This window comes from Pseudorasbora parva, chromosome 2 (genome assembly GCF_024679245.1).
Source record: "Pseudorasbora parva isolate DD20220531a chromosome 2, ASM2467924v1, whole genome shotgun sequence".
Lineage (NCBI taxonomy): Eukaryota > Metazoa > Chordata > Actinopteri > Cypriniformes > Gobionidae > Pseudorasbora > Pseudorasbora parva.
Genome location: NC_090173.1, coordinates 21651717 through 21795895, shown reverse-complemented (window position 1 = coordinate 21795895; position 144179 = coordinate 21651717). Strand labels below are relative to the sequence as shown.

Here is a 144179-nt window from a genome sequence, read left to right as displayed (position 1 = left end):
ATGTGAATATTAACTTTTTGGACTCCACTGTAGTTACTAAGTCTCTTGTCTAAGTCAGAAAAAGTATTAATTACCCTTCACCCACCCCTCTACCTGTCGGATTTTTATATATTAGCATTGACCACGTAAGCCTGTGGACGTAAATTACATGGTACAAATAATTTACAATCTTTACACCACCAGTTATGAAGATTGAATTATCGAATGAGAGTAGTAAATTACTCCTATTAATCAGTCTTAACTTGCAAACGTCATTAGATATCTTTACCTATGAGAATCATGAAATTAAGACGCAGATTTTATAAAGTAAGAACAAATTCAACCCAAAATCTGTACACACACACACACACACACATGCAAATGTCACTATATTAATTTCATAGTGGCTCATCATTTTGATGAAGTAAAAGAGAGGGGGGAGAGGGAGGACAAAACAAGCTGTGCACAGCCGGAAGGGAGAAAAATATCACATTTTCCAGGTGATGAATTTTTCCAATTTCTCGCAGACAAGTACATAAACTCGTTCAATTAGGAGCAGAATCTGGAAATGAGGGACTGTGGACGGTTGGAGAGCCCGAGCCCTGATGGCTAATTTTATTGAGTGGAAAATTGAATCAAATTGTTTCATTGAAACAATCAGCCTGTACTCCTTCTATTCCACTCAACACAGACACAAAAACATGCTAAAACAAATAAATAAATAAATACCACTATACGGTTCATACTCTTTTGCCAGGCATTACTTAAATGGATCATTTGAGAGTTGAGAGCTCAAAGAGCCCAAACTTGCACAGTCTGTCACTTCCCTTCGACAAAACAAGACACATATTCATTAGATTAAATTAAAACCAACAGATTTCTGACAGTAGAGGAGCCATAACTCCATTCATTTCCATGCATGCGGAGCCGACTCGGTCTCTGTCCTCGCCGGGACATTAGACCGGGTCTTTGGTGCCCTTTAACTGTAAACTGTCCATCTGCTCTACAGCATTTAGCTTGCCAGTGCTTCCCTCCGAGGGTCACATATTGAAGCAGACATCAGAAGAGAACTCCTTGTGGTTTCACATGAATACATTTCAACAATGAGATCACCTCTAATAATGAGAATTCGTTCTGTATTAACCATAAGTCCAAAAGGAGTTGGTCTGTGCAACAGACCCTGCAGAAATAATTTATTTATGTGGTCATTATATATCTTATATAATATAATAGCAGTTGAGAGAGCTAATGTATTCACTGAGCTCATAGGCCAGCATCCAAATAAATATGCTGTGAAATTAAATATTAACCACATGAATACATTACATTTATTTAGTGCACTAACTTCTGATTAAAAAAAAACAAGGAACTTTTATTGAGCCTTTTATCATGGTCTTCTATAATCTATAATATGTTTTCATAGTCTTGGCTTTAGAAACACTCTGGAAACAGTTTCCCATAACGCAGTATGTCATAGTCATTAACAATCATTGCGTATATTATTATTTTTTGATAATTTATCTCAATTTCCATTGGCTATAGCTTAACCACCCTCTTAAAAATAAAGGTTCTAAAAGGGGGTTTTCACAGCAACGGCATAGAAGAACCATTTTCTGTTCCCCAAAGAACCTTTAAATGAACAGTTCTTACAAGAACAAGTCTTTTTTTCTCAGTGTGAAGAATATTTTTATACATTTAAAGAAGCTTTCTCCACTATAAAGAAAATTTTGTGCATTCAAAAGGTTTCATGGATGTTAAAGGTTCTCCATGGCATTATTGATGCCAATAGGGAACCTTTACTGTATGTTAAAGGGGTACTTCAGAGCTGGGAAGAGGAATCTGTATTTAAACTGGGTCATTAATGTAGTAGAAATGTTAAATTATTTTTGAATTTGGTGCTTTCTAGACCGAGAAAAGACAGGAAATGTATTGTCGTCTCATGGGGATGAAAGACAACAATTCCCAGAATGCTTCACTGCCCTGTGAGGCCATTCCCAAAGCCACCGCTACTGAATAACTGGATCACTTTCCCACCACCGCATCAATCTTCATAAAAACAGTTCAGTTAGAGAACAGACACTACAATTAAAAACTGAACGTGTCTGTTCAATATATTGTGATTTAGCCGTTGAGGGAGTGTCACAAATGCAGCAGGAGTCAGATTACACGCATCGTGATGAATGAGCTGAGGTAAACGCATCCGCGCTCACGGCAGTAGTTCTCAGCGCGTGTTCAGGGAAGCACGATTTATTTGAATATACTCCAGGGTTTCTACTGATAGAAAGCCATATGCTAATCGCTGAAGTAACCCTTTAAGTGCACGTACATGCAAGTTTAAAAAGGTAAGACAATCCTTTTGCTTTCAAGGTCTAGACTTAGGGTCTTCTAAACTTAGGGTTCACACTTGTAGTTCGGTTAGTTTGGCTCGTTTGGTCCGGACCAAAAAACAAAAACAAAACATAATAGTCCTGGTCCGCTTAGTGTTCACACGGGCATTTTTAACAGCGAACCTAAAGTTACCGAACCAAAGGCACAGGGAGACAGTAACAACCTGATTGGTCGGCTTATATGACGTAGGAGCTCGCTTACCGAACATTCAAAACAACGCTGTGTGCTGGATTAAACGCGATCATTTTATGCGTGTACATATGGCATTATTTTTACCCGCTGAGAGCTCATGAAGAGCTCATAAAATGTTCAAAACATTCAAAACAGCAGCAGGATTTCCTCCGTTGTGCAGAAAAGAGACAGCCGTTCTGTCGTCTGTACCTGCTAATAGTGGGCTACACAGGAACTTTGATGAGAAGAGCCAGGTATGCTTTTTGTGTGATTTTTCTAGCATTTTCAAAACATGCTCGTCTGACCAAATATTGATTAGGCACTTCCTCGTTGCTCCACGTTTGCCCTCTAACGTTAAAGTTACTCATTTTTCGATACACCGATCTTTCTGCGTCGTCAAATCAGCTGCATTATGCGTGGCATCTTGTGACATTATACGTCCGGTTTTTGGTCCGTTTACACGTCTTTGGTCCGTGTTGCGTTCATATATCAATCGAACTGCACCAGAGTTCGTTTGGAATCGGACCGAGACCCATCTTTTTAGCGGTCTCGGTCCGCTTATTTGGTGCGCACCAGGGTTCGGATGGCAGCGTTCACATATGTTCAAATGAACCAAACTAACCGAGCAACCGCACCAGGGTTCATTTTAATCGAACCAAACATGGCAAGTGTGAACGCACCCTTAATCACACCACCACCATGTAAAAACAACAATAGAAAATAATCAGACATCACACTGAACAAGAGTTCTAAAAACTAGTTTCCACAATGAAGGGATTTTTTCCTAATGCGATATAAATCAATCCGGGACGAAATAAAACCTGTTCATATGTTTCTAATTACATCAGTAAATCTCTAAATCCATGACTAATTAGTGACAAATCAATAACACATTTGGTACATCTCTCTAAGCTCATAAACCAACAAAGCAACCTACATAAACCGCTGTACAAGATGGTCTAGTATCAGCGCTCATAACTTAGAGAACCAACCAGTCGGGTACAGAAAAAGCAGTAACTACTGAAAGAAAGGTGGAGATTTAAACTGGCACAGAAACTAACACAACTTGGCCTATTACCGTTCTCTCTCAGTGGTTCCATTGATACAGTGCATCCGTAAAGTATTCACAGCGCTTAACTTTAACATTTTGTTATGTTACAGCCTTACTCGAAAATACATTGAATTCATTATTTGTCTCTCAATTCTACAAACAATACCCCATAATGCCAATGTGAAAGAAGTTTGTTTGAAATCTTAGCAAATGTATATATAAAAAATATAAAAAAACGCCAAAATTCACATGTACAGTAAAAAAATCAACCTCAGGTGCTTCTGTCACTGATCATCCTTGAGATGTTTCTACAACTTGGTTGAAGCCCACCTGTGGTAAATTCAGCTGATGTTTTTGATAACAGTGCATGTCAGAACACAAACCCAGCCATGAAGTCCAAGCAATTGTCTGTTAGGCATGGGCGATATGGCCTAAATTCCATATTGAGATATACGTGGCAGCCTTTTGCGATAAGGATATATATTGCGATATATAAAATCTAATAGAACCTTCTGAAAAATTCTGCTTCAATGTCCTTGGTTCTTAAATGCCACTCAAGATGCAGAGAGCAGGAAAAACTGGTGTCTTTTTAGGTAAGGAACAGACACTATACTGACAATACTTTCAGTATTAGGCAAAGGCAATCCTTTTGTGTAATGCACAGATACTTTAAATAAAAACATATTTCAGACAAAGTTAAATAATACATAAGCATTCAAAGGCTGTATGCTGTTTAAAAGTAAACATTGTTTATAAAAAAGATCAAGTAAAACAATCAACCCAGGCATAATTATTAGTAGTAGTAGAGACAAAATTCTTATTAACATTTCATAGAGACAAAGTTAAATCTACTGTACAACAGTAGCCTAATATATTAAGAAAATTCTCACGTCCAACCAAACTTTTATTATGATGGGTTGCCGTGAAGACCTTTGAGTGTGTTCATTTCATGATATCATAGTTTTCTCAAATGAAACGGTAAATTCTCATGAAGTGACAGTTTATGCATTCATGTCCTCATTTAAAGACACACGGCAGAGACTACAAAGACAGCAAGCAAGCGTATGTGTGTGGCGTGCGCATGCCCGCACATCTGCATGTCTGATTACTTAAATCCAAAACAAATCCAAATGGATGTTGCACTGGTCTTTTTCTCAGCTCCTCTGTTTCGCTTTTAACTTTGTTTACTAAAGATGACGAATACGATGAAGCGTTGCAATCAGTTGCAGCTCGTGGCAGCATTGAAAGTCCCAGTGAGCACAGTGACCTCCATAATCCATAAATTGTAGAAGTTTGGAACCATCAGGACTCTTTCTAGAGCTGGCCGCCCAGCCAAACTGAGAGATCGGGGGAGAAGGACCTTAGTCATGGAGAAGACCAAGAATTTGATGGTCACTTTGACAGAGTTCCAGCATTTCTCTGTGGAGAGAGGAGAACCTTCCAGAAGAACTACCATCACTCCAACAATCAGGCCTGTATGGTAGAGTGGCCAGACGGAAGCCACTCCTCTGTGAAAGGCACATGAAAGTCCGCCTGGAGTTTGACAAATGGCACCTGAAGGACTCTTAGCCCATGAGAAACAAAACTCTCTGGTCTGATGAAACAAAAGTTGAACTTTTTGGCCTGAATTGCAAGCGTCATGTCTGGATAAAACCAGGCACTGCTCATCACCTGGCCAATGCCATCCCTACAGGGAAGCATGGTGGTGGCAGCATCATGCTGAGGGGATGTTCTTCAGCTGCAGGAACTGGGAGACTAGTCAAGATTGAGGGAATGATGAATGCAGCAATGTGCAGAGACATTCTTGATGAAAACCTGCTTCAGAGCGATCTGGACCTCAGCCTGGGGCGAAGGTTCAACTTCCAACAGGACAAGGTCCCTAAGCACACAGTCAAGATAACAAAGGAGTGGCTACGGGACAACTCTGTGAATTTTCTTGAGTGGCCCAGACAGAGCCCTGACATAAATCTGATTGAACATCTCTGGAGAGATCTGAAAATGGCTGTGCACGACATGCCCCATCCAACCTGATGGACCTTGAGAGGTCCTGCAAAGAAGAATTGGAGAAACTGCCCAAAAATAAATGTGCTAAGCTTGTTGTATCATACTCAAAAAAGCTGTAATTGGTGCCAAAGGTGCTTCAACAAAGCATTGAGCAAAGGCTGTGAATACTTTTGTACATGTGATTTTTTCATTTTTGTTTTTCTAATAAATTTGCAAAGATTCCAAACAAACTTATTTCACGTTGTCATTATGGGATATTGTTTGTAGAATTGAGGAAACAATAATGAATTGAATCCATTTTGGAATAAGGCTGTAACAACAAAATATGCACTGTAGAAACCTCACCAATTATAATGACGACAATTATATTAGTTTTCTTTAGGCAACACTGATCGTTGAAGAGTTAGACAATACTGTACTGCTCAAATCTGAAAATGCCTAATTTTGAGTGGCGAACGGAGAAGTAGTTTGTGGTCTCTTCTGAATTCGCTCCAGATAGTGCTCAGAAATGTGGCACCTAGAAAAACATGCCAGCGGTTCAGATATGCAACATTAGAACAAAATCATTGATGCAGGAGCTGGAATTATTTGTCCAAAGTACTTTCAGTATTGCATTGCTGCCCAGGGAGAATCACCACTGGCCCTGGCTTGCTATTACACACACACACACACACACACGTTTATACACATACATTACTGTTCAAATGTTTGAGGTTAATAGACTATTTAAAGTAGTGCGTTGTTTTTACTTTTGATTTAAACAATCCTAAAAAAAAATTAAAAAAGCATCACATTTTCCATGAAAATATTAAACAGCTGTTTTCAACATTAAAAATTATAAATTCTCATATTAGAATGATTTCTGAAAGATCGTGCCACTAAAGACTGGGAGTAATGATGCTGAAAATTCAGCTTTACCAACACAGGAATAAATTACAGTTTAAAATATATTATAATAGAAAATTATTTAAAAGAAAAAAGTTAAACTTTTATGATCAAATGCAGTCTTATAAGTAATATACTTGATTGATAAATCACAAACTTTTGAAAAGTACACATTTATATGAAACATGCATGTATCATATTATTGTTGTTATTATTATTAAACAAAAAGTTCCATAAACTTACATTTGTTTCAGGTATCAAATTTTCTGCCATTTCTTTTTATCTCTCAAGGTTTTCCACTCATCAACGATTTGTTCAAGTTACATCATCATTAAACATGCCTGACATGCTAACATTTACTATTTCTAGACCACACTATGACATACAGCAGACGCAGCATCACAACTAGGATAAATGCTATATGTAGTAGCCATTTAAACAGAGAGGAAAGTTTATGAGACGTAATGAGAACGATTTAGTGGTGAAGCTGTCATTACAGACAAGCGTCTCATCATGTTTTATTGACAACACGCATCTTCAGTTAGCCAGCGGGGAGGCAGTAACCCAGAGGCTACAGATTGAACAGACGCAGGAAGCTAATGTGCTAATGCTGCCGCTTAATGACTCAGTGAGAGCTTAGCAAACTGTCCACTATAATAAGAAAGAACATCCTGTTCAAAAAGGCAACATAGCTGTAAGTGATGCCATTATCTGTTTATTGCCAATTACAGACATTATAACTTTAGTTTTTGGGGGTTATTTTCCATTTATTGGTTTGTTTATTTGTTTTAACTAACGTTAGTAGGTTTGGGTTGATTTAATGCTTGATAAATTGATCAAATAATGAGTGGTATCTTGCTGTATATGAGCATCTAACAATAACACGTGTGAATCTAACATGTTAGCAAGTGTGTGTGTGATTAGGATTCACTTAACTAAAATATGGGATTGTCCACGGAAGTTAGCTTATCTGAGAAAACATCAATATACATGTAGACATATACATAAAGTGGTTTTTGATTCTAAAAATGCAAAAAGTTTACTTGAATGGTTACTGTAAAGGGATACTTCAACAACATTACAATCAACCAATCAGATTTGAGGAAGAAGTTTCTAGTTTAAAAGGTGTCATGAACTGGCTTTTTAAAAAAAATTATACTGTTGTCTAAGGTCAACTAATGATGTTTGTGTGGTTTTTACATTCAAAAACATCATAAATAATAAGTAATAGGTTATTTTCTGCACTGGTTTTGAGGCTCTCTCCTGAACACTGGGTTTTGATGGGCACTGGAGACTTGAAAGTAAACGGCCATGGCTAGGATTGGATAAGATTAGCATATTTAATGAGCTTCAGCTCCCCTGTCAGTTCAGTTTTTCTCGATCACATGGCTTGTAAACGTCTTTATCAAGCAAACACAATGATTTATTTCTCATCCACCCACGATTGATTGGCATATTATTTTTCACATGGCCCGCCTAATCGGTGGATATAAAGCGCGAACCGCATGCACACACACCCAGATCAAGAAAGGAATATTTCACTATATGAGATTCACTGCCTGCCGATGGGTTTTCATTTTGGTAGCCCGTCTGGAAAACACATACTACTGTTACATATAAAAAAGATGTTTTACTCACATAAGTTTGTTGCGCCACTCCTGTCGGATCCTATTTAGAAAGCACAACATTGTGTCTGCAAATCCAGCACTTGAGACTTGTTTACAAACGATTACGCAGTGAAATGACGCGAACACGCGCATCACACATTACTAATATTAGGATCCGAAGGAAGCTTATACAGTGAATGTTCTTCCACAACATCTTGCTATCTTCTTCAGCATGTCTATTGCTAGCAATCCGAACACCTCCATGAGTCGGTGGGCGGGGCTAGCGAATTACACAAGCTTATTATTCTGTAGAGGCGTGTTTTCGTTGCAATCGTTTTCTGGGCCTGGTGTCTATACCAGGGGTTTTCAAACTTTATGATGCCAAGGACCCACAAATATGACAAACCTTTTTGAAGGACACCCTTCCTAAAACCAATCTTCATGTACAAATAAATATTTTAACTGTTAGATAAATATTAAGTGTTACATTATAAATAAAACATTGTTTTCCATCTTAAATTGGCTATTAATGTTGGGTGTATAAACCTGAAGAAGTCAACAAAAAAAATATTTGTATACAACTTTCACAATAAATGCATGGAAGCAGTGTACATACTATATTAAGAAAACAATTTTTAAAAAAAAGCTTGAGGTGACTATAGTGAGGAAAAACTCACTAAAGATACTAAGCAAACAGATACAATTCTGGAATGTATATGGCAAGAAAGGAGAGAAACATTTAGAAATTAACCAATTAGAATATTCGGTAGACTTTATCCATTTTTGCTTTGTCTTTATTCTCTGAAATTTTCTGGGGACCCCTTAGAAACTTCTGGAGGACCCCTGGGGGTCCCCGGACTCCAGTTTGAAAACCCCTGGTCTATACTATACTACAAGCTCTGAAACTTACAGGATATTCATATATTACCATTACCTTTTATTTATCAAAAGCTCAAGGGAAAGTAGATTTCTCAATTCATCACCCCTTTAATAAGTTTAGGCTTACAACCAGGGTTGTATCTTGATGATGTTGTTGTTTATCAAATATCATCCAATTTAGAGCATAAAGAAAACGCTTAACAAAACTGTGTTCTTAAGCACTACCAAGTCATGAATGAATGAATGAATGAATGAATGAATGAATGAATGAAATTATTTTATTTCAAGCAACATATAAAGACACATAAAGGCCATAAAGAAGCATTTTGATAAGTCAGTACAACAAGTGAAATTCATCATACTTAATACTGTATAAACAGAAGGTCTTATCTCATTACAAGGAGTGTGCGGTTTAATTGTGTGGATTTGTATATAGAATCTGTGTTATTTTACCTTTAGGTATTCGGATTACCATTGTTGGTATTATTAAATTAGTATAGATTATGTATTCACAGTCTGTTATCTTACCCGGTATGTATTCTGATTATCATTAGTAAATTTATCAGAATTGCCGCTGGCAGGAATATATGGTGTGTATCTAAGGATTGTTGTGTTATTATTTTAGTTTGTTTCTGTTTTTTCTTGCTTTGTTTTTGGGGGGGATTTCTGTTTAATGTTTTTTTTTTTTCTTTATATGAATATATAGTGAATTGTAATTATATATTATATATATTCAATTGTCATAGTTTTATGTAACAGCATAGCAGTGTCTGGGTCAATTACATTTTACTATCGAGTTCCAATTATAGTGTTTATTATCATTTTTTATAAGATTTTCTGTTCGTTGTTTAGGGTTAGTTAACTATAAAAACGCGACTTTTTGGTTGCGTCGGTTTGAACTGAAGCGTTAACTGCCGTTCATTCAATTTAAGAATTGTATGACGCCAAAAATTCATATTGGTGTAAACAAGCCTTTAGCCTGAAGGAATTCCCAATAGCTTTACATAAAACCTACTGGTTTATCAGTGGTTTGGTTTGTTCCCATTTAGATTGTAAATGTGCATGTGTTTGTTTGAATTGGAAAGTCTGTTGGAAAACATATGTTTGAGGAAACCAGATTTCCTAAGCTAGAGGAAACCGCACAATCCCCGAAGACAGACAGGAAGTCCATGCAGCAGGACACCAGCTGACATCACGACACACAACCAATGCCCCTTAAAGATTCTCAAGGGCCATTCGACGCCATAATTTAGTCCAAGGTGCACACATTCATTTTCTCAAGATGGCAGAGTAAGAGCTCAAGATTTTCCACCCCTCCCTCAAGGCCTGACTGGTTTCCTGCAGGCCTTCCCACCCCCTGCGGTGCAGCGCACAGACAGATCGCTGACATTCAGGCGTTGGGCCGCGAGCTCGCAGGAATTCCTTGACAGAGACATAATGGCCTCCGGAGCACGGCGGTTCCTTTGGATTTGTTCCCTTGACTTCACACGTCTTCCCATCTCCTCCTGCGCACACGAAACGCCCTGTCAAAGAGGTCAGCGTTCAGGGTCATCAGTCACGTCACTAGGTCGTTTCCCGTCGATATTCGGCTTGATGTGTGCATCCCAGACATGTGGATCGGCGCTCGCGTTCGTACGGATCTGGAACCCTGCCACTCTTCCTCTCTCCTCACCTGCAGCTCCACAGCAGGATCCCTCTGACATTCCCAGATCGTAAAACTCACAAGGATGTTGTTTCTGGTCCCACCCCCCCTCTTCTGTAGCGTGTGAACTGGCCATTCAGTCGGCGGACCCCAAGCATCCTCTGAGGGTGCGTCCATTTTTTTCACGGTTGAGGGCCAGAAAGGGAAAACTGCAAAACTTAAATCATGCACTGTAATAATGCAGTTCTTCTGGTGTGTTTGCAGTATGTCTTCCCACAGTTGTCAAATCTCAAAATATCTATACAATACGATACAAAAAAAAAAAAATTCTTAAAGGAACACTCCACAGTTTTAAGAAATAGGGCTTTTTCAACTTCGTTCCTACATTAGATATGTGGGCAAATGCATTTTTGTCTCAGTGCATGCATTGTTTTAGTTTGGCAGGGTCGCCGCTAGCTTAGCATAATAAATGGAATCCTATGTATCTCTGCGCCCAAGTAGCAGTGCTTCGCCTGTGCTTCCCCATTATATAGTCCCAAGTAAATATCTGCCTAGGAAATGGTCCTGTCTTAATCTGCATTGCTATTTGAACTTGATGTAAACACGCAGGCCACAAAAAGTAATTAGGTGTTGTTGTTTTTTGGATCACTTTTACTTAGGACATGCTAACTGGCAACATAGGATTCCATTCATTATGCTAAGCTAAGCTAGCTGCGCCCCTGCCAAAACTAAAACAATGTGTTCCTTTAAAGCGTAGCTTAGAAAAAATTCCAAGACCTACTGTATTTTTTTTCTTGAAAAATACATCTAAAAATTATAAAAACAGGTTTGTCTTATATTCAGGGTCTCGACTTTTACGTCAACAATACACCCGCAACAATAGTTGGCGCCAAACACATGTAAAACGTGTGTTCCAAAAACTATTGTGTGTCGGAGTGTAATGTTAGAAGAGCGCAAGCATAAGAAGGCCATCTTAAATATACTAACAGTCAAAAGAAAAGCTTACCATCTAAGATGCCTATCATGTTTGCGTGCCTCACTGACGGGACCAAACTTCACCCACACATTATTTTAAAATGCTAAGATGGTAGCCACAGTTCAAATGTACAACTATATTAAGAATTCACTACTACTGTTAATGAAATGTTAATAGGATACATGGTTTTCACTATGGATAGCACAATTGTTATATAACTCAGATAGTCTACAAGTTATTTTTATGGTCTGCCAAAAAGTGTTCATTTTTAAATGTTGGTACATTGTACCAGTATTCAATACAGTAGTTCAATACAAAAATGAAAAATATGCTAAACATTTTTTTCTTTTATTTCTTTGTAAAATACAAGATTTGGTTTTCAAAAAGCCTTTTTCCAAAAGGTACATCTTGAAAAAGGGGGGGTTGTCTTATAACCAGTGTCGTTTTCCATTCTGAACAACTATACGGTAAATGGTCTCTATTAACAATTGACCAAGCAACAAGATGAACTCTGCAACAATATTACAGTTAAGCTATTCCTGAAGTCCTCCATGTTCATTTTCATAACTGACATGCAAGATGGCGCAAGTCCATGGAGTTATACGGCAAAGCACAAAAGTAGCTCCGGTTTCAGAGTAGACAGTCTGATATACAGCACTGCAATGGACAAGGATAAATATCAGGAAATATCTGAAAGAAATTATATACTGAGAGTGAATGACGGATGGACAGATGAATCTACAGTACAGGTCAGGGTCTAAGGCCAGGAAACTACAGTCACACATTAAACCAAATAAGTAGACTAAAACAACAACAAGAAAATGAACACTGCAGTCACCTCACTAGCTGTAACAAAGTAGTGCAGCATGCACCATGAAACAACACATGCAATATGTAAAGCTCTTCAGCAAACAGCTCTAATTTGCTTCTTAATTACCTTTGACTGGCTCCAAGTACACTTAGGAGAGGCTCCCTACTGCCCAGAGTCCTCATTCTCCTTATTCAATAATAAACAAACATATGCACTCAAACCCAACCACATGCACACACACTCATTTAATACACTCCTCTGCAAGTAGATTTAAGACACTCTCTCCATAGTTTCCTGTTTACTACTGTTTACCACTCATTAGCTTTGGCGCTGGATGATTGGATGCTCTCACAGGAAAGACTGGCTCTCTGTCGGACTGACTGTCTCTTTCATTTTACCCCACTCGCTTTCTCTCTCCACTGTCTGGCCCGCACGAGTCTGTCACAAATGGATACACAGACAGGATGGTCTACACAAGTGGCTGCCAGAAACGCACAAAAGGAGTGAGAGAGAATAAGTGCTGATGTTAAGAGAAATTAACTTTTTTTCCCATAGTGCCGCAAGACCTGAGAGGTCAACAACTGCTGACTACTAATACATAACAGACTGAAAGAGGACTGATTTATCTGGTGTGATGAAGAAACATCCATTTCATCCCACAAAAAAAGTGTAAAGACACTTAAATCACACTTACAAATGCATGAATGACATTGCATTTGCAAAATATCAAAGGAAGTGGCATTTATTTGATATAAAAGATAGCGCAGGAACACTTTTGAGTTTGTTTTAAATAATAAAATAGATACACCGATTTAATAATAAGACTTTTTTGGTTGTTGAAATTTCAGAAAACTTTTTAAAGTGAACTGCACCTGTAAACTAGTGTTGTAACGATACTATAAACATATCTTCCGAAGCTATACCCATTAGTATCATGATACTGTGCAGTACTGCTAATTCACAATTCAAATCTACAAAAAGGACCACGTTTTTAAAATACTATACATGTAAATGAAAACTACTTAGACTACATTTTTAAATGGTACATTTTCCTCTAAATACTTAATGAGAATTAATTTATTGTTACCAATCAAATTAATTCAGTGTTTAAAAAAAATCCATGTCAATTTACTAACGGTTTACTAACAGCTTGCTCCAGCGCTCCAGAAACTACACTGAATGGTGTGGACAGTTATTTTTGAGGCTGACCTTATTGCATGTCAAAAAGCACATCTGAACCAGACGCTAACTGGTAGATTGCATTGGTCATTATGAAAATTATCCATAATGCGTCTGTGTTCTTTAATTTGAACGTCATCAGTAGATCACACGCAGAACTTTCCACTCCCATCGCTGCTTTTTTGGAATTGCACTCTTTTATTGTACTCTTCAAGTAAATCTGGCCCTTAGATATTTAATGCTGCTCAGAGATGGTATTAATGCATACAATGTGATTATAATTGCAAATATAATGTTATGAGAGTAATATTTTAAATATAATATTCTGAATGTAGAAATACGACATTTTGAAGAAAACAAAATTGTTCTTCTGAGAAGGTGTGTTCTGCTTTGTTTAGAACTATTTTAATTGTAAAAATATAAATATGGACAATGTTGGCAACACTAATATATTTTAGTTTAAAAATGTATCTTCTCTCCGTTTTGGCCTTCTGTCCATTGAGACTGTGTTTTTGTCAATGAAGATGGAGCTTTTTAAAAATGTTCTTCCAAGTGGATACATTTGAAAATGTTTTTTGCATTGTAGACTGTGAAAATAGAGGCATTTGAAAACGATGACGCATGTTTAGTTATGTGGCACATATTGTACCCATAGATAATCTTTGGTAATAAGGCATTATTGTGCCTGCTATATACTTTTAAAGTGTTGCTAAAGAGAAATTTTCCTTTGTCTTCATATTGCATTCCTGCAAAGATGACTGAGAATGTACTCACAACTGCTGTCCTAGAGCAAAACATGATGACAATTGCGTTTTAGACCATGCAATTTTTGTGTGCAACCTGGACGCAACATTGATTGGGAAAATAATTTGCTAATAAACTGAATGTGCCAGAAGAATAGCGTGAGAACTCCCTGTCATCTTGTGAACTTCTAGTATGTTTTACACATTTTTACACACATTTATAAAAGTGGATGCTGAGCAACTAAACTGTAGTGTGGAAAGGGAGCGTTTTGAAATAAAAAATATGGTGGCGATATTTGGAAAAACAGCACTCTTGCTCGTGTCATATAGCTTAACTATATATTGTTTTATAAATATAAAAAAAAACGATATACAAAAACTATAAAAACTCATACAGAAGCCCTTTTGCCCCCATGTCTTGAAATTTTCAAATATGACTGGAGAAAAGTATGAATTCATTACACTGTTAAAAACGACATTATACGGATTTAAGTGATCGATAAGAACCGAGTGCAAATGTGACAGGAATTGCGACATATCCCAAGGATTTGTGCTAATGCTAACCAGCTAAACCTTGAGCTCTTTCTTGAGTTTGAAGCCTGAAGACTGAATGTTAATCTGGGATCAGATGTTTTAGCAAAATAATCATTTAGATGCTTCTGATCTTCACCTTCAGTTTCTTGCCAAGTTCTTCGTCCATCCCTTCACTTTCACACATCTGAGTCTAAATCAGTCTTGTCTTTCCAATGTCTTTCAGTCTGTCTTTTTCCTGCACTCATTTGTTCTCTCAATCCTTCTCTCTCTCTCTCTCTCTCTATGCTGACAGTAATGATGAGCTATGTTCAGTCAGGCTGGAGATGAGAGACACATCAATCTGTCTCTTCCGACACACTTTACATTTGATTTGTTTTCATTGGGCCAGAGTTCCACACCAAAGCTCTAGAAGAAGAGTGTGAAAGAGAACGATTTGAAGGTATAAAAGACTCATACCGCAACTGCTAAGCTTTCATGCACCAGAAACTTCATGTTCTCACTGTCACCCACAAAAGGCAGTAGACCTTCATGTTACCTAGCGATTAGAAGAAAGACAGATTCATTTCGAAGAACGCATGGAGTTCGGATGCATCATTTTCTCCTTTAATATTTCAGAGGCGTTTGTTTGTCAGCTGTGTGTGTGTGTGTGTGTGTGTGTGTGTGTGTGGCTGCAGGCGGTGTGTTCTGCAGTAATGGGAACGGTGTTTGAGACTGAGACTGTATTAACAGGATAATTGAGTTGCTCGATCAGGCAGAGCCGAATTCTGTAAAGATTCGTAGAGTTGGGCAGACTAAACCGCCTCCGCCTCTCTTTCGTTCTTTCTTTCTTACAGTTCACTATTCTTTCTCATGCAAACATGCGATGCTTTATTTGTAAATGCCTATCACAAACACACTAAAATAATAAATGTTTACAACACTACACACCATCTCTAAACCTAACCCTCTCGGAAACCTGAAATATATATTTCAATTAAAATATGATGTGGCCAATTTTTGGAGCCTTTGAAATACTGAGATCAAGCACACAAAACAGGTTTCATTATTAGTGGCAAGATTTTAGACTATTAAGGACATTTCATAAAGCCAAAACCTGTAAACCTACATACATTTACTCACAGAAGAACTCGATTTATATAAATTAAGTTTATAAACCTAAAAACTGAGTATTTTTTTTCTTTTTGATAGATAGATCAATCGATCTTGTGGCTGTACTACTGTAACAGCAAATGTTTTACCATTTAGGGATCGACCTCATTGACTTTCATTGGAATTGCCACACTGTATGTATTTTTAATGGGTGAAGTCAAAATGTTTTTTGTGATAAATCCATAGTTATCCATACTAAACCCATATTACTCCTTTAAAAAGAAAAAAAGGATTTCCCCCTGCGATGTGAACAGAACGGGATTACACACTCATCCGAGGAGCGACTCGGGTGTGAACGCGGCCTGTGAGACTTTACTGACGTTGTTATAAACTATTCTGTCTCTCCTCTTCTCTTTTTCTCTCTCTCTCTCTTTCTCCAGATGGTAATGTTCTCTTTCTCGTCCCTGTGCAGACTCAGCTCCTGTATGGTAGGAGATTTATGGGGGCCCTTCGTCTCAAAATCACCACTCTGAGTCCTCGCACACACCGGGGTGTGTGTGGGTGTGTTTGACAGCGTATCTCAGAGTTGCAGCTTGTGTGCGTGTGTGTGTGTGTGAGTGAGAGTGTGTGTGTGTGTGTGTGTGTTTACATTCTACCCTGCAGTGCATGCGCGCACACTCTATAACACACTCGTAACCACATAAACATACTGCAAACAAACGGGTGTACGGCAAATAAAGAGTGTGTGCGTCACAGGCAGGAGGTTTGTATGTGTGTGTGTGCTCATCTGCAACCTGCTTGCTCTCTCATTTTCAATCTCAGCCCAATTAATTTAGCAGAATTAATCTCTCGCTGTGCACAGCCGTTCCTACCACACACACACACACACACACACACTCACCCCCACACCGACACAAGGCACAGTCAAACATGAAATAGTGTCTCATGCCACCATCCATCTGGCATCTTAACACACACACACACACACACACGCACACATGCCCACACCCCGGTGACATTTGCAGATTGGGAGTGTGTGAGAAATGGGGGAATGATTTCCTCTTCTAATGAAGAACTTGCTGTGTTCTTGCGGGCGGAAAGCAAAGGGTGGAGGAGATGAGGACGTTTTTTTAGCCCCTTATTTCTCTGCGCTTGTGTCTGATCGCAAATATGGATGGATGGACGAACGAACGAATGGATGAACAGACGGATGAACAGACAAACAGATGTTCACTATCTATCCAATGATCAAAAGTCTACAATCTACTGGTCAGGGTCTAAGGCCAGGAAACTACAGGCCTCACACATAAAACCAAATCTCAGTTTTTACAAAGAAACTGTCTACTAAGAACATGAATGCAGGCCTAAATGTACAAGCAGAACAATCAAAAGAAACTATGTTTCCTGTACGGCTATAGGAGGTGAAGTGATTTTGTCCCAAACCATTTCTACAATGGTATACTCCAATGCTGTAAAAACAGGGATGTACAGTATCAATATATGAATTCAGGCCAATATAATAAGCCAATAACTATTATGTTAAAATGGCTGATGTTATAATCTATACTACTTTATTTTAATAGTCTCCTTTAAAAAATGTCAATGTAAATAAATAGTTTGAGGTTATATCTGATATTAAGATTATATACACTATAAAAGATGGATGAACATTGCTATTAAACCCATCATTTTAAGGCGGGTGTACACTGTGCGAATTCGGACACTCGGAAGGTCGTGAGATATTGCAGACGCTACGAGTCATTTTAATTTGATCATCGCATCACATCAGCTGGTACATGGCACGACTGTTTGCACCGCGAGCCGGCCGCGATCCCACGAGTTTTCGTGTAATACAGACACCGGAGCTTTCAATGTTGCTGCTATAGCTTCAGATACAAAAAATAAAGAAAAAAGGTGTGCAAATGATTTGTTGAAAAGCAGAGAACAGTAGTAGCCATTCCTTTTAACCGAAACAACCAGAGGGAAAAAGAAGAGTGCACGTGAGAGAGAGAACGTGTGTGTGTGTGTGTGTGTGTGTGTGTGTGTGTGTACGCAGTATGTGGCAGCCACTGAGCCTATAATAGTCATAGATTGAGCGTATGTGACGTGCTTGTGCATGATTTGGCAATAGGGGACAGCCATATGCTGGTAAAAATCGGGCCGACTCCCCGAACTTTTTAAACATGTTTAAAAATTATCGTAAGGTCGGGAGGTGCTCTTAACGTGCCCGGCTCGTCTCGTATATCCTCTCACACGGTGCGAGCCGCGACCATACGAGCATCCACGATGTCCACGCGATTTCTCCCGAGAAAAAAAAAAATCGTTTGCGAGTTCGTACAACAGCAAAAATCGCACCGTGTACGCCCGCCTTTAATTTAATGCTAACAATGATCTAAATCTTAAAACATTTTAGGGAAGAATTAGATATCCAATATTGAATCAATTTAAGTAAATTTAAAATATAAACAACCGTTCAAAAGTCAGTACGATTTTTTTAAAATTAATACTTATATTCAGCAAGGGTTCATTAATTTGATCAAAAGTAAAAGTAAAAGGCTTTTTACATGGTCGCATGGTATTTTAAACTTATACTCAAAGAATCATGAAAAAAAATTTATTTCTACAAAAATATTAAGCCGCACAACTGTTTTCATCATTAATAATAATCCTAGATGTTTCTTGAGCATCAAATCATATCAGAATGATTTCTGAAGGATCGTGTGACACTGAAGACTGGAGGAACGATGCTGAAAATACAGCTTTGATCCCAGGAATAAATTGAGTTATCAAATTTTTGTTTATTATCAAATAAATGCAGCCTTGCTGAGCTATAAATGCTTATTTCAAAAACATAGAAAAGACAAACCCCAAACTTTTGAATAGAAGTTATTTTATAAAATTAAAGTTTTAGTATAAAAAAGCCAATAACCATTATGGTACTGACATATTACACATCCGTATAAAAACTGAGAATTAACTAATCAAGTTATGTTCAAATCAGACTAATCTCCTGCCACATGGAACATGTGGTTCTGGCTCGACGCAGCATTCTGCTGTTACAATCCCTCCGCCAAATTAAATGCACGTCTGAGGGGGGCTGCATGGCACCCAGCTGTCCTGCCCAATGTAGTCACTATGCCAGGGACAGTCTTGCCTGATCACCATGCCAGCAGTTACCCTGGCAACCTCAGCCCAATACCCGCAGTGCAAAGGCTCCTTCTCAGAGAATGAATAAAAGGAAAATAGTGTGTGCGTGTGCGTGTGTGTGTGTGTGTGTGTGTGTGTGTGTGTGTGTGTGTGGGGTGGGGGTTAATTTTATAATGCTGAATGTTACCTTTAATGTAAAATTTATGAATTATGCCACTTGTATAATATGAAATAATAATGTTAATGAAAAATGTATTTAAATGCCTTCCAAATTAGCACAATAGCTCAGGTCATCTGAAGCACGATCCCCAAACCACTAGGCCACAGGTCTGGCACATTTTAAATTTGTACATATACCTTAAATTTAGAATAATTCTGATCATCGGTGACAGATAATCCAAAAACATCAAATAATCAATAAAAAGAAAAAACAATGATCCGTACTAAGGGACAAGAGAACTTCTCACTGCCAAATCGGATGCTGCTTAACTATATACAATCTGCTTTAAAAAGTACAGAAGACTACTGTTATGACAATCCTGTATATAAATATACGGCTCAATAAATATAATAACTTAAAGTGTCACAATATTCCAAACATTTATATGTGATGGTCCTGTCTATGAATGTAAGAGCACTAGAATTTTTTTCTAGAGCATGAAGAATATAACATTTAAAATGTTTTCACAAAAGCTTGTTTTGCTGTGGATAACATTAAAAATAAAGGCAGTATTGTATTTAAACTAACATAATACATTTTTACAATATATTGCCACTATAGTGCTTTTTAATTTAAGGTTACAATGATCACATATGTTCTTGACAATTACACATCCTGGGTTTTTTATGAATATTACAACGACATTTGTGTACTTCTATTTTTAACTCTACCTAACCTGACTCAACCCAATTATGTTATAAACATACTTCAACTGTCACAGGTAATGACCGCCATATCAATGATATCTGCGGTAAAATGCCAAAGCTTTAAGCTAAACAGAAACCAAAACAGTGGCTCAATTACCTGAATAAATGAGCAGAAGCCAAAGAGTGTCACAATTATCCCTGCTCTGCTCTCCTTTTACTTCAGCACTTGGCCAACCTTGTCATCTCTGGTTGGGTAAATCAAAGCAGAATGACTTTATTAAGCATAATAAATAAAAGCAAGCATTGACAACAGTTGTCACAACACACAAGAATTATATTATAAGAAAGGAAAGCTGATTTTCAAATCACAACTCCCTATCCAGTTCACAGCAGTTACATTTTAGCCATTTCAGCACGCCAAACTAAAACTGAATGCAAAGTAGAGGCAAGAGCACTCATTTCATCAACGGTCCACCAGACACTGCTGACATCTAGAGTCCAAACACTGCAATTAACATGCTGCCTTCATTTCTAAATTAACAATCACTGGGGGGGCAAAATTCTCCTGAGCTTTCATAGTCATTGAGCTGTTAAAATAAAGCGCTGTGATTTTAATGCTGGGCGAATCTGGGATTTTACTGAGATTCATTCGATTTAATTTGTAATTTGATTCTTTGAAGCAACTTAATTGGATTGTTTTTTTAACTCAGTGCTCACACCGATCACGATGCAAAGCGTGAATCAGATCGGATTAGCATTTGGGGTCGGCTCCCATTTAGAACAAAGTGTTCCCGTTACACCGTCCAAAAATATCCCTGCGGCAGTCCAGTGGCCTAGAAATCATGGACCGGGCATTACAGCCTCAGGACAACTTCCTTTTGCTTTCAAACTCTTCACGTTTGAAGTCACGGCACACCCCGTTCACAAACACGTCTCGGGGGTGAATAAAAGCCAGATCACAGAGTTTCAGTTAATGAATAGAAGGAATACGAGGTTCAGCGGGTTTGCGGATGAAAATAGTTAACCTGTGTGCCGTCAGGCTTTCAAGAAGGGTCCAGAGGGTTGATCCCACCAGAGATCACAGCGCTGCCTGGTATGCGCCATTCATCTTATTGTTTGGGCAACGAGAAAAAAAAAAAAAAAAGCCAGCAAGGACGTGTTTATACGTGAAAAACGATTCTAGATTATGAGCTTCCGTCCTGCAATTTTCCAAACGCCATGTTTTAATGGGTATAATGGTATGGAGGGGATGTTAGGTTCTTCAGGGATGAACGCTTTCACCACGCGTCGGACCATAAATGCCTCTGTGCTGTAAGGACGGACCCGTTTAGCGTCAAATATGATGCCCAAAGCATCATGATTCATTCCAAATCAGCATCGCGACCCACACTTTCCCTTAAAACACCTCCAGGCCTCTGTTTAGAAACATAAGGGATGATGGAAGATAGATGCGCAGGTGCATGCAGAGATGAGATAAGCTAGGAAAGACAGGCGGGAAACTAGCATGAAAGAGAGGAATTAAAGGAAAGCATTAGAGGAGGAACAAGAAAGAGCATTCCATCAGTAGGCACGGAAGGGCATTACACAGCGCTTCATTTTTCCTCACGACCTCGCAACGACCCCGCCACTGATGGGGTGAAGAGCAGGTGGAAAGAGAGAGAGAGAGAGATAGAGAGAAAGAGAGAGAGGTATGAGGAATAGGGCTTTTAGGAAAAGCCGGCAGCATGCTGGTTAAAAATATCTCTGACGATGCCACATGGAGCGTCTGTGATGTCAGATGTTTACCAGCGGGCTCGCCAACATGCTCATTAATACGCCGAAAATACAAAAAGGATAATGAGATGGGAGGAGAATGCATCCTTTTCCTGTTCACATTCTCTTATATAAGAATTGTGCTTTTTCTGCCATTTTTGGTTCACATTTATTCATGCATCCTGCTTTTACTAGTGCTAGCAGCCTTAGAGTGCTGCATCGCATGCCCTCAGGGACCGAGTGTGATTGAGAATGGGGGGTCTGCCATTGCCCTGCAGTTGAACCCACTTCGTTCCTCCTCCCGAAAACACACGCTATGAAGCCTCATCAGCAATGGCAGCACCTTGCTGCAGCTCTCTCGATTTTGACCTCTCCTGCTGCGCCCCATGCGCAGACACGCCACAGTCGACACCCCGAGAGATCGTTCCACTGCTTATTCGATCTGCACCTTTGTCGTTCACTGCTTCATAAGGGAACAAACACTCCCCTGATGTGGCACCGCATGGGGCTGCACCATTAAACAAAATTGTGATATGGCTACTAACGTTTGAGATATAATTGAATAAATATATGCGCTGTGCGTTTCAGAGTGAAACGTGGCACTGCAGCTCAATATTTGCCGTGTTTGCGGCGGCTCGGTTCGCAGTAAGGCCGTGCCAAAGCGTTTTTAGCCAGCCGAACAAGCCTACCAAAGGGCGCTTGAGAGTTTTTTCAGTTGAGATGTCTTACTTGCTATCATACAGATTATCCGTGGAATTGTTACTAGCATCTAATTTCACAGATAGTTTGTTTCTATATCAAAATGTTGATAAAATGTAAATTATTTGCTCTGGCTCTTGTTTAAAATTATTTTGTTCCGTTACTATGCTTGTTGTCATCTGTTGACATTGTACTAGCAGGATGTGGCAGTTGGTCGGTGTGGCATTTGTCCCGCCCCTCTTCCTCCACTGTGATTGGACGGCTGGTTAAAAACTGACAGCGATGAGCACTGCGTAATATTCTTCAACTCTCGGCAACAAGTAAAAAACGCTTCAGCGTGAATTTGATGCTCAGCGCTTCCGTTAACTATTGAAAAAAATATGCTATCCTCAGGGAAAAAAATGCTTTGTTGGAATGCAAAATCCATTTCTGCATCTGCTCTGGGTTTGGGTCAAATTAGAATGCATTTGGGAACAACAAATACGGAAAGCATCTTTGCGTACTTCTAATGAAAAGCGCTTATCAACAAAAGAATATTAAGGGGCTCCCTGTGGTTTTCCGTTAAAATAAAATTGATGGTTTAATGTTTGAAGTAACTGTAATTTTACAGTTGTTTTTGCCAAATTGTGCAACCCTACAAACTAGCACAGCAAACCTAGACTGCTTTCGAAATAAAAATTGCAATCACAGTTTTTATAAACTGCAATTCGATTTTTTTCTCCAAAATGTGCAGCCCTAGCACCGCATCCCTCGTGTCAGTAGTAGGCCGCCCATCACAGTGTTGTGGATGACAAAATTAGCTCAGTCCTGTCAACCCTGCACACTTAACTGATAGAAGACCATATCAAAAGTACTTCATCCTTCGACGTCGCTCCCCAGGGGAGCGAGTTAGGGATGCTTCTGTGAAGTCGTAACGGCGGTTTAAAGTGGACGCGAGTGGCTGTGGCCTAATGATGCCTGTTTACGCCACTGTCCTCCATCTGTAATGATTAGAGGCATGATAGATGAACCCTGGGGCACTGCCACCGAGCCAATCAGACCCCATGGATGCAACCAACACCTTACGGTGGCTCGGATGGGACACGAGGACTCTGACCGTCAGATGACCCTTGAATCTGACCGCCGGTCGACCCCTGTTACATGCAGGTCAGACGCAGGCCAAATACATGCAACCTACTAATTTGAATGATCAGACTAACAGATCGCAGCTTGTATGTCTTTTTAGGGACATTGTAGCGCTTTTGGGGGAAAGAAGCACCCCTATGCCACTGACCGGCAGACGACCCGCATCGCGTTCCGGGTGAATTCGAGGTCACATGAATATTAATCGAAGTGTGTGAAAATTCTGAAGTATGCGGTGGGACCTACGGGGGGAAAACGACATACTGCTACTGTGATGTAATCATTTGGTATTCACAGCATCAAATCCAAAACCAAACAAAACTTTCATTTGAAATGTCTAGCTTGCATTCAAACACACCAACAAAACTAGGGATGCACAATATTAAAATCCACAGGCCAATGATTTATAATGCTGGCACTACCAATAAAAAAAAATATATTAAACCAATGAATATTATATAAAAATTCTACTGTTTTAAATTGTTTAAAACGCCACATATTTAACTTAAGATATGAAAACAAAACTTATCGTTGAACAATTAAATCATACGTTTATTATTTTTATTTCACTAAAGCATTTTGTAAATGTTTTACAATTTGGCATTTTTAGGCCATCTAAATGGCAAAATAGTTGCATTTAAAATATTAATGCATTCAATATTAAACATTAAAGACAGTATTTATTCAATATTGACCAACACTGATAAAATAAAAAAACTTCAAATATCACCTGAGAACCGATATTGTACTAATAAATGAAAATGTTTCTCAATTATAATACAATTAAATTGCTTTATTGGATTGATTTAATTTTTTTTACCATTTAAAATTGTCATTCTTATCTAAATGGAAAAAGAGGTGCATTCAAAATTAGGCCAATATTTTGATATTTACTAAATATTAACCAATACTGATAAATGTATAATAAATTCAGATATTATATATGAATGGAACTATACACAAGGTTAATAAAAACTAGAATTCCAAGGTTAACGCTGAATTTCAAAGTTATTCTTTTCTGATCAACCAAACGGTAAATCTTTTTCGACTGTCATATTTGTAACATGAGCCGCGTGAAAGTTTAAGCGCATATTCTTAAGGAATCGTACCATTGTTGAGCCATGGAGTTGGAGGTGAAACATTCACACAAGCGCTTCTGTGCATCAGATGGAGGTCAACAGTAATCATTTGGGTCAAGCCATTACACCTTATGAATGTTACCAAACGTTTGGGTTTTGCAGCATGATGCTGACTACGGATTGACCTATGATGACAGACTGATGCTATAGTGTTTGAAACCTTGCTGAATCATCTGGAGGTTTTTTTGAACACACACTCCGATGACTGCCGAATGACCCCAGGTTCCAGTTCACGGCGGGGGCAGATATGTATTAGAATAGTGGAAACTAGGCAACGTCGCCGATTTGCTACTACTACTTTAGGGAAATGCCTTGTAATTGACCGGTTGACGACCTCGGAGTTGATGTGGAACGAGAGGTTAATTTTAGGTTAGCTACTGGCTAGCAATCTGAATACTTTCTATAGAAACAACCTCTTTATTTAACATGGAAAGCTTTTTTAGGCTTTCCAACTGTATCAAGTCAAAGAATCTCAAATCCAATCAAATTAGTTCAGAAATATGAGACAACTAGTATAATCTCACACACTGAAACACAAGACCTACCCTTTGATGAGGCCGACCGACAGAACCGTCTTCGTGGCTTCAGGGTCTTGAACACACCACTGATGTTGACCAAAGTGTGACCTGATGTTGACCGAGAGATGAACCGAGGCCACAGACTGACCCCTCTGCCGCCGTGGCCGCCAGCTGACCTCTGGAAAGGTCACAGAGATCACAGCCTGTGGTCAGATGAACGCTGGACACAAAGAGTCAGTGAGAAGAATGAGAAAAGAAACATAGGGAGTGAAGAAGACAGTGAAAGAGAAAAGGAAGACATGGGGTCAGAGGTCACCATCTAAGCTCTTCCTTTCTCCATTTCATCATCCTCGGTCCCTCCTTTCTCTATTCTGCGCCCTCATTTTGAGTGACCTCTGACTTTGACGTGTGCGTTTCGGGCAAAGCTTGGCCTGACCTGACCATGAACGCGTCCCAAACACTGCAAAAAGCGCTTTTCTTAAGCAGTGGTTTTGCATTCACTGTAAATTCACTATGAGTTTAACATAATGTTTGGAAACCGACTGCCTTTTTATTTTTTTTTATTTTTTTTTGCAAGCAAACTTTAAGGGAAATTTGAAATTAAGTAAGTAATAAGCTAAGAGAAATTTAAGTAAGAGTAAATTAAGTAATAAATATCAAGCTAGTTTAATGTGAATTTCAGTTAAGGTTTGATTATAATATTAAATAGCAAGACATTGGTTTCATTTAATTAAAATTGTCATATTTTACTGTTATTCTCAAACTTCCAATTTAAGCTATGGGGACTTTGAAAAAAAGTGCAGTTGTTTCCTAACGTTTCTTTAAGAAAACAAGCTCAGTTTTAGTACAACTAGTACAGAAGGTAGTCACAAGTTTGACATTGCCAACTGTATGTTTTGCAATAAACATAGACAAGTATTTAATAACATCACATTAAACTATATTTCTAAAACATCTGCATGTATTCTTGTAAGACGTGTACATTTACAGACCTCCTGACCAAACAGAAATCTCCTGTTATACAATTACAACTCATCACAACAACATGTATTTTGCATTACAAATATTCCTAAAAACAAGAAAAATTACTTATTTTTATTGCCATAGCATATATGGCTATTTTCATGGCAAAATCAATATATTAAAAAGTATATAAACAAAGTTAACTAACTATGGTTTTAGACCGTAAAAAAAAAAAAAACAGACAATGGGTGAGAAAATTTGCAATAAATACTGCAAATAAACAGTATTTTTGTATTTTAAAAATGTATTCTATTATTATAAATACATTATAAATAAATATGAAATGAGGCATTTACATGTGACCATTTATTTTATACCATTTCTGGTTAAAGTTGAAAACAATTAAGTCAAAAAAAATTGTTATATGTGAAAATAAATCTTAAATATTTAGAAAATTGGCTTCCATTAAAATTATACTATGATTATTTAGGTATAAAATGTCTTAATCAGTATGCGTGTATTTTAGCTATTTTTGTGCAAATTTCTAAATATTCAAAAAAAAGACAATCAACCAATGACACTAAATAAAATAAAAAGATCTGCTTAAAACAGCATCAAAGAAATAAAAGATTAATATACATGATAGATAGACAGACAGGCAGACATAATATATATAGATAGATAATATATTTATATATTCATATTTCTAAATTTACCTTTAAGTAAATGTATTGTTTTTTAAAGATAATAAGATGTTTTCTACTAAAATCCAGGGGACAAATTGTATAATTGTATAACCTTAAACTAGATCAGCAAGAACTTGCTGTATAAACGCAAAAGACATGAAGGGCATTTTGACCTCTATCTGTCACAAGTCTCTTTCCCTGTCTAGCTTATATAGTCCTCTGAACTCAACCAGCAAATCATGACCAGAAGATCTGAAGGAATACAGAGACCTAATCTCAGTATGTCCGTACGGTTCAAGTCAGATAGAAAACAGCACTGCGAGCAAGCCGATGGAGTCTGCAGCATGCATTTAAAATAAACATGCTGTTCAAAACCTACATCAGATTATGGATGAAAAATATGAGAGATACAGAAGCAGGAATTCAGGACAGAAGATGGGCCCAGGAAGTAGAACGCTGACCCCTGACCTCAAAAGCACAGCAAGAGAGCGATAGATAAAGAAGTCGTGTTTGATGTGTATGCGCAGTACAGTGCCAGCGTTGGCTTTCTGCAAAAGAAAGAATGTTAAAGACTTCAGCACACATGGGCTATGGATATATTACACCTCACCTCACAGTAGGAGAAAAGGAGGAAGAACGAGATGGACAGAGAGAGGGGTGAGGGGGCAGAAATAAAGCAAGCGAAAAGAAGATATTGTCAAGAAGATGAGATGGAGATGAGAAAAGAGTGGAACGGCATTATGAAGAGGATGGTTTAAATTGAGATGAAAGGCCCGGTGGAACAGAAGAACGCCGCTTCCCTCTGTGCCGTACTTATCACGGCCATTCCACACGCAGGTCTCTCAGGTCACGTATCTGCTACAGTGTCTGGGAACGGCCAGGTCCAGCCTATTAAACTAAGGCTATCTTCATAGGAGCTGACATTTAGGAATCCCAGTCAGGGCGCCCTCTGCTGTGCACACAGGCAACGCCACATATTTCCTTTAAACACCTATACAATACAACATGTCCAACTATACTACTAGTATACATGACAATAACAAAATAAAAACAATATGACAGCATTAATGGGTATGGTATGATTGGAATTTAATTCTATTTTTATAAGAGTAAGAATGTTTAAATAGCATACTTGTACTAATCCGCACAATTGTATCTTTATAACTATAAGGTGAGACAATAATACTTGACTATAGGGATTATGCAAATATCCATCACCTTTATAATGTAATATCAAGATTTTTATTTCTAACCTAAAGGGTCAATGAAAAATAAGGATTTCTGAGGGGATAAAGGGAAATCTAGTTCAAAACACATGCATCAAATTATTAAAAATGTAATCTGTGTATGTTGGTTCTGCACATATTTGGAAAAAATGTACTAATTTCTGGAAATTTTTCACTAAGTAACCACTAAGTATTGAAATGCTTTCCTTGCACCTTGGAAAAGCATTTTGTAACTATTTGCATTAAAAACCATAGAAATTTTATTTTTTGAAAAAGTTATACATTTGTTAAATATGGATGAAAGCTTTAGTCATGAATATAAAAATTCATGAATATCAATTTTGAAAATACATCAAACATTTCTTTACATAAAAAGGTCAAGATGTATTTTTTTTGTTAATTTAATGATTTTTGACACATACATACATGCATATACATATACAAATTTGTGTTTGTAGTAACATTAAGATATTACATACTATATTTGACAATATTAAGAATATTTGAATGCTTTTTCTTTTTAAAAATCTCCAGATAGTTACATCACCAAGACATGTTTGTCTTCAAGCTAAAAAACAACAATCAAATTCATAACAAAATTACATTTAATTCAGAAACTAAAAATATGTTTACCCTATTAATCATAGATGTGCATTCAAGTCATAATTATGCATAAATTGTATTTCAAAAGTATTTTAGAACAACAATTACTTGAGTATTGCATCTTTTTAAAATTTTACAATTTCACGTTAATTTCTTATGTAGGCTATGTATGCATGCATGTAGGCTATGTACCGGTATGTATGAAAGATACATTTTACATCTGTTTTAATCATCCATTTCTTATAGGGAAAAATAGATCATGGAGAGTGACAATTCTTTAGAAAAATTGTATACAATATTTCAAATGTTATAAGTTTGTAAAAATCATCAGAATATGTAGTAGTCTAATTAACTTTATACATTTTTTAGAAATGTGCAAAATATAACATGCTAACTTACAGCATATCCCGCCACAGAAGATATTGCTTAAATGCCGCGTTAAATCGTGCACAGTGCACTTTCATAATTATCTTTTATACCTCGTTTACTCCTCTTCAACAAAAAACATATTTAATACCATCGTAACAACGTTGTTATTTTAAAAATTCGCCGACAACACTTAACGCTAAATTTCTCCAGTAGTCCAAGGGTTTAGTACTATATTACTCCCAAGCGCCACCTGGCAGTAAGAGGCGGTACTGCGCCGCTCTGCCTCAGCAGTAAATAAAAACAGGCCGCAACGGACAGGCGGGATTCCCATTTCACAATATGAACGGCTGTATGGACGCATCTGACAAGCAGATGCTCTAGGCGGGATTACATTTCTCTGCCTCGATGATAGTGTATCGATTTTTATTCCCCCAACAGGCAGTGTAGATAACTCAACGTTAGCCGACCTAGGCTTCATCTACATCAGAAAATATATCAGTCAGAGTTTCGACTAAGTTACCTGGAAAACCGAAGCATCATGTACAAATGACATAAACCCCTCTTTATCCCAGTCCACTATATACTACTATTTGAAATAAATTAAACTCAATAAAGTGAGGTGTTGCTAAATTGATGCCACGCGCCGCGCCTGATTTCGTGTGAAATTTGAAGCGAAGTGTATGACTTCCACCAAAATCATTGCTTGATGTTCTTACTTCGCATTATTTTAACTTTATGTTAGTTGTCAAATCATTTTTTGAGTTTTTTTGGCGTTACCTGTTGGTTCTTGGCAGCAAGCAGAGGCAGTTGGGTGTACTCTTTCACGCCTGTGTTCAGTAATGGGCTGTTACGTTTCACACCGACAGATGGCAAAATAACACAACTTTTCACCAGTTTGCTGCTATTACTCCCGACACAAGGGGGCAGCACGTCCTTTATCAGCTCACATCAAGTTTTTTTTTTCCTCACATCAAGCGCAAGGGCAAATAAATAAAGTTTTATATATATATATTTATTTATTTATTTATTTATTTATTTTCACAATCGTGTTGTGATTTGTTATCAGAGACTGTCCAAGTTATGGATCTCAGAAATGTAGCCTATACATAAAAAATAATAATAATTTCATTTAGAAACCATGAGCTCATTAAAGTAAAGAATACATGTTGTTAACAAATTATTATCAAAGTGTTTTTTTGTTTGTTTGTTTTTTGTTTTTTGCATTATTCAGAGAGTGTCATCTGAAGTCCTCCAGTCAACTCTTCACAGGTGTTGTTAACCAGTGCTGGTCATCTGAAGTCTCCGTAAGCTCTTAAATGGCATCTTACTAGTTATATTAGATAGAGGGATAGGTAAGCTATGCCTTTTTATTTGAGTTGTGTGCTAACTCATTTTGTTAGCCTAGGTAGGGCCTGCAACAATTTCGTCTGACCATGACATCTGCACCATATCACATATTTTTGCTCAGTTTTAGACCTAAATTGGTTTTGTGTCCAATTTTAAAGCCTTGCCAAAAAGGTTCTATGATTACATAGCCTAATTGGCTACTTTCCATGATGCAACCTCTAAAAGGTTCAATATGGAGCACCATTGAACCCTTCTAAATAGAACCTTTGGACTTGGAAATTGGCTAGACGCTAATCTTGAGCACTGGGAAGGTTTACTGTCCCAGGGCGGCAGTGGCTCAGTGGTTCATGTAGATTGTCTAACCGAAAGGTTGGTGGTTCGATCCCCGGTTCCACCTGACCAAGTGTCGAGGTGTCCATGAGCAAGACACCTAACCCCAGCTGCTCCCGGCGAGCTGGATGGCGCCTTGCATGGCTGACATCGCCGTCGGTGTATGAATGGGTGAATGTGAGGCAAAAAATGTAAAGCGCTTTGGATGGCCATATAGGGTCTGTTAAACGCGCTATATAAATGCAATCCATTTACCACTTACTGTTGCTTATAGACTGTAGTAGGTCTTTTATGCTGTTTTTGGTGGATAAGGTCACAAATATAAGGGCTTCAATTTCGCCTCATTAATTTGGTTCAATGTAAGGTTAATTTAGCTTGTGAAAAATAGAAAGGTATTGTTGGATTCCTTTTCACCTGTTTCTGAGCAAGATATTTATGATATTGAGAAACCGATAAACCTCCGAGTTGTCTTAATGATGTGGTTCCTGTTAGACTGAAAGTTGATGGAACTAGGTCCTATTTTACTGTCTAGTGAACAGTTCTCTTGTTTCTGGATGTGTTCATGAGGAGCTAAAGATAGCAACAGTAAAACCGCTCCTGAAGAAGCTTTCTTGAGATCCTGCAGTTGTAAATAATTATAGACCTGGTTTTACCTGCTGTTCCCTCTTGCTTTCCTCCTCTTGTCATTTCTCCCCCTATAGAGTCCTTACAGATCAATAAGCGTGATGGATTCAATTAAATTGTAGGTTGTGTGTCCATGGTTACGAGTGTCAACTGCAGTGATGCAAAAAGCTGGACTTTAGAAGGGCAGTGCATTGGGCATTTCAGTGGATTTACAGGGCTCCTATACGCATAGGATTTGAGTGATAGGCAGATAGATAGATAGATAGATAGATAGATAGATAGATAGATAGATAGATAGATAGATAGATAGATAGATAGATAGATAGATAGATAGATAGATAGATAGATAGATAGATAGATAGATAGATAGATAGATAGATAGATAGATAGATAGATAGATAGATAGATAGATAGATAGATAGATAGATAGATAGATAGATAGATAGATAGATAGAACAGTAAGTCTGGATTATGGCTCAAGTTAACTTTGGTATATAGCTTGCAATCAGTTCAAACTGTTATGATGGCATATAGATATCACACTTGACACATCACACTTATTATATTTAAAATTAATTTCTCATTGCTGCTTGTGTCTGAGAGAGCATGCTCTCTATGCAGCATTTGTATTCCATAGCAGATGTGCCATTCTGTGTACATACGTTTTTAAATAAATCAATGGTAAATGTGTAAATAACTGAGTGAAACTGCCATTTTCCTCCTGAATTGTGTCCTAACTACATAAACAGCTGCCACTCTGCTTAGGTTGATGACACAGTGTGGTTCAGACCCAAAAGAGCAATGTGAAAAGACACCCGCTGGGGGATGGAACTGGAAGTGAATTCTGGTTCAGACCAAGCAGTCGAACCAAGTGTGAAAACAGCCTGACGCCGCCTGTCATTATCTCAGAGCTAAAGGTGAATATATAGTGTCAGAAATGTGCAATTGAATCTCAGACTGTTGCACAAGGTTGCACTTTGCCCAACTGAACACTGAGCATTTTGACCTTGCAAGCACGGAACGGCCTCTCTTATATCTTGTTTTGCCCTGTTGCAGTTCCAACAGGTTCATATCTCTGGACTGTTTGCATGTCTGCAACCTCGTATACTCCACAAAGATTCTGTGTGTGTGTGTGTGTGTGTGTGTGTGTGTGTGTGTGTGTGTGTGTGTGTGTGTGTGTGTGTGTGTGTGTGTGTGTGTGTGTGTGTGTGTGTGTGTGTGTGTGTGTGTGTGTGTGTGTGTGTGTGTGTGTGTGTGTGTGCGCGCGCGTACATGTCGGGTTAATGTAGAGGAAAAAGACCTGCTCAGAAATGAGTGGAGAACAAAAGAGAAGCATTAACAAAATTCATCATCTGTCTGAGTGTCGTGATTGAGTTAATTAGCTCATTACTCAAACAAACCAGCCACACCATCCGCAAACAGAGGGTTAGATTTATATCGTCTCATGCAGCGTCTGCTAGGTGGATATGAAATTATTATAACCCTGCATCTGTCCTTTCTCTCCAAAAACATTTTGTTATATGATGCATAAGAACCAAAAACTATTTAAAACTCATAGTCTTATGGCACATTGCAGTAAATCCAGATTCGGCTAATAAGAAATCTGAATACATTAATAATAAACAAACTCTATGGCTGATGGCCTCCATGGAACCTAAAAGACCATAATATTCTATTCTTAATTTTATTGAAAACTTTGTTAGCTATATCTCAGGTGACCTTTTTTGTCATTTTTGCTGGTCAGGTAGACAGCAGCGAAATACTTATGGCTTATGGAGTTTTCTCCGAAATTTACTTTTCTGATAATTATTTTAGTCACATGATCAACACATTTTTTAATAAGTCTCACTTATATAAATTGTATTGGTAACACTTTACAGTAAGGTTTCATTAGTTAACATGAATGAGCTGCACTTCTACAGTATTTATTAATCTTTGTTCATCCTAATTTCAACATTTATATATTATTAAAATCAAAAGTTGTATTTGCTAACATTAGTTAATGCACTGTAAAGTAACATTAACAAATAATGAACAGCTGGATTTTCATAACGCTAGCACAGATTAACAAATACAGTAACAAATTTGCTCCTGGATAGTTCATGTTTATACATCAAATAGGCTAATGATAACAAATAAAACCTTATTGTAAAGTGTTGACGTTTTGCAAAGGTCTGGTTCTCTTTTATAGGTTCACTCAACGCTGCGTAGTGACGCATATGGGGGTACGCCCCTGGGCGTGCCGATTGTCTGAAGCTCTTGTAGAATCACGCCAATTCATTGGCTGATGGCGCAGCGCCGCCCCTCTAGCTCAACACCTTTGAGCTATACTGGCGCGCGCCATCTTCTCCCCAGATTTCTCTGCCTTCACGAAGCGGTAGCATCGTTCCCTTTGTGCAATTTATCTGACCCTTAAAAACTGGATTTAAGCATCTTTCTCCTTCACTACTTCAGCGACCACGGATAGCGGAACTTTGTTCTCCTAACTGGTGAAGTATGATGGAGTTTCATCGCTGCCCCCCGCTGTGCATTTGCTCTATATCGAGCGACGACCCACATGGTAAGTGCATTAAATGAAATGGGCCTTGCAAAGGTCTGGTCCTCTTTCATAGGTTCACTCGACGGTTCAGGGCACTTCGGTTTAGGGCACTTCGAAATGCAAATATTGCGATAAACTCCTTCTTAAAACCCTCCGTTCGAGGCTCTGTCTTTTTGAGAAGGAATCTTCCGTTTTCCCCCACCGCGTGCCCAAGGCGGCCCAGGCCTCCCTCGGATCCACAGCCTGGGGTTCGGATGTTGAGCTCGAGGACATCGAGTGTGAGCGGACTGATTTTCCTTCTCTCATTCCCTCTCCCGAGTGTGCACGTAGCGAAGCTTTGCCGCTTGGATACGCGCACGACTATATGATGCCCAGCCAGGAAGCACGTGAGACCGTTTCTTTCAGCCTGGATGATATTTTGCTTACGACAGCGTCCGACTTCGAGGATTTCGGGCCTGTCCCCTTTGACGACGCTCTCTCACCTCGAGGCCAGGAAGCACAGCCTTCTGTGGCCTACTCCAAGCTCGTCGATGTGCTTTCGCGCACGACTGAGAAGCTTGCGATCGATTGGCCTGATGAGCCCCACGAATCGCAATCTTCTAAGCTCGATAAGAGATTTCTAAGGGGTGCTATTTTTTCAGCGATCTGCACAACAAGGTCTCCAGATCCTGGAAGCAGCCTTTTCCGCCCGCCTTACTAATGCGGCAGCCGCTGACTTCACTAACCTCGTTGGTTCTGTGGAGCGCGGTTATTCCGCCATTCTGGCGGTCAAGACACAGCGGTCTCTCATCTTTCACCTTCTTCGGCCTACACTTGGAAATCTCGCCCTATCCTCCCTTCTAAGCCATTTAGGACTACTTCCGCTCTAATCGGCAAGTTCTACGTCGCGGCTGGTCAGGCTGGCTTGGCCCTCCATACTATGCCCATTCTCCAAGCCTGACAAGCTTACGTTCTTAACACTAGAAATGCTAGAATTCCAAATCTACTAGAACAGCCGTGAGCGGTCATTTTGACTGCTATATTATAAATTCTATAATCTCTAAATAAATTGACCAAATGAGAGATTAATGTATTGATTAATGAGTTAGGATTATTAAAAAAATAATAATAATAACACCAACATGTACATTTTTTATTTAGTTAAAATACCATTTTATGGTAAAATGTAATTATTGCATATTCAGTATTTCTCTGTATTTATGTTACATAACTCAGAACAACAAAATAACATTTAAAATGATCTATTTGATTATGAAAAAAAAATGTTATAACCCTTATATTGTCACAGACACGCCAGGCTCCCACGTCACTGACACCCCACACTGTAAAAAATTTGTGATGGTTTTTGTTGGTTTAACTTAAAAAAATAAGTAACCTGGTTGCCTTAAAATTTTGAGTTTATTGAAATTAAAAATTTGAGTTGATACAATGAAGGAAATTAGTTTAATAAATAGAAACTCAAAATATTTTTGTATCTGAACCACATAAAAAATTTGATAAATCATGACAATAGCACAATTTGGCATGTTTCACTGCCAGAAATCACAGACACATAATTACCCAATATGCTTACAAAATCTTTTAATAATCTTTTAATAACGGTTGTCGAATCTCAAAAAATGTTCATTGTATTAACTCAAAATTTTAATTTCTATGAACTCAAAATTTTAAGGCAACCAGGTAACTTTTTTTCTAAATAATTTTTTACAGTGCACGTGCACTCTCCCCAGAATACTGATTACACGCACCTGCACCTCATCAGCACTCACACACACACACACACACACACACACACACACACACACACACACACACACACACACACACACAGCATAAAACACACGCTCACACACACTACAGTGTCCGGTCTCATTTGCACAAGGTACTAACCTGCTCTGCTTACCTTATGGACTCCCTCGAAGTGTGTAACTTCATTCTCCAGCTAATTCCAAGTCTCCGACGATCTCCAGTGTCCAGCGTGTGTGTGTTCTGTGTTCTCCATTCATCTCCTCTTCACCCAAGAACCCGATTCACCGTCACCTCACTTCACTCTCTACTGGTGCCCTTGCAATGAACTCTGTTAAACATCTCCTGTCTCCATCTAGTCTGTACCGTAACATATAGGCCTATTATTATATATTATACAGAACATAAGCTGGAAACAAGCAGCTCTAAAAAAGTCACGAACGAAGTTTGGAACCGTAAAACAATTATGCGACAAATTTTATATTGAATATATCTATATCGTGCTTGGCTATTTAAGATTCACAGTCAGCACAAGTTACTTCTGTTCTTCTCGCAGAATTTACACACACGGGTTTTTGGCATTTGCAGCAGTCGTCGTGTGTTTTATTTTATCTGCAGATTCTCCGCACCTGGCACTGTCTCTGGACATCCACCCCATAGGCTACTTGGTGTTGTGGTAATCTCTCACAAGCTGACCTCTGTTCCGTGCCTCCTCTTTACCCCGAAACGGAGCCCCATTCAGCATGTATTTCGAACGGACATCAGCAGCCAGACAAAATTTGATGCCAAATTTATCAGGCAATAAATATTGTATATAAATATTGTCTGACAGAGACAATAAGCCGCGAGAAAGAACAATAGAATCGCGCGAGATTTAGAGCAGTCAATATGACCGTTATGGCTTTAATAGGTAGAAATGCTCATATTTTTGTTGCCTTTTATATAATTTATATAAAATCTATTGTAAGTAAAAATAGAAACACTTTTAGCAAAAGTCACAAAAAAAAAAAAATTATTCAACAAAGTTATTGTACATATACATTTCAAAACGGTCATTTTGACCGTCATGGCAGTTCTAGTGTTAAGGAGATGGATGAGGGTGGCGGTGTTACGCCTGAGGCTGTAAAAGAGCTTCGCATGGCCACGGATTTGGCCTTACGGGCTACTAAGCACACAGCGCATGCGGTAGCGTGCTCGATGGCTTGCCTGGTGGCCGCTGAATGCCACCTTTGGTTAAACCTCAGTGAGATTCGCGACAAGGAGACGGTTTTCCTTCTCGACGCGCCCGTTTCTTAGAAGCATTTATTTGGTGAGGCTGTCAGTGGACCTTACGTTTCCCACTCAGGTCATCGCAGCCTCCTCGCCGCATATGGACGCAGTTGAGTTTCCGTTGCGGCCGGACGATCTTTCCACGTAGATCCAGATTGGCACCCTAAATCAGGTATGCCCACTGCACTCCACTCCACTACTCCTCTTCCTCTTTCTCATTTCGTCCAAGAGTGGAAATGTCTTCCAGGAGTGTCACCCTGGATGCTGCGCATGATTCAGCTGGGCTACACACTTCAGTTTTGCCGCAACCCGCCTTGCTTCAGTGGGGTCCTCCATACTGTAGTACACAGCACCTCAGAGGCTTCTGTACTACAAGAGGAGCTGTCCTCCCTCCTTCTCAAGGGAGCGATAGAGGAAGTAACGCCTACGGATGTAGAGCGAGGATTTTTCAGCCGTTACTTCTTAGTTCCGAAGAAGGACGGTGGTCTGCGGCCCATATTAGACCTCCGACGTCTGAACTTTTCAGGTTCAAGATGTTGACGTTGAAGTCGATCATTGCTCAGGTTCGTTCAGGGGATTGGTTTGTGTCGATAGACATGAAAGATGCATTTTCCATATTTAGGTCATCCAAAGACACAGGAAGCTCCTCGGGTTTGCCTTCGGAGGGAAGGTTTTCCAGTACAGGGTGCTCCCCTTCGGCCTTGCTCTGGTGCCAAGGACGTTCACAAAGTGTGTGGATGCTGCACTGGCCCCGCTGAGGCTCCAGGGCATCCGAATACTCAACTACGTGGACGACTGGCTCCTTCTGGCCCAGTCCAGGGAGATGGCGAATGCTCACAGGGGCTCTGTGCTTCGCCATGTTCGTTCCCTTGGCCTAAGTGTGAACACCGTCAAGAGTGTTTTCTTACCATCCCAACAGACCACCTTCTTAGGGGTCTGTCTGGATTCCGTGTCAATGCAGGCCCGCCCAGATTTCCAGTATCAGGACATTTCTGGCCCGCTTCAAGCCTGGCCATCATGTTTCTGTAGGGACATGCCGCAGGCTTTTAGGCCTCATGGCTGCAGCCTCCCAAGTCCTTCCTCTGGGGCTGCTTCACATGAGACCCTTCCATTGGTGGATGAAACGTGGAGAGGTCCGGTCTACTGGATCTCCCTACCGCCTACTGAGGGTGTCGCAAGTTTGCTTTCGAGCCCTATCAGTGTGGCGAGACCCTTATTTTCTCCAAAGAGGTCGGCATGGGGGTTGTTTTCCGCCGCCAGATGGTTAGGACGAACGCCTCTCTCACCGGTTGGGGTGCGATGTTCGAAGGCCGTCCAGCATGCGGTATCTGGACGGTGGAGACTCGGGCCTGGCACATAAACTGCCTAGAGCTGAAAGCAGTCTTCCTGGGCCTTCGGATAGGCATGCACGCCGTCTCCTCCTGTGGGCCCAGGGCAAATTCCTGTCCCTCAGGGCAGTTAATGTCCCCGGAGTTCTGAACCTCGCGGCAGACTTCCTTTCAAGGCAGAAACTCAGGTCAGGGGAATGGATGCTGAATCCTCTCATAGTAGCCCAAATTTGGGAGCAGTTCGGCAGAGCGGAGGTGGACCTCTTCCCCACAGAGGAGTCGGCCCAGTGCCCGCTTTGGTTCTCTCTAAACCCTCACGCGCCGCTGGGAGTGGATGCGTTCACTCACCCCTGGCGGAGGCTGAGGCTCTATGCTTTCCCACCCATCAAGCTGATTCTGGCAGTTCTGCACAGAGTGAGAGAGAGTGAGGCCAGTGTTCTGCTGGTGCCAGATGTGGTTCTCGGAGCTGATTCTTCTTTGAGACTCCCCTCCTTGGGAGATTCCAGTCAGAGAGGATCTGCTTTCACAGCTTCAGGGCAGGATCTGGCATCCTCATCCCGAGATCTGGAAGCTGTGAGTGTGGCCTATCAGAGGGCGTCAGTCTTAAGGGCCGGTCTACCTGCGGACGTGCAGGAGACCATCGCTAATGCCAGAGCCCCAGAGTTTTTCAGGCATGGTGCTCAGCCCACAATAGAAGTCCAGTCGAATGCCCTATTAATTCAGTTCTGGAATTTCTACTGGAGAAGTTTGCCACTATGCTCAGAGTGTATGTAGCGGCTATCGCCACTCACAGGGAGTTGTATGAAGCCCCTTTGGGGAAACACTTGTTAGTCTCATCCTTTATGAGGGGGGTCAGGTGCCTGAGACCAGTTCGCTCACCTGGTGTACCCTCCTGGGACTTATCTATCATCCTGGAGGGATTGACGGATGCTCCCTTTGAACCATTAGAGTCAGCCCCGGAGCGGGTTCTTACTCTTAAGGTTGCTCTTTTATTGGCTCTAACTTCCTTGAAGTTAGTGGGAGACTTACAAGCCCTCTCTGTTAGCGAGGCTTGCTTGTGCCCAAGGTTTTGTCCACCTCTTTCCGCTCGCAGGTCACCCCCCCCCCCCCCCCTGGTTGGAGGAAGTCTAATAAATTGTTGGTGTGTTTCAGAGCCGGCCACCGTGGGCTTGTCGCGTCGAAACAGAGAATTTCACACTGGGTGACAGAGGCTATCTCTTTAGCTTACGAGGTGCGCAGAGTTCCTTCTCCTATGGGCATTAGAGCACATTCTACTAGAGGTGTGTCCTCTTCTCAAGCACTCTTCCAACGGGGCAGGATGGTCCTCACCGCACACCTTTGTCAAATTTTATAGTTTGGATCTTGACATTGCTCCGGGTTCGCATGTTCTGTCAGGTTAATCCAGCCGTTCAGGTCTGCCTGATGTTCATGTCAGATACGGCAGCGCTTTAGCTTGGCGTGTGTGGTATAACATTCCCCATATGCATCACTACGCAGCGTCGAGTGAACCTATTAAAGAGAACGTCTCAGGTTTTTCACGTAACCTATGTTCTCTGAATAGGGGACGAGATGCTGCGTACACTGCCAAGCTCCCCGCACTGCCTACAAGCCACCTTGTTCAGCAGAGAAATCTGGGGAGAAGATGGCGGGCACCAGTATAGCTCAAAGGTGTTGAGCTAGAGGGGCGGCGCTGCGCCATCAGCCAATTAATTGGTATGATTCTACAAGGGCTTCAGACAATCGGCACGCCCAGGGGCGTACCCCATATAAGTCACTACGCAGCGTCTCGTTCCCTATTCAGAGAACATAGGTTACGTGAAAAACCTGAGACGTTTCACAGACAAGCAGGATTAGCTAAATTAGGACATTTAAAGGAATAGATTGTGGCCAAAACTGGTACTGCAATCACTTTCTAATGACAGTAGAGCAGTGTATCCGCTCTCCCCTTCCCCTGACTCGAGGTTGAGCAGATCTGGCAACCCGGATGCAGAAACACTACTGACTTCATGATTGGTCAATAGGAGGGCGGAGCTTCAGGCCAAAACACAACATGTCAACATCAACATCAGTTGAGGGCTGCAACAACAACTTTAATGACAATAATGACAATATCCTGGCCGGACTACTGTTTTCAGTGATGTATGTATTTGAAATTAACAGTATTTCGTAATGTCTAGTGATACATCAGGGCTATTTTATGATTAACTGAAATAAATTTCTTACACACAGTTCCTTTATGTACATTTTTAAGATGTGCCTTGGAATATGACTGGTGTGAAAAAAAAGATCTGTGAAGTTGCTTTAAGTTAAAACAACTCAAACATTTAGCCTGGGATAGCTTAAGCCTTGTCTGTGAAACTGGGTTATAATCAAAAGTTCAGTAAGATATTTTTTTAAATTGAAAGAAATCTCTTAAGCTCACCAAGACTGTATTATTTACAGACATATTTTTTACTGTATTATATAATATATGAATATATAAAAATATATTAAATATATGTTTTTTTACATGTTTTAAAAAACTTTTCTATTGTAACACATTTTCAATTTTATTTGTTCCTTTGATGTAAAGCTGTATTTTCAGCATCATTATTCCAGTCTTCTTGTCACATAATCCTTCAGAAATCCTTCGATGAAGATTTTATGCTCAAGAAACATCTCTTTTTGTTATCAATGCTAAAACAGTTGTGCTGCCTTTTTTGTGGAAATAATAATAATAATAAAAAATGAATAGAAAGCTCAAAAGAACAATATTTATTTGTCTTTACTGTAACTTTGATCGATTTGATGTGTCCTTGCCTTGGTGAATAAAAGTAAAATAATAAATAAATAAATAAATAAATAAATAAATAAATAAATAAATAAATAAATAAATAAATAAATAAATAAATAAATAATATAGATAAAATATATAAATAAATATATATTATTTATAGACTACTAAATAGAATATAAGCACATCCTTTATTCAAGAAGGCTTTTATATCAAGATATTTACACTGTCAACAGGTAATGAAATCAGGTCAGATTTCACAGGAATCTGAACCAACAGATGAGAGAAAAATAAACTCCACACATTTCCTATTCCGTTTCCTAACACCCTCCACAACAATTTCCCCCCTTTTTATGAAAACAAAAAACAAAAAATAGTTTGGATGTTAGTTTACACAGCCACATACTTTTTCATATAAAATATAATTTATGATAATATCAACAATGTTCATAAATACACTAAATGTAACATTAGGCCTAGGCTATAGCATGTTCAGTTTTGAGAAAAGCAAGTGCTTTAAGTGCTTTCAAACTTCTTCTTGAGGCATTGTTTGAGGTTGATCTGGTGAAACCCTTTGGAAAACCTTTAGGCAATTTCAAAAGGTCTGTTCTCTGAAGAAGCTAAAGACCAGTAGCCAAATTATCAAGAAAAGGCTTTTAAACACTTAAATGTTACATTTCTTGAATAAACATTATATTTGATTTTGAGGCATATTCGAAGGGCACAACAAAACGCAGCGTTTTTTGTGTATACATTGTGCAAATAAAACTACAACTCCCAGCATGCACCACCAAGTAGGCGCGTACGTACGGAGGCACGTACTTTCCGTCGGAATTGGCGGGTTGCTGGAGGCAGCTTGCGTGTAGCGTTACCTTTTGTCTGACCATCCAAGAAACCTCGATAAACTAATAGCAAACTCTTTACCCACTCGACAGATTTCAAACGTTTGTAGACACTTAAAGCCGCCGTATCTGCAGGCAATCACCTTATTTGGTGTTATTTCGCCCTTCATTCCGTAATTCACAGGTAAGTGGCGCTGCATGCAGATTGTGAAACCAACTATAGGACTGACTATGTTTGCATTAAGGAATGTGATGCATTTTTATATTTAACTGGCAGATGTTTTGAGTAGGCTACTTTAAGTTACGAATTGCTCTTGAATAATATCTAGTCATATTCGAGATATTTGGTAGTTTTCTCCTCGGATCCAGGTCAACATGGAGAAGTGAGCGACCATGCTTCTGCAACATTAGCCACAATGCTAGTCGGTGTCTCGGGTTTTAGGGCCATTTGTGGGTTTATACGCTTAAATATAATGTGTATTGAAACGTTTTATGCATGCATTTATCGTTCAATATAAAAGTTGTTGGTGTCATGGTAGCTTGTGGACCCACAATTATGCGTTTAAAAGGGTCAGTTCAGCCCATCTCCGCGCGAGGCAGAAACGCCTTTCTCGCACACGCGTGTCGTTAAAGGGACTCGGGAATAATTGCTTTATTTCCCCCCCTTTCTTTAAAAAAAAAAAGAGATCTACATGTCGTTTGCAATTGCATTACTACTCTAAAATGTAACTTTGTCTTGCTGGCTGAAATGGCCCGAACATTCTGGCAAGGCGTTTGCGCGTGCTCGTCGGAAGTTCAATCGAATATTTAACTGCGCGAGAGGTGCACTGGTCCTAACACACTGTTGATATGAAGACATAACATAAGGATGGTTATTGCTTTCGTTTAGAAGTGAAGAGGTGAGATCAAGTGTTAAGAATAAAAATGTGCTTAATTTTTTTGGTTTTGTGATCCTACGCCCATTTTAGGTAACACATCTCAGTGCTTCAGCCTGGAGAGTGTTTGCTCATAGCCCCGTAAAAGCAAAACACACGTGTATTGTTTTAGTCAGTTCACTAAGGTTACTAGGGTAAGTTCACCCAAAAAATGAAAAATATTTAATTAATTACTCCCCCTCATGTCGTTGGACATCCGTAAGACCTTCGTTCATCTTCGGAACACAAATGAAGATATTTTTGTTGAAAGCTGATGGTTGAGAAAGGCTTCAGAAAGGCCTCCATTGGCATTCAGTACATTCCCACTCACAAGACCCATAAAGGCACTAAACACATCTCATTACAGTGGCTGCACAATAATTTTACAATGCGACGAAAATAGTTATTGTGTTCACAAAAATCAAAATAACGACTTTATCCACCATGTTATTGACGTGAACTCGACGTATGCGTGAGAATATGACGCTGGTTCAGATACGCCACTATCGCGTGAGTTCACATCCGAGACCTACACGGAAGACAATAACTTGGCGTATAAAGTAATTTAGATTTTATTTCCCACACAAAACTATTCGCGTCGCTTCGTAAAATTATTGTACAGCCACTGTAGTGAGATGGTCTTTGTATCGATGTGTTTAGTGCCTTTTATGGGTCTTGTGAGTGGGAATGTACTGAATGCCAATGGAGTCCTTTCTGAAGCCTTTCTCAGCCATCAGCTTTAAACAAAAATATCTTAATTTGTGTTCCGAAGATGAACGAAGGTCTTACGGGTGTCCAACGACATGAGGGTCAGTAGTTAATGAAATAATTTTCATTTTTGGGTGAACTAACCCTTTAAGGTAACAAAAGGGCAGCCTTCTTTTGATTTGTTGATGCACATTTGCAGACTAAGCTGCAGTGCAAGTCCTTTAAGCTACACTGTGATATTTTCCCCCATCTAGCGGTGAAAAGGTATATGATCCAGTGAATAATAGTTTCTGTTCCTCTCAATTCTGATTTCGTTTGAACTCCTACGGTGGCCGATTTATTCCAAGATTAACATGGCAATCCCCCTCTTCACATTCGACACTGTGCCGTCGAGTGTTAAAACACGAAAGGCGAAGCTTGAATTTACTGCTATGTCCCTCTTTGGCTAATGTACTTTCAAGATGGAGGGGCAACATGGCGACCAGCATTCGAACCCCTCACCCGTATGTATTTTCACTGGCATATTATAAACTTACGAGAATACTTTATTACTTGAAAGAAGGAAATTTACATTTATGAGCCCATATATTTTTGAAATAACTAAGTGTTTTTAGCTAAGAATAAACTAAAAAAGTTACACAGTGTAGCTTTAACTTTTTTTGTGGTTAAAATTAATCCGAAATCAGCAATTACTCAACAGGCCAGTATTCAAAGCTATTTCCTAACCTCAGCCCTATTCACAACAGTGAGCGTGTAATAGTTATAATTAGAGTAGTACTGGTGGATTTCCGCAGGAAATTCAAGCATTGCTTTGCGTCATTACGTCACGTCTGTATCAAGCGGCAACATCCCGCAATCTTTCTTGAAGCCAATGTGGAAGAAACTTACGCCGCATTCACACGGGGCGTAGGCGTTAACGCTTCCCATTTACTTTGAATGGGTGACATCATCCGTTGCCGAACTGAATTGTGGGTTCCGTCGCGGCGCTTCACTCGCGTTGCAAGCGGCAGAAGTTGAAGAATTCTCAACTTTTCAAGCGCCAGCGCAGGCGTCATCCAATCAGATCGCCGTATGCAAATATCCTCAGTAGACGCTAGCCAATTGCGTTCATTACTGCTCCGTGAACCATCCAGACCATAGACCGTTAAAAATCCAGACGCAGCTCCTGGACCACTACGTGATATTCTTCCCGCTGTCGACGCTTTTTCAGGATTTAATGTACTTAACAGCTTTGTGCACCTGTGCAGTGCGCTGACAACAGCTACACAGGCAATCGCACTCGCACATACAACCAAAAAAGGCGCTTTTTTTGTGTTGTGTTTTGGTCCAAGCGGCAAGTTAATGTGATTGGCTGTTGTCACTATGACGATCGCGTCAGCACCCAGCTTCAGCCACGCCCTCCGTCAAGCGTTAACGCCTACGCCCCGTGTGAATGCGCCGCTAAACTGCAGTTCCTCGACTGGCCATTAGGCTCCAGAAGGGAGCAGAATCTTATTGAGCCCCATGTTAAAATTCCCAACATTACAGCAGAAAAAAAAACATGTTTACAGCCTGGTACAGATTGTGTTTTTGGCTTATAAGGCTAATTTTGAACTTCATGACAACTGTGAGGGTGGTGATTTTTATTTATTCATTTATAACTCATTTGTTTACATTATATAAAGCCTTAAAGTTCTGCATAATTAAGGGCGTGGTAATCCGGGGAGGACACGAGATGACTCGCTCGCAAAATGGCAATGCCTAGCTCGCCCCTACTTTACACTTTAGAGCGGCTCATTGGAAACCTATGGGTGATGCCACATCCATATTTTTATACAGTCTATGGTCTGTATACATAAAGTAAAGGTGTGTCCCAATTTCGCATACTTGTGCACAGTTCTATGACGTTTTTAAGTATAAATAGTGTAAGTAGTGTGTTCACACTGTAAATTCCAAAAAGAAAAAGTGCACTTCAAATACCCGGATGATGCACTAAAGCCGCCTTTCCACTGCACACGACATTCGGACACGACTGTCGGAGTTTGCCCCCTAGTGGCAGTCGCACGGAAATGTTATGATCGTACACGGCAACATGGGAGAGATCTTGCAGTCTCATTTGTATACTTCTCTAGAATCATATCGCAACCTTCTCATATACGGTAGTCAAAAACATGACGACACACTGCGTCTTTTAAGTGTTTTTTTAATTTATTCTCTGATCTGTTCATTCTTCCAACAGCCATAGGACCAAAACCAGCCGCCTCAAACTAGTAAACTAGATCACATAAGTTAAACTACTAAGGTGAACTACGATTCACTCTCACAGACACACACACACACACACGAGCGGCGCAGCGATCGTTACACAAGAGCCAGACAGCAGCCGCTGACCTATCTAATATCAGCACTAAATAACACAGTTTACTCTTATTCACACATTGAATATAATGATTGTGTGTGTGTAGACATGTGCCGATTTTCGATAATGCGATTTATCACGATAATGAATATGCACGATATTGTTATCGTGGGCACTTTAAAATATCGTAAATAATAATTTATTAACAATTTATCATTTTTTTATAATGCACTCAAGAATACTTTGCCCATCAACCTTATAAATGCTCAACACTGCTGTATTCTGCGTCAAAGGGACACGCGCTCAGATATAAACAAGCCCAACGTGTGTTTGCACATGACTGAACCGATGAAGGAGACGCGCTGCTGAAGTGCCGCTCAGTGACAGCAGAGGGCGCTGATGAACTGCAGAATGCGGCCGGTTACCCCGGAAACCAGCAAACAAACAAACAAAACGCGTGTAGTTTTTAAAACAGCCATTCTTAAAGACTTAATAGGCTATTTATTTTCAAACTTAAACATTTTTATGTTTTAATCTGGACTACAACATGCCCTAATAATTAGAACTGTTCTGGTTATTTGTTATTGTACACTAAAACTTGAGACATACGACATCATTAGTTAACATGTTAATTCATTATTACCAAACTGACAATGAAAAATACTTATAAAGAATTAATCATTCTATGTTAATTTCTTAGTTACTGTTTAATAACATTAAAATCAAAATCAAACTAACTTTTTTAATGGACCTAAGATAAAGCTAACAATGATCAGTATTTCTTAACTAACATTAACAAAAACATTATACTTTATTTACTAAATGTAGCTATTGCTCAATCTTAGTTAATGCATTAAATAACCTTATTGTAATTTGTAAGCCTACCTGTTGTTCTTTATAGCCTAATTCTTTTGCAATTTAATTTGTTTGAAAATTTTACTTTTACAGCTCTGAAAAATATCAAGAGACCACATAACATTGATTTCTCAATGAGGGGTCTCTTAATTTTTTTTCCAGAGCTGTATATATTTTGGTGCATTATTGTATTTAAACATTCAGTTGTTTTTGTTCTTACAAAATAGTTCTTAAAGCTGTTATGCTATGGCAACACTTTTTTTTGCAACTTATTTCAATATCGTGGTAATATCGTATATCGTGATAAAACTTCATCAATTAATCGCAACATGAAAAATTGATATCGGCACATGCCTGTGTGTGTGTATGTGTGTTTTAATTACCGGCTGACCCCGACCCATTCGGCAGATTTATTTAGAAAAATATATAATTTAATATTCATCTATTATGCATTTTTAAAAAGGTTGTAAAACAAGATAAAACCTGATGAACAAAAAGAATAATAATTCTCAACTTGCGCGCAAACTGATTTGATTGGACAACTTTGGAATACATCACATCCGGTCGGCGTGTCGCATACGGTGTAGTCGCTCAAGTTCAAATATTTGAACGCATCCGAAGCTCAAATCGGATCCGTAAATTCCGCATTCGCATATGGTCGGCACCCCACGCAATCCCTGTATGACTCTCCATTGGAAATGAATGACTTCCGGTCCGACGGCGGTCGTTTGTCGTGTGCAGTGGAAAGGCGGCTTTAGTTAACGGAGAAAACAGTGTGGAATGTTGGACACTTTATGCACTTGACTGTTGTAGCTTTAATTGTGTAGTAGAGGAGGCGGCACTAGCAGATTCCAATGTTGAATGACAAAATCATGTAAAGTTTATACACTACACCAGGGGTGTCCAACCCTGCTCATGGAGGGCTACCGTGCTGCAGATTTCAGTTCCAATCCTGCTCCAATTGGATAATTGATAATTACCTACCTGACTGTAATTATCAAGCAGTCCTAAACACCATAATTAGCTGGTTTAGGTGAGTTTTTTATTCAGGTTGAAGAGAAAATCTGAAGGGTGGTAGCCCTCCAGGACCAGGGTTTTACACCCCTGCGCTACATGGTTGAGGACATAGTGCATGGTGTATAGTGCGTCATTTGGGTCACAACTAAAGAGTCCAGCTAGTGTAATGCACATGAGGAGGGACCGCATGTTCTTCATCGGATCATTCAGAGCCTTTTCTCTCAGCAGCTGGAGTGAGTAAACTTCTCATTTAATGGCGGATTGTAATCCAGAAAGGGCCAAATGACATCAGTGACAACTGGAGATTCACCCGTAGTCAAACGCAAAGGTTAGACTGTACATTGAAATCTATAGGTAACGCTAATAAACACTAAATACAGTCACGCAATGCTAAAGCTGTTAACATTAACCATTTGAGAACAAAGTATAACGTAGTAATAATTTGCACGGTTTTTGATGTGAAACGAGTGATCATTAGATTTAATCACCGTTGGTAGTGTGATTTATTGTAATGTTTTTTTCCCAAAAGTGGCAGACATGTTATTTGTTCAGATTACATTTTCCAGTGAAAATTGTTATTTAGGTTATACTTCAAGATAGTACAGAATCCACACTGGTACTGTGTCTGACAGCTTCACATTCACCTCAAAACATTAGATTCAGCCGCACTGAGGAGCTGCACCGATGCACAACTCGCGTACAGATGATAACTACGCATAACTGCAATTGCAGGTTTCAAACAGAGATTGCGACACAGAGGCAAAATTTATGCAACCAGATGTTCACATTGGCAGTTATAGCAATAAAAGGAGGGAATGGTCAAAAACCAGGGCACGAACATGCTGGCCAAGTGAATATTTAGTTTAAAAAAATAAAACGGTGAATAATAAGGTCTGTTGTCATATTATTCAGTTACTTTAACTTTTTTTTTTTTTCTACAGTGGTATCGATTTAGTATCGGTGTTGAGGTATTTTAGTGTGGTATCGTATCGAAGTCATAATTTTGGTATTGTGACAACACTAGAAGCTACAAGAATACTTTTTGTGCGCATAAAAAAAACTAACAAAAAGAACAACTTTATTCAACAGTTTCTTCTCGTTTATGTCGGTCTCATACACTGTTTACGTAGTAAATACGGCGCAGCGCTTCCGAGTTATGTCAGAGCTACTGCAGAACACCGCCTTACCATCGGGCGATACTGTTCACGTGAGCACCACGACACATGCAGGAGCTGGCGTGTGGAAACAGTGCAGGAGACATACAGAATTGTCATTTTTGGGTGAATTAACCCTTTTAATGAAAAACACAACAACACAGTACAATGACAGACTTGCTTAAATAGGTGCTTTTACATTGAGGTTCGAAACCAAATTTCAATGGTTAGACGAAATGGCCGAAGTGAGGTGAAGACTCCTGCTGATCTTTGCTGCCACTCTCACTTTTCTCAAGCTGCATTGACAAGAGACATTCAGTTTTTAATTGTGGTGTCTGTTCTCTAATGCCGAGTTCAGACTGCATGATTTTCAAACTCGTCACATTTCTGCTCTTTTCACACTGCATGACTATCTGGGCCAGCATTCAGTCACTGCTGTGTTCACACTGCACTGCACGATGGATCGGCAATGGGGTTTCACATTGCATGACTTTACAATTTGAAAAATCGCAGACAACTGTATAGTCCACAAACTGTTTCACAAGAAAACACGTGGGCAATGACAAGAAATCACAGATCACGGGTGCATCAGACCGGAGTTGTTATTAAAAATGATAGACTGCAGAAAGCTTGCTATCCAAATTGTATGTTGCGCTGATTTGCAGCGAAAAGGAGAAAAAGAAAAAAAGATTATGGCGGAAGAAACTCTTGGGGAGACGCAGGAAGCAAGGATTGTGTTCTGCAAAGAGAGTTTGAGGTAAATAAATAATTTTGCAATGTGCTGCTGCGGCGGCTGGTCAAGCAAATGTTTGTGCTTTGTTTCTGTTTGATATAATTGTGAATATATCTATTAAATATTGATGTTCTGCTCTACAACTCCTCCCCAAACTTCATGCTGCCCTGTATCTTGCTCTTTCATTGGCTGTAGGTCATTTTCAGTCAAAACACATTTCACACAGCTGGAGTTTGAATTGCCGACCGGTCCAGATATTTAGCATGCCAAATATCTCACTGACATCAGCGACTCATCTGCGATTCTCTCTGATTGCGTCTTTGATAATTCACACTGCATGACTGTCATTCGTGTGCATGAGCACCGATTTGCCTGTGATTTCAGGCATTTGCTGGCGAAGGCGCATAACCTGTTGGCTTGTCAAAAATGGACTAAAATCAGGCGGTGTGAACTCAGCATAACTGAACTAAATGTTTTTTTTTTTTATTACTATAAGTGAGGGTGGGGGGTACAGCAGTGGGCAAGTGATGTAACCGGTGTTGCAGCTAAACGCAAGAAACACTAGGGCTGGGTATTGACACAAATTTCACAATTCGATATGAATAAAATTATATGACTAACTTTACAATTACGTAATCATATTTCTACTCCAATTAGTTTTTTTAAATAAACATTTGAATTGGTAGCAATCTTAAAAACTTGGATTTATTCAAACATGCGTTAAAATCGAAGAACACACAATATAATGACTAGCCAATGTAATGTGGTGCATATGAGCTGAGTTTATGGACACTGAATGTTTTTTCTGAGGTAATTGTGACATTACGTGTCATTATTTACAAGCTGTTTTATTGACGTCTTTCCGCGATTGAAAATGAGCAGTAACGTGATAAGGATTTCAGTCTTCATTTTTGATTTCAGTTTTTATCTTTTAATATACCTTCAGAATCAAACATTCATTACAGTTTATTTTGCGCTGTATCTGATATTAAAGCGGAGGAGATGATCATTCTTGTGCGCACCGTGGTGCCGCTTCTCTTGAGATGAGCTGTGCAACTATGGTCTTTCAAACCATATTAAACAGCGCCAAAACAGCATTTTAAATTGCTTAATAAAATGGATTTAATTTAAAATCTGAGACTTTGTATCTTATCAAAAGTAACAAAGCACGAAGATTATTGCGATATTGGATGGAAGGGGCACTACACAGTTACGTTCATTCATCAACGGAAAACAGAATGAATCAATTCTTGTTTTTTAGAATCGATATCGGTTCATAAAAATGAGTCGATTACAATACCCAGCCTTAGGTAAAGCCGTCTATCGCAGCAATCCTAGTTTCCTGTACAGAACCTATGGGATGTTGCGCATTCACAGAAAATGAACAAATCACTCTAAGACAACTTGTTGTTCCTGTGTCATATTAAAGAATTGTTCACAATGAACGAATCGTTTATGATTGACCCATCACTACCTGAACAATTGTAAAGGCGAAAGTACACTTATTTTGACTCGTACGCGTACACATGCATTCTAGGCATGCACAGTTGTGAATAATGCAGAAAATTGAAATGCACATGTGCAACCTGCTCTTACAAACTACTGGTGGTTACAAGTTGTAGGGACATGGTTCATACCTGAGCATTTGAAATAAAACCCTGCTTATTCAAGGATGCAAATTTATTGCATGGGCGGAGCAAACACATTTGTAAGTGTCTAAAATGCATACGCACAGTTCTGATGAATGATACGTGAAATTTACCTTAACGTCGTTAAGTTGTCGTTTATTGAATGATTAATATGAAAGATACTGCTAAAGTAACTAAAACGTTAACAACACTGAAATAAGAGGCGCGTTAACGATGCGTCTAAGACACATTAGGAGAAGCGTTAAAAAAAAAATCCTATTAATGCGTATTTAAGAAATGCATAATCTAATTAATCGAATCTTAACAAATTTTAATGTGAATAGTCTCGAATTGAAACATTTAAAATTGGCAAAAACCATTCTTGAATCGAATCGAAAAAAGATTCTACCCAAAGATTCACAGCCCTATTTTTTAGGATTTAAGAATCGATATTGGTTAATCAAAATGAGAATCAAGGAAAATCTTTTGATAAGGAAAAGATTGATATTTTTAACCTAGTCCTAATGAAAATATAACGATGCACCAAAAAAAATCATTAAGCAAGACATTTTCAGTGGGACCTGGATGCATTTTTTGTGAGATTAACTCTAAATGCATACCTGTAATACATTTTGAACTGTAAATCAATTCGATGGGAGCCATGTACTATGAAATGCTGTATTTGATAGAGCCACCAAACTGTAATCCGCAGTGCTGTATAAATGTATTTCCTGCCTTGTGTTGTTCTTTCCCTGATATCACCTGACCCCCCCTCATCCCGTCTAATCCACACTTTCACTCTGTTCAGCACTGTTGACGTTGACAAGGAACCGGAAGGTTCCACTGAGCCTCCCCCCTTCATGACGAGCATGAGCCAACCAACAGACACAGCCAGTGATGCTCCCAGCGTCACCGAAGGTGTCTCAACTTTCTCCTTCACTGCTGTTTTGCTTTCAAATGTGTGTGTGGGGGGAGGGTTTGTTTCCAGACGTTTAGATCACCTTAAAGTTTGTCTTATAAACAAGCCTTTTTTTATATATATTGAATCACGGGTTGTTGATAACCGCCTGTTTTCATGACCGCTGTTTCATCTGCCATGTGATCCATTATCTGTCACTGACTAATAGCGGTGCTTCTGCTGATGATTTATAAGGTCACGGGTGTGATTCTGGTCTGGTGCACAAAAAGGACAGAACAAAGGTTTCATATTGAACACATTTGGGAAGCATTTGCAAATAAGGTCTCATTTGTTTGTAACATTTGAACTGACTTGTGTTTCTAGTAACTAACTTTAACAATTTTTTAGAAGCTGTATTTAAAGGCACAATATGTAATGTTTCAGCATTAAAAATAGAAAAGATCACTATATCTATGTTATATATTTTTTAAAGTTGTGTGTTTACATTATCCCGACAGTTCCAATTAACTTCTAAATCCAGAGAAATTAATATTTTAATTCGAAGACACGGACCGTGTCTTTATTTCCGTTATGTCGCCCGTCTTTCACGTCATATCCACGTTTGCGTCTTGCTTCCTGCGGAACTTCGGCGGAACCGCCAAACTCAAAGAGGAACACTGACAGTATAAGGGGAACACCCGTATAAAAAAGTCTGTACGATAATGGATCATGACTACTCTTTGCCTGTACGTTTTGCCAGCTCAACAAAGCGCAAACGTACGGGTGAAAAAAAATGACCCGAGAAGATTTTGGGACAGTAGAAGAAGCAAGAGACGTGTAAACCTTGGAGAAGCCTTTGAAAGATGGCGAAATTTTCGTGACAAGCTCGGACTGCAGAGAGATATGCTGATCTCGCTTTCGTTTTAATAAACAGGTAATTTAAGTAACCATTCAGCTAACATAATAATCATATAATCATAACATGCTGTATGTTTGCATATTGCATAGCGATCTTGACCACATTGAGACGCGTTTAGCTGAATACGTATACATTTTGTATTGCATCGGCTTTTCAAACAGGCGGATTCTGTGTTTTTGGAGACTGAAACTGAGACTTTTTAAAACTGATTCAAAAGTATATTTATATCCGTATATTTGGTGACACGATGATGTCATGTGTAAAACGCAGATGGACTAGCTATTATTGGTTTTATATGTAGCTGGAGAAGGTAACGTTAGCTTCATAAGGTAATATGCCACTATCTTGGTCAATTAATATAAGGTGACCGTCACTTTTATCATATGTTAATACTAGCTACATATAATATCGATTTAATAATGATCTACTTATTCATATATCTCTGAGTTCCAAAATAAATGTTTATTAGAATGATTGATGAACGTGGGGAGCGACACAGCGCGTGTTCCAATGAACAACGTATTGCTGGTGCTGGTTCTCTCAATTACTATGTTTTATGTTGGTAATGATAAACTAAATTGAAATGTATTTCCTTATTGAACAGTTGATAACGTTACACAGAATGTTCGACAATCGCGGATGCCATGTCAACATATCTATAATTTGAGTAACTCAAATTATGATGCACGGTTAATATGTCAACATAGCCTACCAACTTATAGGTGTGTTGACATAGCGACCGCCCGCACAACATTCTGTCTCACACATTAGCTAACGCTACTGATAAGTTTGTTAAGTAACGGTAGCTCGCTGCTATTTCATTAGATTGACATTATATAAAGTGAAAAGCCGTAACTAAACTTAACTATAATAGAGATGTAATATAACAATTACCTTGTCAGTGAACATGTTTTCTGCTGGAGATGCCAGATTCGCTGGTTGACAATGACAACAACTCCCATGAGCCCACGCACTTTCCCGACGTCATCAAAGTACGTCTGTTGTTATTATTTTGAATGAGTGACCCCTAGTGGCCAAAAGTTGCATACTGCACGTTTAAATTGCTCATTGGTAGTTCATGGCTAATGTGTTAACAAATGAGACCAAATTGTAAAATGTTGCTGAAATTTCCCTGAATTTGTGTAGGCTGTATTACCCTCATTTGTGGGTAAATTAGTAGTTAAGCATTTGTTCTCCATATTAGCTGTTAACTTCTGTGGTGTAGTGGATGTTGATATTTAGGGAGTTGAATTACCTCCAATATTGAAATTATCTAGATATTAATGTGCAATAGTTTAATAATGACAGGTGACGTTTTCATAAAATTTGCTATTTTGTTCACAAAATTTACACTACTATTTAAGAGTTTGTGGTCAGTAAGGTTTTTTTTTCATGTTTAAAGAAATTAATGCTTTTATTCAGAAAGTATTGATTCAATTGATCAAAAGTGACAGTAAAGAAATGTATAATGTTACAAAAGATTTCTATTAAAAATAAATTATTTTTAATCTTTCCATTTACCATATAATCCTGACAAAAATTGTCATTTTCCACAAAATAGCAGCACAACTGTTTTCAACATTGATGAAAACAAGTTTCTTGAGCATCCAATCATGTAAAAATGATTTCTGAAGGATCATGTGACACCGATGATGCTGAACATTTGGTTTTGAAAACGAGTAAATTAAATTTTTAAACGTATTAGTGTTATTTAAAACTTTTTTTTTTTTACTGTATTTTGATCAAATAAATGCAGCCTTGATGAACATAAGAGACTTCTTTCAAAAACAACATTCTTGCTGACCGCAAAATATTTGATGCCAATATCTCCTGATTAATTGGTCACTTACTAGTCATGAAAAGTTGTCGTAAGTGTCAAGTGGTTCTAGTTTAAAATGGTATCTGCCCCGCTTGGAATGTGATGCTAAAATTGTGATCATGCTGATTCTTAACAAGTGAACGTTTGAACAGCATATGAAAGGGATAATTCACTCAAAAATGAAAACTGCCTCATGTTGTTCCAGACCTGTATGAATTCCTTCTGCTGAACACAAAAGATTATATTTTAAAGAATGTTGGTTACAAAACAGTTGATGCACCCCATTGACTTCCATAGTATGGGGATAAATACCAAGAAAGTCAGTGGAGCCCATCAACTGTTAGGTAACCAACATTCTTCACGTATCTTTTTGTGTTCATCGGAACAAAGAAAGAAATACAGTTTTGGAACACAGTGAGTAAGAAAATGATGACGGAATTTTTGTTTTTAGGTGAACCATCCCTTTAAGGCAGGTGTGTTATGCAGTTATATTATTCAGATTACGTGAGGGTTAGTAAAGGACTATTTTACTCATTTTCATTTTTGGATGAACTATCCTTTTAAGTGGTGGACATTAGACAATGAATCTGAACATATAAATCATGCTTTAATAAGCATCCTAAAAAAGATTTTATTTTCTGACTAAAATGTATCCATCCGTAAGAGCTGTGGTTTTATACTGCAGTCAAATGTCTCTAATTTGCACACGCTGCTCTATACAGTAAGATTCAAGACTTTTTTGACCTTGGACCTTGAATAAGTTCTCTTCCTTTTTGCGCACAACCCCCTGCTTGTGAAGTATCACTGTTTGTGCTTGTTTGTTCTGCTCAGGCCCATAGTGTATGTTTCAAGTTTAACTTGATACTTTTTTTAAACCGTTTGAATACTTAAAAAGATGTGGGTTTTTTTCACATAAAAGACTGACCTTCCTTTTACACAGAAGACAAGCTGGCGGCCACTGCTGGAAAGAAACAGAACAAGAAGAAGGTGGAGGAGGTTGTAGAGGAAGAGGAAGAATATGTGGTGGAGAAAGTCCTGGACAGACGGGTGGTGAAGGGCAGAGTGGAGTTCCTGCTCAAATGGAAGGGCTTCTCGGAGTAAGTAACACACATCAGCTTGATTTCTACTAAAATGCATTCATGTAAGGCATGGAACTTGATTTCCTAGCAAACTTGTTGGGTATTTTATCATTATTTAAAGAACTCTTAAGAGGAGAAATAAATGGTTTTCTAATGAATATGTACAACAGGTTTTGGTTGGTGGTGGAGCCCTTTTCTGGTAAAAAATGGCATTCAAATCTGTCAAATGATTGAGACTTTATTTTCTTTAGTGAAGACAACACATGGGAACCAGAGGACAACCTTGACTGTCCTGATCTCATAGCAGAGTACCTGCTAAAACATAAACCTGCAAGCGATGAGAAGAAAGAGACTAGTGGAAAGAGGAAAGGAGAATCCGACACAGATGCTGGGGAAGACAGCCGGCCTAAAAAGAGGAAAGATGAGGTTAGACTTAATCATTTGATGAATTATATTTTCTAGACTTTTGATATACAAATGTTGTTTCTGTGCCTCTTGCGCTTTAAAAACCTGCAGTACAAGCAGACTATATACTTGTTTAATTAAATTGTTCTTTTGTGATTTGATAATGACACAATCATATTGCACTTTTGATTTTAGTTTGACACTTTTACAAAAACTGTTACTCTGAGAAGTTTTAAAATATTTGTGTCATTGTCTATTCTGTGCTGCCTCAGAGAGTAGGTAATGAATAGGAAACACTGCATATGCATAAGCTTTGTTTTTTACATTTAACAAAAATACATATATGTATATTTCTCAACTTTGGGAACTTTTACATCCAAGAGTTGTTTTTGATAAAAACTGACTTTTTTTTGTTTGTTTGTTTTTTTTGGTTAAATTTATCATTTGTGTTTGAGCAGAATTCAATTTAAATTAGCCTTAGGAAGACAATCTTACCACCTTTTTGCTTTACTGTCCCTGTGAAAAAGGTGATTCTAACCCCAAATAAAGACATGCTGATCAGAAAGAAGACTACTTGGAAGAACTTTTACTGCATGCAATAATGCACCATTTTCTAATGTTTTCCAGCAAGACAAGCCAAGGGGCTTTTCACGAGGGTTAGATCCAGAACGTATCATTGGGGCCACAGATTCCAGCGGCGAGCTTATGTTTCTAATGAAATGGTATGTAAATATTAAGATAAAAAAAATTAACTGTGAAATTTGTGCTCCATAGCGTGGCCAAATAAAGTTGTGGAAATAATGAAAACTTGACCACTTTTGGTAAAAAAAAAAACGATTGTGTGATGCAAGGGATAGTTCACCCCAAAATGAAGATTTTTAACTCCAAACGTTGCTCATATAATGCATGTCAATGGGGTCTAATTCTAACATGCATTATATGGCAACGGTTGAGTTAAATATCGTAATTTGTGTTCTACTGAAGAAACAACACACCTACATCTTGGATGCCCGGTGGGTAAGCAGATAAACATCAAAATTTCATTTTTTGGGCGAACTATCCCTTTAACCTACAATAATGAATGTTTTTTTTTTAGCATTTATTGTAGCACACTTATATTCATACCGAAGACTCTCACATCTGGCAACCAGTTTAGTTTTCATCCTCAACCCAGATTGTGAAACTTGCGGAATGTTTCTTTCTTAGGCTATGTCCACACTTAGGGTATGTGTTTCGTTTTAACACAGCGTTTTAAAATGAAAACGATTTTTGTCCATACTGCCTTTTCCACTGCTTTCCAGAAAAGCTCTCCATCCATACTACATGACCAAATACGCACGTTACATGACCATTCATGCACACTGTGCGTACAAGTTGCCAGTTGTTCTAATAATAGCTTGCCTCTTGCGCATGTAGGCAGCTGCAGTATAATAAAATGCACAATGGCTGTAAAAAGGACAACCAAGTCAGCAAAGCTTGCAGTTCTGTCTCCATGTTATTGTTTACACCGTTGTCAAGGCTGGTCTGATATTGTCATGTTCCAGTAGCAGACTGGTCATATAACAGCGGCTTGATGAATCAGAGAAAGGATACGCAATGATCCTGAAGACTCAATCAGGGAGCGAATGTTGGCAGCCACACCTTCAGTTTTTAGAAGTCTCAGTATTGGTCCGTCTACGCTGAAGCATAACCCTGGAGTTTTCGAAGCTCAAACCAGGTCTGCAGCATTTCCAGAAGTCTCAGTTCAGAGAAAACTCCTGAGTAGTGTGGACGTCAGGTGTAACCGTAGTAAAAGTTGTGCGTTTTAAAACGAAATCTAGTGTAAATGTAGCCTTCTGCAGGCTGAGGCCTTTGTTTTAACAAAATGTTTAAGCTAAATTACATTATTTCCAGTGCTTCTATTTAAATGTTCCCTTCTGCCTGTTCTTCACAGGAAAAACTCGGACGAGGCAGACCTCGTTCCAGCCAAAGAGGCCAATGTGAAGTGCCCGCAGGTGGTCATCTCATTCTACGAAGAGCGACTGACATGGCACTCTTACCCTTCTGAGGAAGAAGAGAAGAAGGATGATAAGAACTAGGCTTGAGAACAAGAGAGGTGGCAAGTCAGGGGTGCTGTTAGACTAGTTTGGGTGGACTTGGTGGGGAAGGGGACTTGGGAAGTTTAGAAGGGTCACACTCAATGCCATAAAATCGGACTCAAAATATATTCAGAGCATAATCTGCAGATGTGAAGTCATCTTTAGTGGGCAAAAGTGACAGAATACTGACCCCCATGAAAAACACAGGATTACTGTATTTCCTCTTTGCTTCTCTTTCTCTTTTGTTTGGTTGTGGGAAATGGGGTGTATATGCTGCAGTAGTTGCTCAGTTGTCGTTCCCGGTGGTGAACGCCTGATTATGTATATGCTTAATGCTACGGATCCTATGTGCACATCCTCATACTTTCTGTGATTTTTATGACAAGGGATTTGAAGGACATTTAATGTCTAAATCTGAACATGTCACTGTGCAATGCTGCCTAATTTCAAAACACAGTAAGTACACAACACTCTGTAACAAAGAACAATGGATAAAAGGTTTGAGTAAATTGTGCTTTGACTTCATATCATTGTGTACACCGTTTTCTCTGAATCTAGGCATAGTTTTTGCTCAAACTCAGTTTCGAGAGTGTAGTTTCTGTTTTGTCTTCGCAGGGCAGTATAGCCTTTTCCTATCAATCATGTTTGTTGAGACTCACTTTCAAGTCATCTGTTGTGTAAATGCTTTTGTCAAAACTGTTGTCACCTTATTAGTGAGCACATTGCTGTGTAGTGCTGTCTTGCTGTTTTAGCAGTATTTTTGAATTTGTATTCATCTTGTATACAGTATTCTCGTCTTTTATTCATTCACCACTTGAGGATATATGCTGTGTATGGATATATTCACAAGTTTTTATTAATTCTAGTCAGCTTAGTGAAAGGCATTTCCCATAATCTTATATAAACTATTTTATTTTTAAACTATTAGCTGTCAGTGTATTTTATCAGTTGCATTACTGTGTGAGGAGGAAATATGCTCTTTAGATTCCAACTTCTCAGATTTCTTTTTTTTTTTAGTTTTATAGGCTGATCAAGGAGTGCCAGACCTGGCTCAGAATTTTTTTAAAAACATTGATGAAAAGTTGGACACTGCTGTTTTATCCTTTTCTTTGGCGGTGCTCAAGAATTAGAATGTACTACACAGCTTTTATGCATCTTTCTTAAAATATTTTGTTTAATAAATCATGAACATGTAAAAGTGTACTGAAGGTAAACAAGCTCACCAAGATTACCATGCTACAGATCAGGTATCTTAGTACCACCTTTACACCAGCATAAACATATTAGTATTGATAATGTTCATTTTAAAATGTTATGAATCTCTTTAAAATGTTTTTGCTTTGGCTAAAATAGTGCTTGGATCACTGGATATACGTTTTTTCGCTTAATATGGTATTACTAGTTGCATACTCTTTTGCTGTGTACCAGAGAAGCCTGAAGTACTTTGTTGTACACAATCAGTAATGTGACTGAATTGTATTCCTCTGATTGTTTTCTCTTTTAAAGTGTACTGTCTAAAGCATGTTACTTTCTTTCATTTTCACTTTTTCAAGGGGGAGATGATTTGTTCATTTCAAAAATAAACCTTTTTTATTAATTCTGTTTTTTGATATGATTATTAAGAAATTCTAAATGTATTTTGTTATATTAAGGTCATATATTTTACAGAAAAGAAATGGAAAATTCAGGACAATGAATAGCTTTTAATTAAAACAAAAGAGCTTGTCACAAGAACAAATTCACTGCAAAATATTTAACTCAAGGTACATAAATTGAATATAAAAAGTTAAAATTATTTACAAGGCATTTTACAAATATCAATTCTGTATTTAAACATTTCATCAGTGACTTGAAGCAATACAATCTCAAATAAACCCCACAAACTCGAGGGCAGAATTCCAGTTCACTCAAAACATAATGGGTCAAAAATTCATAAATGTTACAGCTTTAACTAATGAATGTTAATCGAGCTCAACTAAACTTACATTGTGCGGTGTTCCCGATAATGAGATGGCAAACCAACACTTTCTTTAAACCAGTAAGCAATATTTGCAATGTGTTAACTTTGTTTCAATACTTGGATTCCAAGCATAATTCCAAACAATTTTCACGATTGTAGCATAGGATTATTATTATTTTAAAAAATTTTGGGGAGCAATTTCCAATAGTCCTGATTAGGGCTGGGCGATATGACGAAATATATCGTCTGGACGATAGAAAATGTCTATCGTTTTATATAAGGCTCTATCGCTTACGCCACGATAAGGCGTTTATGGCAGAATTTCACGTCAAGATGCACCTCACGCCACGGCATGCCCATGCAATACATAAACGCGCTCCCTCTGTCTCTCTCTCGCTCTCTCACTCACACACACACACGCGCTGCAGCCTCCCTTCCACTCACGTCACTTTTTTAAAATCCCCCACAGCGCGAAACACGAGTCCCGCAAACGCGCCGCAGAGGAGCTTGTTTGTAATCAGAGGACAAATGGCTCCTTAGTTTCGAAATGGTTTGGGTACAAGGTGATCGCGTTGAAAATAAAGGCGTTTGTCCAGCCTTAGAAGCTCATTTGAATCATTGCCGCGGCTCATTTAAGAAAATGACAGCTCCGAAGAGACGCCGCTTTAGTTTGAGGTAACGTTACTGCTAACAATAATAAAGAAAGACGATCAACACCTTATGTGTTACCACTGAAATGAAGATGTAATATATTTCCAAATGTAAGCCCATCTTAAAATGCACGCTTCATACTGTCGTCTGCTCTGGCTCTAACCTCGAGTGTTTACTTTTTGCAAACCTTGTGAGCGCGCAAACCCAAACGCTGTGACCTCGCGCCAAATGTTTTTATTGGTTTATTAAGTACAAACAGGCGAGTTATGAAAAATTGAGTGCGAGGGATATGTTCAATCACACAAAAAGATTTTGGAATGAGACGGCCAACTGTAGTAGCGTTTAGTCCACTGTCTATAATAGCCTACTTTAGAGATCACTTTTTTATTTATTTTAACCGACAACTTTGACCGGTTAACGTTGATACGGTCAGCCATCGGTCAAACGTTCATCGGTAAACATCCCTGGCAGGTGTTAACTTTACTAACAGTCTTGCTTTAAAAAAAGGTTCTAAATAAAATAAAAATGTAGTCCATACTACCTTTATTTGTTTTGTATATCATTTCAAACTGCATTTCCACATTGCAATTTTGTAATAGAAATAGAAAGGTTAATAGAAAGGTTGCTATATCATTATGTATATCGTTATCGGGATATCAAATGAGCTATATCGGGATATGAAATTTTGGCCATATCGCCCAGCCCTAGTCCTGATGTTTTTGTAGTGCGGTTTGGTTCTTAATGTCAGCATGAATGTTGCGGTTGTCTTTTCTTCTCTGTTGTGACATACAAGTGAAACGCAGCGAGAGATTTGATGTCGAGTCAGTTTTAGATTAAAAAAATCAAGGAAACCTACATCAAAACTTTGTGGAACTTCAAGTTCATTCAAGTTGTATTATGTGCCTAGACAGTATATATCATCAAAGATGATCTCTTGGGTAAAAAAAAATACCCTACATGGTGCAAATTCCCTTTGAACTGTGGAAAACCAGAAGGTGGACGTGGGAACTAATCAACATCAACTCATTGCAGAGTCCTCCTCACTTCTTGCGTTTTTGTCTCTTGCTAAGGTTTCGTCTGGAGTGTGATTCTGATCTGCGTTGTGAAGTTACAGGCCTGGTGCAGTCTTGCTGCAAAGTAAAGTTGTTTTCAGAGTAGAGCAGTCCCTGTTCCTCCCTTAGTCTCTCATACACCTCTTGATACAGGCTATTAAGAAGCTGCTTAATCTCCCTGATGGAGCACAAGATCTCTGACTTTTCCCTAAGCAGTCTGACCCGGAGGCGTCGCAGGCTATCCACATTATGCTCCAATCCCACTAGGACGTCTAGCTTCCTTCGCCGACAGTTCTGAGCAGCCATTTTGTTTTTACCCCTGCGACGGATGTCTCTGATGAGCGTGAGCTGAGCCTCGTTGAGATGATATTTTGCTAGCAAGCGATTGAACTCTTCAACGGGCAAGTTTACGATGTGGTCGTTGGAGAACGGGATGTTCAGCGAATGTGCACGTTTCTCATCCCGGCTAGACAGATGTTCCAGCACTTTCTCTTCCGACTCATCGAAGGGATCTTTTGGAGGTTTCTTCTGGCTTTGAGGTTGGTTGTAGGTATGGTCATGTCCAATGTGCTCGAGCCAAGGAAGATGATGGAACTGCCTGGCCTCCAAAAAAGTTGACTGACACATTTTGGTTTGTTCTGGCATGAAGCCCCCCACAGCTCCATCCTCTTCCTTGATATGGGTGTAGCCCACGGCACCTTCCTCTGGCATCAAACTAGGGGTTGGGCTGGAGGGTGGCGATGAGCATGAAGATGAGGAGGAACTGGAAGATTCAGATCCACTAGTGGAGGTAGGGCTATGGCTATAGTCCAGGGATAAACCAGAGTCAGAATCTGCCTGGTTTTGCTCTTCAAATTGTGACTGGCCAAGTTCTTCCATGCCCAAATCCATTAGTCCAATCTCATCAAGCATGGCTTCCTCCAGCAGAGGATCTAATGGGATTGGCAGGCTAGTCCCAGTAAGGAGTTCTATGATATCAGAGTCTTCAAAAGCTTCTACATTAGCAGAGGTGTCCAAGTTAATGTTTGGCATTGAGTGGTTGTTAATTGGACAGGTTTCTTCCATGGTGACGCTGTTTTGTGCCTCAGCGGATCTTGGCAGAGTGGCTCGGTGAAGGCTAACATCCTGATGAATAAAGTTGTCTATAGATCCAGTATTTCTGTCTGAATCACTTATATTGAGGGAGGAATCGCCTGTTGTTTCAGCTATATCCATGTCCTGTAAAGATAAGAGAAGGTAGACTCAATAAAAAAGGGTTCTATGATAGAGCGGGGGTGGGGGGGGGGGGGGGGACACTCAGTTTCAGTCAATCTTGAGTACCTATAGAGTAGTATTGCATCCTTCACATCTCCGAAAAGTCTTTAGTTTTATTATATTTACAAAAGAAATATAGGCTGTACCGAGTCTTTCCGGAAAAAAACGGAGCGCCTGGAGGCGTATCGTGTGGGCGGAGCTAAAGAATGACTAGCGCGCAAAGCGGTGACGTCCTCAAGCGTGGAGAAACCCTTGCTATCGATCTCAGCTAATACAGATATGATCCGGAGGCTGAAATAAATTGAACAGGAGCAACAGCAGGACGTCCGTCTCTGTGGTATGGACTGTATTTAGTGGCCTGTCAACATTTGTGTGTCTTTACTCACAGTTTATGAGGACATGATTCGGTTTATGGACTATTGTATGTGAATAAACCTTAGCAGTAGCAAGCAAAACGGTTTTGCACGTCAGACCATTGGTGGAGGAAGAACTGAATCTCAAAAGTACAAGTAACCAGAAATATATTTACTTTAGTAAAAGTAGAAGTACTACAACGACAATCCTACTTAAGTAAAAAGTACCTGATTTTAAATGTACTTTAAGTATTAAAAGTACTTGCATAAAAATGTATTCTCTTAATGTCTAATTCTAATAATTAAAAAGAAGAAAACAGTATGAGCGGTGGCATTTTAATTTAGTTAGTTTTGGGTTAATGTAATTGTTCTTACCATCTGTTGCCTAGTTTACATTCTGACTTACAATTCTGGTTATCTGCTAAGTTAAATGTAAATAAGATATAATAGGGTTGTTACCAATCAAATTAAATAATTAACACTGAAAAATTACAACTGCATTAAATAATTCAATGAGATTGTTTTAACTAAGAAAAGTGAACTAAACCACCAGTAGATGGCAGAAGGTGAATCCTTATGAGAGAGTCATTGAGTCGATTCGTTCAAACGGCTGATTCGTTCATAAATGAGGCAGTCGTTTATGAATAGGGCATTGAATCTTTGATTCAGTAACGCACTGTTGCTGTGCAATACATTATGGTTCGGATGTGGAAATCTGATCTTGGAAATAAAGCAATCAATAAAATGTAAGTGACTTGATGTTAATTAATTGTTTGTGGAACTGTCGAATGAAATCAGTGTCACATTTTCTGTCGTGATGGTATTCAGGAAAACTACACTCGTTGGTCGTGTCATGTGATGTTTTTTTTTAACTGTTATAAAATATAAAAACTAAACCTTTTGAATTTTTAATGCAGTATGTTACTGAGTTTCTTTGTGTGAGCGGGGCTGATTTGTTTCCATTTCTCCTCGAGAGGCTGCGCGAGCCTCAACAGCGCAACCGTCGTCAATTCATTAACGTTAGCCTATAATGTACATTATATATTATTATCCGGGCAAGCCTTAATCTCGAGCCCTGAAACTGATCAGAAAATGTAACGAACCGTTTTAGAATGTAGTGGAGTAGAAAGTATAATAATTGCTGCAAAATGTAACGAAGTAAAAGTAAAAAGTATGCACTATTTATTCTACTTAAGTAAAGTACAGATACGTGAAAAATGTACTTAAGTAAAGTAACAAAGTATTTGTACTTCGTTACATTCCACCACTGCGTCAGACTAGTGTAACGTTATATATAGAACAAAGGAGTCCATTAGCGCATTTGAATGACGAAGCACGCGATCATGTCGTTTACTGATGTTCACTCACGCGACGATAAGCAACAGCATAGACATTTGAAGCAGTTTTACTCACCGGCTGCTTCCAAAGCAGGACCGAACCTTTATCGCTGGGACCGCTCCGTCAAAAACACACTTCTTTGAGTGTGGAGATCCACTTTGCGATGTGATTGAAGCGATGTTGTAAAGCTTCCCGTCATTTCTGCGTTCAAATCGGTTCAAATGCAGCGCTGCCTTCCCGGAATGCTGTGCTGAAGCGTTGAAGTCGCTTGATGTCAAAGTGGAGGAATGAAGTGGAGCGCGGACTATAACCGACATTAGTGTTCACGGACGACTGGATCTGCACCTGAGCGAGTGTTTATGGGCGTGCATTTCCTCTCTCGCTCTAGTCGCGCACGCACGCACGCACGCACGCACCCACCCACCCTACCGGGAGAAGAGCCCGTACGGCCCATACAAGGACCTTCCGCTCTTATTAACATCAAGTCGACCCATACTCGAAACTCTGAAACTTGTGAGAAACCGGAAGGAGTATTTTTGACACAGAAATACTCCATCAAACGTCCAACATTAGTTTTTGAAATTTTGTTTATGTTTAGGATGGGAATCCAAGTCTTTAACAGTGTAAAAAGCTCAGTATGCATGAAACAGCATTTCACCCCCCCCTTTAAAGCACTGATAATTTAAGACTTGCATTTGCGTACCTGTGATTCCATGATGGCCAAAACATCTTGCCACTGTTGCTCTAAGGTAAATGTGGATTCCTGTTCAGACAACAAGGGTGAGATGAGTGGCCTCTGAAACTGAGGTGCATGTTCTCCTACATTCTGTAAACCAGGATCTGTCAACTGAGAAAATTAAGAAGATTTTTAAAGAGTTTGGAAAGCCTGCATTTCTTTTTAAACTATTGTTTCTCTCTCTCAAACAAATGTTGGGTTCTAGATCAGGTTCTTACCTCTGGATCCTCTTCTGAGGGGAAGCTGGCGTCGATGAGATGCAAACACTCTTCAATGGAAAGAGAGGTGTCGTCCCTTACACCTGACAACTGAAAGTAGACCAAGTGAGCTTCTGTAATTATAAACTCATATCACTGTTATCTGTCAAGGTCTATGACGCTCGTGCTGCACTGATTTGGAATGTGGAAAAGTCTTCATCAAGGTCAGCAGCAGCACTGAATAGCAAAACATTCAGTGCCAAAACTACTTTACAAAATATATTAATTCAGATTTACATTTTGTGTCCTATTCCAAAAATGTCAGTACTTTAGCTCAATGTACATATTTCTCTGCAAATTGAAAAGAATAACTGATATTACATAAAACAAAGTGTCTTTGTTCATAGATTATAATGTATAATTGTTTAAGAAATACAGTAGTGGCCAAAAGTGATATCTGGCCTATAAAATTGTCGTCTTGACCCTTTATTCAACTATTACTGAAAATGTCTTAAATATAGATTAAGCATATTGCGTAGTTGTGCTTGAAGTCGATGTTTTATCTGTGATAATGCAATGAAACAAGCCAAAATTGACATAATTTTTGTCCAGGCTGTAATACAAAGAAATTATGTAAGTGCAATTATGCTTTTCAGTGGAGCTTCTGTGCATTTTTTTTTTTTTTTTTTTTTTGCATATAGTAAAATAAAACCTTTAGCTGTTGTTGTTTTTTTGTTTTGTTTTTTATAAAATATTGTCACCTTTGGAGTTTTCTTCCCTCTATCTTTGTAAAAGATACAAAATCATTTTCCAAATTTTGGTTGTAGGGTCATTAAAAACAAATATCCCTTCTGGCCACTACTGTATATATGTAGATATTGTAGCTAAATGTAAATTCCACATCTCAAATCAAATTCAACATCTAATAAATATTACATATTAAGTGCCTTGTTGTTAGTATATTCACGGTTATACCTGTAGATCCTCTCCAAACATCGGGTTGTGAAATGGGTTTGCATTTCTCCAGCTATCAACCATAAATTCATCTTCTTCCTCATTAAACAAGCTGAGAGGTTGTGTTCTTGCATTTTCCATCTGCTCCTGGTGGGCATTTTGCTGATCTTCTTGTTCCCAGAAGAAAGACACACCATCTCCCTCCTGCAAATGCAAATGAAGGTTTGAGAAACAGGAAATTATCCATCTGCCCATATATGGCCAATACCATTATAACTTTAGTCATTAAAAAGGATTACTGTTTTGTTCTTATATTAAATTAGCAGGTTTGGTAACACTTTGGTATGGGCAACACATATTTACTATTAACTATTAATTTTGCCTCAATAAACTCCTAATGTACTGCTTATTAATAGTTAGTATTATTAATTATTGTGTAGGATTATTAATTGTATATATAAATATAGCTGCAAGCAGCCATTACCGGGGCCAAGCACAACAAAAGCAAACAAGGAAGATAGCAGCAGACCAAATGCAAAAATGAGTAAAGACATTTGGAGACAATTTTAAGCAAAAATGTTGAAACCCCACGTTTAATACATTGAGTTGTATAGTCAATTTCATGTTTTGTTTAATTATAGTGCCACCAAGAGGCACAACCCTACCAATATTTTTGTGTCTTCTGAGTGAGCCCATATATGTGGGTGTCAATTTTGGTGAAAATATCTCATTATAGTTAGAGTTATAAACATTTATGTGAAAAAAAAAAACATAAAAAATGTCTGACACCTGACTTTGATTGGATTTTACTCCCCCTTACTATCAATATTTTGACATTTGGGCTTTTACTTTTAGCTATCAACCTGTGTTTCCAAACTTCTGATGCTGGTTTCGTCTCGATCGGACTAGCGGTTTCAAAGATATCAGCTTTTTTATAAGTACTTAATTACAATGCTGCACAAACCATACATTGAAACCTGGCAAATCTGGTATCGTTGGACTCGGCAAGGATTCAGGAGACAAAAAGCGAGAGTAAAAAAAGTTATTCCCATTAAAATATGTCAACCACACCCAAAGTTATAAGCGTTTGAAAAAAATATTCTCCAATAGGTGGTGCTGTTTTGAAACTTCTTAGGCTACTCCAGGGCATCATGTTGATGACCCATACCAAGCTTCGTAACAATCTGTTCATGCAAAATGGCCGACATGGAAAAATGGGATATCAGTCGACTCGGCATGATGCCCCGAATCTAACAAAACCTTTCATGATTTTTGGACAAACGGTTCAGAAGTTATAAGCCAAAATAGCCATTTTTCATATCTCCAGACCAGTAGGTGGCGCAGCGCCGAAATGCTGCATGTTGCCTCAGGTCATGCTTGTGATGACATGTACCAAGATTGATTTGAATATGATGAAGTGTTGCGTAGATATAGCTTTTAATGTGTTTTTGCAACCACTATGTATTTCACACATTTATCAAAAACTATTTTACAAATCAACTTAATTTGCATAACTTTTTGTTGATCTGGTTAAATTTTCGTGTAAATCGGACCAACAACCTAGGAGGAGTTCAAAAAAAGTTGTTTTTCAGTTAATTTAAAATGGCGGGAAAATTTTGTTTCGAAAGTTATCAGCATAAACATGAGTAAAACTTTGGACAGTTGGTGGTGCTAGAGGGGATGATTTAGAGACTCCAAATTTGGTGTGGTTACTATTGGTACTGACCTCTATAAGTGTATCAATTTTCACAACTTTCCCGTAAACGGTTCTAGGGCCTGCCATAGACTTCAATGGTGGAATAATAATAAGAAGAAATCTAATGATTTCAAATGGGTCTCTGCACCTTCGGTGCTTGGCCCCTAATTATTGGGTAGGATTAAGGGATGTAGAATATGGTCATGCAGAATAAGGCATCAATATGGGCTTTATAGGTACAAATAAACAGCCAATATACTAGTAATTTGCATGCTAATAAGCAACTAATTAATAGCGAGAATTTAACCCTAAAATAAATTGTTACCACAGTTTTAAGTTGAAATTTAAAAACTAGTTTATTGCTTGATCAACAATTCACCTTCATTAAACATGGATTGGACCAATTTCACGTTCAGCAGGCAAAAATACATACAACAGAACATATAATACATATGAAATTGTTCTTCTCAGGTAGGTCTAACAGTAGTTTTCAGGTATACAAATTGAATAATCAAATGTAAAATAGCTGCTGTATAAATATATATTAATCCTTATTAAAGTTACTTTAAGATCTGCGCTGATCGAATAAACTGATACACACATGCGTTTTATTTCTCAACTTTTTATGTTCACTCAATTGTGTTTACTAGTATACCAAGATGGACATTTTGATATAATTTTGTGTGGATTTGTCCGTTCTAGTGCAAGAAGAAGCGAAAAAGAACAGTTCAGCATTCATGCTGTCTGAGACGTGGCTTTCCGGGCAAGCACTTTGGATGAACACAAAACTTCTCACACAGAGAGTACCTAATTGAGTTCTTATTGTGCTTGAATGTTTAAATGGGCAAAGGATACATTTCCTTGAAGATACAGCACTGGCCTGATCAGGACAGTGAAAGTTCTGCCAATTGTCCTGAGCGTCATTCACAGTGTGTATTGTCAAGGCCTGCTATTTTGTTCTTTTTTTTAGCAAGTATTTCATTTTTTAACCAAGAGAAAAACATTGGATTATGCGGCCCATTCAGTGGTGCATCTCTAAAATATGTCAAGCGATTAATCGCATCCATAATAAAAGTTTGTGTTTACATAATATATGTGTGCCTTGTTTATTTGTATATAAATACACACATGCATGTATACATTTAAGAGTTTTTGTATATATAAAATATTTATATATAGTATAAATTAAATAAATATATATAAAGTACATGCAAATATTTCTTAAATATATATAATGTGTGTATTTATATATACAAAATAAGATGGGTGATGTTTTGCCTATATGGAACCCATACATTTACATGTCAACAGACAACTCTTGGCTATAAATAGACTTAACCTTTCCCTGTTCTGAAGGAGGACTAATGAAAACGATTGGTCTCTTGGCTGTCTGTGCGGTTGTTGCTGGAAGTCCCCTTAGCCTCTGCAGACCCCTGTGGTCCTTGTGACAAGCATGGCTGACTAATGTGTTTTTTTGGTATTAGGAGAATAACTACCCCCTCGCCTTATAGTTAAGGTTAGGGTGCCATTTAATCATGTAATTCATTCAGTAACTTCCACACATGCTTCTACTAATCCCTAGGGGTAAGATAGTCAACAGTCTGATCCAGAAACACAATGGCCGTACACAGTACAGGTCAAATCTTTTTTGTATTAGGAGAATAACAACCCCCTTGCCTTATAGTGAAGGTTATGGTGTAATTTAATCATGTAACCTATATTCAGTAACTTCCACACTATATATGCTCAGCCAGAGAAGGTTGGACAAGGTCACAGTGCCTGTTTACTTTGGAGCTTATGGTATGTGGAGCAGTAAGATGTCTTTCATGTACTGTCCGTCAAGTTCAGTTTGAGGGGATGGGCCCAGACACTTGATCAGTAGCTGGTAAACAGGCATTGCGAAAGCAAATGTGCATGTTTTCTTGGATTACAAAACAAGCCAGGATGGTGCTGTGGACGCCAATCCAGCACATGCTCAGGCATATCTAACAGTGGTCAGTTTATATTTGGGCTCACAACAAGCTTGCACAGTCAAGCAGAGATGCCCTTTTTTGAACTGCAGTGAGGAGGGGGGTTTCGATTCCTGACCTTCTCATTGACTTCTCTTGTGTGGATCTAATGGTATATAAGTCTGCAAATATAACCGATATTAGGGATGGACAATATATCGGTATCAGTGATGTTAAGAGTTTTATTTGATTAATTGACTAGGTTCAGACCTTACTGACCTGTACTTAATTTTTTAAGTACAGGTCAGTAAGGTCTGAACCTAGTCAATTAATACAATTATTAATAATAACACGTTTTTACAAACAAATATGTATTAATTTGAATGGAGCATTTAAATTTACAGGGCACAAAACTGAACTGCAGGACAGGTGCTGGTCATATAATTAGAATATCAGAAAGTTTATTTATTTCACTTATTCCATTCGAAATGGGAAACTTGTATATTATATTCATTCATTACACACACTGATATATTTCAAATGTTGATTTCTTTTAAAGGGGGGGTGAAACACTCAGTTAAACAATCTCATGTCAATCTTGAGTACCTATAGAGTAGTATTGCATCCTTCATATCTCAGAAAAGTCTTTAGTTTTATTATATTTATAAAAGAAATATGGGCTGTACCGAGTCTTTCCGGAAAAAAACCGAGCGCCTGGAGGCGTATCGTGTGGGCGGAGCTAAAGAATGACGAGCACGCAAAGCGGTGACGTCCTCAAGCGTGGAGAAGCCCATCGATCTCAGCTAATAGATATGATCCAGAATCATTCGGAGACTGAAATAAATTGAACAGGAGAAACAACAACACAGGACGTCCGTCTCTGTGGTATGTACTGTATTTAGTGGCCTGTAAACATTTGTGTGTCTTTACTCGCAGTTTATGAGGACATGATTCGGTTTATGGACTATTGTATGCAACTAAACCTTAGCAGTAGCAAGCAAAACGGTTTTGCACGTCAGACTAGTGTAACGTTATACATAGAACAACAATAGAGTGCGTTAGCGTATTTGAATGACGAAGCACGCGATAGTGTCGTTTACTGATGTTTACTCACGCGACGATAGCCAACAGCACAGACAATTGAAGCAGTTTTACTCACCGGCTGCTTCCAAAGCAGGACTGAACCTTTATCGCTGGGAACGCTCCGTCAAAAACACACTTCTTTGGTATGATTTGGTAAAGTCCTGACAGCAGCGAACGGTGGAGATCCACTTTGAGACACAACTGAAACGATGTTGTGAAGCTTCCCGTCATTTCTGCGTTCAAATCCAGCGCTGCCTTCCCGGAATGCTGTGCTGAAGCGTTGAAGTCGCTCGACGTCACCCATAGGAATAAAGTGGAGCGCGGCGCAACCATAGGGAGCGTCAGAAGTGTTCACGGGTGACTGGATCTGCACCTTGAAAGAGTGTTTATGCGCGTGCATTTCCTCTCTCGCTCTAGTAACGCGCGTGCGCACCCTACCGGGAGAACAGCCCATACGGCCCATACAAGGACCTTCCGCTCTGTTCACGTCAAGCCGAGCCATACTCGAAAAAAACTCTCCGAAACTTGTAAGAAACTGGAAGAAGTATTTTTAACACAGAAATACTGTCAAAAACAACTGACAACTAAGGAAAATCCCAAATTCAGTAGCTCAGAAAATTTGAATATTATGCAAAGGTTCAATATTGAAGACACCTGGTGCCACACTCTAATCAGCTAATGAACTCAGAACACCTGCAAAAGCCTTTAAATTGTCTATCAGTCTAGTTCTGTAGGCTACACAATCATGGGGAAGACTGCTGATTTGACAGTTGCCCAAAAGACAACAATTGACACCTTGCACAAGGAGGGCAAGACACAAAAGGTCATGGGAAAAGAGGCTGGGTGTTCACAGAGCTCTGTGTCCAATCACATTAATAGAGAGATGAAGGGAAGGAAAATGTGGTAGATTCACAAAGAGTGGACTGCAGCTGGAGTCAGTGCTTCAAGAACCACTAAGCACAGACATATGCAAGACATGGGTTTCAGCTGTCGCACTCCTTGTGTCAAGACACTCTTAAACAACAGATAGCATCAGAAGCGTCTCGTCTGGGCTAAAGACAAAAAGGACTGGACTGCCGCAGAGTTGTCCAAAGTTAGGTTTTCTGATGAAAGTAAATTTTGTATTTCCTTTGGAAATCAGGGTCCCAAAGTCTGGAGGAAGAGAGGAGAGGAACACAATCCACATTACTTGAGGTGCACCTGCACACAGTGCCAAAGCAACCAGTACCTGGTTTAAGGACCATGGTATCCTGTTCTTAATTGGCCAGCAAACTCTCCTGACCTTAATCCTATAGAAAATCTCTGGGGTATTGTGGAGAGGAAGATGCGATATACCAGACCAAACAATGCAGAAAAGCTAAAGGCCACTATCAGAGCAACCAGGGCTCTCATAACACCAGAGAAGTGCCACAGACTGATCGACTCTGTACCACGCCGCATTGCTGCAGTAATTCAGGCTAAAGGAGCCCCAACTAAGTATTTAGTGCTCTACATGCTCATACTTTTTATGTCCATACTTTTCAGTTGGCCAATATTTCTAAAAATCCTTTTTTTGTATTGGTTTTAAGTAATATTCTAACTTAAAAAATATAAATATTGAAAATATATAACCCATATTTTTGTTTTTCTTCTTTTGAGATGGAAAATTGTCAGGGCTGTGCTGGGGTTCTATGGATGCTTTGCTCTCCATGTCTCCGCGGCAGTCACGTGACTGAAAACTTGAATAGATCAGCATTATTGCCAGCCATCTCTCAAACAAAACTCAAAGATGAACTTGTCAACTAACTGCATGCTTCTACTAATCCCTAGGGGTAAAATAGACAACAGTCTGATCCAAAAACACCATGGCCACCAGTCAGTACAGGTCAAATGTGCCATGGGGACAAATATGCAGCCTTTTGTAACAAACAGACTGTCTCTCGCTTCAGAAATAGCCCTGTGGATCATGTGCATGGAAACCTGTCAAATTTGATCTGGTCTGTACATGTGGGGACTTGGCACATAGCAGCTGTTTCTAAGTACAGGGTCTTTACTCAAGGGGAATTCAAGTTCGGTAAGTGCTGTATATGAGTGCAACATCTTTAGTTTCAAAGCCCATTGAAGGAACAGAAAGTAAAAAGCATCCAGGGAAATTGAAAATTCCCTAGCTGTCCCACAAAGTTTATGCATGAGAATAGAAAGCAAAAGAAAGCGTCTCGATGCTTCCCACAAATGTCAATAATGTGGGCGCACAGCCAGGCAGCCATACAGTCACACCAAATAGTCTGGGCGCTTTAGCATATGCTGGCAGGCTGCTCATGTGATAAACCAGTTTAAAGTGCCCCTATTATTTTAGGATATTCTCTTTCACCCAGTCTGCAAAAACTGCAAAAGTTTAAAAAAAGATCGAAGTGCATAAGAGATACAGTTATTGTCTCCCTAAAGAAAAAAAAAAAAACATTCTAAAAAGGCCTGAAAGGAGTGTTTGTAACACATACATAATGCCATCCTATGGTCTTCATTGGCTGCCTGAGAACAACGCCTGCTTTAACCCCGCCTTCAAACACTGTATTTTGCTGAGGTAGCCGAGCCAAGAGATTGATTTGTGTTGTCGATATTTTCCTCAGTGCAAAAGCAAATCCACTTTGCAAGCACTTCCAAAGGATGAGGACATGCACTCAAACTGATACAGTAAAGGCTCAGATATGGTAATGGGCATTTCGTTTACAACATGCACTGTAAGCAATAGGCCAATCTGACCGGCCATCTGACCAATCAGAGCAGAGTAGGCTCATGGAAATGTGGGGTTTAGAGAGAACAAATCGTTTAATGAACGATTTAAGATACTGTAAGAAGAGAGGTGACACGGTGTATATGAAAAGTTTAAATATATATATATATATATATATATATATATATATATATATATATATATTTTTTTTTTTTTTTTTTTTTTTTTCATTTTTAGTTATAAAAAGCCGCCAACTTGAATGCATGTAAACCTTTTGTGGAATACCACAATTAGCAACCTTTAAAATAGCATGATAGGGGAACTTTAACACTACAAATTATTACAAACAGGGAGACTGCTGTTTATTGTGTTTAGAATAGACTGACAACAACCTTGATATACTCATTTTATACTCATATTATGCTAATTTTAGTATTGTATATGCTCTTAAACTTCGTTTTAGCAAATAATATGAACCTAGATCTAAGATTGATAATTTTACTTATCAAGTCTGAAAATGATTAGTTGAAAATAAAATTGTGTTTACAACATAGAAACATGTAAACGTGTTACGTAACACGTTAGTATACAAGTTAGCCCAATTACCCAGAATACTCTGCGTCTCCTGAAACTCTAACAATCAGTAGGACAAAAAAACAACATGCAACACTTAAGTAACACATGGAGAGGAAACCCAGCCAAGATGTTTGAAGTTGTTTAACACTCAGCTGTGCCTCAGGGCAAAGACTGGGACACATGCATCTGTCCAACTCGATAACAAATCCATGTGCATATCCGGACCAGACGTTTCTGGTACTGAGCCAGTGTTCTCTGAGTGTGTGTTTTCAGAACTGCAATTAGCAAATCAGCTTTGTTTGTTTAATAAGGTTAAGCTATACTTGTGTATTATCGATATCTGAATAAATGAAATGCATACCATGTATAGCGTGTTAATATGTGCATTAACTTGTTTTACAGATGAAAAATAGCCTTTTGGCTAATTCTGGCTTTTTTACTCATGTTTGTTCATGTGTTTTTATGAAATTGCATTTTTCCCTTACAAATAAAGTCATCTTAATCTTCACATTATTTTGCAAATCGCTGTCAAGTAATGCATCAACTATAAAACCTAATAAGATTTTGCAGGTAAAACTCTTATTTTGTGAGGGCACGACTTAACTAGAAATCAAGAGCCATGAGGAAATAAAACCTCAGATGTACCAATTGTTTTTCTCCTTGTTACATCACATTTAAACACACTCCTGCACTCTGCAGACAAATACATTGGATAATATGCTATAATAATGGTATAAAAGGCTGCATTTATTTAATCAAAAATATTTAACTATTAAACAAAAATTAAAAAGAAAGCTAGCAACAAAATCTTCTCATTTTTACTCATGTATATTATGCAAGTAACTGCAAAGCAAGTAATTGGCAGAAACAGGAAAACCTTTTTTGAAGCTTTCACGGCTTACCTCTTTAATGAGATCCTCTTCATCAGGATGGTTGAGGTTTCTTGTCATGTGCCCCAAAGGTCCAAGTGTTTGATCCTCAACTACATCATAACCCAGTTCTCCTCCATTTCCCAATCTCATGCTTAGCTCTGAGGGCTCCTCCACATCTTCAAGTCCTCCAGTTTCCTCAAGAAGACCAACTTGACCTGGAATGGACACTCCATTGTCAGGCTCCCTGTGGACCAACCAGGCTTCCAACTCCGCCGCTGGCACCTGCAGATGGTCTAGGGAACGTACCCAACTCAGAAGCCTGCGGGCCGTGAAGAACCCATCTAGGTCTACGCTTTTTGGGTGCAGGTTATGTCCATCCAGGATGTTTCGGAGATTGTGGAATTGAGTCTGAGTTAGAGCTAAACTTGGGCCCTGAATGATTTCGCTAAAAGGGGGCAGGTAGGGATCCACGCCCACACGCATCCCAGACAGACTGAGAAGAATAGCCACTTGAATCAGGCCCTCTGTGAAATACTTCTTCAGGTCCGGCATGGTCCAAACCAGTGCACGGAGCTTTCAAAACTCTCTCCAGAAAAAAGTTTTTTTTTTTTAGTTCATAGGAAAATAAAATATTTCAGAAAATCCTGAGAAGAGAGGAGAAGAATGATAGTATAGATATAGCCGAATATCAGAAATTAAAATACATATTAATCGATACGAAAATATGTTGTTGCTTGGATCAACTCTTATTCTGTGTTTGATCATTTATAGGCTAGTCAATAAAAAATATGCTTTGAATAATCACTATTGTTTTTAATATAGCTTCGAAAGTGAGAGGCAATTCCTTATAAAAGATGTTAAAGATTTAGAATAGACTAGTTTGTTGGAAATGGTAACTGGAAATCACAAAGCTATGAATGTTCATGAGAAAAAAAAATCATGGTTAGGCTTCTGTAAAAGGCCGAGACCTCATTACACCTATAGGTTATTTTTAAGTTGCTGGCCTCTGATTGGTCAAAGAGCGTTCCAGCTGTGACGCGACCACCTGTTCACTTAGCGCATCGTTCTGTGTCCGGAACATTCTAGAGGAGGATGCAACTGATTGAATCTCCAATGAAAAAGTGCACTTAATATTTCATATCTAACGACCGTTTTCGATTTTTCGAGAATATTGACCTGAGTCAACAACACTACGAGCGCTGTAGTCATAAACAGCAGTCATAAATGATTTTTTCATAACTGGGCAACAGGCGACTTGAGTCAGATATGATGTAATCAAACGGCTTCTCGTGAAATAGAAACATTGTTCCAAGTCTTCAAATAAATAAATAATAACATAAACTATGCAATAGGCCTACTAGGCTACAGTATAGCTTGCTACAATAGGCTTAATCGTAATACAAAACCTATTACAAGTTTTCATAACAGGTGACACTGATTAAGAGCGAGGCAAACTTGCACATTTATAGTTAGCGCGCGACAAAATCTTACAAGAATAGCTTTACATTCGTTTTTTCTCGAACATTTTTAAGTTAGGCTATTTATATTTTCAAATGAACGATATGAGTGATATTAGATCCATAACATGTCGCACTATTTTGGTTTTAGGCTATGGATAAGATCAAGTCAAAACATTACCTTGTCTGCGGACATAGAGTTCTGGTAGTCACTTTAGAAAGGCGTGAGAGCGGATGCTCCTCCTGGATGATCTGAATCACAACTTCCCTTGCTGAATAACAGCGTGCGAGTGTATTTATGGGGCAGGAGTAAGTGGCGGAAAGTAATGGTCTCCTCCCTGAATGACGTGATGATCCTCTCGGTTTTCTTTCGGCAAAACCCGTGCTTGCTCGACCAGTTTGTCAGTGATTAGAAATGATTTTTCCAATAACACATCAGATGTGTTTTCCAGAGTTTTCCTTGTTTATCCTAGGATGAACCAAATGTCACATTATAGCCTAACTGACAAGAAGTTAACAATAGCTGCTCAGAAATAGGCTGTTTTATATTTCATTAGCCTATAGGCCAAGGCTACTTGTAATAAAATAAACCGTAATGGCAAATTATTTAGTAGCCTACACAATATATTAGCCTACAATAGGGGGATACAAACATTGCTGAACACTTTTATTCCGTAGCCTATGGGGATATGCAAATTACTATTGCTGACATTGCTGTCATATAGCCTACTAGCCTACATTTTAATGTATTTACAGTAAGCTGTGTGTAAGCAAGATCCCCGTTCCCTGAACCTTTTTCAGCTTTGCTGCCCCCTGTCGCGCTAAGTGGTGACGTTACATAATTCATTGGCTTACAGCAGTCGTTCATTATCTATTCATTGCATGTCCTGTTGGATGTGGAAGTCATGTGAAACTTTCTATGCAAAACGGGTTACCCACTAGAGCAAATGACATGACGCTAAAAATTTTAATTTCGTTCGAAAGACTACCTAAGAACTTATGATGAAAGCCCCCATTGTGGCTCCTGCATGGCAGCGCTGCAGAAGCAGAACGCTCGTAGGTTTGAGCCAACATGGCGGCATGAGGGCTGTAGTTGCAGACACGCCCCCTGTGAGTCAGAGGGTTTAGGAGCGCTACTGTAATGACAGCTCAAAGCTGTCCACGTCAACACTGTGCTTCCACCATGGACTCCGCTGCTCTGGTAAGACATGTTTGCCATTTAATCGCTGTTTTTAATTATTTTATTCATTGTAAACGTTAAAATAGTAGCTTGTGCGCTGCCTTTCTCTTGGCATATATGGAGAAGTATGTTTTCGACAGCAACTATTTTCTCTTTACATTATTCTAAGGCTTAGTGTTCTAAGTTGGAACAATATTTAAAAAACTGAACAGTTGTGAACTACTGAAAATGTGGGTCGCCTTGTAATACAAATGCTCGCGCATGTTTTATTCCCCGCAGAGGCGAAATCGTTGGCAGAAACCGATGCGGTGTCTGTTTACGAGCGAACGAAAATGTATGGGAGCAAACCATAACAATCTTTTTTTGTTATTATTATTATTACGGACGGTATCATGGTAGTGCACAATGTGAATATATAGCGTAGTGTGTCCACTTCTTGCGCACTACGGGTTTGTTTATGTTCAGTTTGTTCTGAAAGTTTTTTTTCTCTCGGTCTAGTCGTGGAAGATGTGGCTTTTCAAAGTGGGACGTGGATGCCACGTCCTCGATGCGTCTCTGCCGGAGCTGAGCGGAGCGCGCGCTGCAGCCTGTTGTGCGCGTGATTGATTCCACAGGTGGATACTTGGAGGAGATCAGGGTTATTGCTTGCCATGGACTTTTTAATACTCTTATGAGTTGACCCATATAGACAACATACATTATAACTGCAAATGATTAATACGGTAGCTGTAGAAAAATAGCAGGACCTCTTTTACGGCGTTATTCTATTGGGCTAAATAAATGCCTTGTTTGTAGGAAAAGGTGATATTTAAAGTAGCCTACATTACTTTAAGATTTTAAATATAGCTTACACTAGTAGTCGAAGGATAACTTTTAAATTTTGATATATTGTAATATATTATAGTTAGAAGATTGATGTAACAGGGTATTACAGTTACTAGCATGTAAAAAATACAAGGCTTTGCAGTGTTAAAGTCATTGTTTACTTAGGAACACACAAGGAACCCTTACTTGGATGGATATATGCTGCATATAGTTTGCTACACTGGACAGAATATATTATTTAAAGGGTTTTTGTTTACACATTGCCTTACTGTGAAATGGATATTATAATATACAAAGGGCGACGTTTCATCGTTGGGCCCTGAAGGTCTGTACCCAGGCAGGGTTCTCTTGTATTTCCAACCAGATGATCTGAAAAGGTGACTGAAGGATTTTTTTCTCCTTCTGTTCGCCTGGCTCAAGTTCTGTGATACACTCAGACTTTGAATCAGTGGTAGTCAGTGCATGACAGAACTTTGGCCCGGCTGGACGCAGTCGAGGGAAAGCCAACAAACAGCCTCTTCTGGATCTTCTCTCTTTTTTTTCATAGTCCTTTTTTTCTGCCTGTAGGCATGATGCATTTTAAGGTGTATTTATGTCATCATAGATACAACAAAGTCCCATAATGTTAAATGCATGAAAATAATGTTGATTTTTTCCTCAACTGTGCAGGAACCCTCGCTGTACACAGTGAAGGCCGTCTTCATCACAGACAACGATGGAAACAGACTGCTTTCAAAGGTGCTTAGACCCCTTTCCCCTTTTCGTATTCTTTCTTTTTACAGAAGATGGAAATGATTGCTATTTACACATAAATTATCATGATTAACTGCTGTGCAATTATATATGTACTCATGTTTTGATTACAGTACTTTGATCCAGAACTCTACCCTTCCATGAAAGAGCAGAAGAACTTTGAAAAGAATGTCTTCGACAAAACACATAAAGCTGACAGTAAGTTTATTATTTAAAAGCATTAATGTTGTTAAAGGAATGTTTTGTAATCAAAGACCAGGTAATTTTGGATGAATATTCCATTAACGCTTTTTGGAAGAATGCTTGTTTATAACTTTGTGAGAACCTTGTCAGAACATAAGCTCAAGTTCTGAGTACTTTGCCTGTTAGCTGGGATACTGCCAGGTGTATTGCTAGGTGTGAGTAGACCTGATGGGCTGCTTTACGTTCCAACTCAAGCTCTTCTCTTCAGATCAGTGTTTCCTTCTAAATTCAGGGGATTTTAGAGACTTTATTGTGTCGATTAGGACCAGATTCACTCTCTTAAGTAAAATAAGAAGTGTCCCAGATCAAGTTTCAGACTAGTTTACCGTTTTTCTTGGTCATTAGAGCTTGAATTTGGAAGGTTCCTCCGGGGCTTGCAGGTCAGATTACTGGAAAACTGGGTGGAGAACCTGTTCTAGAACTCATAAATGTTTCTGTTACTTGCCCTGTGGGGTGAAGGAGTATGTACCAGGATAACACAACCACCCTGATCCTTTCACCTGTTTAGGTGTTAACTGTTTTAGCTTGGTCAAAATATACACCTGTATTTCTCTTTTAAAGGTGAACCCGATGAAAGGTAAAACTGTCTGATTTGTTGAGTTATTCGTGACTGAAAAGGGGCAGATATAGCTTCTGACCTCCAAAGGTTTTGCTTCACATGAAACTTTTAGTAATTAGACACCTCTGCCTTTTAGCACAGCATCTCAAAGTAAAACACTTATCTGGGCTCAGATTTCCTGGTACATATTAATAGACAAACTCATCTTGAATTATCCCCAGAAACTTCTATCAAATGCACTCACTGGACCTTATTTAAAAATTGTGCTGTATATTGACTTTACGCATTTTTACTGTCTCATTCAACCCAGCTAACAGGGAATGATCTCAGAAGTTTAGCTAACGTTCTGGCAAGGTTTTTATCAAAATTAAGAACAAAGCGCTCTTTCAGTAATGTTACTAAAATTGATTTTACTTTGTTTTACCAGCAGACTCCCCTCGGTTCGGTGTTTTTAAAACACCGAAAAGTTTTTAAAAGACGATAAAAGCGTCTGCTAAAGATAAAAGCGTCTGCTAAATGATTAAATGTAAATGTAAATGTAAGGTATAGTTCACCCAAAACTGAAAATTAGGCCATGATTCACCATCAAGCCATCCTATAGGTTTATATGACATCTTTCAGACGAATGCAATCATAGTTATATCCTGGCTCTTCCAAAATGGCAGCCCAAAATTTGAAGCCATTCATTATAAAAGTAAACCATACGGCTCAAGGGGGTTAATAAAAAAAGGGGTTTAATATTAGTATTATACAGTATTTTAAGGTATACTATATTTGTATTATCACAGGTTATATATTATTTTTGTTAAAAAATAAAGTCAAGCATTCTGCGTTAGTTCAGACAGGCCACATAGTCAAGCTTTGCTTTCAGCTGATTGGGAAAATTCCAACCCCAACTTTATTATCTGATCCAATTCCTATGCACTCAATTGGCAACTCTCAAACAGGGTGCCTACTTAAGCGCGGCTTCAGTTCAGTCTGCCTGCTTGGCTGCTTCCACTACACACTGCTTTGCAACCCACCTCCACCCCAGCTCCTCCTTAAATTGTTTAACCTAATCAATGTCATTCTGTTGTCATTGATGCATGCTCTGTTCTCAATGGGGGATTTATGCTAGAAGCTGCTGTTCTTCCCAGTCTTGGCTTTTCATGGAGCTCATGAAAGGATCAGGAATTTAGAAGTCATTAGAGTCATATCGCCAAATCTAAATTTAGCAAAATATGCCAATAAAAAAGTTGAAAAGTGTCTGTGGTGTTTTAGACTTACTTGAACCTGATTAAAGTGCAATAATTATATTATAATTTTTTGTTGTAGTTATATTTAATGGATCACACTATGTGCAGTGTGAGCACCAAACTGAATCTCCAGGTGCTCTCAACCAGACTGAAAAACTGGCACACCTGTTTGACATGAGCTCTGTTAGAGAGCAACATATGGAAATGTATCTGTCAAATAAAATACCTGACTCGCGTTACTTTTACAACATGTCAAATCCCTCAGTTCTCGCCAACAATGAAAATATGTTGATTCGGGTTTTATTACGAGCTTTTTCACGTTTTTATTTTACCAGCAGACTCCCCTCTGTTCTGTGTTTTTATAAACGGGTTATTTTCCTGGAGGTTTGAGATTTACCTGCTCCATTTACCTTCTCGCTCGTTGTGACAACTAACCTATGCCGCTCCCGCACTATACGCACGTCAAAGTAGCAAGATCAACTTCTCTATTCAAAGATATGACGAGACACACGGGTGAGTGATATATGTTTGTAATTTCCCACAAAAACATCCCGTAAGGTCTCAAATACAAACACTTATAATAGGCTTACCATAGTGAATCGGGATAAGCCAATAACGAATGCACACACATACAATTGTTCATTTGTGTGTCCACAGATGAGATTGCCTTCGTAGAAGGGATGACGATAGTCTACAAGAGCAGCATAGACTTGTTCTTCTATGTAGTTGGCAGCGCTCAGGAGAATGAGGTAAGTCGTGTTGTACATCCAAATGTTGTCCAAACTATAATCTTGTCACTCATTTTGCATGTGACAGTAATTCTTTCTGACCATTATAGTGAGCTGTTAATTTAATTTTTTTAGACAATATTTGACATTGCTGTCTTTTTTGTGTGTCTAAGAGGATACAGATATAACAAAAAGTCAGTAATGTTTCATCCCATTTCCTTTTCGGTCTGTCTCTCTCTCTTCCTGTATTTGTCTAATCCTCAGCTCATGTTAATGGCAGTGCTGAACTGCTTGTTTGAGTCTCTCAGTCAGATGTTGAGGTGAGTTCAGGCCCTATTTTAATGTAATGCATTTTTTTAAAGCATGTTTTAGTTGTTAAACAACATTTCAAAGTGTTTACCCTTTAATTTTTTGACTGTTTTTATGTCAGGCAGTACAACCAAGTAGTTGTATGTATATAATATAGTTGTACCACCTGACATGGAAAGTGAATCAACCTAGCCATTCTTGAGTTTAGCAGTTTTTACCAGTATTTGAGAGAGATCTCCAAGCCTTTTCACTCTGCCACAAGGATCAGTTGGGGTCTTCTGGATGATGCATTATCATGTTTACTGTTATCAACTTGTCAATTCATAATAAAAGAGCCATGCTTGCAGTTGTGCCACCCTGACATTTGAGAATATACAAAATGCTGTGCAAAAGTTTTTCAATTATCTGAATGGCTCTAAAATGACTGATATTTATAAAATGTATTTATAGGTTTCAAATCTAAAATGATGCCATAGTATTTCGTTTTGAATGTGTTGTTATTAAGATGACATTATTGGCCTGTTGCACAAAGCTGGTTTCATTTGTTACCCAGGTAAGTTCGAGATTAGTTTGAGCAAACTCTAGTTTTTCAGGCTCAAGAAGATGGATTGGTTTTTAGCAGTGTTCATTACCATGGTAACTTACACTGCATGGTTTTATTCTGGGTTAGAGATCACAAACCCAAACTGGACCAATCAGCTATAAGTAAAGACACAATAAAGCCACACCCCCTGTATCTCCAAATTAGAGCAGTTTATAATGAGAAAACTTCAGAAATAAAATTGTGGTGCTAATTCTTTAAATTCTCTAAAAATCTTTTTGTGCTAATTATTTATTATATTTACATTATATGAATTATGATCACTTTTAATTAATATAATATGTTCATATAAATACTATATTGATTGACAAGTAGCCAAATAGTAAATATAATACATGGGTTCATAATTCTTTTAAATAACGTGTATTCATTTGAGCTCTTTGTGAACCTATAATTATTAGGCATATTTCTTTGATTTGTGTCATGCATTGATATAGTCAGATATTCTTTATGGTGCTTCTCAAACTGCCGCTGCAGCAGCAGTGTTTATTCCTGCTTTGTAAACACATTTCATGATAATTTGCAAAACGATCTCTCAATCTTCAGAAGAGAAGTGAATCAAACGGACACTGTGATTGGCTGTTTGCCGCACGTGTCACACTTTCAGGCGCACGCGCTTCAGAGTTAATCGGTAACTCTGGATTAAACCTGAGTTGACAGAGAAAGTTTATACCAAGCTTTGAGAAACGGTTGAACTTGATATAAACCAGGTTGGATTTATCAACTCTAAACCTACTCTGAAACTCAGAGTTTGTTCAACTAGCTTTATGCAACAGGCCTCATGTTATATAGTAGTCTGTTCATTTGTTCAAACAGTTGCACCACCTGACACTTTGAGCGTTTAAGATAACAAAACATAAAATAATATGTATTATTTAAATGTACTAAAAATGTATTATAAAAAAAAATGATTTTATAGAATAAAGTGAAATATGTCATGAATTTATCAAATTATTATTAGTATTTTGCATGCATATAAAACAGAAAACTTTTACTTTAAATTGTAATCATGTAACTTTTACTTAATAATTGTAATCATGTAATATGATTAAATAAATGCAGCCTTGATGAGCATAATAGACTTCTTGAAAAAAGACGCATGAAAAAAATATACACATATAAATATTTTGAACAGTAGTTTATGAAATCTGAGGCCATGTAATATTAGGACAACAGCGAGGCCATTGCATGTTTTGATATTTAAGAACAGTTCCATTGATACCATGTGCTGTTCCAGCTGCCCTTTAGGCTAATTCATGTCAGAATTCACAGAATTCCTGGCATGCAAGCCTTTTGTGGTAGCCATAGAAACTGTGCAGCCCAAGATGTCAAGGATAGAAGACTTGTGTGCTCAGGTGCCTGGTTCTTTTCCAACAGGAAGAATGTGGAGAAAAGGACTCTGCTGGATAATATGGACGGAGTGTTCCTAGTGGTGGATGAAATCATCGATGGAGGGTAAATATTAAATGATAAATGATTCTCTTCTTCTAAGACCTGCACATTCAATTAGCTGAGAACAGCAAGAGAACATACTACCATTCAAAAGTTTGGTATCAGTAAGATTTATGTTTTAGGATTTTATTTAGGATTTTCTACTCCAAGGCTGCATTTATTTGATACAATTTTTAAACTGTAATCCTGTCATCAAAGTTGAATTTTCAGCATCATAACTCCAGTCTTCAGTGTTACATGATTATTAATCTTGAAAACAGAAACTTGAAAATCGTAGTATACTTTTTAAGGATTTATTGATGAATAGAAAGTTCAATATACTAATATTGTTTAGTATAGTATATAAGTAAAGTTTTTTACTGACCCTTTTGAATGGTAGTGTGTATGTTCTGTTCTTAATTGCATAAATTGTAATATGGATCTGTGTGGTGGGTGCACTTGGCCAATTCAGGCACCCCATAACAATATATTAAATATAATAAATACATTTAAAATAATCTATTTAATCTATATTTGCTATTAAGTAAAATAACAGATAAAAACAAATAAATTATAGGCCTACCACAATAATACAGTGACACAATATAGTTAAAGAGGTCATGACATGGATTTTATTTTAATATGTTCCTTGAGGTTCTCTTATAATGTTAATACATTATTACAATTATTTTCAACCTTGATTCTGATCCTCTGTCTGAAGTGATCTGTTTTTAAGGGGCTTCTTTAAGGCTTGTCACTATATGGCCACTTTTATGATTGATTGGCTAATGTCACTGTATACGAAATAGCATCCACTATTGCACGTGAGTAAGTGATTTGAAAACAGTATCCAACCGTCTTACAGAAAAAGCATTATGCAATAATTTACTTGTTTGTGATGCAGCTGCTGCCAGATTTAATACAGTTTAGCTGCTTCATCTTTCAACAAAAGCTTCTTTGCAAACTCTTCATTACATTGTACCTGGTTTACAAAACAAACTGCTGTCAAATGCTCTAAAAAAACATATAATCCTCCGACACGATCTTTGATGCCAGAAAAATAACTGATAAAGGAAAACAAATGTACTTTTAAATTTAAACCTTACGTTTTATTTAGAGTAAATATACCAGTAACTGGTAAAATGACAGCAGGCTGATTTTATTTTGTGATTTTAAAACACTTTTTTAGATTAAATTATAAATGATGGTTCTTCTCCATCACAATCCATCAAGCAATATGGAATTAAAAATATATATTATTATTAATTCTCAATAATTAGATAATGCTCAACTTGTCAACAGGGTGATCCTGGAGAGTGACCCCCAACAGGTCATTGAGAAGGTCAACTACAGGGTAAGAGACTGTATCAAAGATCGATATGTAATTGTGTAATGAACTGTCAATGCTTGTTTTCTGTATCTCTGAGTTGTGCTTCACAATGCTCCTAGAGCTCAGACATGTGTCAGATAGGATCAATAAGTATACTGCATGTCAGCGCAGTTTCTAGCTTGCCTTTTTTATACCCAGAATCACTGCTTCCTGTCTTTATAATTACCTTTTCAAATAATATCAGCTTGACATGAAGTTCCCTTTTCTGTCTGACCAGTTTGAGGTTTTTATTTGTATTTTATTTTATGTGTAGAATGTGAAAGAGACATAAACAGAAGGGTCCATTCCATTATTCTATAACTAAGGTGTCCCTTTCACATAGATACACGCAGGCAAACTAAATGTCCCCTCTCTTGCCCTGTCAGTGTTTGTCGGAGCAAGCGTATGCCTTCGTCCTTTTTGATTACATCACTGGTAACGTGGAGGGCCAAAGAGAGAGCCGGCAGCTACTTTAGCTCTCCTTCAGCCCCCCTTCCTCTCTTCTTCAGCTTTAGAGCAGGAGAGACAGAGAGAGAAAGAGAAAGAGAGAGGGATAAGGGTAAGAGAGTGGGCAGGTAACTGCATGGCATGCACAAGTGTGTGTGAGGCTCACAAGAGGAACAGTTGTAAGCGAGGTAGCCGATCAATATTACGAAAATGTCCCGCTGACATTTGACCGTAAACCTTTTGCTGTGGAGTGGGAGACACTGAGTCACATCTTTGAGTTACGCTCACATAAACTCACTCAGTCAATGACCGGGGCATGATTTCAGAAGTCCACAAATCTGATTTATGCTCTTTTATACTGGATTTTTTTACTCAAGTACAAGGGGGAAGACACTGTCCCGCTTCAAAAAATAGTTAAAAATACAAATACAGTTAAAATAAGGTCTAATCTAAAGCTCTAGTTTCTGACAAATGTGTTTATGGAAAAACGCAGTTTTTCGCGTGCATATGACACGCATTTTATGGCGTATTATACATACGAACCCACCACCCTAAACCTACCCAAGAGTGTGTCATATATATATACGCCCCACCACCCTAAACCTACCCAAGCGCGTGTCATATATACGCCCCACCACCCTAAACCTACCCAAGAGCGTGTCATATATACGCCCCACCACCCTAAACCTACCCAAGAGCGTGTCATATATACGCCCCACCACCCTAAACCTACCCAAGAGCGTGTCATATATACGCCCCACCACCCTAAACCTACCCAAGAGCGTGTCATATATACGCCCCACCACCCCAAACCTACCCAAGAGCGTGTCATATATACGCCCCACCACCCTAAACCTACCCAAGAGCGTGTCATATATACGCCCCACCACCCTAAACCTACCCAAGCGCGTGTCATATATACGCCCCACCACCCTAAACCTGCCCAAGAGCGTGTCATATATACGCCCCACCACCCTAAAACCTACCCAAGCGCGTGTCATATATACGCCCCACCACCCTAAACCTACCCAAGAGCGTGTCATATATACGCCCCACCACCCTAAACCTACCCAAGAGCGTGTCATATATACGCCCCACCACCCTAAACCTGCCCAAGAGCGTGTCATATATACGCCCCACCACCCTAAACCTACCCAAGAGCGTGTCATATATACGCCCCACCACCCTAAACCTACCCAAGCGCGTGTCATATATACGCCCCACCACCCTAAACCTACCCAAGAGCGTGTCATATATACGCCCCACCACCCTAAACCTACCCAAGCGCGTGTCATATATACGCCCCACCACCCTAAACCTGCCCAAGAGCGTGTCATATATACGCCCCACCACCCTAAACCTACCCAAGCGCGTGTCATATATACGCCCCACCACCCTAAACCTACCCAAGAGCGTGTCATATATACGCCCCACCACCCTAAACCTACCCAAGAGCGTGTCATATATACGCCCCACCACCCTAAACCTACCCAAGAGCGTGTCATATATACGCCCCACCACCCTAAACCTACCCAAGCGCGTGTCATATATACGTCCCACCACCCTAAACCTACCCAAGCGCGTGTCATATATACGCCCCACCACCCTAAACCTACCCAAGAGCGTGTCATATATACGCCCCACCACCCTAAACCTACCCAAGAGCGTGTCATATATACGCCCCACCACCCTAAACCTGCCCAAGAGCGTGTCATATATACGCCCCACCACCCTAAACCTACCCAAGAGCGTGTCATATATACGCCCCACCACCCTAAACCTGCCCAAGAGCGTGTCATATATACGCCCCACCACCCTAAACCTACCCAAGAGCGTGTCATATATACGCCCCACCACCCTAAACCTACCCAAGAGCGTGTCATATATACGCCCAACCACCCTAAACCTACCCAAGAGCGTGTCATATATACGCCCCACCACCCTAAACCTACCCAAGCGCGTGTCATATATACGCCCCACCACCCTAAACCTACCCAAGAGCGTGTCATATATACGCCCCACCACCCTAAACCTACCCAAGAGCGTGTCATATATACGCCCCACCACCCTAAACCTACCCAAGAGCGTGTCATATATACGCCCCACCACCCTAAACCTACCCAAGCGCGTGTCATATATACGCCCCACCACCCTAAACCTACCCAAGCGCGTGTCATATCATATGTGTGATCGGGTTGGTTTAACAGTAGTGGCAGATGAGTTGTGGTGTGCTGTTGATCTTAACCCTCACTTTGGTATGAGGTATAACCTCAGTTTGAAACATATCGCACATTATGTCTGGCTTGGTTGTTTTTGTTGGTTATTTTTTTTAATTGTGATTTTTTTTCTCTCTGATTTTTACTTTGCAGGCAGATGACAACCCATTATCAGAACAGAGTGTGGCACAGGTACACACACACACACACACACACACACACACACACACACATGCACAGACACTATGATGATGCATTTTTTCCCCCACCTGTTAACATGATTGTGAAACATTTTAAAGGTCCAAACCAAAAAGTCTGAAATGTTTCGCTTTCTGTCTAACTCATTAATGCCCGCACTGTCATTAACATCATTATATCTTTGCATATCTCGCTAATCTTTACTACTAACTCTAACCTTGACAGCACATCACTGAGAAACTGGCTCTCACCTCTAATGTAAGTGCATGAACACTGTATTGCTTAACTCATGCTTAAATTGTAGTTAAACTTTTGATATTTTGAGTAAATCTTTAAAACATTTTGATAGAGTAACAACAGAGATGTAGTATCATAGATATGGGAATGAAACTAATCTAAATTGAAGTTTAATTATGAAAGAGACAGCTGTAAAGAAACGTCCGAGTCCAACGTGGTCTTCAGATGCCCCCTTGTGGCCATCATATAAACATGTTAGTTTATTGGGGAACTTTGGTCATTAAAAAAATATAGTACACCTCATCATTGCACTATTCGTTCGAGTATTGTGCACATTTATTTAATTGCATATTTAATTTCATAATGGTGTTTATGTAGCTAGAAAATACAAAATCAGAGAAATTGAAAATGGTGCTTTACAACTATATTGCATTGATTTGGTGAGGGCTTTTATTATTGTTACTGGCATTATATGGAAGGAATGTGAAAATCACATTAAGAACTCAAATGAATGTTCACTGAAATTCTGTTTGATTTTTCAGGTGTTACAGTCAGCTAAGGAGCAGATCAAGTGGTCGATTCTAAAATAAAATATCTTGAAGGAGTCTGTAATTTATTAAAAGGGAATTTTCTGTTTTATTTTGTATTTTCGTTTTTAATGATTTGTAATTTAATTATAGAAGGGGTGCAAGCATTTGCATCTTGTGTTTAGTGCCGAAATATTTATATTTTTGTCAAAATTGGGTCATTTCTGTTTTTTTAAATATGAAATGCAGTTTTGCTACCTGTCAATACACAATGTCTATTTCCAAAGCTGCTTTAAAGCTATTACAAATTGTTTTGTTTTAAACTAATGCACATTGATATAATGCTGTTTAGAGGAGTTAGTCATATTTTGTTTTAGCATGACCCGTGATATAATCACAGATCATTACTTTTTTTTTTACGTTTGTCTAAGTTGTGTCAATTTTGTCATTGTTGTTTTTAAGTCATGGCTGCTTTACAACCTTTTTTTTCCCATAAAGTATAGGCTAGTATAATTCACAAGTTCTGTTACATTAGGCTTTCTGTTTTAAATGTATTTTGCAATATTATGAAATGTAATACAATGAATATAATTAAATAACTAAGTAAAATTTTACACATAAAAGAGAATATATTTAATTGGATTTATTTTCTCGTAAAATAAACTTTGGGTGTGTCTACTGAGTTTGTTTAATGTCTTTAAACCATGCTTTCGGAAATAATTACGGACGAACGTGTGACTAAAAGCAAATAAAAATGTTTTTCTATAGCCTAGCATTTGTCGGGTCATTTCTATCTGCATGACAGCGCGATAACGACGCCGCCTCCCTATTGGTTGGAGAAGAGTCAATCTGGGCCATTCAGGTTTGTTTCATCATGAATATTCTGTACAAATGCCCATGCATTTGAATAATAATTTAGGGGAGGGGAGGGCGTGGCTTCGTGTGCCATTGGATGGCGTAGGCCAATGGAAATCGCAAGGCTGAGTCTCCACCTACACGACTGAAGCCAATGGGATCGCCTGGTGTGGAATTGTCAAAGCGGGACTGGTCACGGTGACTAAAGGTGGGTGTTGACGTTTGAAAGCGGAGGAGACATTCAACACCCAATCACATTTGATGCCTTCTTTTCGGAATAAAAGCGAAATGTAGACAACCATGCCTGTCGAATCAGACTGCTATAGCACTAAATTAAACTTCAAATTCAATCCTATTTCCTTATAGGCCTTTAAACATATTTTATAAACGAGATAGGCCTAATGAAAGGTTATATACAATTAAATCAATTCTAAAAAATAGTTAAAAATGTTAAGCAGCCTATTTTAGAGGTCAAATAAATATCATTAATAGATGTTATTAGGGATAATTAAACTAACTGTGGTAATTTAATAATTGAGGCAATAAAATAAAATAAAAAACAACTAAAAATAACACGAGGATACACAAATTAGCCTACATAAACGGCTGCAATAAATATATGACCTATACTTATAAGCATACACAAAATATGCTTATTAGACAGTAGCTACAGTAGGACTTAAGAATAATTTAATAGCCTAATAATGACAGATAATTTAAAATAGTAGCCTAAGCATTATTCTTGCATAAATTCTTCATCGACCTTAAAATGAATAAAATAGCCTAATAGCTAATATTGCAGTTAAATTAGGCTACTTGCTTCTTAAATATTATTAGCTAATTGTAATAGGTAGCCTAATCACTGACACCAAAACTCATTTTCAACACAACATGAAGAAGAAGAAGACCCCATCGTGTGTACTAAAGTCTAAATTAATTCTAGAGCATTGTTGTCTTGAGATGTTGAAAGCCGCATGAATGCAGGTTCAGTTCTGTTACGGAGACCTATTTTTTTCTATCGTTATAGCCTTTTATTTTATTTTAAACCGAAACGAAACGAACGAAAAGGAGTTTATTAATACCCAATCATGTTGGAAACACAGATTTAACAAATATCGAGACTCAAAATTGTGACAAATTGCTAAACTAAATCGTAGCCTATGTTGCTGTTTCGCATAATAGCCTATTTACAGCTAACAAAATGTAAATAAGATTATATCCCAACGCGGACTAAAAATGACAGATACAGATACAAATTGTATCATCTTGCATCTAAGATGTAGGCCTATAGCTTTAACTTTTTCTTTTTAACATTTAATTTTTTTAAAGTTTATCGGCTACAACGGGCTATCTTAGACTATTTACAATTTATGTCCGCAACTAGTTTTAATTTTAGAAGGTTGGTTTAAAAAAAACGCATCGATCTACAGAAATATTGAGAGAGAAAGCACTGGATATTTAGGTGCCTCGTGGCCACGTGACATGGCCGCGCTCACTATCACAGCGCGAGCGCTGAAGGTCAGAGAACTGCGCGATCTAGTTAACTTTGATTACTTTCTATTTTGCTTGCTTTAAAAAAAAATATTATATTTTTAATAAACTATATATTTATGTTCTCCCCGTGGTATGGTAATGCAACTTTCTTCCTTTAATATCCAATTTCTTTGTTTAAGTCAGACCTTGGGCTCATTATGTTGTTATTGTGCCGGCACAGTAATGCCAACATCTTTTTACTTATTTGTGCATGTATTTATCTTTGTAAATTAGGTAAATTTAGTGTTTTGTAAGAAAGAAAGAAAGAGCCTAGAATGTTGGCATTGCTGTATTTCACCTGTTGATGCATTTGTGCCTGGCTATAACCATAAATCATGTGTTCTTTTCCCCATATCCTGAAGTTCCCCCATCACAGACAGATGTTGTATCCAAATTAGGCCACACACACACACACACACACACACACACACACACACACACACACACACACACACACACACACACACACACACACACGTCTATGTGGTTTCTATAGTAATGGCGTTTATACCGTAGCCTACAACCCGTATTTTCTATCCCCTTACACTGCCCCTACCCCTAAACCTATACCCACCACAGGAAACATTCTGCATCTTTACTTTCTCAAAAAAACAAACAAAAAAAAAACATAATTTTGTATGTTTTTCAAGTTATTTGAAATATGAGGACATATGTACACACACATATATATATACACACACATATATATATATATATATATATATATATATATATATATATATATATATATATATATATATATATATATATAGGTGTGTGTGTGTGTGTGTTTTGCACATATAATAACCATAATATCCAACTGAGCATCAGAATGGCATTAAACTGTGATCAAGTGACTTTGAATGTGATATGATTGTTGGTGCAAATATCACACAGGCGGTCTGAGTATTTCAGAAAATGGAATCAATGGGATTTCACACACAACCATCTTTAGGGTTTAAATTATCTGGAAAAAGAAAAAAGAAAATCCACACTGTAAAAAATGATATGTTTAATAAGTGATTACAACATATGTTTTTACATTGTTTTAACTCATCAAAATAAGTTAAGAAATGTTAAACTTATTTTTATTAGTTATACAAGATGTAACTCCTTTTTTAAAGTCAGTTTAACATAATTTAAGTTGAAATAACTTAAACATCCCAGTCGATTGTACTGCAGAATTTGCCTTTTTTTTGTCACAGTGCCGTGAGCGGCAGAAAATGCCGGTCAGAGGAAAATGGCCAGAATGGCTCCAGCTAATGGATGGGCAACAGTAACCCAAATAACCACTTGTTACAGCCGAGGTCTGCAGAAGAGCATCTCTGAATGCACAACATGCCGAACCTAGGCTAGAAGATCAGATCAGCTGAGGTCAGCTGAGAACAGGCTATGATTTATGTAGACCCACCAACATTGGACAATAGAAGACTGGAAAACGTTGCCTGGTCTGATGAGTCTCAGTGTCTGCTGCGACATTCAGATAAAGGGTCAGAATTTGACTTAAAATAACAAGGATACATCCTGCCTCATATCTATAGTTCAGGCTGGTGCTGGTGGTCACAGTTTGGGCACCTTTGGGCCCAAGAACCATTTGAGCATTGTTTAACCTCCACACCCCACAGCCTATATTAGGATTGTTGCTGACAATGTCCATCCTTTTATGACCACGGCTGCCCCATCTTCTGAAGGTCAGCAGGATGACATGCCATGTCAAAAATCTCAAATCATCTCAAACGGGGTTCTTGAAAATGACAATGAGTTCTCTAAACTCAAATGGCCTCCACAGTCACCAGATCTCAATCCAATATAGCTCATTTGGGATAGGGTGGAATGGGAGATCTGCAGCAACTGCATAATGCTGTCATGTCAATATGGACCCAAATCTGAGCAATGATTGTAATATGTTTGTCGGTTGCGCCATCTAGTGGACAAGTGAAAATCTACACTGTCCCCTTGAAAAAGCCAGACTCTCACCACCTAAAGCAAGATTAGCTAGGTTTTGCATATCATTACATATTCTCTTCCTATATATTGAATACGTCTTAAATTTAGACATTCAGCCTGGTAAGGTTGGTTTGTTGGCTGCAGTGTTTTAAGATTAAATGAGCTGAACATCATAGCTGGGATGTGAGATCATCTAAAGACCAACAACCCAGCATCTCTTTACAGCATCCATTCTCCCAAACATGTATTTTTAACCCTTGTTGAAATCTATCATTTATGCCACCATGTTTCCTGCATGTAATTATACGGAGGGGTCACGCAGCGAACGCATGACACATGTGTGGCTGCATCTTCACATCCTCAGGAAATGTGTTTTTAAGAGAGTAGCGGGTGTTAATAGATTTCAGATCGCTTGCAGCTGCTCTCACAAAGTGCTTCAAAGTGAAGAAGCGCCAGATGAAAGAACGTCCCTTCATCTGTCACAGACATCTTCATGGGACAGAGACACGCAACGCTGTGGGCTCGTCCCGAAATACAGCCCTCAGCGAGGTCACAACTGCACGCTAGTTTCCTCAAGGACTTAACCTTGAGAATATTTTTCTCACTTTTTTGACATGAGAAAACTGATCTTGCTTGTCCTTTGCTGAGTAGTTTATTGACACGATGAAAGATAAACTCATGAATTAATGACATAAAGCTATTGCACTTATGTATTCAAAGAAATGCTTTCATATAAGCTCATAACATTCATAATTCAGGCATGGAGTTGGCACTTTGAAGGCCTTAGAATCACAGACGCAGAAAGGTGGATTCAGAACTGATAGCTTTCAGTCAAGTGTGATGGCTATAGGGTTACTCTTACTATAGCCTCAACTTGTCTCCAGTAAAACAAACCACTTTATAGAAATTATGTTTTTTTTAGGAGAATAGTTTGAAAATGATTGGCTTGACACTTCTATCCAACCCTAATCCTAATAGAAGTCCGTACGGTTTCCACCTTAAAATTCAGCCATTTTATCGAATTGACTGCACTGACATGTTGGATGAATCTGAATAACGACACTATCTTCTTGTAGAGTTGCTTTACAGCAGAATTACACTAGTTTCATAATGATTTATGGAATTTAATTGTCTTTGAACTGAATAATGACATATTATCTTGCTAGCTTACGCTCTTAAAAATAAAGTTTCCAAAAAGTTAATTTTTTTCCCGAGCGATGCCATGCAGAGGAACCATATTTTGTGCCATTGAAGTGAACAGATCTTAAAATAACCCATTGTTTTCTTAGTGTGAAGAAAACTGTATTAATCTAAAGAACTTTTTTCCACTATCAAGAACCTCACAATGGAAAGGTTCCATGTTTTTTAAAGGTTCTGGATGAATGTTACACTGTAAAAAATCCAAAATTCAAACTATTTAACATGAAAAAAGTTGAAGTAACTCAAACAAATGTATTAAATCCACTCAAAAATGTTCTGTAGCTGGTTACCTTAAACTTTTAAGTTCTCTCTTTTGTCTTTCTTTTTTTACAGTGTAATAAAGAACCTTTATTACAGCAGAGTTTGAATCTGTCTCATATTTGATGAAGCTTACATCATTAATTCGGTTACTTTCATGTTTATTACTGTGAAGCAGCTTCAGAACAATTTAAAGCACTATAAATAAATAATGGTGACTTGAAGTTCCTCAATGGCCTGACACCAACTTAAACTTCTGAAGGGAGACTGAACTATTTTGCACTTCACATGGTCGCACCTCGTCACTTTACTAAACACCTGCTGAATTTGAAATGAAAAAAATATATATTATAATAATTTAAGGTAAAATATTTGTCCAAAGTTATTTTTTGTACATTTATGAGGATATATATTTATTCTAATAATGTACAATGTCAAATAAGTAAACTCAATCAGTTAACTAAAATGAATTCACAATGTGAACCAGATGTTGTCATTAGGCTCTTACTAATAAAACAAAGTACATTTTAACATATTTTATGTGACAATAAATATAGGCTGAGAGTATAACATAAAGAACAATATCAGACTTGACAATGTAAATAAGTTGTTTCTTTAAATATTTAAGTACAATTAACTTGGTATTTAAGTCATTTCAACTTAACATAAACTTACTTTAAAATCAGTTGATTATTGTATAACATTGCTTAACTTTGATAAGTTAAAGCAATGTAAAAACATAGGTTGCCATAACTTATTGATCATATCATTTTTTACAGTGTACAAATAAAAAGAGATTTATGAGTATTTAAATTTCAAATTGACATTTAGGCTTGATCCCCCGTTAATGCTTGACCCTGGCATTTACTGTATATGCAGGCTATATGGCTGGATAAACATTGACAAAACAAAGTATGAAGTAATAAATACATCAAACATGGTGTGCATTATTTAAATAAAGGTGAGCTTTAAGAAAATCATATGCTATAGTAATATTGATCAAAACATCAAGTTGACTGTAGAAATTAATGAATTATGAGGGGGTTCAATTCTGAAACATCGATTGGTCAAATGGTCACCCATAATTGGGTATAAATGGCATCTGGGAAATAGGCAACAACGCTGATGTCACATTGCTTTTTTAACATCATAGAAGCCAGTTGGCATATGGTGAGACCTTTGAACTGTTCCTCATAATTCACATGTTGGCAGAGCGTCATGCTTGACATGGGGAAATGTAACGGCTGGTCTTTTTGGAAAAGGTGATGGAGTGAATAGCGTCATGTGAAAGAGACTGTGTTGTAAGTGAGGGAATTGAATATGTATTAATACACAAAAAAATGAATGTTCTGTCAAAGGTCCAGTCTTCCAATGTGTGTTTGTATTTTTAGATATTGTGTATTTGCGACTATGACTAATTTCTGCGAGATGTTCAAACCAAGCCAATCATCAGAGTTCAATAATCTGAAATAATTCCTTTGCTTTCTTTGCAGGAGTTAAAATCCACAATCACCAGAACAGGAGCACAAGTCATGTAACTTATCCCATTCAGATTTTCAGTCAAATCATCCAGCACAGCAAGGGGTTGCTGCATATATAGGAGATGGCATGAACAAACTGAGTGTGATTGGCTAAAAGCTGTTTAGCATACTCTCCCTGATTGGCTAAGGAGCTGACATTGATGGATTGGTTCTTTACTGATTGGTTCCTCTAAAAAATGACGTTCCACATGCAGGGCAGGGCTAAAACTATAGGGAGTGGTTAATTTAATGTGTGCTGTCAATCATCATGGGCCTTCGACACAAAAGAAAGGGTTTTTATACCGCCAACAATTTTTTTTAAAAACACACACATGTAGGCTACTATTATTTTTTTTAAAATACACACATGTAGGCTACTGTTATATTTATCATTTAAAACATAGATTATCAACTCAACACATTCACAGAAAATACAAGTATTTCATAATTTCTAAAATGTAGCCTACACACAATTTCACTTTTAATTCACGGAACAATTTAACAATTTCTCTATTTACCACAGTGGTAGGGTCTAATAGAAAGATAAAGATGGAAACAAAATGTGGTAACAGAATTAGTAAAATTACACCTGAAAATGAAGATAAAATAACTGATGAAAACTTTTTCAAGCTATAACTAACAATTCATAAATCAAGTGTTCATGACATTCATGTTCCTGGCCAGATTCTTTTAACACTGAATATTAACCATTAATCGAACTGCTGAAAATTATTATTTTTTTATAGCGTAGGCTATATGAAATTAACTATTTTAATCGTGCGTTTCTTGGAAGAACCGAATGTTGTACTTTGGAGGCCTGTGTTATTTAACTATCAGGGTCCTAGCCTGTATTGTACCAAATTACATCGCGCTGTCATGTAGCCTTAAAATCATATTAAAATATGTGTTGTGCTGGATCTCGAGATCTCATGAAATGAAACCATCCATGAAGCCAGGCGCTTTTAACCAGACCCAGCGCCGTATGGAAGGCCTACGCTCACAGAGAGACGGCCCGCCATTTTGTCTCCTGTTTCTCGTCAGGTCGCCTGCCAACTCCGCGTCATCCAATCAGGGCGCACAGAGAAACACATGGTCCACGGGACTCCTCAATACCCTCGCGTGCCGCATGCCCCATTTCAAATAAACACCCGGGTCCACTTGGCGCGGCGAGACCCGCCATCTGCCCAAACAGACCACGCGGAAAATAAATGCCGCTTTCCTAAACAAATAAACCTTCGCGCCATTCGGAACGCTCGAGCTCGGCGCACGATGGAAGCGCGGGATAGGAAAAAACACGATTTATCCTCGCGAAGGGTAAACACGGCGACAGGCCTCTGAATATATGAGGAGACCGGTAAAATGGAGAGGTTTCACAGAGTATATAGTCACCAGAAAAGTAATCAAGAGGAAAGTGTAGGCGATGTCATTTAGAGAAATAAATGATAAAGTTTTAAGGCCGAGAGCCAGTCAGCCTGTGTAGGCTTTGGGGCCTATGTATCAAACGCCAAGGTTCCGTGATGGAAGATGACAAGATAGCCACTTAGAGAAACATTATTTTAAATGTTTTACAGAAAAAAGGGGGGCCAGTAGGCTACAATTATGTAAATAGTTAGTATTGATTGTTTTTTTTTTATATATTTGTTGTTCTAACCTATAGGCTATCTAATATTTACTCAAATGTATCATTTAAGTAATGTCACACAGATTATATCATTTTTTATTTTAAGGCCATTATTAATTTCTCAAAATACAGATAGCCTACCTTGTTAGCTGTTGCATGTATTCCAAGTAATAAAAAATACCAATTAATTGCAGGTGGGTCGATGAGAGATGAAATAAATCATAAATGTGTTGATTTTTTAAGAAACGGAATTCTCATTTCACGGTAAACGCTTTTACTTATCTTTTAATTATTTTGTGATGATCGGTGCGGATATTTAAATCCGAGAAAATCAAAGGTTTGAGTGGGTGGCGGGTGGATGATATTACCTGGATATCACCAACGGCGAATTCCGTTGAAATTACTGACCCAATAATTTGTTGGCAGTTTTGTTGCCAGTCATGATAACTCACGTAAGCCACCTACTGGTGAATGCTCAAACATTCTCCTAAATATTACTTTTCACTTATATGTGAAATTAAAAATGAATCCAAAAGTAAGCATATTAGGCTACATTACTTATATTATATATTGTGGTGCTTGGATTACCATTTTTAAAGTAACCCTCCCAGCTGGCAATGTAGGCTACTTTCTTATTCAACCACAAAGCGGAAAGTGGAACGTAGGATCTTCTAATAATCACTTGGAGGTAGCAGCACTATTCATTGTTTTTATATATATTTATTTTCAAAAATGTGGAGTCAGTAAGATGTTTTTAAAATAAATTAATACTTTTATTCAGCAAGGATTCATTAAATTGATAAAAAAGTGACGACAAAAAATGTATGGGAAATTCGACATAAAATGTGAATTTATATTAAAAAATCTGAAATGAGACTTGTATGATTATTTTTGTTGTTCACGGTTATCGAAATGCCCTTGGCATAATGGAACTTATATTGGAAACGTGTATTTTATTAAGAGCCTAAACATCAAATTACTTTTTATGAGCAGGTTTTAAATATATTTCTTTATTAATGTTACAAATAGAACAAACATTTTAACATAGAAAAAACATTTTACGCATATAATTTAACATTGTAGCCTACATTGGTAGGCTACGTTATCATTTTCTGTTTTTACCATAGCAAACCTGCACATCAACCTTTCATCCTGTAGATGGCGATAGAGCATCAAAACGCAGGTGGACCAGACAGGCTCCGACGGGAGGTTCCGAGGCCTTGTTCCTGGCTTGCCTTTCCTCCTCTATGTTCCTCCCTTATCCATGAAAATCACAAGAATCTGAGATGTATGAAGGTACAAGGCTGTGTGAATTCTTCATCAGTCTATTTACTTATTTTATTTATTTATTTTTATTTTATGGTGAGATAGCATGTGATTAACCCCATTTATAAATTTACTGACAGTATCACGTGCATCATATGTGGAAAGATTTTATGATAATATTTCTAAATTTATTTTTTTATAATATTCTTAATAAATTAAAGAGACTGATTTTTAAGCTACACATTTAAATATAACATTGCATAAAATAAAGAGAAGAGATTCTCTTTAATTTATAATCTTTATAATCTCTCTCTCTCTCTCTCTCTCTCTCTCTCTCTCTCTCTCTCTCTCTCTCTCTCTCTCTCTCTCTCTCTCTCTCTCTCTCTCTCTCTCTCTCTCTCCTCTCTCTCTCTCTCTCTCTCTCTCTCTCTCTCTCTCTCTCTCTCTCTCTCTCTCTCTCTCTCTCTCTCTCTCTCTCTCTCTCTCTCTCTCTCTCTCTCTCTCACTCTCTCTCTCTCTCTCTCTCTCTCTCAATCCCCAGGGCGGAGAATGAGATGATTGGCCATTTTTTGCGTTTTGTCGTGCAATAGGCAGGGCTGTCAGAGAAAGCTGTCCTTTTAGGGACATAATTGAGGCGGGCAGGACGGCATGTGTGGGCGTGATAGGGCGATTGTGTCAGAGAAAGCAAGATTGACAGCAGTGACAGCTCCATTTATTGGCTGCTAGAGTCTAGTCAGCAAAAGGGCATTCAGGGCCACTGGCTGGCTCTGCTGGCGGCCTGTGCAGTCGGCGCCTGGTGAGTAAGCATTTAGACAGCAGCCCTCACCACTGCAATGCATGGGAGAAATATCTCTGTCAACACTGACTGTGATCTTTGACGGTGCCTCTAAAGAGGAAGGTCATACATATGAATGCAATCTCTGTCACACTCTTTTTTTATAGACACTTGCCTATAAACACACACACACACAAACACACACACACACAAAACCGAGCCTGACATAAATTGCACATAATGCCATGTTGTCAAACTCTCTTGGCATGAAGATTCAGCAGTAAACACCCTTGACTAAAGAGTCCTGACCCTGGAAACATTTCTCAGTACTGCATATATTGAATGTTATCTTTGTGAAACGATTATATCTTTAACACATTCGCTGTAATACAGTTTCATGTTTGGTGATTGACATTCTCGCTGAATGTAAAGCTTGAGAAGATGGTCCTTAAAGGTAATGTGTGGTTACAAACTTTGAATGATGGTTTGGCGACAGACTTGTTTTAAAACTTTGAAAGTCTTGAAGTTTGACATATGCATATAACTTATCACTGTTCAAAGATTTTTAAAAATGTTTTTGAAAGAAGTTTGTTATGCTCACAGGCTGCATTAATTTGATAAAAATAGCCTACCTCAAATGTAAAAAACATAATACTGTGAAATCGTATTGCAATTTAAAATAAGGGCTGTGTATTTGAATATGTTTTCAAATGCAATTTAGCTGAATTTTTTATCATTACTCCAGTGTCCGGTGTCACACGATCCTCCAGAAATCATTCTGATATGCTGAATTGACCAAGAAACATTCATGATTATTATCAATGTTGTGCTCATTAATATTTTTGTGGAAAAAGTATTAACGAATTTATTTGTAAACTTTTGAACAGTAGTATTAAGTCTATATTCATCTGAGACACACACACACACACACACACACACACACACACACACACACACACACACACACACACCACACACACACACACACACACACACACACACACACACCAATAAATATATTTGTCTTTTATAATCTAATACATGTCAATTATTTATAAATAGATATATGGATTGTGAACTCCCAGAAGGCATTATCTTATGAATTGCTTTAAATGAATAGTTCTGTGTTCCTGTCAATCGAGTTCCACTTTCTGTAGGGTGTGGCCGATGCAGTCACATTTCTGACTCATTTGTTGAATATGGAGCCAATTGTTCAATTATAAATTGTGCCAGATTCAAATCATAACATCATTCAAACATCACTTTGTCAATCACACAAATAACCTAAAAATACAGAACTAAAACAATTGAAGAAAACTATCGCTAATGTAATAGTGTAATAAAATAAAGTATCTTTTTTAGTTTGTCTTTGTCTATTTCCAGTAATGCATGAAGCCATGGAGTCATGGTAAACAGCATATCTCATGCAGGAATTTCAGCAACATGGAGGATGAAGAGATTTTTCCTGGTGAGTTCTGGGAACTCTGTGTATGTGATTTCTGATAAAATAATCCTGCAGTTGTAACTTTGGTCAAAAGTCCCCTGCAATTGTTGCACTTGGCTAATGAATGTCTATGACAATATTTAACTCGCAATTTTGGCTTCTTGTCACATACATAAACATCCACACACAGGCACAGATATACACACATCAAACAAAAAAACGTTCTTTTATATATGTTTGCGTAACCTTTCCATCAAACAAAGGTGAAAGAAAATAAACACTATCCAGAGGAAATGTCCTTCTAAAGGAAACACGCTCACTTGGTGTTACAGCATGTTTTGGTACTAAAATATTTGTGTTGCAGTTTTTTAGAAATGTTGAAGTCAAGAGGGTTGCGAGTCGTAGAGATGCTTAGTGAAAGCTGAAGAGAAACTGCGGCAAATGGAAAATTCAAGGATGTTATTCCGACTGCCGTTATATAGGAAAGGATTCACACCATCAGACCAGGATTGAGCGGTGTCCTTCAGACTAATAAAAGCAGGCGATTCATGTACTTAGAAAAAGGCCACAGAAAGTATCACCTAATATCCTAAAGCTGTCATGCTCAGAGAATCACTTAATAAGGCACATAATCGTAAGAGGCGGCCAAGACCTCAGATGACACTAAATCAATTGGCAGACGGTAACTCCTCAGGCGGGCCGCAGTACCTAAGCTCTGAGTTATGACTTTCGGGGTGCCCCAGGGCTCAATACCCGGCCCACTCACACTTCTCTCCGTCCCAACTTTACCCTCTGGACTTAATTCATTTTTCCCTTGCTAGATCTGACAAGCTGCGTGTTACTTGCCGCCTTTCAAGTCGCATGGCCAGCAGCATGATTAAGGGAGATGGAGGAGGATTAATGGAAAAATACAGGAACGGCAAGGAACGGTGTTGACCTAGAGGGAAGAACCTTACGTTAATTCTTAACATGCCGTTCGTTTCTGGCAGGGAAAGACAAAAGGTTATATGTCTTGAGAAACCATAAGTACGTCAGAAGTGTTTATTTGGTCTGTCCAGGAGTATATTGAACCAGTTGTTTGTGAAGGAAATTGAAATTATAGTACTGCATAACCAAGCTATTTGCTGTGGAGGTCTAGCTTAATCATTTCCATAGCTCATGTTGTCTTTGGTGTCAGTTCCCATCTGCAGATGATACCACTAAAGGATGAATGGCAATCAGATGTTGGTTGTTTTTGAACAGAGCTGGAGAGCGCTTTCGTACAGGAATCATGAGCAAATGCTGTGCCCAGAATCGCATTCGCCACAAAGAACGCTTAATCCATGTCACTTTTCCATCTTAACCAGCATGCATCTATTGTTTGCTTCGTGCTCATCCCAACAAGAAGACGTTAAACACCAGTAGAGCTTTTCCAGGTTAGCTTCCCACATTCTCCTCACTAATCAAGAGCTGCCTCGCAATAACGATAAATCTCTCATTTTGACGTGCGGCATAAATAAAGCAAACAGGCCTTGGTTTGATTACCCAGACTCCCCGTGAACAGACGGGCATTTGAGTGGCTCTGCTATTTATCAACCTGGATCTCCCTTCCTCTCAATCTCTCCAGCACTCAAAAAACGCCGTCACTGATTGCGTTTAATGTCTAACACATGGCCTGGCCAAGCATTCCCACTGCTGCCCGGGGAGGTGTTTGGACTGATTAAGAGAACTGTGTTTGCGGCCAAAGACTTGGTTTGTGAAACCGAAAGGTTTTGGCAACGCGGCAGAATTTCGAGTGTAGCTCTAGGGATTCGAATGTGGTTGCCTCTGTGGTTAGCGGACAGGGTTTCTACTCTCGGAATCTTGCAGAAGCATCCAAACGGGAAAGAAATGGCATATAGCAGCAATTACTTATTATCCTGAGGAGTGCTCTTCACTTCAGTGCCTAACCTCTCTCTCTCTCTCTCTCTCTCTCTCTCTCTCTCTCTCTCTCTCTCTCTTTCTCCTTCATCCATTCAGCACTTCTCCCTATTTGCCGGCTGCCTGGGGTCACATTTAACCTGGAAGTGCTCTGATTGGGCCGGGGGTCACTTCACGGGCCCCCAAATTGCCTGCACCCATCCGTCACTGTCAGGCCATTATTAGTGCTATTATCATCAAAGTCACAGTCTGAATTATAGCGCATGCAAAAGCTGCGTCGCTCGGACTTAACGGCGACCTGAGCCAGGATGACAGCGAAAAGGGTTGAGATCTTGCCGATGACATCACTCTAATCCCTCAAAGGCAGAAATGGCTGATGCTGAACAGAACAGTGTTCTGGGAGAAAGTTTGCAGGTTGCACGGCTTCTTGTCATCTTGAACCTCTCAGATTCATGTTAACAGATGACGGTAGGCCAGATCTGGATCGGCTGGTGGAATAGTTATTGGGGATCTCATTTCTTGCAGCAAATGCAATGAGTTAGATGTTAATCGTTAATGAAAAGCAACATTTGACACATGGGAAAGTTTACTCATTTAGCAGCAGGTGCTTTTATACAAAGAAATACAACATATGCGATTATTTTGTTAATGGTTTACATGCTTAACGGCGGGATAGTTCACCCAGAAATGAACGATTCTGTCATCATTTGCTCACCGTAATGGCGTTCCAAACCTGTATGAGTTTCTTTCACCCGTGGTGCTCAAAATTAGATATCTTGAAGAATGTTGGTTGCCAAACAGTTTCGGTTCCTATTGACTTCCACTTTATTTTTTTGTGCATACAGTGAAAATTACTTGGAACCAAACCTGTTTGGTTATTAGTCCAGCGTTTTTCAAAATGTCTTCTTTTATGTTCCACAGAAGAAAGTAACTCATACAGGTTTGGAACAAAATGAAGGTGAGCGAATTACCTAATTTTCATTTCTGGGTAAACTATTCCTAGTTGTTAAGTTTTCACAAAAGTGTTTTTGCAAGTTTGTCATATTAGCATCAAGGAAATATGTGAAAGTAAGTAAAGTAACAAAATGTGAAAGTAATGAAAGTAAACGTGAAGAAACTACTATTTGACTTGCATGAGATTTAAATGGGAATTGTAAAATGAATGACATTTTTTTGGCTCCGTTTTCTATCTCGCTGCATACTAAACTGTAATTGACATTTAAGCCTCAAAAGAATTACACATTTCACCTTGAAAAAGAGAGGGAACCCTACAAAACTGGCTTTCCCCATCAAAGGCTTACAAGACTCCTTCACATTGAGTGCTGCCCTGGACACCGAATGGCCTGCATTGTTTGTACTCATGTGTCAGTCTACGTTGTCTCTCTGCGACAGATCTAAAGGCAGCGCTGTTGTCCTTCTAAATTAAGCTTCTCCATATGCATGAGCAGAATGGGGGGAGAGAATATTGGCAACGGAGGAAAGAAGTGCCATGGTGGGGAGTCTAAACAAGCGGCAGACTGCTGAGCAGCCTCAAAACACAAACTGTCCATCCGCAATAGGTGAGTGTAAGAAACAACAAGCTTTGCATGCACATCCATAGGGAAATGCTAAGAGGTGCATTTAATACAGACATCATAGTATGGAAGTGTGTGTTCATTTGTATCATCCTTTTTTTTTTTTAGGCCTGGCTGGCCTACTTTTCTGTCCATTATATCATTTTAGGGCGCTCCCAAGGGTTGATGGGAGTTGGGTCAGAGATCAACTTCAACGCCCCCATATGGTCAATTAAATCTCACTCAGTGCCCAGGCAGGGCCTCTTTCTTTATGACACTATTTACTCTTCTGTTTTCATTATGTACATAGAAGGAAAGATGGAGAAGGAGAGGGCAAAGAGAGAAGAACATGTCTGTTACCTGCACAAGCAAAATTACACCTTTGGGAATTGTAAGGAATTTTAACGATTGTAGTTTTGATCCTGATTCCACTTAACAATTCCAGTTCATTCATGACTCTTTCTGTGGTTGGTCTCAGATCATATGGGACAAAAAAAGGGCAGTATCGTCTGAGATATCAAACAGTGTTCTCTATTAGTTTAGAGTTTACTGAAATATACATGTTTTTAATACTTATTACAAACATGCTCAGTTTTGGTATCTGTGTGGGGACTCTCAATAGGGGTAATGATTATTGTACTCTAGAAACTGTATATTCTGTCCCATCACACAAAACTTTCTGCATTTTTACATCCAAAAAGATCATTTTGTATATTTATTAATCAATTTCCCAATGGGGATTTTAGGTTTTACTTGTGGGGACATTTTTCCCCAAAATGTAAACCAATACACACACGTTTTGCTTTATAGTTAAATGGTTTAAGTAGCTCTGCCACTGAACAGCAATGCAGTGTCAAAATATTTTTCTACATTGTTCTGTCCTCACTGGCATCATGATATTCGTTTCGCTCCAGTTTTTTATTTATTTTTATAACTGATTCCCAACCCTAAGTTGCAGTTTTATACTGACTTTAGATCAGCTTCTTTAGTACAAATTCTTTTGCAGCATAGACAAGTCTGACAGTCACAAGACAAACATCAGAGTGACTAAATGGGGAATGGCAGTCTATGAACCAGAAAAGAAGCTTCATGCTGTATGTGCAGCTGATTTGTTAGGAGAGAGGTGAAAGGCCTCATGGTTAAAGTAAATAAAAGAATGCATATCAATATATCATCAATAGCTTCTCCTCTTTATGCTGGTTCGGAGCCTCTTGAGAGGCCGAAACGTGCAGGGAGGAGATCAATAACTGGTCTGTCTGGGCGAGAGATGGTGGCTCTGCTGTCACATTTGTAGTCTGGACTGTAATAACATCTGCTGTGATGTAAGATGTGCTTTAGTCACAGATCTTCGTGTTTGGTCTCTGCAGATTGGGAACGTCACGGTGGATCCGGCTGGATTTTGTTCATGTAAGTTAGAATGAGCCTCTCAGACGGTCTGAACTGAAATGACTGTGGCCACCGGGATCAATGTAGTGTGGATTTCCTGCTTGTCTAATCACCGTTACAAGAGAAGGTGCCAGTTCTCTTTCATCCAGTATGTTAATGTATCTTTTTTAGTGTCCGTAGAGAAGTAATTTTGTAGTCGATGTCATTTGTGTCTCCTAACAGTGAGTCTTTGTCTGTTTTGAATTGAAGGAACACGCTCATAAAGAAATAGACATTGAGTTAAAATGAGTCAAAATGTCACATAGAACCAGTTTACTCCTGGTATTAAGATCTATTTTGGGCAATCACAAGGGGACAGCACTAAATGCAAGTGTAAACAGTTGCACTTTACTAGCAGATATAGATGTAATGATTGGTCTAACTGACGTTGTTATTCACAAACCAGAAGCAAGACAGTACTGGGTCACATGGCACTATTTGATTGACCTTTTGTAATCCCCAGACTGCTTTAATGAGTTACAGAATCCACTTTGTTCCAGCCCAGAGCTGCTTTCCTCCTCTCATTCCTGGAGAGGCCTCTCTTTTACAACCTCAGGTGCTTCTGGATACACTTAGTGCTCACTGTACGTCACCTGGGACTGCATGGGGTCATCCCTTACCTGACCTCTCACTGGTATCTGTGCTCACACAGCCAAAAAAAGAAAGAAAAAGAAAGTGGCCTATAAAGTCTACATATACTTTGAGAAACATTTTAAATCTTTAGATTTAGATAGCATTGATTTTTAATACACATTTTTTTGTCTAAGACAAGAAGCCTACATTTACATGTCTTAATCATGTCTTACCATGTTTTAATAAGATTATTTTCTCTCAAAGAGCATATACAACATATATGTTCTTATCCATCACATAATTTGATTATCGCGGTTGACCTTTACAAATGCAGTAAAGGCTAATTATCTGAATATTTCAAGAGATTGTGACATTTATGACGTTTGTAATGATGTCTATGATAGTTGATGATAATGTTAACTAACCAAATAAGTCAAAATACATATTTTCAGAGGGAATCAAGACGTGTTTTTGATGTGTTCCAATCTACATCTCATGATATGTTAATTTTGTTAGATAATATTTTTTCAAACATATTAAATAGGTGTTAACAAAAATATAGGCTCTGTAATGTCATTGGACACTGTAGTACTGTATTTTGTGGAATGTGCAAATCAAAGCTGCTATTACTTAACAACAACAACGCCAAACTACAATAGCAGGAGGTTATGAGGATAATTAGAAGTGGCTGACTGTAAATGATTACTAATTAATCTCGCTTTCATATAAATAGTACGAGTTTTACACGATTAAAATGTGTAGTTAACACTTGCAGCTATGTAGCAATCATCTAATTTATCTAACTGTTACATTCGACATATTAGCAACTGTTAAAAACTGTTACAGAGTCCTTTTTTTTTTTTTTAAACACACTTATGATCACTCGCATTTAAGTGTTTCAAGACGCACTCGTGATGTTGACACGCCAGAGTGTCTTTAACTTTAATCGAAATGCCACGAGCGTGAAAGTCATCAGGCTGTCACGGATCTGCGCGTGGCCATGACCGGCATGATAAAGAACCGGACGCTATTTCGGCGAGGAAAACGGCTAATGGGCGAAAGATGAGGAGAAAAACAATAGCAAAGCGCATCCTGTACAATGGATACGAGGGATACGAAGAGACACCCGAAGACACCGGCGCGAGGGCGAACCACGTCTTCAGTGTATGTAAACATCAACCTTTTGTTGCGTACGTGTCATTGTTTTACAGACACTTGATGTAATTAGGCTATGTGACTGTCTTTCAGCAAGGACCGGCGAAGAGGAGAAAATGGAGAGGACTAAATGGAGAGGACATCTCATCTTATAATGCTGACTATATTAAGTTCAAAACAAAGGTCTGTTCCTTTTTATTGCTGGCTAAATTTGAGTTTTGTGTATGTGTGTGTGTGCTAGATTAGAATGACTGGCAATTCTTAATATAACTTATACGATTTTAATAATTAGATGTAATAAAACAATACAATATGAAATATAAAAATGATTTACTGCTTCTTCTATATGATGTGGGAGCTCTTAAATTATTTATTTATTTGTTAATTTATTTCAGACTTGCTGTAGCCTATCTGTAGTTTAATGAGGGTTAATAGCATCACTTAGGCTACAGTAGAAATGAAGACACTAGAGGCTTCATTTGGATTTCTGCAGATTGTCGCACTGGCAAAACCCTCAGGAGGACCTTTAGACAGTATTTCAGAAAAGGAAATCAGTTCTCTGATTTGGTTGTTTTCTGATCTGGTTGTTTTCTACCTGTTGTGATAATATAAAACTCTCCTGATATCTTGAGTAATGCATATTTTGTTACCTTTTAGAGCTCAGAAGGGTTCAGTTTGAGCAGATGTTGAATATCGTCATCACTGTCTTCGTCAGAGCTCATTTTCCAGTACATTCAGCATCTGCCTCATATTAATCTCAAAGATTGTTCTCAAAACTATCATTTTCAACATCTTCAAAATCAATATTTTTGATTGCTGACAGCTTCTTCACTAGATCCACCATTAATTGACAGTGGCACTAATATCTGATTGCGTTCAGCACTTCGTCAGCAGAAAATCAGATTCATTTCTATTTTTGTCGATGGTATTTCTGCCTTCTGTTTTGTTTTCTGCCTGCGGTCACTATGAGTGAAACGTCACTTCATCATTGTGTATCAGACACTGCCACCTTATAGAATAAAGGTGACCTGCACTTATTCAGTCATCAAATATTCAATTGTTGTGCAGGAAAAATGCAGCTCCAGAAAAAATGAGGATTTCTCAATGTTAAGTGGTCTCTTATTTTTTCCAGAACTGTATACTTGCACTGTTGCACACCTTGGGTCATTAGCGACCCTATACAATTTTTATAAAAAATAAAAAAAAACAATAGGAAAACAGCCATTTATAATTTATTCTTGTTATATTGTTTATAATAAATTGATTTGAAAGAGACTAAGAAGGTTGATGTCTAACTTTAAAAAAATGAATAAGGAGGGTGGTGAATGACGTCTCCGGTCACTAAAGACCCAAGGCATGCATTTAAGTGTTAAGCTACAAACCAAATCCAGAACCACTGTGTTTCCCTTCCAGAGTAAACAACAGTCATTTTATTTTATTTTTGTTTGCTTTTAAACAGGCTTTTGAGGTTGACAAGCCCGTTGGAGATGCAACAAGGGATGCAGATTTTACTATGGAGGTAGTAACTTTATTAAAAATCTAATATTTTGTTTGCTGCATTAATTAAGGCATCTTACTTTTAAACATTCTACAGTGAAACATCTACAGTTTAGAGCCAAAAAATGAATTGCACTTACACTCTGTTTGCTCCAAACACTTGCTTTCCATGCTTGAAACAATCACAGTTATTTTTGGTAAACTGTTGATACTAGTTTGAACCCATGTGTCCTCATTAGTGTCTATGCAATTATAATGTGATGTGTATAATCTCCTTTCAGATGCTTGGAAGCCTCCAATCATGTTCAAGGGCGGAGCTTATCGCCATGGTGCTCAGTATGCAGAGGGAGATGGATGGTCTTCGAGAACAGATCAGGAGCCTAACAGGTAAAGTTGTGAACTTCTGAAATAAGGAGGCAAAGTGCCCTCTCTTGTTCTTGTTTTTTTTTTTTTTTTTAAGAGCAGTGCATTTCCATTTGAAGGGAAAGTTGTGCAACTCATTCACAGCCCATTTCATGTTTCAAGACCATTTCAGTTTGAGGAAAAGTTCAGCTCGGTTCATGAGGAAACTTTGTGTCAAGGAAAGATTTAGTATTACTGTGGTGTGCCATGTTACACAACAGGTTAACACTTGTGAGACAATTTCAAACTAAATTCATACTTTATCTTTTACAGCTTGTGGGAAGTTGGCTCAGACACTTGAAGAGTTGATCGAGAGGAGTGATAGATGGCTGTGCGGCAGCCACGAAGCTGCAACTCCCAGCATACCAAAGGAGCCCGAGAGAAGCAGGCCACCCAGTCACATTTCTCCTCCAACAGTGCTTAGTGGAAGAACAGATGAATGTGCAAGTTCAGAGCAGCAGGGGTGTGGTCAGCATGAGGTCACACAAAATCTGCAAACGCAAAGGAATGGAACACTTCTGGAACAAAATGTAAGAGTTACATTTTAGATGACGCTGTAATCAGTTTCAGAACTTTTCCAGAACATCTTTAAGAAAAAAAAGTTCTTCATAGAATCCTATGTGGTTATTTGTTTTAAAACAAAAAGCATTTTATCCCCAATTGGTATTTCCTCAAAAGGCTAAACCAATGAAAAGCGATCTAATAATAGTGGAATCTGCTGGTTATTTCTTTGAATAATCAGATATAATGCCCAATGTCCTCCTTAAATAAGTTAAAAGTAATGTTTACACTGGGTCCGAAAATGGTTAAAATTAAGGTTACAATATAAAAAGGTTAAAGGGGGCATACCACACACTGTTTCTGCCAATCACATGTTAATCTTGAGTACCTATAGAGTAATATCGAATACTTCATATGTCCGAAGGATCTTTAGTTTTATCATATTTATAAAAGACAGATACGCTGTACCGATTCTTTCCGAAAATAGCTGCATTTCTGAAGGCATGCAGGGGGCAGAGCTAAATAATCTCCAACACACACACACACACACACACACACACACACACACACACACACACACACACACACACACACACACACACACACAGAGAGAATACATCATGGCATTATCCCTGGATAACTTTCGATTCAATTATACGTTCGTGTTGTTGACATTATATGCACTTACTCACTGATTGCCAACAAAACACAGACATTTGATGCAGTTTCACTCACAGCCTGCAGTTTCGACTCATGGCCGGGAACAAACACACTCGCAGAACTCTGTTGCTGCACCAGAAAAACAAACTGCACACCCAGAAACACACTTCTTTAATGACATTATTGATTTCTTAGTCTAAAAACAAAATGGCAGCGCTCCCGACAGCTCCTGTAACCCAAATGAAGCTCATTGTTGATGCTCTTTCTCTCGCTCTGGTTGATGTGCACACGTGCTCATCCGGGAGGAGTGCCTATAGAAGGAATGCCACCCTTTATGATGTCATACAGGGCAATCCGTGATTTCTTTTTTGAATTTGAATATACTTCATATACATAAATACAACTCATCCAACTCATTTAAAAAAAAAATGTTTTTGCCATGTTTAGCATTAGAATAAAACTCTTTAACAGTGTAAATATGTCAGAATGCATGAAATAGCCTCAGAAATTTGTAGATCAACTTTCAGATTTGAATGAAAAACACTAATAAACATTTTTTTGACAACAGATCTTCACAGAATCCCATGTCTTCATTTGTTTTAAAACCAAAACCTTTTAGCCTCAATATCTGTTTTGCGGTTTTGTTGCTATTTTTCATTGTATGGCTACAATTAATGATCATTTTTAATATTTATTCTGCTTGTTTCTTTGATTATACCAGACATCGTACCAAGTGTTCTCATTAAAACAATTGCACATTGTGTCCAAAAATAATTAAAAGTTAAATAGTAAAAAAAAAAAAAAAAGATTTTATATTGTTAAAAAAAGTAAAATATATAAGATAGAATAAAGAATATATCTATCTGCATTGCATAAATGAGTGCAAGTTCAGTTGTGGTTCATTTAAAACTAAAATAGGATGTTTATCAACTAATATTTGATTGAGTTGCCTGCACAATCTTTGTGAAAGTCTAACAATGTCAAAAACATTGAATCACATACTTTTAGACTATATATTGTTTTTTATAGTATAAAATGCTTGCATTATATAAGATCTGATATTATGACATTAAATGTGTTTTTTAGGAAATGCATTTTTCACTACTTACTGACAGGGTTTCTTCACGCTCAATGCAAACACCTGACTAATCGATAAGGACTTTTATTGTAGATTATCAGTTTTAAAAATGAGTTGCAGCCCTCATTCATTGGTTGGTGCCTGCATTTTTTTTAAAGCTCACCCACAAAAACTTTTTTTTGTTCCTCAAGGTTATCACTGCTGATATTCTGGAGCGCTGCAACACCGGCATCACCGCTCAGAAACTTACCAATGACCTGCTGCGCAGCCTGTACGACAGAGACTGTCTGGCTTCTCACTCAATCTCGGGCATCGTTAACAGCAAGCGAGGGATGCCTAAGCCAGCTCTTCCGGCTCATGAGATCCAGGCCATTCTGAGTACGTATAAAGGACGATTTGTAACAAGTGCTGAACAGTGGGCGTCCTTTAGTTAGTTTGAGAATTCATTCAGTTCCATTTCATTAACTGCAATCAGGCCATTGTGAAGTTTTTGATTCATTGTGGTTTCAAGTTTGCCGTTTTGATTACCAGTGAAAAATTCTCCACAGGGACAGTGCAGCGGTTCTTCCCTGGAAAGACAGATTCAGAAATAAAGGGCTACATTCGACAGAAGCTTCAGAATGAGGCCAAGAGACTTCGGAAAAGGCCACGCCCGGCGGATGGTCCATTGGTGGAGCCAGGAACAACGTTTGAGCATTGTGTGTTGACTGACTTCGGACATCCCCAGTGAACTTGGTTCAAAATTCTGTGATTAAACTTAATAGTTCAGCCAGGTTTTATCATAATTTACTCAGTTTTTACATTTATTTCAGTTCCAAACCTGTTTCGAATGGAATGAGGGTGAGTAAATTATGGCAGAATTTTCATTTTGAGTAAGGCCTTGTCCACACGAACACAGGTATTTTTATAACCGTGACTTTTTTTACACGGTTCGGACGTTTGTCCACATGGAAACGCAGTATCAGGTCACTGAAACGCAACATTTTTGAAAACCCCTGCCAGGGTGAGAATTTTCAGAAACGCCGGTCGCTGTGTTGTCGTGTGGACAGTAAAACCGGCGATGTCAGAGTGTGCGCCATTATCCGCTCTGTTTGACGTCAGATTGTGCGCCGCTGACTGCTTTGTTGACGACCCCATGGTTGACGATTCTGTGCAATGGCGGACGTAGCACACATATTGCTGATAGTAACTGTGCTAACAGGGGTGCTTGTACTACTGTACACAGATACATGCTATTGTCCTGGAACTGGTAATAACTTTTTGTTAGGCTTCTGATTGGCCAACATTCCTTTACGATTAGGGTGATATCGCCGCCTGCTGTTGTGGCATGCTCTTGACAGTGCTCGATAGCGGGTTTTTGCGTTTTCATTTAGACAGATTTCTTTAAAACCGAGCATGTGTGGACGGGATTTTTTTTTTAAACGCAGGAGGAAAAACTCCCCAGTTGTAAAAATACCCGTGTCCGTGTGGACTAGGCCTAAGACCGCACAATTAATCTAAATAGAACTAAAATCCCTATATGGCTTAGTGTGATTATCTAATCTCGAAGACAGCGATTTAATTACATAAATGGATGCGCCGTGTGTTTTTAGAGTAAAGCATGGGAGCAGCTCATGATTTGGGGCCTCATTTATAAAACTTTATGTATTTCATCCTAAAAGTGTGCGTATGCACAAAAAAGGTATGTTAGAACCTGCACAAAATTCCCAGTCAGCGGAAGATTGTAAGTACATGCCTCTCCACCCTGTCTCCTCCCCGAAATAATCATATATGGAGCATGGAACATCATATCCACGTGATACCATGTTTAAAAGTACAAGACATTAGGAATATATGAGGTACGGATGTGCCGTCACATTACATCGCTAAAAAGAACCATTTAGTAGCCCATCCTTGCCTTGTTTTTGAATAAATACATCAAAATAGTATAAAATACACTTCAGAGAAAGTTCTTTCTCAATCTTTTCCTCTGGTCAAATAGTATTTTAAATTGCTTTATATTTTTAATGGAAACAGATAGGCCTTATTGTGCATTACTGATCATTATTTGTGTGAAAATATTTTCTCAGAGTCCTGCTATTATCATGTGCCTATAGCAAACCTGGCTAAAACCTTAAAACACAGGAAGCCACAGGAAAAGTGTTCAAAAGCATTGCATCCACTACAAATATTTATATTTGTTAGAATATAAAAAAATGTTGTAACTTCTGAATAATGTTTTCATGTAATTTAATTGCATAAGTGAGAATGACATATTTCATCTAAATGTGTATATCAGATGTAAAACAGAGTTTAAATCATTCTTTTATTTATTTAAACTGGTATTGTGAACATGCATTGAATTTATGATTAGGACTCCTTATCATAAATTGTCGCCATACTTCTGTCGCACGGTTTTCATACAGGTGCGCAAATTTTCCAGTCAAGTTTGTTTTTATAAATCACAACTTAAGCTTAGCATACGCAATGGTTATAAATGAGGCCCCTGGTGTGTGTTTTTTAGCGTCTCAAAGTTTGTCTATCAGAAAAATCCCAATTAGACCCCCCCCCCTCAAATCGTTCAGCCCTAATTATGAGCGAAATATCCCTTAAAGATTGTATTTGCAAGCGGTAGAGTACACTATAAAGATCATAGACATATAGTTTGTCATTTTGAATACACAAAACTGTGACTTTGTATTGATTTGAAATTGCAAAATGAACCCTGGAGTCACAGTTAGAAGTAGATGGAAAACAGTATCTTCGACGTACCTCCAGCATCACTGCCAGACATTATCACACACTGTTTGTCGTGCGCTAAAACTTAGAACGAAGTAGACTAAAGCTGTGAGCCCAGTGGCAGATGGTTAAGCATCGCTCTCCTGTAAAATTACATGGATGTCACTTGGTAGGGGGGTTACATCGTGATTGATGTAGTTCAGACTTGTGGTATTTTAGTTGATCACATGTTGAAAGTGTGCCCCGGCGTGTAATGTGAATATATTTTTTGTGTGTAATGTGAAATACGCACGTGCCTCCTATATTGGACTCCTTACTGTGGCCTTATCAGTCAGAAAACGCAGCAGTACAGTTCTCATTTCGAAAGCACTGTGATTATATCCATTAAAAACAACAACTGATCTGTCTTGAATGTGTGGCGTCCTTTTTGTCGTGATTGCAGAATCGACTGCTCGTAAAACGTGCACGTTTTTTACCTTTCCAGACAGAAGCACGCACGCAGGCTCCTGAAGGCCGACGGCTGTGTGAGTAAATTAACCCTGCACTCACCAGCTGTATCACCGCATACACCCCTTTTCTAGGGGGAAAAAAACACATCACCGAACACATGGCACAAAGGACGGCGTGGGAACTGCATATGGTACATAATCAATAGGCCTTATCGCGCACACACAACCCAAACTGCAGACGCACCAGCATCGGGCTAGACCATTATCAGTGATACATGACCCTAATCCATTTATGTGTCAATGATACAACAGATTGGGGTTCAGGAAAACAGCGGCGCGGCACTGGGGACGATATCTTCACCGATCCAGCCATCTTACAGACCTTGCCTGTATTTCCACTCACTAGACTGCTAACAGCAAATCAATGGGCTTCTTTTGTTTCTGCAGGTTCAGACATTCTCATTGTGTCGTTGTGTTATCGGCGCCGTGGTCTGTGTGTCTGTACATCGCTTTGAATATGCCACCAGGATAGAGGCCTTTCCCAGAATGTTTTCTTTTTCTAATGCGAGGACGTAAACGTTGCGAGGAAGCGAATATTTCAAAAGGCGTTACAGTGCAGCCATTTGATCTCTTGAAGGCCCGAGTTGATTTACGCGTATGAAAAGTGCTTCAGCTGTATTCGCCAATATTTTCACTGCGCAGTCAAAGAAAACTTCAAAGTTGAAGGTTGGAGCGTTAAGCAGTCCTTCGGGCTTGCATCCTTCTCTGAAGGGGCCAACGCAAACACGCCTCGGCCCTCAGTGGGGCTCTCGCTGAACCTGGGTAAAAGCAGCAGGGAGGACAACCGAAATTAAACGTTTGCAGGACACAGGAGAAACGCCTCCTCCTGTAGGCCCGTGCGTTTCCCGCAGAGCTGTAATATGTCATCTGGGCAGCCACTTCGGTGGAGGACATATCCCACAATGCCCTGCAAGGCAGGGTGCCACAGTACCCGTTGTGGCTCACTAACACGCCTCCACGTGCCATCTTAACTTTTCATTTGTCTTCTTACTTGTCAACCGGACGCAAAAAATTGTTTGGAGGAAATGATCCTCCCCAACAGTTGTACGTCTGTGCCTTTAAATGACATTGCACTTTTATTCAACAATCCAAAAGCGTCTTGGATGAGCAGGAAACGTTGAATCATTTTATAATAATATAAATAAATAATCTTAAGCCCAGTCATAACATATATTATGTATATTATACATGTATTATACATATATATATTATGATATGTTTCAGGGACTACTCTGAAATTTAGGATTACACACATGCACATTTTCTTGTGTGCTTTGTTTTCATTAGTTTTGCTTAGCTAGGTTTTGGTTTGTTTTCTATCTCTTTTAAGCGGTTTTTGTCTGGATCTTTTGTATGCATAATATTTTTTTTCTCGGCTTTGTTTTGATTTGTCTGGATCTTTTGTATAATATAAGCCTGCTGTTTAATATACTTTTTTTTCTTCTTTTTTTCCCACTTTGCTTTGTTTTGTCTTAATCGTTTGTCAAATATAAGCTCAAACCAATGTTTATTCAAGCCCACACTAATGCTTTTGATTTGTTTTGTCTGGATTTGTTTGCATGTATAATTGTTTAGTTTTTTTCTTTGTTTTGGGTAGCTCTTTTGCATCTTTAAAAAAAAAAGACTAAACAGCTGTTTTTTTGTTTCTTTGCCAAGTTTTGTTTTGTTTTGATCAGTCATGCTATGTTTTGTTTTGACCTTGTACAAGTGTACAAAAGCAGCTGTTTTTGTTTAGTTTTGCTTTGCTTTGCTTTGCTTTGCATTGCTATGCTATGCTTTTTGTTTGGATCTTTTGTGTCTATAAGAAAAGACTAAACTGCTTAGTTTTGTTTTGAGCTTGCATTTGTGTAATACAAGATCAAACAGTCATGCTGTGTTTTGACCTTGTATAAGTCCACAAGTAAGTCCAAACAGCTTTTTGATTTGTTTAGTTTTGTTTGGCTCTTTTGTGTATAATTCAACAAGCATCTGTTTTTGTTTTAGTTTAGACCTTTTATCTGAATAATAGAAGTCCAAACAACAGTTTTTATCTTTTCTGTTTTGTAGCGAAAAGATCAAATGGTAGCACTGTGTTTTGACTTGATCTTATGTGTAATGTAGGTCCAAGCAGCTGTTTTGTTTTTGTTTTGTGTTACTTTGTTTTGTTTGGTTTTTGCTTAGGCTATGTGTAATACAAGCCCAGCTGTGTTGCATTGTGTTTTTTTATTATTTTTTAACAGCGGACACATTCTTCAATACAACCTCAGTACTGTTTTAATTAGAGGTCTTTGACTCATCTTGGGAATCTTGTTGTTCTGTCTGTCATGGCGGTAGGATAGGGAAAGACCAGCTGTCATGTTTCCAAATCAACAAAAGCTGTTTTTTTATACGCATTCTCTTGGGCTGAGTGTTATTTTCCCCCAGCGAGACTCCGTTCGTAAAGACGCAGCGATCTGAGCACAGTTGACATTCATAGTCATGCGTGGAGGAAGAACGTGTTTTTGTGGCTGTTCCTTTCTCTGCATGTTCTCCCGCTGAGAAGTGCATGTTCAATTAAAGCACAGGGGGTGACCATTGGTCCAAACCAAACAGAACACGCATACGGCAGCCGCGAACGCACGGCAGAGGCTCTGGATGGTCAGTTGTCAGGGCAACGCGGCCCCTGGAGAGGGACGAGGGTGAGGCAAACACCTGCCCTACTCTGATCTGTGGGGAATTACTCTGACTGAGAGCAGATGAGCATCCTTAAAACTGAGAGAGCGAGCGTGAACGAGCGAGGAGGAGGAGGAAAAGCCAGGCGAAAATGTGAGCATCTGTCCAATGAGAAGAGTGGAATTTATTTATTATCAGGAGGAAGAGGTGGTTCCATGGGGTGGTTTGATTAATGTCCAACCCTCCATCTTGTCAGTCCGTTTTTGTCTGCTGAAAGGAAAACAAAGCACGGGGGGTTGAGAGAGGGAGAGAGAGAGAGAGAGGGAGAGAAGAGGGGTGGTGGAGGGGTGTTCGGTTAATGGCTGCCACTGAGGTTTCTTTTCATGTCGCTTGGGCCCGTCAGCTTTGATTGATGGCTCAGACAATGATTGGACAGACCCTTAGCTCCTGCTCACCAACCATGGGCATTATGGGAAAAGAGAGAGAAAGCGGGAGAACAAGAAGGAGAGAGAGAGATCTCTTCCAATGAGAGGGCAGAAAAGCACCCGTGCAGCCAATCAGAGGAAGGGAGAAAATAGAGCTAGAAACCAAGAGCCTGAGAGAGAGAGAAAGCGAGAGAAAGGAATGGAGAAAAAGAAAATAGAGACAGACAGAATGAATAAAAGAGGTGGAGATTTAGATGAAGCCTGTCTGATTTCACTCGATTATATATGTGGATATAACAGTCTGTATGTGTAACCACTCCATCCAAACCTGTTCACTCTTTATCTCTTTCTCTGTGGTTTTCCTTTGGCGTCTCAAACCGCATTTTCATTTGCAAACAACCTCGTGGCTGTAAGAAAGTGTCTCTGTCTAGCTGATGTAACGTTACTGTCTGCAAATGGGAGACTATGGGTCTGTAACTGCGTTCGCGTGGGGTCGGCGCGCTACCTCAGTGTTTAGTGTCGTCTGAAAGTGAGAACAATAGCCCAAAAGCCTAAAATAGCTTTTAGTGGTAATCACAGTTTGAACCTGCTCAGGGCTAAAAGTTGACATTTTGAGGCACAGCTAAACAGACAGAACCAGGAAGCTGTTTTCTTGCGGGACAATCTCAAATTCAGGAGCTGTCTGTCATAATTTCCCAAGGCCGGAAGAACTACTGAAGCATGGCTCTGTCAGCAAAAATTACCTTTGAGAATTTCTGACAGAATAAAAGTCATAAAAGGATTTTTGTGTCATTTTGAAGAGCATGTTGTTTATACCGGGCCATGATAATTTTGAGTTGCTTATATAATTTTTTTTTAAATATATTTTGTGTTTATATACAATTTTATGTATATTTTTCAATAATAACTTCAAAATATTGAAATTATAATTTTTATTTTCTATTATTATTTTAAATGACATGAAACATGCTGTGCAGCTCTTTACTGGTTGACATGTCCATCTTTCTCTTATCACTTTGGGTGAGAGAGAAACTGTCGCTATCCCTATTTCTGCAGCAAAATGTACTGCAGACTTTATGTGTGCATGGAACAGAATTTGACAGCATGCTGTGCAGAATATTGTATTTCATAATAAAATGCTGTCCACTAGACTTTTTCTTTCATGAGCAATGAACCGTATTTAATATCACCTGCAATTTATATTTTCTTGGCTTGATTGCACTGTTAGGTTTTAAAAGGTGTTTAAACACCAAATTGGAACAAATGTGATCTCTTTTATATGACGAATATAATTGGAAGTAATCGTGCATAGATTGAGATCATGTGACAATGAAATATTAGCTCTAGAAACAGAGCATGGTGTTAGCAATGCCATGGGTTCAGTTCCCAGGGAATGCATAAACTATTAATCGAATAACCTGCATACCGTTAATGCAAGGTAAGGTACTTTGGATAAAAACATCTGCCGAATTACAAAAACATAAGCAGAACTGCAGTACTCCAGTCAGTAGGAACAGAAGTGTGTGAAAGAAAACAGTATGATGCAGAGAAAAGAAACAGCATTTGTGTGTTTAAAACAGAATAGAGATACCTGGCTCTGGTTGGAGTGGATATTATTAGGTTTGGGAAGAGGAACATATGTAGAGGAACCACAGGGGCCTGGGGGGACGCTTGATCCCGTGGCGCCGCTCCTCTCTTCTGCCCCCAAATGGAAGCACAAATTGAGTTGGTAGGGCTGCGTAAATTGAATTTACAGAGGGAGCCCCCCGCCATTACCAGCCCCACACTGAGTTTAGGGTCATCTGTTTTAGTTGGCAAATTGATTTTTACATTTTGGCCCTTGTCCTCTGCCATCCTGTCCTGATCTTCGTCTCTCTCCCACTCGTTCCTGTTCTAGCTGATGTTTATAGTCATGTATGACAGTAATAGTTGAACATGGTGGTTTGCATCAGTCGTGTAGCATGTGTTTGGTCGGTCCATGTGATTTTTGCCCTGGAAACACGAACGCATGACTCGGTTTATGTATCTTGGATGTATCGACTGTCGATGTTTTGTTCATAAATTAGTCTGCAAATGATTCACAGATGTAAGGATCCGTGTTCGCAAAGCTTGTCTTCTCATCTGCATTGTGAACGAATGTGTCTTCAACCTTTATGAGGTTACGGCGTATGACTTTGTGCGTGTGTGTGTGTGTGTGTGTGTCGGCACTAGAACAGTAGAAGTTGTGCTCTTCAGTCCCTGGGATGATAGCAGCATTGTAGCAATTAATTAAACCAAATTAATTACCCTCCTTATCATCCGAGTACACATTCACGCAAAGCACTCTCTCCATCTTTCTCTAACACACACACACTTTTATATACACAGATTCGCTCATAAGCCTGCTGTTTCTCTCTCTCTCTCTCTCTCTCTCTCTCTCTCTCTCTCTCTCTCTCTCTCTCTCTCTCTCAAATACTTTGCAGTAATATTTCCAGAGGGAAGTGTCATTGCTCAAAAGTTACTCTTTTTTAATGCTCTGGATATCTGCGTTATGCACTATACAGGCAAAACCATTTTTTATGCATTATTTAATTTTGGGTGGTAACACTTTAACGTAATTCAATGTTATTACATGTATTTACTACAGTAATAACAGTAAATTATGCATACTTAGAAGTAACTAAACCTCTAAACCCAACCCAAACCCTAACCGTAACTCTAGTTAATTCATTTAACTAAGTACAATGTCACCTTCAAATAAAGGGTTCTTGTTACAGTGTAATTATATATGTATTACTACATGTACTTACCATAGAGTTAAGATTAGGGTTTGGTTTAGGGTTAGTTGCATGTAATTATGCTTAATTTATAGCTATTATGTAACTGCATGTAACAATGACACTGTAAAATAAAGTGTAACCTCTGGTTCCATAACAGGTCTTCTTTCAGAAAGAACATTTCTCATCAATATTTTATTGCACTGCATCTAATTGCACATGTAGATTTCAATTATAATATGTATCTTTAAAGGCCATTTTCTCAAAATGGGTTTGAGAAATCTTAGCTTTAGCATCAGTTATATAAATCAAACTTTTCAATTTTAGGGTTAGGGTTAGGTTTTTACAAAGGGTTTTTTCCCTTTATATATATATATATATATATATATATATATATATATATATATATATATATATATATATATATATATATATATATATATATATATAATAGTATATAGACAGTATTTTCTGATCTACAGAGGGGTAAAAATCTGAAAATAAATTCCTGAAAGATTTTTGACCCTGTTTTTATCTAATGTTCTGAATTCTGTTCTGATATGTGTGGCATTTAGTGAATATTTACCTATATAATACCTCATTTGCATATTGAAACATCATTTCTTAGCCTCCGTTGTCTTGCCTTAAAGGGTTAGTTCACCCAAAAATGAAAATGATGTCATTAATGGCTCACCCTAATATCGTTCCACACCCGTAAGACCTCCGTTCATCTTCAGAACACAGTTTAAGATATTTTATATTTAGTCCAAGAGCGTATGTAAGTCTATGCACACTATACTGTCCATGTCCAGAAAGGGAATAAAAACATCATCAAAGTAGTCCATATGGGACATCAGTTAGTTCATTAGAATCTCTTGAAGCATCGAAATCTACGACTTTATTCATTTTATTGCTGATGTCTTATCTGGTGCGCCCGAGCTTCGTTTATAGTCTGAGGGAGACTGCGCATTCGCAAATGCGGCTTGAAAACAAATGCGGAAGAGAAGACAATGCTGAATAAAGTCATAGTTTTTGTTATTTTTGGACCCAAATGTATTTTCGATGCTTCAAGAGATTCTAATGAACTAACTGATGTCCCATATGGACTACTGTGATGATGTTTTTATTCCCTTTCTGGACATGGATAGTATAGTGTGCATACACTTACATACGCTCTCGGACTAAATATAAAACTTTCTTTAACTGTGTTCTGAAGATGAACTGAGGTCTTACGGGTGAGGAACGACATTGATTAATCATTAACATGAATCATCAATGAGTCATTAATGACATAATTTTCATTTTTGGGTGAACTAACCCTTTAAGTATCAACTTCAACTATCAGTTTCAGACTGAGATTTACTGTGCTCTTTTTTTTTTTTTTTGGTGGTTTTTTGCCAGACTCAATTTGCTCTCCTTTCAATCTCAATGCTGTCTAGAACTGAGATATTAAATATATTTTCCTATACAGCTTCCCCTGTTGATTCCCCATCATTTTTAATCTTTTGAAAGTATTTATTTAAATAATTAAAAGTAGTAAACGGTTGTGGCGTGTGTCGTGTCACACGGAAGACAGATTATGCTAGTTTGGTGACAGTAGGTGTCAGACGTGGGTGTGATCAAATGTTCGAGCGGGACGTGACACTATATTAAACCGTCTTATTTTGACATCCCGTGATGGTTTCTCTCTCACTTCTCCTTTTTTATACCTGTCTGAAGTCACTTCTAGTTCCCGAACTCGCTCTTAGACCAAGTATTCCCCTTAAAAGAGAACTTAGTAGGCAGTTGGATTCGTTGGGTGTGTGCGTGCGTGTGTGTGTGTGTGTGTGCCATCCTCCCGCTGTGTACAATAGTGGGGTCTTTTCCTCGCCCCCATGCGTATGGTGAACAGGATGGGGGTTTCTGGCCTGCGGGGTTGGGCCCCTCTGGTGTCTTGAAGCGGGTTCTGAGTGAGATTGATGAGGGTCGAGACCCCCACCTCCCCCTCCTGCCCCACCATGTCCCCCCTGAGGGCAGACACTGCCTGTACACCCCCGAACACTCTCGCTTGCCAGAACCCTCCGTGTGCACGGGGCAAACCCAGCTGCGCCCCTCCGTTCCCAATCTTTCTTATTTTTTTATCTCTCTCTGTTTGTGCTTTTTAATTCTTTTATCACTGGTTCTATCCATCTGCTCTCTTACTTTTTTACTTTTCTCACTCGGGACTGAGTGTCCTGGCAGTGAAAGGCCCAGAAATGATGTGTGGCTTGTGCCGTTTCTCTCTCGTTTTACTGTTGAAAGCAACAAAAAGTAAGAGGGAGGAAAAACAAACACGCGCATAGACTCAGGTCCTGATTTATTTCGGGAGATCTGATGCAACCGAACAGCTGAATGATGCAACAAGATGTTTGTGCAGGTACCGCGGTGCTGTACATGCTGATTTATACCTATAGTGTAAAACGTGGTGCAAATGTTGACTGATTAATACAGTAATAACAAGAGATATCCAAAATCCTCTCAGTAAAAATCATTATTTAAACCAAACAAGAATTCTGAACATGGCTTCATCCAATGTTTTGGAAATGGATGCAAATTACTGAATATTTAATTAGAAAATGCATCATTTGCATATTTAAAAATATGATTTTAGAAAACTTTTAATACAAAAACAGTCCAGTGTACTGGCATTAATCATGTTAGAAAATGTGTTGATACGCTGTAAAAAAAAAGTTTTTTCATATTTGCAATTGCAACTTTTTTCTTTAATCAAATCAACTGAGATTCAATATGTTTTTCAGATTACATAATGTTTTGAGTTTCTGTTGATCATACTAACCTATTTCTTTGTATTGACTCAATTTTTTAGTTTCAGTGAACTCAACATTTTAAAGCAATGTTGTTGGTTTAACTTAAATAAAGTAAGTTACCTGGTTGCCTTAGACTTTTGAGTTCATTGGAATAAAAAAAAGTTAATGCAACAGAAGAGATTGGTTTAATAAATAGAAACACATTTTTTATCTAAATCACATGAATTATCTAAGTTGATTCAACAAAATATAAAGTTGTGATAAATCATGAAATTATATTTTTTGTTACTTTTTATAAATTATACATTTTTTTTGAACTGTGTAGTTTTTGTTCACCCTATTTACATGGTGTTCCTATAGCTCGAATAATTCAGCTTTAAGAGAATTTGATGAGAAAAATTTAGTTAATTTTGAGCACCTGCATTTTATGTTCTATGAATGCTGAATCACACAGTGAACAGATATCAAATGCACATAAGCAGAGCAGAATGAATAGGGTTGGAAAGCAAGTCAACTTTCCATGCAGACTATTTTCAGAACTCCTTTGCCAATTCATAAATCTCAGGTTTTGATTATTTAAAGCATTCCACGGCGCACCATTCACACTAAATGGTGTGAGTTACATTCCTACGCTACGGGGAAAAAAAGCCCCCAGAAGGCTTCTTCCATTACTTCTCATTAACTACGGCCCCCGTGGCTGTTGATGTTACATTTCGGTTGATTAAACGTTTGTCATTTACACTTTCATCAAGCATCTCTGTCACCCTGCGATTCTGTTACAGTGTGAACACGTCAGTTGTCGTCGCTACACGTCCGGTCGTGATGAATGACTGTTATCAAGTGACCAATCCAGACTCTCAGAGCTCGTTTGAAGGGCAGGCTGAAGTCAGCCGTGACCATCTCTGTAAAATGTTATGAGTTGTTGTGACAGTTATCGTGTCGTGTTTGTGATTTTATTGCACGGAGGCAATAAAAGTCAGTAACTCCAAATCAAACTGACAAACTGAGTTTTAACAGATGAAGTTTGGGTGTTGAGATAAAATGTCAGTTAAAGGCCTCTAAGTGTCGGATTTACAATTTATTTACTCCTTCCAGAGCTCGCCATGGTTTACAGATATTGGAAATATTCACTCATTTCCATTTTTAAACTACTTTTTTTGTTGTTGTGAAGATTGGGTAAAGTGAAATGTCAGTCTGACGTCTTATTTTATTTTACCTCGTGACGGTTTAAGCAAGAGCCTTTGAACACAGACAAGAATCAGTGCCATAAACTTTTCTGGGCTTTTTTAAAAAAAAGGAAATGACCCCGGTGTAAAGAACTGCACACAATCTTTCCCTCCAAAACCTGGTTTTGCATTTCCAAACAAATCCTGATTAGCCAATCAGACACAGTTAATTGCCGGTGGATTAATGTCGTGTCTTGCTGCGGACAGTTTCAAGCTTTTCCTGGTGATTCCACACTGCTGGAGATGGAGCAGTAGTGCCTCATCCTAATTTTTCATTGTGTGTCAGCGAGGAAATGAAAGAGGTGCTTGTAATAACCCATAAAGAGGCTTTTTATCTGTCCATGACTCCCAAGTGCTCTCTGTCTTTCTTGCACTTTGTCTTTCTGCCTCCTTTTTTCATTTCAGACAGTTTTGCACAGTTTGTCTTTAGATAAAATGAAATTACTGCTGTGGATGCCAACAGGCTCCTAAGAACATCTGTCCTGCCTGGTGATCCTGATTTCTGACCCCTGCCTGTTTCACACACACACACACACACACACACACACACACACACACACACACACACACACACACACACACACACACACACACACACACACACACACACACACACACACTTGTTTTTGTGAAAAGTGGGGACATTCCATAGGCGTAATGATTTTTAGACTGTACAAAGCGTATTATCCCCCTACACTGCCCCTGCCCCTAAACAGATTAATAAGCCTTTTGAAAAGTGGGGACAGGGGTAATGTCCTCATATTTCACCCTCTCCTTGTAATATGTCATACCCATGTCATTATACACATTTGTGTCCTGATATGTCTCACACTCTCACACACACACACACACACACACACACACACACACACACACACACACACACACACACACACACACACACACACACACACACACACACACGTTATCATTATTTTGAACTTTGTATTCATCAAAGAATCCTGAGAAAATGTATCATGGTTTCTACTGTTTCCACTTTCAACACTGATTATAATAAGAAATGTTTCATTTCTGAATGATTTCTGAAGGATCACGTGACACTGAAGACTGGAGTAAACGATGCTAAAAAATTAAGCTTTACCAACACAGGATTAAATTACATTTTAAAATATATTACAATTGAACTAGTCATTTTACATTGTAATATTTCATAACATTAAATGCAACCTTGGTGAACATAGCCTATAAGAAACTGTAAAATCTTACGTTTGAACTGTAGAATACTTAAATAAGGTTATGGTTTTATGCCATTTATTTAGAAGATAAATATATCAGTATTTTTGGACAAACCTTTAAACCTACTGTTCCTCTCTGGAAAACTTCCTGGCTATAGTCTTTATCTTAAAAATTGCTTTAAAACCGTCACAATCACCTGCAGTCTTCTGACTCAGCAAGAATCCTGAATATCCACCACAGCCATGAAACATTTGTGTCTTAAATAGCTATTTAATAAAACTGGATGTCAATAACTTTTAAATATTTATCTGATTAAACAACACGCAACATGCAAAGTGTCAATGAAGCTTCACTAAAAACATCAATGGTGGGAATCTTAATGTGATTTAAAAAACATTATCGTGACAAAAACATCAATTTCTCAAAATAAGGTCATCAATACCTTTGGCAAAATATCAATGACTTAAAACCAGAGACAGATTACAGGTCACCAATCTTGCCATTGTTTCCAGACAGTTATCAATTCTTCAATATTACATTATATATATATATCATTATAGGCACATGCGGTATTGATAAAAAAGAAAACAGGTTTTTTCTTTCTTTCTTGAGAATCATGAGGATATCGCCACATAAATGTAATATCCAAGAGGCAGTTTTTGGATAATATATTGCTTTCTTTTCAACGTGTTTGCTGAAGCCACATTAATATCGCTGTTGGATAAATTTTGGATAAACAGCCCTCACACACAGACACACACGAGAAGATTCATGCACACTCATGGACACACACACTTCCTCTAATTCTGTCTCTCTCTCTCTCTCTCTCTCTCTCTCTCTCTCTCTCTCTCTCTCTCTCTCTCTCTCTCTCTCTTTCTCTCTCTCTCTCTGCAGGAGGAGTGCAGTGCTGTGTGCTGTAGAGGGGAGATAATGGCCTCTGGCTCCTCAATCTCTCGGCTGTAATGTGTTTCTGACGCCAGCTAGTGCCTGCAGCCCCCTGGGAGGTTCAGGGACGACATCATGATGGAGTGTCAGGTGCTTCTGTGTGTGTGCGTGAGCATGTCAGTATGCATATCAAACAGCTCCATAATGATATCTGTTTTCCTGCCAGCCGCCCTAGACTACAGGGACCACCTTTGCTTTCTCTATATTCCAATCGCACGCAAATGTATATAGGTGCCCTCATGTATACATACAATCTGTTTCATTGCTAGTTTTTTTGTTGTCCCTCTTTATGTTACAGTTCGTGCACCAATCAAGGTGGAAATGGCAACCATGGTAACCGACTCCTAGCGCGCATGATGAAGCTGACCAGCCCCGCCACAACCAATAATCACCACGACACTTCCTGACATGAGCCGTATTAAAGGGTTAGTGGACCTAGTGACGGTTTTCATATGACAAGAGTCTCAGGCGGACTCACGTCAGAGAATGTCGGTTGAATCAGGGCTTTACATATTTCAGTCTTTTTGTTTCTTTTTTGGGGGGTGTTTCTGGATTAGGTGAAAACAGAGGATGATGATTATGGGCAGTATGATGAGGAATTTGATCAGAATGTATTGAAAGCAAGCCTTGAACCTGAAACGTTTTTTTTAAAGGGGTTGCAAGAGTTGCATTAACCCAATTATTGTATATAGATAAATGTATCTATAAATACATATATTTAATTAGGATATATATATATATATATATATATATATATATATATATATATATATATATATATATATATATATATATATATATATATATATATATATATATATATATATATATATATATATATATATATATATATATTGCCTGTACTATTGTCTGTCCCTCTCACTGAAAGAAAGCACGTTATCAGTATATTTCGGGGAACATTCTAGTTACAACTGGAGCTTAATCAGCTCCAAACATGGAGAGTCTGTGTATGTGCACAATATTCTGCATTAGAGATCAGTGTTGAGGTGGTGTACAATGGACATCCTAAAAGATGGGTGGACTTGTTGTTCTGGGCAAGCTGGTGCCTGCTCCAGACCTGGAAGGTCACTATGGGCCTAACTCTGGGGTAAAAGCGTCAACAAGTGGCACGTCTATGGAGATGTGCATCAGATTAAATGACAATTTTTGAAAATTTACCATGACTGAGCATTATCTCTGAGCCAATCAGAATCATCCACATTGCATTAATGACGTGAATATACCTTGAAAACAGTGTAACTGTTGGGACAGTTGTATGTACGATAGGGTGAGGCAACGGTGAGAGAGGGAGCGCGGCCTACGAACTCCTTGTGAGGCTTGAAGTTGACTTCAGCTGTTGAAACTGCAAACTATTCATCAGTAAATTACTCTTTTAATTAATTACACTCCTGACTCTCGGTCTTTATTTTTGTCCTTTTAAACCCCTAACAGTTTATATAAGTGTTGTCAAATCGATTAATTGCAAGTAACATGACAGTTTATAAATGTATGTGTGTGTATGTTATATATGTTTTTTATATATGTTTTATATATTGTTAACCCTTTTCTTTCCCTATAATGTTTGCTGTTGCATTCTCGTCTATGGCTGATCTTAATTTCTCCAACTACGTGTTAATCGCACATTAATAAAATTAGTGCCGTTAAAATGAATTTGCATTCATTTTGACAGCCCCCCCCCCAAAAAAAAATGTTTTATATAAATATATATATATATATATATATATATATATATATATATATATATATATATATATATATATATATATATATATACACACAACAACAACAAACGAAGAAGCTGATGAGACCGCTTTGCTTGGCCCCGTGGATGGGATTTTTTTTTTTTTAAACAAAAGGATGGAAGCGTCGACAAGAGCATGGTTGTGTGCAAGCTATACAACAAGGAATTTTTCGTATCACCGCAGCACATCGAGCCTGAAATATCACAAATATGCTTTTGCTACACTTAATGGCAAACATTGCACTGGACTGCTGGACTGAAATAAATAAACAATATTTTGTTAATTAAGCTTATGTATTCAGTCATTATTCAGTGGTATAATAAAAATCCATGTGAAAAATTACTTCTCACTGTTCTCAGGTCAAATATTTATATTTATATGCAATTAAAATGCGAATTAAAATTAATTTCGATCAAAGCCTCTAATTAATTAGATTAATTTTTTTAATCGAGTCCTGGCCCTATATATATATATATATATATATATATATATATATATATATATATATATACACTCACCTAAAGGATTAATAGGAACACCTGCTCAATTTCTCATGAATGCAATTATCTAATCAGCCAATCATATGGCAGTTGCTTCAATGCATTTAGGGGTGTGGTCCTGGTCAAGACAATCTCCTGAACTCAAAACTGAATGTCAAAATGGGAAAGAAAGGTGATTTAAGCAATTGTGAGTGTGGCATGGTTGTTGGTGCCAGACGGGCCGGTCTGAGTATTTCACAATCTGCTCAGTTACTGGGATTTTCATGCACAATCATTTCTAGGGTTTACAAAGAAGGGTGTGAAAAGGGAAAAACATCCAGTATGCGGCAGTCCTGTGGGCGAAAATGCCTTGTTGATGCTAGAGGTCAGAGGAGAATGGGCCGACTGATTCAAGCTGATAGAAGAGCAACTTTGACTGAAATAACCACTCGCTACAACCGAAGTATGCAGCAAAGCATTTATGAAGCCACAACACGCACAACCTTGAGGCGGATGGGCTACAACAGCAGAAGACTCCACCGGGTACCACTCATCTCCACTACAAACAGGAAAAAGAGGCTACAATTTGCACAAGCTCACCAAAATTGGACAGTTGAAGACTGGAAAAATGTTGCCTGGTCTGATGAGTTTCGATTTCTGTTGAGACATTCAGAGTCAGAATTTGGCGTAAACAGAATGAGAACATGGATCCATCATGCCTTGTTACCACTGTGCAGGCTGCTGGTGGTGGTGTAATGGTGTGGGGGATGTTTTCTTGGCACACTTTAGGCCCCTTAGTGCCAATTGGGTATTGTTTAAATGCCACGGCCTACCTGAGCATTGTTTCTGACCATGTCCATCCCTTTATGACCACCATGTACTCATCCTCTGATGGCTACTTCCAGCAGGATAATGCACCATGTCACAAAGCTCGAATCATTTCAAATTGGTTTCTTGAACATGACAATGAGTTCACTGTACTACAATGGCCCCCACAGTCACCAGATCTCAACCCAATAGATCATCTTTGGGATGTGGTGGAACTGGAGCTTCATGCCCTGGATGTGCATCCCACAAATCTCCATCAACTGCAAGATGCTATCCTAGAATTAAGAATTAAGGCAGTTCTGAAGGTGAAAGGGGGTCAAACACGGTATTAGTATGGTGTTCCTAATAATACTTTAGGCGAGTCTATATATATATATGTATATATATATATTAGGGCTGTCAATAGATTAAACTTTTTTATCGCGATTAATTGCACACTTGAAATTAAGAATACGCCATTTATCTCATTAAACATGTTAATTTTCTCATCATATGCTATATCCAGTAGGGGTGTCAACAATAATCGATTCGGCGATGCATCGCGATGCGGGGCATGAACGATTCAGCATCGATGCGGCAAAGGGCCATAATCGATTATGTCACTGTTTATTTTCTGGCGGACGATAAAGTTGTGAAGTTTCAAAGACTTCCGGTTCCGGGAGAATAACAACAACAACAAGGAAGATGGCTGAGGCGGAGGGAGATGACCGCGATAGACGGGTTATTAAAAACGCGCTAACGACCCGAGGTGTGTAGGATTGTACGTATATTTTTTTTTTGCACAATAATCAATCAATCTATAATGACGAAAAACGCCGCAATTCCCCTTTATTCCACAAGGTGGCAATGTCTGATACCCAATGATGAAGTGACGTTTCACTCATAATTACCTCTGACAGAAAACGAAACAATAATTATAATCTGCAAAACTTGAAATGGGTTAGTGATTTACCGCAGAAAGCAAGTACTAAACACAATCATATGTTAGTGTCACTGTCTCTTGATGATGGATGTGGTCAAGAAGCGGTCAGTGATCAAAATATTGATTTTGAAGACGTTGAAAATGAGTTTGGAGAATATGCTGGAGATGGCGAATATGAGGCAGATGCTGAATATACTGGTAAACGAGCTCTGACGAGATCATTTGATGATGGTATTAAACATCTGCTCAAACTGAATCCTTCCAAGCTCCAAAAGGTAACGAAATAGGTTTTATTTTATTCTTCTGTAGCTGTTACTCTAAAATCAGGAGTTTTATATATTATCACGACAGGTAGAGGTCTATCCATGTTAAATATAGATCTGGGTCGCTAACGACCTGAATATGTAAGAATGTTTGGTGAAGCAGTCATGCATTTAAGGGCTAATTGCATTTTATTTAATTACATTTTATTTTATTTAATAACTTTTATGTCAAAGATACAGGAGACACATAGCAGCCAATACAATCTGTTGTTTAATATCTGCTTGTATTGCCTCATGACTGATGAAAAATTTGCTTTGTGTGCAGTAGAATTTTGATGCATCACAATGCATCGTAGAATCGAATCGAATCGAATCGTTACCTGGTGAATCGTAATCGAATCGAATCGTGAAGGCAGTGCCAATGCACTCCCCTAATATCCAGCAAAGTAAACAATCAGATTGAAGGGTGATTCTCACAAAACTGTATTTTTGGCAAATACACGCATTATTGGAGACTCCTAAAGGACACCAAATATAAGGAGTCCATATAATTCTATTTGACATTTTTTTCATTTATACATCCCTAAGAACCCATGAAAAAAACATTACATGTGTAAAATGTGTAGAAAGTAACAACAACAAGACAACATTGTAGTTTAATGTTTTCATTTTAGACTAGTCAAGCTGCGATACTGAACAGGACCACACGGAGACGGCAAAAAAACCCTCCTAAATCATTCACTTGAGTGCATAAACCTACGATTACTAAACACAACGTACACATGACAAATCAAACATTATCCTTCCCAAGTGTGTGTGGAAACAACGAGAATGAACAGGAATGCAGTGTGAGATCAGTGATCTAGAGCCTACACAAACTTGGGTTTTTTGATTGTGCATCCATATAACAGACACTCCGTGCTTACTGTACGACTCCGGTAGGTCACCAAATTGCGCTCTTCAGAAACAATCACAGAATACGACAGCTCATGGAACGGACAAGTAATTGAAAACGCAATGTGAATCTCTATTCGCTGTGCTGGAATCAGCCTGGCCTTCTTTACTTTAGCGCTGTTTTGGACCATCTGAATGAATTTGATTACTTGATCACTAAAACTTTCCCAGCTTAAATGTCCTGATCACACACAGAGAAGCAGGATCAAGTTAAAGAGTTAGAATGGAAATTTCATTCCATGCTCTGGTTATTTTTTTGACCTTTCCCCATGAGCCGGACTGGCCAGACTCAAATCTATGTTTACATTTTTGTGGATGTTGAAAAATTAAAGAGATTGGCAGGATGAAGACATAATCAATGTAACATCACTATGTGTGTGTGTGTAGAGAGAGAAAGAGAGTAGTTTATGGCCACAGGGTCAATCTCTCTGAATAGCGAGGAGAAAGGGAACCCCTCACATACACACTCACACATAATTCACAAAGACAGATCATTCACAGAGCGATATTTCACTCTCCTCCTCATCTGCCAGGCCTACGGCATCTCGGCGAGGCCGTAACTCAGCCGCGTGATTGACGGCTGGGATGGAGAGCTGAAAAGCAGACTGGACACGTCAGATCATCTGGCATGTTGGAATGCCAGAGCGTCTCTGACTATTGTGTGATCTGGACAGGGCAGGCTGTGTGTTAGGGGAAGGGAGAATGCGAGTGCATGTGTGAGAGAGTCATTCAGACGTTACTGAGACATCAAGAGCCCTCACAGACAGATCAGAGAAGGCTAGTGTGACGATGTGAACGTGTGTTATCTGATCGGAGCGCTGTTTGGCTAACGCTTAGGTTACAGCAATTACAGGTCGCTGAGTCACACACAGACCCCCGCACATATATGCACACTTCACACCCACACGGGGCCTGTCAGATATATATCACTGACAACCCCCTTCCTGAATTTACAACATGGACATCAAATGCCCCCTCAGACAGCTGTCTGCCACCCTCACCCTACCTGTCACCTGATATCACACACACATATCTGCAGACATGAACTATGAACAAGACTGCAGTTATCTGATTAAAAATACGGTAAAAATGTGAAATATTCATTTAACAAAAACTGTTTTCTGTTTTAATATATTAAAAAATGTATTTTTAGATAGAGTGACACAATCCAATCATTCTAATATGATGATTTGCGGCATAATTTTTTTTTCTTGATGTTATTATCAGTGTTGAAAACAATTGTGCTGCTTAACATTTTTGTGGAAACTGATTCAGTTTTCTGTAGGATATATTGTATAGAAAGGTCAAGCAAACAGCATTTATTTGAAATGTAAATCTTTTGTAATATTATAAATTTATTCAGTCTTACTTTAGATAAATGTAACATATCCTTGCTGTACACAAGTGTTATTTCCTTTCAAATAAATATCACGGATCCCAAACTTTTGAATATAATATTTTAACACACAAATACAAACTTTGGTTTGTCAAATCTGAAGAGTCATTGTTGAGATCTCTTCTGAAGCAAGGAGACATGTGAGATTAGGATGACATGCAAGGTTTTTTTTTTGTTGTTCTCAGGAGATTCATCTAAAAAGCAGATGACTAAAGCATGATTCTCCAAAATGGTAAAACAATGCCTGTTACTTCAAAACTGTAACATTATAGATTACTTGTTACTGCTATTTAAGAGTCATTCTTTACATTATAATATTACTGTCTCATCATTGTAATGTTACATTACTCCTGTATTACTTTTGAGTTACTTTCACCAAAATAACTACCGAAGTAGAACTTCGAACAAAATTTAGGCAACTACAGAGCATTTCACATCCATTAGAAGGTGATATTATGTAGCAGGTAGAGGTAAAGTGATTATTTGGCATTTCTGGGAATAGGTCTGTTCATAGACACAACAGAACTGTATGTAAACTCTAATGCCATGACAAGATGCACATTTGTTATTTTCTTATTGTTGTCATTATTTTATTCTCTTTGAATTCAAGATGTTCACAACACGAAAATGTCATGCAAAAGGTGCAAGTTGTTTTTTTTTTAATTGCTAGTGCTATTTCACAAGGTTGATAGTTTTTTTTCAGTTTTAGACAAAGGTTGCATTTGACTGCATTTGCATTTAACTTTTAGTCTACATTCTTCTCATTATCGCTGACAACAAGTAATGCGCATTCGTCCATCTCGCGAATGTACAGTCTTCTTCTGCTATATTCACCCATTAAGCCTCGTTTATACCATAGACTGTATAAAAATAGGTTTATACTAGTTTGGCAAAATGTGCATTGTAACGCAAGTGTTATTGAAAATGTACAGAGTAAAATATTACTAAAAATTGATTAGTAATGCCTTACACTACTGCGTTACAGCAAAACGTAATAAGTTACTGTAATGTGTTTCTTTTGTAACGTGTTACTCCGGACACTGTTCATTTTTTTTTACAAAAGGGTCGCTAATGACCCGTATTGTGTAACAGTGTAAGTATATATTTCCTGCAAAAAATATATATCTTTGATGACCGAATAAGTGCAATTCACCTTTATTCTATAAGGTGGCAGTGTCTGATACACAATGATGAAGTGACGTTTCACTCATAGTGACCGCAGGCAGAAAACAAAACAGAAGGCAGAAATACCATCAGCAAAAATAGAAATGAATCTGATTTACTGCTGACGAAGTGCTGAACGCAATCAGATATTAGTGCCACTGTCAATTAATGGTGGATCTAGTGAAGAAGCTGTCAGCAATCAAAAATATTGATTTTGAAGATGTTGAAAATGATAGTTTTGAGAACAATCTTTGAGATGAATATGAGGCAGATGCTGAATGTACTGGAAAATGAGCTCTGACGAAGACAGTGATGACGATATTCAACATCTGCTCAAACTGAACCCTTCTGAGCTCTAAAAGGTAACAAAATATGCATTACTCAGATATCAGGAGAGTTTTATATGATCACAACAGGTAGAAAACAACCCGTGTTTGATAGGCTATAGATCCAGGTCACTAAAGACCCGAATATGTTAGAATGACTGGCGAAACATAAATGCATTTAAGGCTTTGTGTTCTTTCCTAAGGCATTGTTTGTTATATTAAGTTAATGCAAATGATTGTTTGTAAATGAAGATTATGTTTGACATACTCGTTTTAATTTAATGTGCTCCACAGTAGTAACTGAACAAAACTGCAGGGTACTATGGTATTTTGGCCGATACTTTAGTTACCATGGTACATCTATATAAAGAATGTTTAAGTCCAGTCAGTTTCCAAAGAGTTTGGAGCAATTTATCATAATTTTCAGTTCATGCTCCTGAGAAACATCTCTCAAACTGTGTTTTTACATCGTGACTTTCCGCAGAATGAAATGGGAGACACCACCCAGAAAGCGATGACCTCTGACCTTGTCGTAATGCCAGCCTCCAGGCGTGCTGACTTCACAGAAGCAGATGCACACAGCTCTTTCTGTTCTGTTCTTCAGCTGCCAGGGTCTGGAGCCATGGGGAGCAAATCTCAAGGACAGGGAGAGAGGAGACGGAGCCCTCAGGGCCATTTCTGGACGCCACTGTCAGCTACAATGGACAGCTGTTTCCCAGGTAACAGGACGGGCGGGTTCGTGCCATAATGTGGGCGGCTGGTGTTCTGGTTTGTGGTTATCAATGCACAACATACCCTATAGCATATAATTAAGTTCATAGCCAACAAGGTTATAAATATATAATCAAAAACAAACTCAAAGAGGAGTCCACTACAATAAAAAAACACAGATTATAAACCTAATGAGCCCAAGCAGGCGCAAGTGTGTGTGTGTGTGTGTGTGTGTGTGTGTGTGGACGGTTTGACAAGCCGAAGAGATTCCACTTTGCTTCAGCTCTCCAGATGCCATCACCATGGCTACACCAGGCTGGGAACCTGACCCTTGATCTCTGAAAGGGTCACTAAGTGACCCCTGCTGTTTGTACAGAGAAACTCCTTAGTGACAAGCGAGGGAGAAAGACATCTGGCGGTGTGTGTATGTGTGTGTCTAGCGAATTACTGGGCGTAATAGACGCATCTTAACTCTGAATAAAAGTTTTGGACATTTACAATGATAGAGTGAGGTTTTGAATTTTGATGCCGTGTGATGCTCGTGCGAGTGTCTAAAATGAGCAATATTAAAACGTCTCCAATTTGAAGAACCAGCCTATGTAGGGGGGAAGTCTATCAAAGTCCTATTTCTTTTATAATCCCTCACTTTTTTTCTTTTCCATATTCATTTAACATGACATGCAGTTGTTTTGTGCTCTCTCTCTCTCTCTTTATGTCTATGATGCCCACATTCTTAATGTATGCATCTCCACCTTCTCTCATACAATTAGACATATCAAGACACACCCCCAATTCTCTCTCTCTCTCTCTCTCTCTCTCTCTCTCTCTCTCTCTCTCTCTCTCTCTCTCTGCCTGTGTTTTATATATATATATATATATATATATATATATATATATATATATATATATATATATATATATATATATATATATATATATATTCTATGAGTACTGAATAGCATCAGAATGAATGCATCCTATATCATGGTACACTACAGGTCAAATGTATGTGCTTTTTAATTTAATTTATAAATGCAATTTTTTTTACTTTCTATTTATCAAAGAATCCTGGATAAAATGTATCACAGTTTCTACAAAGATATTAAGCAGCTCAACTGTCTTCAACATTGATAATAATCAGAAATGTTTCTTGATCATCATATCAGAATGATTTCTGAAGGTCATGTGACACTGAAGACTGGAGGAATGATGCTGAAAATTCAGCTTTAAACGTCACAGGAATAAATTGCATTTTAAAATATAATACGATAGAAAACAGTTATTTTGAATTATAATAATATTTCACAATATTACAGATCTAATACATGCAGCCTTGATCATTTTTTCAAAATATTAAACAATCTTACAAACCCCAAACTTTTGAACAGGAGTGTACATTGAAAATAAGTGTCCCTATGGTTACTATTTATGGTGAATTTTGGAAATGTGTACAAATATTTAGTTCAATTCTGCTGTTTATCAGTATGTTTTTAATGTTCTATAAATGCAGCCTTTATCTTTTTTTTTATTTATTATTATTGCATTTTCTGCATATAAAAAAACCTCTCTGTATTCCATTGAAATCTGCTATTAAAATCCCAGATTTCTAGTCTTGATTGACTGGCAGGCTCAGAAGGAGCCCGGGGCCTTGCAGGCCACAGGGCAATAGTGCACGATAATATACAGAACAGAAACACGCGGGAGTCAAGCAGAGCCCAAACACACATCCTGTCTCCTGCAGGACTCCCAGGTGCTGTGGCGTATCACATTTCCATGTTCACTCCCCAGAACGCTGCCAGTCAACGTGCCGAGAACTCGGAGCGAAAGACCGTCTGTGTGTTTGAGGGTGATACAGCACATATGGCCCACATGATCTGGCAACTCTATTTATTACACGCAAGAAGTTAAATTGAGCTTTATGAAGAGTGTGTGAACATACAGCCTTGGCAGCGGCCAACCAGCGTGATGTTACGCAGGCCTGAACGAGTGTGTGTGTGTGTCTGGAATTTCTACATAACGTAGTTAGTGGCTATTTCTCTCTCCCAAGCACACTGAATCGAGCTCTGTCAACTGGTTTCAAAAAGTTTTCCACATCTTGATTACTGCCATCTTCAATCACATCTCATTGGACAGCCATAAGGGAAGCCGCATTTTAATTAGTCATATTAATTAATACAGCTGTTAGAGTCTCGGTCCAGTTCCCATTGCCATCAAATCATTTCACATGCCCAAACTAGAGTTCATGCAACATTGAGTTGTACTTCTGTTTTTTTTGTGTTGCTTTTTGTTGTTGTTTTATCTCACTTTCCAGGTGTAATTGATTCAAATTAGTTCCAAACTCACATGAGAATTCGCTTAAATCGTATTATTGTTTGTAGCCAGATGAGTTTCATTAATATATAAACATCTCTCTGGAGTTTTGGTCCCAGGAGCTCTAATGCAATAAAGCATCTTTAACTACCATCTGCCCTGAATTATGGTCTAATTACCTAATAACCTCCAACATAAATGAACAGAATATAACAGTGTAATGTTTTAATGTAGCACCTGCATAATAATGTCAGCTAAACTTGCTGTCGAGATACTGACAGATGTAAACATCTGAATTTCTACTAGAAAAGCCCTGTTGCTTTATAGTCGATGATGCCGGGTTTTATTGTGAATGAGTGATGCTGTGTTTTCATAACCGAGACAGATCTTCAGCACTTACCGTAGATAATTCAGAGCGTACGTTCACCCCGTCACTTTATTACACACTTTATTAAAGCACTCTGACCAGAGATGAGAGGCTGCAATATCCACACCATTATTTTTGTTAATGCCTGCGATCTATCTCTGTGCATTAATGCACCCGCAGAGGATTCCACCGAGTGTGTGTGTACAGTGCTTGTGTAAATCTGAGCTTTATATATTTAAAAACTATAAATAAATGGAAATATCATACAATTACTTATTAATAGAAAAAACATTAAAATATATATAATAATAAATGATGTAGTAATAATCGTAATACTAATTACTGTGATTTCTTCAGCTTATTGTACATAAAACAATTTTATTTTTTACTGTTTGTTTTATATATGTGACATCAATGTTTTATGTGAACATGTCATGTTTTTAATATTCTTTGTCTATTGAGATTCTTCGTGTTTTTAGATTGATGATCCGGACTCACCGATGAGTATGTGTGTGTGTGTGTGTGTTTGTGTGCGCATGTGGTTCAGGTACACCCTATATTACGAGGACAAAACGTCCCCACGAAGATAGCAATATCCGAAATCCTTGTGGGGACATTTTTTTGGTCCCCATGAGGAAAATAGCTTATAAATCAGACTAAGTTTTGTTTTTTTGATAATGTAAACGTTTACAGTGATGGGTAGGTTTAGGGTAATAGGGCCAGAATGTACAGTTTGTACAGGATAAAAATCCTTATGCCTATGGAAAGTCCCCATAAAACATGAAAACCCAATGTGTGCGGACGTGTGCTAGCAGCTGAGCGAGGTGAGGTGTGTAAATCGGGTTTGCTGATGTATGTGTTTGGCATTCTTATGGTAATGGTGTCAGATAGCATGTAATGAATTCATTACACTGCCTTATTGCACCCTCATCTGCAAACAGAGAGCCACCCAGGGACATACTGTACTAGCGAGTATGTGTGTGCGTTTGTGTGAGGTTAGTTTGAAAAATATTATGGCATTATCATTCCTAATAAGATAATACTGATCCTGCTTTTGTTTAACTACGGAATTATTATTTTTATTTATCGACAATGCATTTTAACGTACTCCCGTTCATTTTCGGTACATTTATTTTTTCTTAAAGTCTCTGTTATATGATGTAAAATGTGAATGTGCAGTTATCTCGGGTCCCGGTTGAGTATGTGGTATCATAGCTGATCTGCTCAGCCAGCCCTTGTTTCTTTAGCTATAAAATACCGGTTGAAATGAGAACGGCTAGAAACTTTTAAATAAACATTTGATTGCAAAATCGAGAGGATCAGTCTATGAATTAATAACCGATTAATAACATCCTAAAACTGCACTGCGCATTGCTAATTATTACGTTATTTATAATTATTCATTACTAATGATGATGATGATGATGAGGAAAAATAATTTGCGAGTGGAAATTAAGGTTGATGGAGTCTTAGTTATGTTTGGAATGGAATACTGGCACTGCACAATATGTATGCTGCATGGCTATAATCATCATAGACATTGACAGGAACATAACCCACCAAATATTTACATTAAGTGGTCAGTCTGGATGAGTTTTTCCTATAGTGTTACATCTGTTCCACCTCAGACCTGAATATACATATACTTGCAATAAAGCATACTATATTTTAAATAGCACACAATATGCAAAGATACTTTCTAACAGCAGTATGCTATGTTGACCTCAACATGGGTATTGTATTCAGCGAGTTATCATCCTAAATATAAAAATATTAATTTTGCATTTTTAAAACAATTGCGTGTAAAAATTACTTAACTTTAGACAATCTGATCAAATGAACCAAAAAGATGTTCAAATAATAATAAAAAATGCATGTATTAGTCCTGGTTCATTTACATTATGACAAACATCTTGGTTTTCGGTGCAATGAACTGAGTGCATACAGAAAATGTGCATGGTGCACTGCGCATTATCACCTATAGCTACTATACACAACTGCAGTAGCCTAATATAGTGGGCTAGTATGCTATTAGAACAAAGCCACTGAGTAAAGTGTCAGATCAGACTGGGAGTAAAAAAGTCAAGCACTTCATGTTTGAGTAGCCCTCTACACAAACTCTACCTCACAAACTCGAACACACAGGATCTCCTTCCTTCTTGCTCTGCTTGGCTTCATATTTCTCCATTACGCAGGTTTTTAAACACCTCTTGTACTCCTATTAGAGAAAAAAGAAGCAGAAGAAGAAGAAGTTCTGCACTATTTATCCCGTCAGACTATCAATCACTGTCGCTCTCGCTGCCCCGTCTTGGGCGCAAAGACAGCGCTACGCGGCCAGCCATTTGTCAAAGCGGCCCCGGAGGCTACGCATGGCTGTGTCCGGGGAGGACGGCCTGTCGTCGGGGCGACGTGGATGAACGAAAGCGCTATGCAAATTAGCGGCTAATCTGTGGCGGAACACAGGCGCGCCCGGCTCGCAGGTTCCATTACTCCTCTTTAGCTCGGTTGATTATGATTAAACTGATGCCTGCCGATCGGTTTTAACCCTTTTGCCCGCCAAAAAAGCAGCCCGGTGCGGATGCTTCCGTTTGGCTGGAGGCGCGTGGAAGATAAACTGTCTGTTTGTATAAATAAACACGCTAAGTTTGAGATGGTTCCCCACAGAAACTGCGGTTTGAGTCAAACTTCTCTCCTCGATCTTATGTTAATGACATACCCTTTTAAAAATGAGAGGAAAAAAAGGTACAAGAATGGTTGTGTTGACCCATTTCATGGCACATAGTTGAAACGAGTTTTTGCCAAATTTTTGATGTAAAAACAAAAACGAAAAGATGAAATTTAAAGTAGCTAACGGAAGTTGTGTTAGTCTTTTCTTCTCTATTGTGGTATAACCTAATGCCAAGTCCAGGCTTGATGCTAGCATTCAGTCGCTGCTGCGTGTTCACACTGCACAAGGGGTTTCACACTGAATTACTGTAGCCTACTAGAGGATAGAATCACCAACAACTCTCTCTCTGGTGCTTAAACAACCAAACACACACAAGATTTGACAAATAACCTAAACAACGAAAGTTCTTGCGCGAGACTAGAATTATTATAAAAAATTATAGCTGCAGAAACTTTGAAATCCAAATGGTCTATGTGCTTTGGTTGTGTTGATCATTTATATTGCGTGATTGTCCGAACACCGATTTGCCTATGATTTCGGGATTTGTCAGCGAGTCAGAATTGTGGCTAAAATCGGGCAGTGTGAACTCGGCATTAGTGAAATGGCTTCGCGAACAAGAAACAATGTAGGGCGGGACTTGATTTGTCCATATAAAATTGATTGGAAGGTTGTGGTTTGCTACTAATGAATGTCCTGCCCTCACGCCAGTAAACACATCATCAGAGAAGAGAAGAGATGTCAATGTACTTGGATTAAAGCTTATGAGGACACATTCATTTTTATGAAATAATTATGTGGACGAATAAATCATGTAGACCTACTACTGCAATATTCCATTAAAAAAGGTGACTTTTAATGTTCCTCACTACAAAGTCTGAACTCAGCATCTGATGAAGTTGTTGATTTTATTCAAGAGGCGTTACGATTAGCTACATGTCTTCAGAAGGAAGATGCAGTGGATAAAAAGCGATGGAAGCTGAGATGTTTTGATTGATGGGCTCTATCATTCTTCTCCACGTCGGCGAGAATGAGTAGCCACAAAATAAGACCTCTCTGTGAAAACATGCTCTAAGCAAAATTTCTGGAAGAACAGATGAGAGCATCAACCATAGTTCTCTTCATTTATTCTCTTTTTATTTTTCATTTATTTAGATCTTTCAATTGTGCTTTTGGTACATTTTCCAGCCCCATAATAATCGTGTTCAGGGGCCATTGCCTTCTCTTTTCCCTACAATTTTACTCTTAGTTTTCTTTTATTCTTGAACAATGAAATCTTTATGTGAATAGTTTCCCTGATGCATCAGTTATATAATGTGCAAGGGAAAATAAGGAACAAGGGAATTGGAGATTGTGAAAGAGCGGGAGGATTCTATTCAGTAGAATAAAACAAAGAAACAACAAAATAACTGTGTCATCCTTTTTCCTCCTCCTTTAAAGCCACTCTATTTGCACCAGTAGCCAGTTTCCTTCCCTCTATGGACTATGATATGACATAACTTCATTCTCTCAATAGATTGACAGCAATTTCTTTTTCAATTTGTTGTGGTTCAAGGCAGTAATGATGACTGACGGGAGCTACTGCCACCTGGTGGACAAATAGAAGAC

General features: G+C 38.5%; 4 protein-coding genes and 2 long non-coding RNA genes across 13 annotated transcripts in view; 4 read left to right on the top strand and 2 right to left on the bottom strand.

The window, feature by feature from the left end:
- The window catches only part of LOC137094600 (uncharacterized), a 305846-nt gene extending 275917 nt beyond the window's left edge, over positions 1-29929 (bottom strand). Inside the window, exons 1-3 of one of the 2 annotated variants that reach the window (XR_010908687.1) lie at positions 29807-29929; positions 25210-25402; positions 20110-20197 (exon numbers count right to left, since the gene is read on the bottom strand). This is a non-coding gene — a long non-coding RNA (uncharacterized lncRNA). The remainder of the gene's footprint in view (positions 1-20109; positions 20198-25209; positions 25403-29806) is intronic. The other variant, XR_010908686.1, reaches the window with a different exon arrangement.
- An 11872-nt stretch (positions 29930-41801) lies between these two features.
- Positions 41802-59969, top strand: cbx1a (chromobox homolog 1a (HP1 beta homolog Drosophila)). Of its 2 annotated transcripts, XM_067460273.1 has the most exons (7): positions 41802-42011; positions 49479-49570; positions 51983-52092; positions 55751-55907; positions 56141-56315; positions 56922-57016; positions 58228-59969. In XM_067460273.1, the coding sequence occupies exons 2-7, from the start codon at positions 49506-49508 to the stop codon at positions 58370-58372; spliced, it is 747 nt and encodes a 248-aa protein (XP_067316374.1). In that variant the 5' UTR covers positions 41802-42011; positions 49479-49505; the 3' UTR covers positions 58373-59969. The 2 variants fall into 2 exon arrangements, with proteins under 2 accessions (XP_067316374.1, XP_067316381.1); XM_067460280.1 differs by lacking the exon at positions 49479-49570 and having other exon boundaries at positions 41803-42011.
- A 102-nt stretch (positions 59970-60071) lies between these two features.
- nfe2l1a (nfe2 like bZIP transcription factor 1a) lies at positions 60072-77667 on the bottom strand. The gene is made up of 6 exons (XM_067460262.1): positions 77392-77667; positions 75784-76397; positions 66889-67071; positions 65935-66024; positions 65684-65827; positions 60072-63253 (listed from the first exon to the last, which is right to left on the bottom strand). The coding sequence occupies exons 2-6, from the start codon at positions 76303-76305 to the stop codon at positions 62024-62026; spliced, it is 2169 nt and encodes a 722-aa protein (XP_067316363.1). The 5' UTR covers positions 76306-76397; positions 77392-77667; the 3' UTR covers positions 60072-62023.
- A 635-nt stretch (positions 77668-78302) lies between these two features.
- On the top strand, positions 78303-90835 carry copz2 (COPI coat complex subunit zeta 2). Of its 4 annotated transcripts, XR_010908666.1 has the most exons (11): positions 78303-78411; positions 79885-79953; positions 80082-80166; positions 82663-82754; positions 82998-83053; positions 85021-85098; positions 86377-86428; positions 86830-87002; positions 89260-89298; positions 89530-89562; positions 90084-90835. XR_010908666.1 is itself a non-coding variant. In XM_067460230.1 (10 exons), exons 1-10 carry the CDS (start codon positions 78352-78354, stop codon positions 90129-90131), a joined length of 612 nt encoding a protein of 203 aa, XP_067316331.1. In that variant the 5' UTR covers positions 78303-78351; the 3' UTR covers positions 90132-90835. The 4 variants fall into 4 exon arrangements, 2 of the variants coding, with proteins under 2 accessions (XP_067316331.1, XP_067316350.1); XR_010908665.1 differs by lacking the exon at positions 89530-89562; XM_067460230.1 differs by lacking the exon at positions 86830-87002.
- A 10061-nt stretch (positions 90836-100896) lies between these two features.
- Positions 100897-116355, top strand: LOC137094489 (BEN domain-containing protein 6). Of its 3 annotated transcripts, XM_067460189.1 has the most exons (10): positions 100897-101064; positions 102427-102511; positions 105835-105945; positions 107307-109101; positions 109186-109275; positions 110552-110611; positions 110871-110976; positions 111265-111521; positions 113422-113608; positions 113779-116355. In XM_067460189.1, the coding sequence occupies exons 4-10, from the start codon at positions 109000-109002 to the stop codon at positions 113958-113960; spliced, it is 984 nt and encodes a 327-aa protein (XP_067316290.1). In that variant the 5' UTR covers positions 100897-101064; positions 102427-102511; positions 105835-105945; positions 107307-108999; the 3' UTR covers positions 113961-116355. The 3 variants fall into 3 exon arrangements, with proteins under 3 accessions (XP_067316290.1, XP_067316299.1, XP_067316309.1); XM_067460198.1 differs by lacking the exons at positions 100897-101064; positions 102427-102511 and having other exon boundaries at positions 105413-105945; XM_067460208.1 differs by lacking the exons at positions 100897-101064; positions 102427-102511; positions 105835-105945; positions 107307-109101; positions 109186-109275 and adding an exon at positions 109657-110199.
- Positions 116356-118173: 1818 nt separating this feature from the next.
- On the top strand, positions 118174-129143 carry LOC137094497 (uncharacterized). The gene is made up of 3 exons (XR_010908664.1): positions 118174-119241; positions 128373-128513; positions 128722-129143. It is a non-coding gene; the product is annotated as an uncharacterized lncRNA (long non-coding RNA).
- Positions 129144-144179: the final 15036 nt, after the last annotated feature.

Excerpts from the sequence above, each read along its gene's own strand:
- cbx1a (XM_067460273.1), top strand. The coding sequence starts at position 49,506 with ATGGCGGAAGAAACTCTTGGGGAGACGCAGGAAGCAAGGATTGTGTTC. Across the intron at positions 49,571-51,982 it reads TTCTGCAAAGAGAGTTTGAG|CACTGTTGACGTTGACAAGG; the intron begins GTAAATAAATAA and ends CACTCTGTTCAG. Across the intron at positions 55,908-56,140 it reads AAATGGAAGGGCTTCTCGGA|TGAAGACAACACATGGGAAC; the intron begins GTAAGTAACACA and ends TATTTTCTTTAG.
- nfe2l1a (XM_067460262.1), bottom strand. The coding sequence starts at position 76,305 with ATGCCGGACCTGAAGAAGTATTTCACAGAGGGCCTGATTCAAGTGGCT. Across the intron at positions 67,072-75,783 it reads AAGAGGATCTCATTAAAGAG|GAGGGAGATGGTGTGTCTTT; the intron begins GTAAGCCGTGAA and ends TTGCATTTGCAG. Across the intron at positions 63,254-65,683 it reads TGGCCATCATGGAATCACAG|GACATGGATATAGCTGAAAC; the intron begins GTACGCAAATGC and ends TTATCTTTACAG.
- copz2 (XM_067460230.1), top strand. The coding sequence starts at position 78,352 with ATGACAGCTCAAAGCTGTCCACGTCAACACTGTGCTTCCACCATGGAC. Across the intron at positions 79,954-80,081 it reads GAAACAGACTGCTTTCAAAG|TACTTTGATCCAGAACTCTA; the intron begins GTGCTTAGACCC and ends TTTTGATTACAG. Across the intron at positions 86,429-89,259 it reads TTGAGAAGGTCAACTACAGG|GCAGATGACAACCCATTATC; the intron begins GTAAGAGACTGT and ends TTTACTTTGCAG.
- LOC137094489 (XM_067460189.1), top strand. The coding sequence starts at position 109,000 with ATGAGGAGAAAAACAATAGCAAAGCGCATCCTGTACAATGGATACGAG. Across the intron at positions 110,612-110,870 it reads ATGCAGATTTTACTATGGAG|ATGCTTGGAAGCCTCCAATC; the intron begins GTAGTAACTTTA and ends ATCTCCTTTCAG. Across the intron at positions 113,609-113,778 it reads TGAGATCCAGGCCATTCTGA|GGACAGTGCAGCGGTTCTTC; the intron begins GTACGTATAAAG and ends AATTCTCCACAG.